Source organism: Embiotoca jacksoni, unplaced genomic scaffold (genome assembly GCF_022577435.1).
Source record: "Embiotoca jacksoni isolate LCO1_2020_lvr unplaced genomic scaffold, fEmbJac1.0.p SCAF_12, whole genome shotgun sequence".
NCBI classification, from domain to species: Eukaryota; Metazoa; Chordata; class Actinopteri; family Embiotocidae; genus Embiotoca; species Embiotoca jacksoni.
Genome location: NW_027185252.1, coordinates 16,785,787 through 16,928,186, shown reverse-complemented (window position 1 = coordinate 16,928,186; position 142,400 = coordinate 16,785,787). Strand labels below are relative to the sequence as shown.

Here is a 142,400-nt window from a genome sequence, read left to right as displayed (position 1 = left end):
AGCTAAAAAAGAAAAATCACATTTTATGGGAGATTTCTTTGCTTTTATGTGAGGATATCATTAAAAAAGAAAATTGAAATGGTAAAACATTCTCTGAACCAGTGGCCCCTCCAACTTTGCAACTCTACTGAAACCCTCGACAATAAACCCTGAGCCTGCAGTATGTTCCATCTTTGTGTTGCCACTATTATAAAATGAAAAAACTCATGTGGTGCTGTAAGCAACATGCATCATAAAACAAAGAAGTTTAACTTTGATGCTTAAAGTGCAGCAATTCCCCCAGTGGAGAAGTTACACCGCAGCTGTATGTCTTTTTAACCACAATTATATGTGTGTGTAGGCTACATTTTATGCTAAATTAGTTTCAAACCACTTGATCCTTGATGCCTGCCAAGGCGGTTAGTTACAAAACTTCAGGCACTGCATTTAGGGACATGTACACTTCAAAGGTATGAAACTCTTACCTGGAGAATGATTTAACAGTTGGCTTGAAAGCAATGTACCCTTCATTAAAAAGCAGAGCCAAAAGTCCTTTAGACACTGCAGCACTTCAAAACTAAGGGGAGGGCTTTCCATTAACTCAATGGAAAAGGGCTGCAGGACTGAATGGCGGATGTCTGCGTGTGTTTTTGTTCCTCTATGTCTTTGCAGCAGAACTGGCCACGGATCCATTAGCCTGATTTGTCACAGCGGGAGCACCCCAAAGATCTCTTATCAGCACAACGTACCTCTCGAGTGGCGAGTCTGTCGCTCATCTCCTCCGCCTTTGCAATGTCCCCTTCAGCTATGGCCTTCTCTATGCTCTTTTCTAGGCCGGACTGCAGAAGAGGGAAGAAAAAAAAATTCTGATTTTTTTTTTTTTTTTTTTTTTTTGGGAAATAGGGGTAGAGAGAAAAAAAAAAAAAAAATCAAAGAGTAACTTCAAAAGTCCCCAGGGCCTTATTTTTAATATGATTGCCATTACTACAAATATGTAGATTTTGCTTCACAAATGAAAACCTTTTTGATTGGATATTAGTGGGGAAATCTTAGAAATGCTACAGGAGATTACCAAACATAAATGTGACTCTTTAATTACACATTTCCATTACAGGCCTCAGCAGAGGGGGGGGGGTGCACAGAAGCCCCCGGTTACTGATGGCAAGGCAGTTCTGCTGTGATGAGACTATCTGAGGAAGCCGAGCTCCAGATTCCTTCAGCCCCAAATATTTCATCATGGTAAGAAAAATAGACTGGAAAGAGGCTTTAATTATGAATGTGTCCCCTCTGATGTATTGACTCACTGTAAAACTACAAAGACAACAGCATCAGGTTTAAAAAGGCAGAATTAGTAAAACAATTTGCTATATAACTCTGGTTGGTAGGTCTTGATTGAACTATGCTTTAGTATGCTTAGTATTGTTTATTGATCTGTACATATATTGAAGCTAATATAACTTATCATCTCAATTACCATATACTGTGTCTCACAAACAAAACTCAAACTGACAGACCACCATCCTTTATGCCATGAACTGCGATGAAGGTCACTGAAGATCCTCGTTTTTTTCCTCAAATGACAGCGTGAAAGACGTTTCAGAATTAAATGAAATATATATTAATTACAAGGATCTGCATTTGAGGGATGAAGGAGCTCCTCATTATGTTGACGTGACAAGTTCTGTTTCATTCAGCTCGTTAATCATTTCTTTTATCCCTTCATAGTTGCCCTATTCAAAACGAAGCAAAAAAAAAAAAAAAATCAGCAAAAACTCAATTTTATGCTGCTCTCAGATAAATTAAGCACAAAATACTCCAAAATAATCATTAAAGGGATTTCAAATTGAAATGAGAACATCTCCCATTCACTGGGTCACTTACAATGTTCATCAAGCTTGCAAATATTTTGCTTCATTAGCAATTTGCAAGCCTTTGCATAAATTGTTCATTCATCTTTAAGTGCAGACATTTATTCGAATGGAAGAAAGTTTTAATATTTTAAACTATGAATTCCACAGAAGTAGCAGCACATGGCCCGCTATTATCTCACCATTACTTTTAATGTTCCAGCTGCAATCACAGAGTCTCAACCACGTACTATAACCCTCTCTTCTTTTGTCGAGCAACATTTAGATTTTCATTAGGTTTTTTTTTTGTAGAGAAAAAAAGCCTACATCTCACTTTAATCTCAACTACACCAGAAAGGAGAGTCGTCCTAATCTTATCACTAAACGTAGCTGAACATAATCCCTAACATTCTTCTCAGTGTCAGGTCGAGCCACCGTGAGGATTCTTCTAATCCATATGTCATATCACATAAAACAATGAGCCGATACAGTGGCGCTGGAACACAAAGGATGTGAAGGTGTTACTAACAGCTACGACAGACACAGTGTAAAACCTCAGGAGATAAGTTGGAAGGCAGTCTTTTGTTACCTGCGGAGGGGGCTTGGAACATGCGGGGGGATGAAATCGATCATTTACACCAAAATACTGCGTAAGCTCATCCCAGTGCTTCTCCCGCTCCTCCTGACGCTCACTGCTGACAGAGGAAATGTCTGTTAATGTTCATTGAATGACGACCAGCATTACAATCAGGCCAACTATATTCACTAGTTCCACACAAGTGCCCGTCTTTAAATCTATTTCTGTCATTATGCTGAAACTAGATCTTCATGTTTTTCATTCTTCATGGTAGCAGCATTTATCTTACTGCTGTCACATTTCATCCTCAACACAACACAGCTATGATGTCACACTGGTTGATTACTAGAACTTGATGACATATATTCACCATAAAGATCACTTTTTTTGTTGTTGTAATGTTTACTACAAAACCATATATTGTGCTTTACAAAACAACCATTTACCAAAACGTACAAGAAACTCCACTTGCTATTATTTTGTGAAAAAAGTGTCCTGTTTCTTAACATTCATGTGTCATGTTGGCGTAAAGATCCACCAGATGAGATTTCAGAGGAAGCTGCCTTTGCAGTCAATACCATAAGCTGCACATTTACTACTGGTACCTGCACACAACTTGCATGTCTAGTTTGACATATAACACGTCACGTGCTTTTTTACAGCCAGCTATTTTTTGAATGGACATTGCAGCATGATGATACCTTGTTTCTGCAGGTTTCCCACTTTTTGATCCTGTTAAATGACAGAAAAAGAAACAGTTAAAGTTTTGTAGAATATCTGCATTCAAATTAGCACCATGCAGGAGTTTTTAAGTACAACAGGTGCACCAACAGGGTGCTCGGTTGTCACTGCAAGACGGTTGCCTAAGTTTCTACCATAGGCAAGCGTGAATAGTATTTCTCTTCCTCCCTTTGGTCTCAAATATACGAGTGAAACATTTTTGTTCATGATAGGTAAAACAAGTAACAACTAGGCCTGGGTGATGTGGACAAAATCAAATATCTAATACCGCTATATCTATATTGCAACGATATTGTAGGGAAGACATATCAGCCGGCCCTCGTACAAGCAAAACACTCTCAAATTCTACAGCAGTATCACTGCTACCTTTCTTGCGATGTCTCCTTTTTCTTCTTTCGGGGATCTTCATCATTTTTATCTCATCTTTCTTCTTCCTGAGATCCTGAAATTTCTGAAATACACACACACACACACACACACACACACACACACACACACTGAATTAACAGAGCTACAACTCTTCATCCATTTCTGCTGCACACATACACGCAGTCCAGCAGGGCTTCAAAACCTTCAAATAACCACGTCACGTTGAGTAAACGCAGACAGGAGATAAGACTGAAATCTGAATACTGACAGATACACAACTACAGCAGCTAGCCTGTAGCTCACTGTGTACAGAAACTACATACTTGCCACGTCTCCTGGGATATACCAGGCATACCGCATGTCAGGGAATCACTGTCCGCATTGCTGGCAGTGTGAGTCGCCTGTGCTTCCAGCACCGAGCCTGTGTTTTCTGCACCGTCTCCCTGATCGTGCTCCTCGTCATCTGGACTGAGGTCGTCTTCGGTTACACCTTTGGGCAGGAGTCCGCTGTACATACCGAGTCAAACGTTTACGATTAAACGACGCGGTATTTTATCATTTCACGACCCCAAAAACAGACAGAAATCGGTACATTTTCAGGGTGTGTTGACAGAAGTTGTTGAAAGCTCTCATTTCCGGGTAAACAATGTGACGCTTCTTGTTAAGAAGCGCTCATTGGCTGACAGCAAGCAGTGCAGCGGACGTTGCCCAATCAGAAATGTTTTAACAGAGGTTAAACAGCCGGAGCACGAGGACAAATAAAAAGCTCTCATTGGCTGTTTGGTAAGAACTAAGTCCAACTAGTTAATAATAATAATAATCTGTGTATTTTAGTAAACTGAGCGGGGTTTTTTTTTTTGAGCAATTGTTATGGCGACATTTGAGCTCAGAACAGACGTGTGAAAGACATTGAAGGAGTTGCTGCAGTCTGAGATAGCCTCAGCAGGAAAGGAAAGTCAAGAGCAGGCTGTTGTGGACCATTTCTAATTGAGGTGAGCCAGGCTCCTGACAGGTCCGTGAATTACCAGGAATCATTCAAATGTTAACCTATATTTGTGTCATGTTCTCGGGGAGATAAGCTTCCTTCTATGACCAATGGCTCGCAATTTGCTCAAAGTGCTTTGGGCCTTACATTATTATTAGAATGATTAGCATGCAAATCTTGCATAGCCCCTGGCACTGGCAGAGGCATCTACCCTTAAATTGCTCTTTCACACTCATTCACATTAAGCTTTCTTTTGGTTGCATCTTATTGCAAGGGCCGTAATATACATAAATTATAGCCCTTATTTTGTGTGCCATATGAATGCAGTATAAAGAGGGAGACCTATAACACTAATGTATATATTAAAAGGCCAATAGCCACTCTCAGGTCGGCTGGACACTGTAAAGTCAGTAAAAAGGAAAGAAAAACAATGTCAATATTGGTTGCTTCCCTTAAATACTTTTTTCACCAATTTTGTTTTTTCTGTAACTTACCACTCTTTTTAACTTCCCAAATGCTGATAAATCTAACATACACGTTTTAACATGAAAAAAAAGTGTAGTATTTAAAGCAGATAGGGATGAAATTAGTAGCCAATTAACTGAGTAATTCATGCAGAGAAAAACAGTTTTGATCATCATTCAATCGAGTAATTTATCCACTATGTTTTGGTCCCAGCTTCTGAAATTGTTGCTGTTTTTCTCGGTTTACTGTAGTAAAGCTAAATCTCTTGGTTTAGTGAGACCAAACAAAGTATTTGAAGACAACTTAAACCTTTCATAATTTATAATTGGCATATTTTACAAACTAGACACTCTAATATACAGGATATTTGAAAGTATTCTTACTGTGCAGTCTTTAAATTCAAAAATGTCTGATAAAAGTCTCTGAATCAGACCAAACATTCAACGTCAACTTTTGATACTCAGTGACACGTTTTGGTCTCTAATAAATAAGTATTAAGGTTTACCCTGCCCTGTCTTTTGACCTGAAAGTAAAACCAATAACAGCTGCAGAGACCTTGCTGTCTCCTTGACCTTCCTAAACTAGAGATTTACCCAGGCTGTGTTTTGCAAATGCATATTAAAATTGACTGATAAGGCTTATGCTATATTGAATGTCATCCCGAACATGTAAAATCTCTATCTCATCCTCTGAAATATGCAACCATTAACTGGTATCGCTCACTCGGCATTATCGTGACTTTAATTACATGTGTGACAAGTTGATGAGCGCATCAGCGTCTGAAGGTAAATGAGAGTCACAAAGTCCTGTTAATACTAAACAATTTTGGCATTACAGGTCTGAATCATTTCCTTATTGATTACTCGACTTTGTGTTCTATTTCACACTTGAATTAATGTCTCTCAGCTTTCCCACCATCCATCTCGCTGTCTCCCTCTCTCTCCCTCTCCGTGTGTGTCTCTCTCTCCCTGGCATGTGCTCCAGTTCATTATTTCTGTCATTTCTTGGTAATTTGGAGTTGGCTGTTTAAAACTTAGAGCCTCTTATTAAGTTTTGGCCATGGTGGATAAGAGGCAGGACTGTAAGAGCACAGAGATAAACTAATCATCTTAAAACCCTAATTATTAGTATCTTACTGTGACAGACTGTTTTTGCGAGCCAGCCAAATTGAGCCTCAAATGAGGAAAGGCATATCTGTGGAAGTGGTAATAATTTTAAGTCATCTCGATCTGGCTTGGTGTGGCAGAATTCATTAGTGCAGATTAGCACTGTGTGTACAAAGTAAATGAGATATCTAATAGCAAACGTGGAGGTCTGGGGACTCTTAATTTCCTCCCCAGTATGAGGGACGATGTTAAGAGGTGATTATATATATACTTTAACATTGTGACTTCTGCTCTGTAGATTGGTCTGCTCCTTTACCAAGCGGTTACACTAAACAGTGTCACTAAACTGTTGACCTCTCACCCTCTTCTGAATTTCAGCTGCAGAAAGGTGACAAAAAATGAACCCCAAATCAGATTAGACTGTGTTACTCTGATTCAGAGGCAAGCTGTTTTTTTTGGTTGGTTTTTTTTTTTTGTGAGGATATGAGGGAAGTTAATTATGTGTGTAAGGAGAAGGTTGGGGAAAAAATAATAAGATTACAAAGAATAATTTGCTGATATAATTACACCAAAATTGGGTACACACAATTGTAAAATACATGTATTGCTTGACCTGGGTTAGCCAGTGAAATAAATCCTCCTTCTATAGTCTTTGTTAATTTGTTTTTATCATCTCCAAGTGGTGTTTGTGCAGGCAGTTCAATTTGCATGTGTAATTCCACTGTGCAAATTGACAACAAGTAGATAATTCGAGGAAATAGGCTGGTTGCAGGCCCCTGCTATCTTCCCAAGCCTATTCATTTTGAGGAACCGCTGAGGCATGAAACTCATACATCAACTATTTCCTGACAACGCTTAGGCTTATTGTCCCCTAAAATGTCATTACAGCCATTATTTATGAAGCTAATTCATTTATTAAACCATATTTACTCTGACAGAATTTGTCACATTCTATCCATATCCTGAGCATTGCTTTTTGAACATTGTCTTACAATGAGTATGTGCGAACACGTACAGCCTCACAAAGTTTTGAATCAACCCTATTATGAGGGACAAATAGTTGGAATAATGCGAAAAAGCGACAGTAGCTCTTGGTCTGTACTGACTTTTTAATGGAAAGTTTCCATGACAAAAGTCTGCACATTGTGTCACAGAAAACCTCAGAAACTCGTTTGGTAATAACCTGCATCCCTTTTTGTGTTTTTGCCATAATAGAGCAGCGTTAACGTGAACATAATCAGATGGATTGCAGCTATTTTAGCAGCACCGATAAATCCCCTGTCTGACAGCCTCCTTCCCAAATGAGTGTGTATTAGTCACTTTTAACGCATTGCAGTCATACGTGAGGCTAAAGAGTTCTTGCGTCAAGCCTCCTGGCCTGTTGCTGCTGACTTATGGATCTGTCAGTTTAGCGCTGCGCACTTCATGACAGTGTGGATAATTTGCAATTGTGAGTGATGAAGTAACACATAGGGGGGTCATACATTTTAATGTTACATGTTCTCTCTGGATAATTCCGTCACACCATTCTCTTGCATCTCTTTCGTTGGACTTACCTGTCACCCAAAAGCACTTATCACAGCAGTGGCAATGAGTTGTGTTTGAACTGTTTTACAATATTGATTTGGAGGCGTGACATTTTAATTAATACTGGGTGTTAGCTGTCATATAGGCAGCCATCCTCGTTGGTTAGAATATGAGACAGGCGAGGTGGGGGCAGTGAAGATAAGACTAAAGCACTTACTGTGAAAAGGCTGTAAAAGGGATCAATGTGGAGGGAGAGAGACAGTCATGGGCTGAATTTAAGGTGGAGAAAAACAGTAATATCTGTGCTGACTGTATTTCTGTCAAGGTCTATTCTCTGCCCGATAACACAAATCAGTGAGACACAGCGTGCCTTCTGTCTTCCACAGGTTGCAGAGTACATCATGTTATTGGGAGTCTTGTGTTGCCAGCAGACCCAGAGAGAGGCCGCGTGCTGAGAGACGACCAGGGGGAAATTAGGTAACTTTGTAGCACTCCATTGAACAGCAATAAGCTTTTAGGGCTTAGCAAGCATAAACACATTAAACTGATGAGATTCATCAGCACTCTTGTGTCAAATCTATTGCGCCCACAGGCAGAGCTCAACTGCAGAAAACTGCAGAGCAAAGGAAGGGTTGGAGACGAGCTAGAGCTGTGTCCTCTGGATGTTTCCTGGTTCAGCCAAACCGAGTCACGTGATCTTTTAGCTGAAATATGAACCTCAGCGTTTGATATTGATATGCCTTTTTTCCTTCGGAAGAGCAGAAATGAATTGCCACTTGAACTAGATGGAAATAATTTGACATTTAAAGTAGCGTAGGGGTCAAAACATTGGCTCGAATAAACAAGTTTACTTAAATTATTGATTCATCTCTTTACTTTTTGATTGCTAATTGGTTAATTTATTACCAAGATTGACTTAAATGGGAAAAATCGTGGCAAAGGGTGTTCAAAAGTTAGCAGTTTCAAAAGCGGTGTCTTGAGAAATAAGCATTAGAGTTGTGAGAAACCTTATTGGCTGAGAATGTTTGACGATGGACAGAGCAAAGATCAAATTTACAAGAAAACACAATCAGAGCTATAAAAAAGCAACACGTTTTAACAAATATAAACAAATACATATCTACATCATTACAGGTAAGAGCTCGAAAAGAAACTATATGTACTGAACAGTACGGTTGTATACAGAATATTGGACCAAGTATTGTGTGAATGATGAGTTGCTCTGTGTAAAGTACAGAATATAAAGTGGTTTTACATACATATACTGAGAGTATATGTACAATACAGTCTGTTTACACTTCTCTACAACAATGACAGAATATTACTGCTGAACAATATGTGTATATATACTATAACAAGGCAACTAGCACCTTTTATTTGTCAACATAAAACTATAACCAGCAAATATTTCTTACACATACATGTATTATGTATTTTATTATATTAAGGGCTAGGCGATATGGATAAAATTAAATGTCACGATATGTTTTAGATACCTCACTATCGATATTGCAAGGACATTGTAGGGATTATTATTGGTGATTTCACAAAATATTTACACTGAGATTTTTTTGATCAATGATCATCAATAATGACTAAGTGGATAAAGGCAAATAATAGAGCATTTACAACCTTCTGGTAAATTCTGAAAATGACATCATTTTACTGTGATGGAGCCTTTAAAACCAGGAAAAGACAACAGTTATGTCACATGATGATATAATTATATCCAAAATCTAAAACAGTGACTCGTCTCCTTTTAGCCCTAATTTAATTGTATAAAATGTATTTTTCTAGACAAAATGCGGCAAACCGAGAATTACTTTGCGATCTGCAGCTCATCAATGGTGTTATTTCATGGCAACAGATGTGTTTATGGACAGTGTAAAACTGTCATAAATATGTGGCAGATACGACTGGTTGTAACTGAGTGTGTCTGAACAGCATAAAGCCAAACAGGAGCACAGAAGGCGTTTGTTCATGTGCAGTTAGTTCACCATATTTGGTATCTAATTGGTGTAATCTCAGAGCTGTAAAGCTGGAGGACCTTGTCCTGATAAAACGATACATTTAAATTGAAATATTTCTCCTCAAAGGTAAGAAGGCCCTTCAACTTCATTTCACCATTTATCTGTTGTCTGTTCCTTTCCAAATCATTACAGCCTCTTGCCTTTTGGATAGTTTCACTGGAGGCAGCCAGATCGGCATGAAATTAGCTCAGTTTGAATCTTTATACGGTCCAATCAGATGAGCTGAGATTTAATCTTGGCCGGCCTGCCCTACCAGAGTCCGACCCCTCAGATGAAATGGACTACATATTCATAGGTTCACTTGCATGGTTGATTATAGCAGCACAGATGGAAGGTACAACCTTTCTTCTGTTTTCCTTTATTCCAATTTTCCTGTGTGAGAATGAAGATTGAATATTTAATATGAATTCCCGCTCGCTGATTGTCCAAGTAAATCTATGAACAAATCACATTTGCTTTTACACAACCACTCAGTCACTATTTAACCCTTTTCTTAACGGATTGTGTCATTTTTAAATACTCCTTTTCTATAATATCCAGCATATCTGTATAACATTCACTGAAGACACTGTTGTATTTTGGAGCTAAATAGTGTTGGTGCCCTCGAAGCTCTTCATTACTTACCCTGACATAAAATAATGTCTTGGAATAATGGGAAATATTACCTGATGAATTAATTATGATGATAGCATCTAGGGTATAGAAGACTTAAATGCCATCTTAAATTACATGCACACATTAGAAAACTTTCAACTTGTCTCATTTGCATAAAAAAGGAACCGAACTATGTATTAATACAAAGGCTCTCTTGTATAATCACTGGGAAACCTGATCAGTTCAATTTAATGTAGAAATGATTAATGATATAATGATGAGGAGAAAATAAGGAAAATGCTTCACATATAATCGTGACCATATATCTACTCTACATGTACTTTATATATGCTGTATGTCTGTCTGTAGGCATGCATACATATATACATGTCTCAAAGTTTATCCCCTATCAATTTAAAAACTAAATTTGTTTTCAAGTTGACACGGTGACATTTTTTTTCCATTACTATATTTCAAATGTCAGGAGTGATTGTCTCCTGAAATAGTTCAGCATTTTTAATTGACTTATTGCACGGATTGCCAATTTAGAAGCAGGGAATTAAAGTGGTCAGTTCCCAGATAACAAACGCTCGGATGTACTGAATCAAAACGCAGATGTAATTCATTGTGTTGTTTCATTATGTGCACTGAGCACCAACGACTAATAACACACAGCATCTAAAATAGGTTTGGTGGAGGGGATTGGATAAGAGCATGTCTGTTTCACTAAAGCTTGATGAAAGCCTGTACGGTGATGTTATGAAGATATCTGCAGTATTACTGTTATTGAATAAATCATAATAAAAAAGATTAGAAAAAAAAAATTCTTATGTGAAGGGATTAACAAAAAGAAACATTCAGTGGAGATTTGACTTTTCTTGAAAAGCAAAATTACAGGTTAATGGTATTCTCTAAATATGCCTGAATATGTCCATTTATTCTATTAAAATAATGTCTTTGTTTGTGCTTTTTCAGCCCCAGTTGAAGCCTTTCACCTCTAGTTTCTCAAATTGCTCTTCATTTGCTTCATTTGTCCCGAATTTTCAAATATCTTTTCAAATATTTTTTTGTCTAACATGTACAGTGTAAAAAATAAAAAAAAAAATCTATTTCTTCCTTCTTTCCTTCACAAAAGAGCCCAGCACTAATTAAGCTCATACATACCTACAGTAAGTTCACAGGTAAGCTCTCCATCACGGCATCATGGCACAGGAGGGGAAAAAAAGCCCCCATATTGTGGAAATCTCCTTCTCCTTAGAGGAAGCGAGGGGGAGAGAAAGTGGGAGAAGGAATGCCTTGCCTTCCTCATTACACTGCTGTCATTTACTCTTCATCCCCCGTACTCTTTAGTGGCATTAAGACGGGATGTAAATTTGACAGTTAACGCTGTTAGAAAATGGCTAGTTCAAGAAGGGCAGGAATTAGAGATGGGCATTAGGCGCTGATAAGCTCCTTTCCTCTGCCGCGGCGGCTGCTTAACATTCATGGGAAAGTCATCATCAAACAACGTTATCACAGCTCTGTTGACGGCTGAGGAACATCATCACTATGATAATTTTTTTTTATAGCTGTGAGCCAAAAAAGCACTCTTTTATTTCAGCGGTTTGTTAATGAGATAGGAGCTTGTTGGTATGGGCAAATGCAAACTTGCCACTCTCCAGCATTTGTTTGAGTCCCCCAGCCTCACCCGCTCCCCCATCGTATCTCCCCTACCGCACCCCCCTCCACACTGTTTAATGTTGCAGGGAGGAGGGGGGGGGAGGTAGAGGGGTGGAGGCATTTTTTATGTACTCCTTTCGAAGTGCTCTGTGTACATTGCTGAAGGAGGGCCTTTATGTGTACCTTTGCAGATCAGTCGCTCAAAGAGAGGAAAACACGGTTATATCAACAAACGCTCTCTCCTAACAGCCCTGTAGCTGGCACCTGTCACTCACCTGGGATTTAGCCATAGATCTGAATAGAGGCCCAATTTTGATTGTGATTGAAGCTGAGTAAACTCCCACCAGCAATAGCATATGATCAACTCTGCTATTAATGATGAAAAGGCTACTTAAACTGTGGCAATAACTATGGCTGTAAATCATTTTCATTGATTGTTCCTGTTTATTTATTGTGGAATTATTATTTTTTTATTATTATTATTATTATTATTATTATTATTATTTTTGCACTCTGTTACGACTGGAGCAATTCACATGCGCGCTAGCTAGCTGCCAAGGCTAAGCAGCTTTCTCATGGATAGGGATGCAAACTGGGGGCTGGAGATACCAGAATCAGATTTTGGCTTTATCACTGTTTGTGTTTGTGGAGTGGGTTAAGAGAGATTTAATCTTTAGAAATCCTTACCAAGGGAGATGATAAATCATCTCTAACTTGTTCTAATTACTTCTAAAACTTTTTGTTTGCACTGCGGTTAGTGAGCAAAGGTGAGGTGATGTGTAATGTGCTCCTAAAGCTCAGTTTAATATGAAAGTGCAGAGACATTTCTTATTATAAGACTACGCTATTACTGTTGCAGGTTTCATGTAATTTCAATGTGTGTGTATGTAAATAAATCATTGTAGACGACCTCTGACTAAACAATTTGACCCAGTAAGAGCCTGACTAAAGCAGAAAAAATATCATATGATGTTGGTAGTTGAGCAATAAGTAATATACCTATTTGGCTGCTTTCTAGTGTTTTCACTTCATTCAGAAATGTCTACAATATGTGAACGTACACTGTATAAACCACATAGTGTCGGTGACTTCAGAGCTGCTACCTGTGATGTGTCTCGCTGTCAGCGGGTTTAGTTCTATCCAAGTGATGAGACCCTACATGGCAAAGAGCAGTAGTTTGCGCTGCGTCTAGTTAAGACGCACCGAGTCTGCCGAAAAGATTTTTTTCCTAAATTCTCGCCCCAACATCTCAAAACCAGGTAGAAGAAAGCAGAAGCAAACCTGCCAAATCTCCACGACGCTGTGAAGCTCTTGGTAATCATTGTGGCAGATAGAAAAGTCAACACTTCCTGGCATAGAATAAAGCTAGACATAGATTCATGCATACAATTTCTCCATGTTATTAAAATCCTGTGATCTCGGCTATTCTGGTGTTAAGAAGAGTTTTTCACAGCTTTATGACTCAGAATTCGTCATGATAATTGCACGGCACCTCAGTCAGCTAATGACTGGACATATAAAGGAAAACAGGAAGACAGAACAACAACTGTTTTAGGATTTACACTTGAAAACGCTTGATGCTACTATTAGTGCAAGAACATGAAAAATGTCCTTTTAAGATACATCACTTTACAAAAATAATAATAAATAAGGTTTAATTATGCGGTGCATATTTTTTACTCATACAGTAAGTGTTTTGACGTTATCAATGACTTCTTCCACCACGAAGTCCATTAAACAGATTACTATTAAGACAAATGCAAAGAAAAATGACTTGAAACAATCAAATTCACTTAAAGTTTAAAACCCCAATGAAAACCCTCCATATAAATGAATTGTGTTTTTCAGTTACAAACTGGTTTTGACACTCAACATATAATAATGATAAGCAAACTACACTCATGTTATGATTCCAATCTAAGAAGAAAAACTTGACTGCTGCTGTTCATTGAAACATTGTTTATTCATTGCTGGCTTTGTTTATGAATTGATTGGATTGAAGACTTTATTTTTCCATTGTAATGATTTTTATTGAGCGTTTGAGAACTGACAAAGCCGCTGTGTAACGTTGTGTAAGTCAGCTTGTTTTACAATTTGGAGCCGTTTCTTTCCTTGGAAAAATGAGTACAAGGCAAATAAATCACAGATGTTGTGCAGTGCTTTCAGATCCACAGTAATTCTGTCCTTTGAGTCGATTCCACAGCATTATCTCCACTTTGTAGTGGTGTCTGGGCCCTTTGTCAAGTTAGTTCAACAGTCCTCTGTACTGTAAACCACCACTGCTCTGTGTGTGGCTCTGTTATTTAGTGCCACTTTGAGAATGTGGATGGAGCTTGATCTTCTGTTTCTGGGCACAGAGTTCCTTTTCAGGGTTGGGATTTGTTGCTTTGCACTTTTTAATCTTTATATGACTGTACAGTTAGTTAATCAAAGGCATTTCATACGGTTAAATGTCTATTATTCTTAAACCAGTCAGTGCCACCTACTTTATTCTGATGATTGACCAAAATCTTCAAACGCAACCAGCCGAAAGGTCTAAAAGAAATGTGCACTGGAGGATCTGGGGTTGATTCTTTGGCTCACCAGCCTGTAAACTCCTCATAACTAAGCTACAGTTTGGTTTCCCTTATTTATGATAATGAAATGTAATTCCACCCTTTACTGACATGCAGCGCTCTTATACTCAGTAAATTATTCCCTTTCTACCCTTACTTCTATATTTTGAAACCATTACTTAATCACATTGTCAAAATCCCCATTCCCTCTCATCAATCCCACACTGAGCTTTATTTGTGATCCTCTCTTTCTTTTGCCCTCACTCATTTTATTCACTCCATGTCTGTCATTCAGTTTTGCTGCACATTGGTGTTTTCTTTCTTTTTTGGGGGGTGGATGACTGGATTACCCCTACTGAAATAGCTGTTACTCAGATTTTAGGTCATCTACCAAATCCATTAGGGAAAAATATACAAATAACCCCACTTTTCTCTGCCATCCACAGTCTGCGGTAGTTTAACAGTGATGTCAATAGTAAATAATCTGCTTTGTCTCCTGGTATATTTTTGGTTATTGTGTTGTTGTAAACAAACATTTCATGAGGATAAAGGCTATCTGCCTACCGGTGTCACCACTCGTTCAGTATGGATACTGAACTGTGTCACATTATTATCTCTAACGAAAGGCTACGTGAGTGCAAGCGGTAGCAGTTCTCATAATTCCTAATATATTAATTTATAATTAGCGGGTTTAATGAAACTGATACCGCAATATTAGTTAGTAGGTGTACAGTTTCAACAGAAACAAATCTGCTCATTCACTCCAATAAAAGTGGCCACATGAAAGAAATAAAGTGAAGAAGCAAAGAGCATTGAAGCTAACGAAGTGTATTACACACTTATTAAAGTAATTTTCGCTTTGCCTCCCAGACCTGGCCAAAAACACTTTCAAATTCTCATTGTACTGCGAGGTAGGCTATGTGGAGCTTTTTTTTTTTCCTTGTTAACTTTGAAGTAAGCTCAAAAACGTATAGGTAGACTGGGGTGGCATCACATAATCAGCAACTTCAAAAAGCATGCTGCCACTTAGCACTCCTAAAGCTAATGTCCCCGAGACATTCAGAATGGAAATTATTCAAACTCATTTAGTGGCAGTAAATTGGTCTAAGTTCAATCAGAAAACAGACTGACACTGAACAAGAAGTGCAGCCTAATTATACTTGTTTGTCAAATGAAAATTTCATTTGGGCAGAAATGAAACCTTCGAGCAACTTCTTTTAAGGTGAGCTCCTAGTTGTATTATCAGCTAAATGCAGTAAAATCCATAATCATGTGATGATAATGAAAATGGAGCCAATGTTAACATTCAGGCTTCCAATGCCCGGGGCACATGGCGATAAAAATTAAGTACCATAGTCCTCTGCCAGGCACGCTGACACCCGGGCTGGTCTTTAGCCTCTTAGATGCGTTTTTGCATTTTAAAAACTTTATCAAAGCACTGTTGCAATGTGGAAAATGTCAACGTGAAATGCACTGAAGGCAAATTGGAATTTCATTAATAGTAAAATTATTGCTTTTGACTGATGTATTACTATGCTTGTTAAGAGCTGGAGAGTGGAACGCTCATCTGTCTGGTCGGCAGTCTTGCCTCTTCTTGTCCCGCACCATTTGCTAAAAGTTAGAGATCTACTTTCCAACTGGAAATGGAAATATGAAGCGGCTAAAGTTGCAGGAAGTGAAGAGCATCTGGTCGGAGACATTCGTTTGTCGTAAAGTATGAGTACTAAGACTTCTGACGAGGATGCATGTGAAGACAGACAGAGAGAGAGTTGGACATTAACGGAGGCTCTTTTTTTGTTAGATATCTGTGTACTTGGTGTCCGTCCCTGCTTTAACATGGAGCCGATGCTCAGCTCATGATTGACCAACACAACGTGGATTTGTGCTGCAGAGCAGTGAGGTGTCTTCTTCTTGTTGAACCAGGTGACATCCAGTCTTAAATGCAGAGAACAGACCCCAGAGATCCCGCTGTGGATTGGTATTGCAGGTAAATAGGCCTAACCTGGTGTGAAGGTATCACTTCACCGAGACCTGGGCTCATTCATGAAGCCGTGGTGTTTATTGATTTACCCCGTAATCCTCTCAGTGTCAATGTCGTCAATGGCGGAGGAGAAAATGAGGAACGGCGTGTCAGATGGAGGACGTTTTCTGACAGCCGAACGAGACAACAGATTAGTTTTAATGGAATACATGGTGCTAATGCTCTCCTGTGGGTATTCATGGTCTCCTACCTGCCACGAGGTGGTCCAAAATTATTTGTTTTGAAATGATGATAGACCAGGTATTACAAAAAAAAAGCTAGACGATGTGCAGTTTTAATATTTTATGGCAATTATTTTGCCATTTGGTGTTTGTTGTGACTCCCATCAAGTGTTTGTGATGTAAAGACTCAGGATATTAGAATGTATATAAGAATTTAGCAAACAGAGTTGGCATTTACTCGTGACTTGTTTTAAAAATAAAATTGACCGTATTTATTGAGTTTACCTGTTTCTATTTGGGCGAATGAAGAGAATTAGCTTACAAGCTAATGTCCTTAGGTTTTACCAGGTTTCTATCACACATGGAGGTTTTGCTTAAATGTTAGAAAAGTACAATGCCTATCGACCTTATTTAAGCTTGTGTTTTATTTTTGTCGAGTTATCATGATACAGGAACTGCAATTCATTATTTGACTTGACACTGTCTGACAAGCTCTCACATCTGCATTGTCTCTCTGTGGAACTATTCATTTGACAAACATAGAAGTCTTTGTTACATCTTATATTTTATATCCATTTTATTAACTTTGGCACTTTGTCATTTACAGTTACAGAAATGATGACAAATATAAAGCTGCAACATTGTAAAGATGACATATTATGTCCTCTTTAGAGATTCCATAGCTACTTACAATACTGTCACACACAAATGTCTTTTAATTGCCTGTACAGATATGACAAATGAAGAATCTATTTAGTAAAAAGAAATAAACACTATTCTACATATAACAAAATTAATGTTTTTAACCAAATGTTTCAAACAAAATGGTCTGAACATTTTTTAACCTTGTACAAATCTTTCATTTAAAGCCAGTCTCCATATTAACTTTACTGAGAGCTCTCACAAACAGCACTGGGTTTATCAGCTGGTAAATTCCAGTAAGCCGGTTCCTCTCACGGCACGACTGTGCTGTCTTTGTGTGCTAGTAGAGGGCTGTCAAATAGACCTGGTCACAAATACAGAACATGAGATACACTGTGTACAAAGGCTTGAAGTAAAAACGGCTTTTACAAGATCAATTTGCAGTGAGCTGTACCAGATTAATTTTAAATGTACTCTTCATGTCAGATTTTAAATGAATGATATACAATTACTGTTGGCAACAAGCAGAATTCAGCCTCTTCAGCTAAACATATCAGAAAGTCTACCTTTTTAATCAGGCTGATAATAACTGTCAGTGCAGCTCGTGGAGTAAACAGTGAAGCCCGTAGTGGCCCCTTCCTCGATAACATCGACATTTCACCATCACTGACAAATTACATTACTACCTGGTACAGAACGAGCTTTCAGGAATTTAAAAGAATTTCAAGCGGCACAATGTTGTCACTCCTTTCATCTAGTTTAATGACAGTATTAATTGGATTTGTAATGATGTTTTAGGCAAACTTATTTCAACAGACATCTTTCAGGCAGTGGCCCTCATGATAATGATGAATAGTGCATGCCTGGCATACACTCACTGTGGATCAGACACCGAGGTGTGTCATAATATTTGTAGGGGAACTCTGACCTCTTGTGCCGTATTGTGGAAGTGCAAAGTCCTTCTGCGATGCTGGCAGTGCTGGTAATAACAAGCTCTGTAATGCAATATCTTTGTAAGTATGCACTTTAATTTTAGAAATTAAACCTTCTCAGAGCGCCCTCTCACAGCTCCTCCATGTGTGGGACTTTATGAAGCCCTCAGGTGACTTCCAGAAAACTGTCATAATAGTCCCAGGAGGAACAGGTTTGGTGATATTTTGAAAAGCCCAAGGAAATGGTCCACAAGGATCCATTTATGGGTTGTTCAACACTGGAACTGTGAAGGAACCTTTATCAGTCTCTGAAGGGATATATGCCAGTGCTGCTTAGCCCGGGCTACTGTACCAACTCGTAACGGAACAAATTTGGATTCAATGTCATCATCAAATCTGCATTTATTACCGTGTGTCGTGCGGTGCCCTGCGGGCCTGTTCTTTCACACGGTTCATGACCTTTGCTGTCTGACATCCCCGACCGTCTCGGCGCTCCCGTCACCCTCCGCTGCACACAGTCATAGCAGAAATACCATTAAATATTTCCTAATATTCCCTAATCCTTCAACAATACTGCCTTATATGCAGTAAGGCATCGGGATGAGAAAGCTTTTGCTAAGTTCTGCCTCTGTGTTACTTTTACTAACTTGGACAAACAGTCCGACCCTGCATTGTGCCAACTAGCAAAACAAAGGGAGTCACTGATCGTCTCTCGGAGGCCACAGATAGCTTTTGGACACAGCCCAGTTTGATGGAATCAAACATTTACCAAGCAAGGACCAAACATGTGGGGGATGGGGGATGGGTGGGGGAATGGGTGGGGGGGGGGGGGTCCAATATTTCTGAAGTCATGTTTTTACTCAAGCAAAAAAAGAGAGATCAGTTTAATGAAAGATTAATGTGAGATAATGTTCAATCATATTGACCAATCAACAACTGACCACACTTAGCGTTGTTATACTGCCTAGCTTTTACTACACAACAACTAAAGCAATTTCTCTTTTTAACTTCCATTTATTAAACCAATTTAATTCTCTCAAACTTAAAAACCAAAGCACAATCCCATTCTGTTGTCAACCAGCATTTTAGATGATTTTAAAACCTTCTCTTTAAAGGTGCTGCGGGTCCCAGTATTTGAATTGTTTGGCCTCTCGTGAATTCTGAATGCGATCAAAATACCTCTATGTTCTAAATTAAACATGCCGCTCACAATACTTTCAACTTGTGGTTTTTTTTCACAAATTTGAAGAGAAATTTGCTTAGAAAATCTAATAAATGGAAAATGTGCTCTTTTTGTGGCACTTATTTAAAATGTTGGGGTAACTTTTCTCAACCCATTTCTCTCAGGAGTGCGACTATTCCTCTTTATTCCTTAGCTGTCACCCGTGATCTGTAAATCTCAAGTTGTAAAGCACATATTTAAGTCGCTACAAGGGAAGCAAAGACATTCATGGAAGCCTGCATATTGCTTTTGCTATTGTTGATTCATCTTATGAATCCATCTCTGTCAGCCCGATGAATCGTAATGAAGCAGAAATCTGTCACATTTACTCCACAATGAGGGTAGCTGGCAAACTTTCTGCGGAAAATGAAACTATTATCTTCAACTAGACACGCACGGGGCTCAATATAAATAAATAAAGTCACACTTATCTAGTGGCCAGTGTGATTACTGTAGCCAAAGCTGACATCCAAATTGACTGTCTTATCATGTCGAAGTGATTTCAGCCGAGTGGAGACTGTAGATGAAAGCAAAATGATCTTTAAATAGTAGTTAAAGATGGTTGCTCGATAAGTTGTTCCACAACAGTTTTGATCAATGAAGCATGCATTCAATATATTGCCTATTTAGATATGTGAGATAAACTTAACTAGTCTTCTAAATGATTCACAAATTATATTTCCGTCAGTACAAAGTAATGACTTCATGGCCTTGTTGAATTCTTAATGTTGGGACATATTGTAAATGTATGATGCATATAAATGCTTCAGGAAAATGATGGCAAGCTGCAAAGATGCAATTTGAACATTGTTGTGTATTTGATTGAGTTTATAAAGCAAGATAAAATTAATTTCTTATTTTATCTATACTATATATAGTATAGATAAATATTAATATATATATGTATATATATTTATATATATACATATAAAAAACATATGTATGTATGTGTATATATATATTTTAATATATATGATATATATATATATTAATATATATATTATATATATTTATATATATATATATATATATGTATATGTGTCAGACTGGAAAAAATACATAATTTAAAAACATTAACAATTACTCCACTTAAAGTATCTATACTTGAAGCGCACTCGTGCATGTCAACCACTGGTCAAATAATTGAAAACGGACCTTTAAAGTCATATTTCAGGAGGAAGCTTTTACCACCTCATGTCTAAAAAGCCCATGAATTGAATTCGCTGTGCTCTCCCACGACAAAGCCTGTCAGGTGGGAGCTCCGGCTGTGGAAAATGTCAGAGCTATTTTCCTCTTTACCAGTCAATGCAATGCTTGTTTAATAGTAATTGGAATCTTATCCTGCTGTTTGCTCATCATTTCCCATGCCTCGTTATTCCACACCTAAACTCCATTTAAGTTTTTAATAACATTTTAGAATAGTTCCCATTCAGGTAAACAGAATCTGATTACCTTGATGGATTGAAAATGTATGTCTGACGGTAGTTTGTTTGATTTATTTATTCAAGGGACCTCATATGGAGTGACGTTAATGGGGGCAAACAAACCGGTTTCCATACCTTTTCCAAGAACACAGAGGTTTACAGAAACTGAGATTTTTATTTTGGTAGCCTCTGCACTTCTCTATTCCACTGAGGAGAAACACTAAGAATTAAAATAATGTCGGCCAGACTTGATTTGTTTGTCCAAGAAGATTTTTTTTTTGTCAGCGTATTATTGTTGCAGCATATAATAAGGGGTTATGTCGTTCTAGACTCTGGCTGTTTACAAAAGCACAAGACAAGAGTTTATTCACTTGTCTAACCACAAAAGTCTCCACAATCCACCTGTTTAGGAGAAAAATACGAGCCAGTAGGAGAAGTTTGTGTGACTTTAGATATTTCTAAAAACTGAATACATGCACACTCAGAGCCAGAAGCCAATGAACAGAAACTATTCTGTGATAGTTTTGGATTTCTCTCTCTCCATAAGCCTCTCATTGTGTTCGAGGACCTGCTTTGCACAAGTGCTTGCCAGCTGCTTACCAAATGAGGTTATAGTGTTTCCCTATCAACTGTAAATTTCAATAATTTGTTGGAGGGGCCTCTCACTGTCAGTTTTTATCATATTATCAATGACGACTCAATTTTCCTCTGCCACTCCATCTCAAGCACTGACCCCCGGCCCTATTACAGTCCTGTAATGAAGTGCAATGGAGTGGTAATTGGTCCACATTATACCAGATCAGGTAACATTAGACTTATTTTCTTATCACAATGAGCCCTCCTGGTGACTCTCAATGAGAAACCAAACACAGTTCCTTTCTTATGCAGGCTATCATCCAAATAACATTTCAGCTCCAGACCCTTTCCCCATTTCAGTTTTCCATTTCAAGATTGCGCTCCATGTCCTCGGACTGTGCTTTGTTTCTAGTTTCCTCCACTTTAAAAGCAGCAGCCTCAGAGGCAGGGCAGATACGAGGTAGAGCTTTCCTGGGATGGGGAAGTACAGTAAACGAGACGGTAACATGACCATTATGTCGGTGATATTAGATGTACAGTGCTCACACCTCCCCCTGTTACAGCTTCCTGCCTTGGACTATTTTTGCTTCTTGGTAACATCAGTTTTGATATTTTTCATGTTTTCTGTCATTACTTCTCTCTGAATCCAACAAGTAAAAATATGTTGCCATTCATGTTCAAATAAGGCTGCATGTTTTCCTCTACTTCTTAAAAATTACCATGGAAATACAAAGTTTGCAATTTGGAAAATTGGTACAAATCAATTTTCTTGTACCCACTGCAGTAATTATGTGTCTGTCAAAAGAGATTTCATGACTCTAGTAACAATGAGTCAACTAAGGAAAGTTGCAGAGTTATTTCCGCCCAGGATTAAGGAAATATGGAGCAGAATTAAATGTGCACTTTCCAATAAAATAAAAACCACCCTAGTCGAGCAGCTTTATATTGAGCTTCATATTAATCAGTCTGACTAACATCTTCTGGAGGCACGGGTCACTCAGACTGAAACTAAAACTAAAACGGTTGGCTTGGTCAGTAGTAACCTGTTCTGTATGCAACAATGAGATAATCCAGTAAAATATAGCTGAGCTGTTAGTGAACTTTTGTGCTCCGAGAGGCAGGATGTCAGGTCTCTGTTGTGAACTGACGCACACTCTCTACCAGAGTCTCTCTGTGTGCCGAAAACACACCGAGCACTAAAAAGACAGGATATTGGATAACAAGGTTAAAATATAGGAGCAAAAATATTCTCTTATTAAACTCAGGCTGAAGGGATTTGATTTGAGCCACCTAATAGATAGTGGTTTCAAGGGAGCCCAAACAAAAGGTAACGGGCCGGTCATGCTTATGGTAGCTAATGGCAGATTTAGAAGAAATTAGGAACTTCTTTTTCTACAGGAAATTGTACTTAAAGACGGGTCATGGATCACCCTGCTCTTCACAGGCAGCCTCAGAAGTCAGAGTGAACTTTTGCAGCGACCATTACTAAGTCTGCGTCGTGGAAAGAGGTTAAAGCAGAAACAAAACTAATTGTGTTATTCGAGAAAAGTGAAGCTGTGTAAATTGATTTCGTGGATCAAATTCACGCTTAGACCTGTGAATAAACTTTGTCACTGCAATTAAGGAAAATGAAAACTGGGGGCAGCCTGCACTGACAGTATACTGTATGCCAAACAAACCAAACACCAACCAAAAGTTTTAATCTCCACTAAGAGCAGCTTCTTGGCTTTGATCTGACAAGTGTCTGGAAGTTTAGTGAAGTCACTCTACAGGAGATGTGATGGTGGTTCTGTTGACGGCAGTGAAAAATGCAGCTACAGAAACTCTTTGAGGACACTTTGTTGGGCTGTGATCAGTTCATCAATTCTCATTCGATGATCATGATCACTCATGATTGCTGTGTGTTTATTGGCCTTTTTCTCAACTTCTAATTGGTTTAATGGATCCAAGCCATGCCAGGAAAATGTACCTCACGTGTAGCTTTCTACAATTGTTTCTCACATGATAATCAGCTTAAAAAGGGATTTAAGTTTCACAGTCTCTCTCATTTGATTTAGACGTGTTCATCTCTTTTTGCTGATGTGCATTAATTTAATTTTTTTTAAAGTAGCAAGTTAATTGAGACAGTGAACACCTAATCATCATCTCATCATAATCATCATCACTTTGCATCATGAAGGACAGTTGTAGAGTAGCAATCATTTTTGCTTCTGTAATATATGATGCATTGCATTGTGGGATTGTCAGCCACGCTTTTTTGCTCCACTGAAGAGTTTGTGTGATTTTTTTTCATCACATAATATGGTGAACAGTAAATGTACAGTCTGCATTCCAGGAAAACAAAAATCGTAAGAATTTATTTAAACATACTGTATATATTAGGACTCTACATATGAATAAAGAGTAAAGTCTTTACCTTTAACAATATTAGTTAGTGTTTTAAAAAAGCAAGACGCATTACCATGGTAGCTATTCGTCCATATTCATCTGGAGGAGAGCAGTCATGCTCTCGGCCTGCAGAAATCCAAAACCGTTTACTTCTGTTAATGTAAAGCATTGTCTTTAGTTCATCTCAAACACAAATTTGATCTGAAACAGAGGAGAAAGAATTGGTCTCTGAAATTTAGTGTTTTATCCAGAATCGTGGAAAATTGAAGCACTCCCATACGGTGAGGGTTTTGGGAGTCCTGTTCTGAGCAAATATAACATTTTTCAAATTTTGCACATTTTTTGAAACAAATATGATTAATATATCCGTTTTAAAGCTTCCAAAAATGTGGACAAAAACAACACCCAAAAAGATGAAACTTGCTGTAGAAGTCCACAGGGGAATAAATACAACCATTAGACCTGAGAAAAGTCCTTTAGTTGGTATTGAGGCTGTCCTCCACAATGATTCAGGTTTGGTGGTGCCCAGAATAACACGGGTGCTGCCCCTAAGCCTCATAATGGTAGAGGAAACCCTGAAATGTTTTTTGTCAGTAGAGTAAAGACATGTACTAACTTCTTATTAAACTATTAAAGAATCTGACATTTGTTGAGGAGTCTATCTTGCCAGCATTGTGTGATATAATGGGTTAATAATGCTGAAGTATATTAATAAATAATTGAGTATTAATGCTTAAGTACCTAATCACACCTGTGTAGGAGCACCTTCTGTGTTCCTTGTGTAGTGTATTGTTGTCTGTGTAGCGTTCAGTGATGTGGACTGTCTGCTACTAAGTGAGTGTCTCCTGCCCTCTAGTGGTTGCAGTAGTGTGGTGCCATACCTTATTGCAATATGATGTGTATTCAAGGAGAAATTAATGGGGAGTCTGGAAGTTCACATACTGAAAACTAGTTGCATCATGCAGATGATTCATTCAGCTCATTGACTCATTTCTCATTTGCCTTTTTGACTGAAGAAACAGTGTGTGTGCTTTTTTTTGTTGTGATGGTTCTCAGTCATTCAGGTTTGAGCACAAAAGTAACTCTGCGCTAGAGACAGAATCATAATGATAAAATTCATATTATTCTAAGTTTCATTGAAAACATTTGTAAATTCTAAAGCTGAAAAATAGACTCAGAAAGTCCCTTTCACTTTTGATGAGCTCCCCACTGACATCAGGACAGCGGAAACTCTGTACATCTTCCACCGCAAACTAAAAACACACCTCTTCCGACTTTACCTTGAATAGGAGAACTTTAGTAGCACTTAAGATGGCACTTACTGATAGCACTTTGTAGTTTGGCTTTCTTGAAGAAATTGTATTTGCTTGATTCTTGTTGTTCTGGGTTTTGTACCCTCATGGTTGAAATGCACTTATTGTAAGTTGCTTTGGATAAAAGCGTCAGCTAAATTAAATGTAATGTAATGTTGAATGTAGCTGATTTAATGCTACATATCACATTTTGTTTCACATCTGCTAATCTGGCCACAGCAGTCTTTTACATATTAAATGTCACAGTGACACAGAAACAATGTATTGCCTATAAAAGTATAAACATGTCAGTTTAGCAATAACTGAACTCAATAACAACACTGTAAAATCCTGTAAAGTATGACAGTGTTAGTGTGTAGAGATGAGCCTGTTCATTTATCTGAATTATTGTCTTACAGAATCACTCAGACCATTGAACTCTTCAGACACACTGCACCTTGTTAAGGAAGTGAAAAAACGGAAGAAGCCTGTGACTCACACATCAGGTGAATTTAGACACTGTGTGTGTGTGTGTGTGTGTGTGTGTGTGTGTGTGTGTGTGTGTGTGTGTGTGAACAAAGAACCAAAGTATTGTCTAAATAAAAGACTAGAGGCTTTGTGTTACTCTTGTCTCTGTGGACTGAGCCTACATGTCTCAAAATTCAACCCCCCCCCCATCTTTTTAGTTCTTTCATATTCATTTTGCACCTGAATAAGTAACTGTTTACAAATGACTAATGAAGAACAGGCAGAGGCAAATGTAATCGCACACGCTTTGCACACTCTGACACGACTATGGTGCATTTTTTTCACTTCTTCAACAGTTTCAGGAAGTGAGCAGAGTCACCAAAATCAGGAAACTAAAGGTTGCTATTAATACAACTGAGCAAAGGGCTGGTCTGAGCAAAGGGCTGGTGAAAGCAAATGCAGTTTCAGTTCACGAGTAAAGGAGCTTTACTAAAATTGAGAAAACAAAAGGAAATAGTTGGGCGAATGATGCTGCTCATGGTGTGATTTCTGTGGATTTTTGAGGCTTCACAACAATGGAGGAACCCGTGTCAAGAGCTGAATCAGGTGAATATGAAACATCACATTGTCGAGTTATTGTCAAACGGTACAGATCTAGCAAAAAAAACTTGTTTGTCTCTTTACAATTGGCCATTATTAAATAATATGGATTACACTTGAACTGTTTTATCTTCTTTTTTTAAGTATGATACATTTATTGAATTTCATTTCATTTAACTGAACTTTCATTGAGAATTTTTTTTGAGACTTAAAAAAGAGGAAGTATCTTGTCGTCCATTGTGGTTAAATCTTTGTTGGTTAACTTTAAAGTTCCCACATGCCTAAATTTGAATCAGTCTATATGTTTTCGCTCTTTTCTCACAGCGCCATCATTAATGGGAACTGTGATGAAGGTGAACACTCACGTTGGGTTTCTTTCCCAGTTAGCATGTACAGAGGTGAACTTGACCTGATTAAACACTGTAATGAGTCAAACAAAATTACTCTGACCAGTGTTGACACAGTGCAATGTTTGCACAACTCCTTGTTGGCTCTGTACCGAAATATCAAACAGATCGGACATTCATTCTCCAACCACAGTCACCTTGACGTTCCACAGCCGGACAGCTGGCACGCTGTGGAGCATTTCCATGACAAACATGCAAACCAACACATAATACCACCAGTGTCATGTCATTAGTGTAATTTTTTGAGCTGGATTCTGATTCATTTCACATGGTGATGCTGGATCAGCCGTGTCTAAGACAAACTAATGATTCATATTTTCTAGTTTTACGCTTTGGTAAGGCATTTTGGAGACTTTGAGTGCTCTACATACCAATCACTGTGATATATTCTGTTTTTCAGTACATTCTGACTCCCTTGCCACACATGAGCTGTTAATTCTGCACACTGCTGAGGCAGAGGAATGGGCCACCTATTTGCAGCAGATCTTAAAATCTTCCCGAAAGTTCCATAAGAGGTCCATTTTGCTGTATGTGGTGGGTCCAGCCGATCAGCTCCACGGACACAACTTGGACTATTTCCAAAGCTGCAAGTGCATTGTGTTGCTCCTCACAGGAGTGTTCCTCGACATCCTCTGTAACCATGAACTACAGGCAGCCCTTGAGAGAGTCCTGTACCCTCCACACAGAGTGGTGGCGCTGTTGTGTGGCGTGTCTGAGGATCACGTGTTGGCAGAGATTTTCGAAGACTGGCCGAGCTGGAGAAAACTCTATGCTGAGGATGAGCCTGCTGTTTACCTTTCTACCATTCTGGAGTCAATCACTGATAGTATGCAAACTTGAATCACATATTTCTTATTTGTGCCTTACTATATACCTATAATGTTTTATTATAAGTAAATGTCCAAGGTGTTTTCCTAAAAGAGTACAACTGCTTACAGGCCCCGAGATCAAACATAATCAATTAAAGATTGAGTTCACCCAAATTCCAAAGAGACAGATCATGTCATTCAGCTGTAACTGTGTCTTGATAAGTTGATAGTTTGGAATTACTGAAGGTTTGGAGACATCAAACTCTGAGGCACTGAAATGGAAGTGAATGGAATTTCGTACTGAATAGTGGTCAAGATTTAAAAAGAAGTCTTTGATAACAAAAAAAAAAGATCAAAAGCATCTTGACAATATCCTGTTTCATCATGAAGACCCGTAGAACCAGTGGTTTTCACTTTGACTGAAGAAATAATCCACGTAAGGAGTTTATTATATTAAGATACATCTGTGAATGATGAAATGTTTTGGAAAACACACATAAAACTCCATTACCTTCTATATGTGTTAGGGTGGCGGCAAAAGTTTTAGAGTTTAACACCTGAAAAATAACCTTATGGAACTGAAACTATCTTCAGAAGTATGAGAGAAAGTGGATTGTTATGTGTGTGTAAAAGGAGTCTTTAGGCCTTTGTGAATTATGAAGGGCTGAATGCAATACCTTTCATCTATGTAGAATGAATTAAAGATGTTTTAATTTGTAGAATATTTAGGTGTCAATCAAATAAAATATTTTTGATGTGATTTTTTTTACTCAAAGGCAGGCGAGCTGAGGCTGAGCGTGAGAGCGAAGCTGCAGCAGCTGCAACGGTGTTGCACATCACACCGGCCTCATCAACAGAAAATCCCACCTCTGGTGAAACAGAGGAAGTGGTTTCAGAAGAGCAGAACGAAACTGACCCGAGGGAAGACGGGTCTGTGAGGACGGGGACTTCGACGGACAAGGAAATGAACTCGTCCACACACCTCACCTGTGTCACCGTGCAGCCAAGCAGAGTTCTGTGTGGGGTAAGACTGAAGTACATAACAATAACTTCAAAGGCTGTATTCGTATGGAGTGCAATGAGTGTTTTATTAAGATTAATTTATACATATTCTGCCTAAAATTGTGTGAAAGCTATATTTAGTATTTACATTGTGTTGCTCCTTAACTGGAGCAAAAGAGTTTGTATTGCTGATGGTATTTCACCCCAATAATTTGTTTTCTAGAAATGAACTAGTAATTAAAAATAACTGCTAACCTCCCATTTTATTCTACTTTCCTATTTTTTTTAAGGATCCGGAGAAACTTTTTATAATTTTCACTCACAAAATAGATGATGAGTCGGCACCAGAGGTTGAGTTTTCATCTGCAGATGCTGTTGCAAAAAGGGTCACAGGCACTGTGGAGAATGAATACACGATAAGTGTTACTGCACCTGGCAAGTATCCGCAGGAAGTCATGTGACCTTAACCTGTTTTAACTGTTTTCACTGTTGCATGCAAGATTGCCAAACTTAAATGTTAACATATATATACGTTTCCATCTAGATATGCCTGCTGGAGATGTATCTCTCACTATGTACACTGACCAATCAAGTGTCGGCCTAAAGCCTGTTACTTATTATACCAATATGGGAGAAGTCAATCGGTATCTTGAAAACGCTTCTGATCCCATTAACTTCATCTGCCAGGTGAGACACTGTTATACAGGAAGTAGTAGTAGTAGTTATACAGGCTGTTACTAGTCTAATACTTCCTCAGGTTATATAACTCGTGTTTTACTTGCAGGCCTTCAACCTGACGTCCAATGCAAGAGAATCACTGGACAACATGTTAACTGACTCATTAAAATCTAAGATGCCTGCTACTGGTCTGCAACTGTTTGGAACCAGACAGATTGAAGAGCACAATATGTCGTCATGTGAGTACATGACTTTGACTTCTTGTTCTATTAGTTGCCCACTCTGATTATTTCCCCAAATATTTAACAGCATGTTTTGCTGTGTATCAGGAGAACAGCAGTAAACTATTTCTTCCATTCCTGCAATGCCTGTTGGATCTTTTGCGATTAAAAAAACAGAAAGTAAAAGCAGCTTTTTGGGAGTCACCATACATTGTCGCATGTGTTTGCTTTTTGTGCTTCAGATCAGAGGACCCAGGAACTTCCCACTTTGCTCCACTTTGCTGCTAAGTACGGTCTGAAGAAGCTGGTGACCATCCTCCTCCACTGTCCGGGCGCTCTGCAGGCTTACAGTGTCATGAACAAACACGGAGACTACCCAAACACGCTCGCAGAGAAGAGTGGCTTCAACAATCTCAGACAGTTCATGGACAAATTTGTTGTAAGTCCAGTGACGAAGCTTTTTTAGTTGAAATATTTACTACTGGCTGTCAGGTTTTGGTACATGTTTGTCCGTCTCTCGTGTCTACACTAATGCAGGAGACAGCGGACCTGCTCAAGTGTCACTTTGAGGACAACATTGACGCAGACGATGGTGCAGAGGTTTATGAGATGATGTCAAAGAGCTCGCAGGATATCATGATGAAGTACTCGGAGGACATATATGAGTCAATGCTGGAGATCGACCCTGAATGTGCAGAGGACCTATGTGGGATTTTATTTACTGGTCTTAATAATTATAGACAATAGAAAAGTGGTAGTTGCAGATGCTGATGGTGCTCCTTTTTTTTATCAGATGAGGTGATGAATGCAGTAAACGACGAGAACCCTGAGGAAACTATGCTCAGGAAGTTCTTCCAAGGTATTCATTTGAATAACTTTCAAAGTAAATAACTTAAATAAAAACAAACTTGTATGATGTCGAGATGTGTTTACGTTGTGTCCTTCAGCAAAACCGCATGCCGTTGAAGTCGAAGACAACAACAAGCACCTTAAATGTGAGGAAGAGGAAAAACACCATCACAATAAATTTGATCAGATTGAGGAAGAGGAGAATCCGTACGATGTCCACCTCGAGGATATCTATGATACTGTGGATGCAAATAGCACCTATAACCCAGCAATCCTGAACCGTCCACCAGCCCCCATCCCCAGACCTCAATCTGAGTGTGAGGCTGAAAAGCCTATGCCCTACATCTCTAGAGGTAATGTGCAACCTGGTTTTATTTACTCATGTTTTATGTGTTTATTTCATAAAACTGTTCTTCTTTTTTTTTTTTGCAGTATTTCCAGATAAAGATACATCCCAGAGTAAAACAACAGAGACGGGATATTCTACAGGTAAAACACAGTTTAAAAACAATGACAATCTGTTTGTCTTTCTGTTTTATCTCATCTCGGACAGATTTTAAGGCTGTTTTAAAAGTGTGAAGAATTTAATTGGTTGTCTCCCGCCCCAGTATCGACCAACTCAAATATCATTTTTTGGATTTAGTAAACTAAGCAGGTTACTACGAGAAAAACGGTTTACTGACAAGTTGAAGTATATTCTAACTTGTATTTAACATTATCTGTTGCTACCAACATGCACTGTGTTTGAGTTATATTTAAATGTTACCCCTGAGTGTATATAAGGAAACCACAATAGAGAGGTGCTGATTCTATGCAATCATTAACCACTGTGGTATCGATGTTCTGAGACTCGAGGCTTCAGGTGAAACCAAAGTGGTGAAATACAACAAGTGACCTTTGTAGTTGTCTTTGTGGTTACTGCAAATTCTATGTTTGGACATCTCAGAGCAAGTAGCTGACGAAGAAAAAATATTCACAGGACCTTGTGCAAATAAGGCCTTGTCACAGCAGATGTTTTCACCTGACACAGCAGGAGAAGTGCAGGTGTACAAAAGAACACTTTCATGCAAGACCTCGTGTTGACTGCCCAACACATTAACAACTTGGTGTATTTTTTTTTTAATTTTAACAAGTTCTTGGCTGTTTAAATGTGTCATTTTCTTAAATGTTCCTCAAATAAATTAAAGACTTTTTAAATGCTGTTGGATATTTTATAATAATTTTTATAATATTTCAAACATTAGCATTTCTTTAAATCTGCCTATTGAGGTTTCATGTGACCAATGAGCTGAGCTCTGCCTTCACATCACATGCTTTGCATTGTTTTTGCTGTTTAACAATTAAAAAAAAGAATTTAAGACTGTTTCATAACTTTTCTTTTTGTTGAATGGCCACCTTTTCCACCCGTTCAGCTCAGCTGGTGATAGAAACCCCCACACCTGCTTATGACCCCTACGCTGGGATGAAGACCCCTGGGCAGAGGCAGCTCGTGTCCCTGCAGGAGAAGGTCAAAGTGGGGGAAATTACTGTGGATGAGGCTGTACAGGAGTTCAAAGCCTGGCAGTTTGACCATGAGCAGAGGGCAAACTCCATACGCTATCAGCAGGTAGATCAGTTATACAAGATTTGTGGTCTGTGGGGTGTTGGTTGATTTTCAAACAATAAATCTAACATGTGTCTCTTTTTTTCTGAAGGGATACCTGAAGCGATTACGAGACAGCATCACTAGGCGTCACAAAGAGAGAGAGAAGACTGGAAAGGAACTTGGTAGAATCATTTGACTATAGAAATGTTTAATGTATTATCCAGAATCAAATATCTTTAATGCAGCTCTCATATATGTTTCCATGATGGTCTGACTACAGTCTGAACGTATAAAATGATTAATTTACAGGCAGCACACACTGGTAAATTGATAAGTAGCAACCTGATGTGGTCTCTCATCTCTTAGATTACGAGATAAGTGCTCCGCTGCAGAGGAACTTGTACTGGGGCTCCACGTTGACATTAGAGTGTGCTGTGTATGAGCAGGCACCCAGAATTGTGGCTCCGCCCCCTCCAGGGGCTCAGATCATCCAGAGAGGCACCTGGAAGACAGGCAGCACATCCAGCATATCCAGTGAGTCCCAATGCTGAAATTTTCTTTCATATTTTTTTTTTCTCTAAACACTGTGGCTCAATGGTCCGAGCTGTTCTTTCAGAAAGGGACTAAACAAGAGGAGCACAGTGAAAGTTCTCAGCTCTTGGTCTGTCTTGTGCTTGTGTGTCTTTCTTCCAGTTCTAATGACATATTCATCAGGAGTTATGTAGACTGTATATGTATCTAAGTGACCGTTACTTTGTGATACTACTATTCATGGTGTTTGTACCTGCCTCCACATTACTCAGGCAAACGGGTGGAGGAAATGTTTGAATACCACAGAACTCCATGAGTTCCAGTTCTGATCGTCACTCTGTCTCTTCTGTACATCACTTTCCCTTGTGGTGAAGGATGAAGGAGAAGACATTACTAGAATACTCACTGTATAGAGACCACAGTGGTACTAATGATGGAAAAGTTAAATCCAATTAAATAATCAAAAACTAAATTAGGTAGTGGACAGACTGGTTCAGACATTTTGAAAGAAAACCAGGGATTTCCTGGAAGTAACATCTTGAAATTCATGCTGATCAGAAACTACTTCTACACCAATAACTTAGATTAATAGGCTTCACCCACTGGGTTTGACAGCTGTCTTGACTTCATCAAAAAGTCCTGTTGGATGGCACCCAATTTATGATGTATTTTGGTCAGTCAGTGAATCCTCTGTGACTACAAATTAGAGAATATTTAATTCTTATGTCAGGAGGAGATATATCTCTTGGTTTTTAAAAGAAAACAATTACCAAAAGAAATCTAAAAATCTTGAACAAAATCTCATTATAAAAGATTTCGGTGTCTCCGAATTCTTTAAAGATAAAAAAATCATGCTTGTGTCCTTATCAACACGTCCATCTGGTACTTTTTATATGTTGGAAGACATATCATGAACAAAATTATCAGTAAACGACATGGCTGTGCATTTCATTTTGGAACTGCAGTCTGATAGTCTCAAAAAACGGATTCAGACAGTCAGTTTCATAGATCACAGACATAAGGAACCAATCATGTCAACTTGCTGCAGTGGGGCTTTCCATATCATTGTGCTGCCAGCTTGAGATGCAGGCAAGCAGCAGAGGGGTGGATGGAGGTAGAATGGAAACAGGGGCTATTTACAGAGTCATATATCCACACACACTGAATGAAGGCAAAGGTGTTATCTACTGCAAAGCCACTTCCAGGCATTAGGGAATGTTTTCTTACTTACAAAAAACTCACAGATTATGGTTTGATTAGTTAAAGTTGTTAGTCATAAACTAACTTTCCCACATTGAAGACATCTGGCAGCCTTTTAGCTGACAGAGACTGAGACACTCAATTATTCCTTACCACTTACTGTATGTTTAAATTACTTATATATTTTATATCATCTGTTTTCTTTGTTTATGCATGAAGAATCGTACTTTATTGTAAACAGTAGAATTTGTTTCCATCATAACTACAAATATAATAGTGTCTTGGTGTTTTATGAAGGTTTATTTAGTTGGTGTGCAAATTCAACAGTAAAAGGGAAAAAAGGGCAATTGCCCATCTTTTCTTGGCAATTTTGTGCAACTTTAAATGAATTAACTTTCCCCGTTCATTTAGAGCTGACAGCCACTTAGATAATAATAGCAGAAATTCACTGTAGTTATTTGTTTGTTCTTTTAGGGATGTTTCAGTACTCAATCTATTTTTGTGTTACCAACCGAGTTGACAGACTTAAAAGGAAGTTGAGCTTTTTTGAGTGAAAGGTTTTTCTGTAAAAATGTCACTTCCATTTCCAGTACTTTGCATTTGATTTTTGTTTTTCCAATGAATGCTCGAGCCTTTACGAAAATGATCAGAAATGTGCACACAAACATCTGAATCGTCAAACACTGGTTTCAAAAACACTGATATGTTGTCAGAAGTTCAAGAATGATTTGCTGACAGCCTCATGATTCTCACATTAGTCTGTCTGTTCTCAGAAAGCTTGTCTGATGAATCACGCTCTGATCGCTCTACCTCTCCCTGCAGACACAGCGTAGAACTGTAACCTCTTTGTTGTGAGACTTTAAAAGATATTTTTATCCCGTTTGGGGAAGTGGTCTGACGACCCTCAGAGAAACCTGAAATCACGTGTTTTCTTTCCAGATTGACCTGTTTTTTCTTTACATCAGGTACTGAGAGCAACAGACTGAGCACTCACAGCACCGTCAGCTGCAGCAGCGGGACGGAACCTGACTTTGAGGTGAGCACGGATTAATGATAATGATCTTCAGGGCATGTCGGAAAAGCAATCTTCACACAGACTTACCTCCTTTTACATCAGAAAGTCGGACTCTGTCATGCTTCATGGCCGCTTGTTATCACACTCACTAAAACTTCACTATCTCTTGTGATGCTGCACATGTCTGACCTTTGACTTTTGCACATGGAACATCCACAACATAACTACATGCGCAGCAGAGAGGTAGACAGCGAGTCTTGTGTTCAGTTTTTACCTCCTTCTTCAGTATTTAATTTCCTAAAATACTGACAAGTGCAGATCTATTTATATTTTACAAAAACATAGTTAAAAGACTCAAAGTTGAAGACCCACGTGTTTCTTTCTTGTCTATTCTAGGAAGCCTTGCTCAATAGTTTCATAGAAATCACTTGACAGGGGTGTAATCAAAGAGGTGATGTTTCTTTTGCAGATCTCACACTCTAACTGAAACCACCTACTTATATTGTGAGCGAGACAAGCAAGCAACTAACAACATGTATTTTTGTATTAATTGAAGATCAATCTAATCTTTAAAATGTTAGAAAACGGTAAAAAAGATAATAAACCCCAATGTGTCTACATTAAATGGATTGTTTTGTTGAGACACTGGAGTCAGAAGGTTCTTGAGAATATATTTAAACTATTAAATGACTGTCAAAAAAAGATGCAGATTAACATGCTATTGATCTTGTAATTGATTAATTGAGTACATTTTATCAGCTGTAAAGATAGATTATTATGGAATCTTTAACTTTATTTAAATGTTTTATTTTGAAGTGTTTTAGGTGTGGTCACATATTCCTTTTTTTTTTTTTTTTTTTTAAAGGACTCAATAGATAATCTCCCTCCTCCACCACCACGACCTCTGCGTTTGTCTGATGCTACACCCCTCATCGCTCCACCCAGGATTCCTCCTCGGATCCCAGAAAGGTCAGTCTGAAGATTCAATGATCAGAATGCAGAGCGATGCAGTGCTGATGTATCAAATCCACGTGTACTGCAGTGTGACAGCGTCTAATAGCATTTATAATAAGTAGATAGCATAAGAGTGTGAAAGTGTGACAGAAATTGGGAGACTAACAAGAAATCTACAGATGATAGAGAGGAAATGTTCACCCACCAATGATTTGCAGCTGTGTACAGCAGAGGAAGCACAGCTTGAGTGTAAAACACAGTGAGAAAGTGATGAAGGCACTGATGTTTACACTCTGTTAACATCTAAATATCTTCCATGCACAGAGGTGACAGCCCTCAAACTGAGAACATTTTAAAATGATAGCTGAGATCAAAGTAACACTGAATGTGGTTTGTTAGTTAACTATAACTGCACTCAATTCCTGTAAGTCTGTGAAACTCTGCAGTGTGATCATTTTAACTGATAGAGGCTGTTCTGCCTCTCTGATCTCTTCAAAAGGTAACAGTGCAGTGTGCACGACAGATAACCAGGTATAAACTCTGATACACCTTCAGTTTGTTCAGCTATTGAACGTATTATGTATATTGTATTACAATGAACTGTATATATCATCTTATTTCTTCTTTATGCTATTATTGTGTCGGAAGTTTCTTACTTTTTTGTTGAAGTCCCTCAAATGTTCCGCAAAGCAAAATTTCAGTGTTAGCAAATAGAAAGAGTTTGCAACACTGGTGAGGTCCAATAGAGTTTTTGGTATTGTGAGATTACATAGACTAACATTTATGAAATGCATTTAAAAAGGAACACCTACACCGGGGGGCTGCGTTTAATTTCATAAGTTTTTAAATATCAGGTGTGAACTTCAGCTGAAAGTAAACGCTGACGATTATATGACTGAGAAGATTCTATTTGGCCTTGTTACATGTAGTCAATGGTGATAAATGATAAACACAATTTAATACCAAACAATCAATACAATTGAAATAATTGTTCAATAGAAATGTGTGCTTTTTCACTTTTTTAGCTACAACAAAACGGCACTAAAACTTAGAGTGACTGCACTGGGACGGAGGAAGTCAGAGATGTCAGAAACAGCTGACTTGAGAAATAAAACATCTATTTAAACTAGCCACAGTTAACTTTGGCTAAAACTTCAGCTAAACGTACTGATTAGATAATAGTTTCTGTTTAAAGAACATATTGGTAAGCATTACTGCCTTTACCTTTTACACAATTTGCAATTCAGCCTGTAAACATTTTAAACCCTTTTATGTTCACTTAGGAAACTGCTCTCAGCCTTTGTGTGGAAGAACAGACAAGCAGGCGAAATACAAAAATGTTGGATTTAAATATGACTACAACAATTGTATTTATCTAACCAGTGACTTACTTACCAAGGGTTAGAGAACTTTTAATTACTGGTACAAATACATAAATAGATAGTGCTCTATACTGTACAGAATGCAGCTTTCAAAGTCTGCAGGTATATGTCATAATTTCTTCTGTTGGTGATTTTTCTCTCTATGATCATAAATTGGAAGTCACAGTTTACCCACCCTATACTGTATATGTACAGCTGCTTTAAAGCTGATAACCTTGCAGCACAGTAACAGTATGTTTTCCGCAGGGTGCCAGAGATGGTGCATGAGCGCTACATCTCCTGCCCGACACGAGCGCTTCCTCAAATCCCCGCTCACAGACAAACCAACTCGGCACCTCCGATACCTCGCCGCCTGCGGTGATGACCACATGTCTTCATTGTAACGGGGTTAACGCTCTTAAGTTATGGGTTATTTTTTTACTGCAGGAAGAATGGAGGAGAAGACTGCGTGTATCTCTGTAAACAACCATCAGGATTTCACGAGTGAACTCTTGCAGAGAGACATCTGTTTGTTTTTTCCTTTTATTAATTTTATACATCAGTAACTGAGTCTGTGTACAGTATTTGTGTGTTTGCGTGTGGATGAGTGACTCATACTCAGAACATATATATGTTGTGTGATGTTTTTGCTGCAACAATTTGTGTGACACCTGTAATAAATATGGGACATTATTATAATAATTATTAAGTATCCAAGTAAAACTAACAATATGTTTGTTACATTTTTTTTTTTTTATTTAGTTCTTTGTGTTACGGTTTTTAAGTCAAATGTGTTGACATAGCGGAATAAGGGAAAATAATTTGTTTTATTTGAAATCTAAATTATATTAATAATATAATAATGAGCCGTGTCGATACCAGAAGAATATACAGTGTAAGGTATTTCCGTTTATTTTAGTTCTTAATTGGGAATTTTTGTGACATTATATTGTACTTATTTTACCTCATTTTCTGTCTCTACTATATGTATTAAAGACTGATATTTGTATATTATCTTCCTGAAACTTGGAGAAGTACCTGGTCATGTATGGAGTGTCAAATAACCTTCAGGAAATGCCTTCAGTTTTGTCTTAATGTAATTTTTGAATTTCATAATGAATTAAAACTGCAAGCAGTGATATGCGGCTCCCCGACATGTAGCATGCGAGGGTCCGCATATTACCGCTTGCAGTTAAAAAAAAATTATCGATCTCGTTCCTTATTCTTCGCACTCTGTGAAACACGTGGATTACCTTGAGCAGGGCTCAAACCCTCTTGAGGTCGTTTCCAGCTCTGAAGCAGCCTCATAGACCGCTGGACTATCTTCAGGTGGTGCAGAGGTTAGCACTGTTGCCTCTTACCAAGAAGGAATGGGGTTCAAGTCCCCCCCTTATCAAGACTCTTTTTAAAAAAAAATCAAACTAAAGCATGTTCTCCAAATTCTGAAATTTTTTTTTACCCAAAAGTCATTTTTGGGTCACTTTTTGGCCGCCACGCCAGGGGCACACCGATCGATGAAAACAAATTATTTTGATAACTTTTAATTCCAAACATGTTGAGTGCACAGAATAAATTTCAAGTCGGTCTGACAAAATCTGTAGGCGTTTGTTAAAGTATAGCATGTGTGAATCGCCAAAAATGCAGACTAAATAAAAAATGGCGGACTTCCTGTTGAGTTGATGTAATGGTGCAATGTAACTTTTTTGTACATCTAGGTGTGATACACGTGTCCACCGAATTTCGTGCATGTAGGTAAATGGAGCCGCCGGGGCATCTCTATAGAGGGCGCTAGCGAGCCATTTGGCCACGCCCACGTACAATACGAAATTTTTCACCGGGAGAGATGGGTGTTACCAACTTTCATGAGTTTTTGCATATGATTGTTTGCAGAGAATAATAATAACGCGGAATAATAATTCCTTGAAGAACAATAGGGCTTTCGCACCATCGGTGCTCGGGCCCTAAATATGAAAATATGTTACTTTTATGAACTTGAAGGTGTCTTTATTTTAGCTGCGTTCTTAGGACCAGTATTCATTTATTAGTTGTGCTACTTGGTTTGGTCACTTGATGGTGCTCCATATTCTCTCTTTCTCTCTGTGGACTCCAGTCAACATCTTTTTGTGTGTGAGAACATTTTCTTTGGTTTTGTCTTGTGAAGCAAACAGTGGTTTCATCACAAGACTCCACTGTTTTTTATTATAAATGGACCCTGACTGTGAAACAACTGTTTCCTGTAAAGGTTTCAGAGGAGACATGAAACAAGTTTGAGAAAGTGCAGCCAGCTGGGACTTCTGGTTGAAACTTTCAAAGTAAAACATTTACTCATAAACACTGCATTACTGTGAAAACATATATATATATATATATATATATATATATATATATATATATATATATATTTACGTAGACTTCTATAATGTGGCATTATAAATTAATTTTTATGTTACGTATTGTATAATTTCCTGTAGCCCACAAATGTATGGTTACAATCCCATGTAGATCCTTCTTCGACAGAAGTGATAGGTGCCACTGTTGGTGGGGATGTGCTGAAGTTGTTTTTTGTACAACTGAATGTAAGTTGAAAACTTGCCTCTACATTTAATGGTATTATTTTAAGACGATGACTAAGTGTGTTTTAGACAGAGGCTCGTGGTTATAACTCTTAAAAAAAAAAAAGTCGTCTGAGACTTATTTAATGTTTACAATGGCAACTAATTGAGAAAATACATTTGGTTGCACAATGATGTATGGATCAAAATCAAACATGACTGAGACATTCAACCCCATTTAAAACAGATATATTAATCACAATCATTCCTGTTATTGTAAATATCGGATGTCTAGAATGATTTGTCATGGCCATTATTTATCATGTTGCTTATCAATTTTTTGTAAATAATTGGTCGAAGACTGTTGGGCATTGCTCTCTATGGAGCATGTTAATGTGTTTCAGCTCATTGTTTTGGTGTAATGATGAGACTGAATTGAGCTATATTGTTTCCCAGCATCAAATCGTGTGTAGGCTGATAATACAGCTGTGCTACCTGCCAAACACCAAACAACAGACCAAGTCAGCAACTAGCTGTTAAACATAGTGTGTATTTAACGTCCAAGGATCTTCATGTTTTTCTCAAAGGTTGGTGGCAACGAAAAAGGGCTAAAGGTAAGTAAATTATTGGACTTATCTTATTCATGTAGACAAACAGGACGTCTCTAGCTCAATCTTTTAACATGCCTTTGTTGTGTTTACAGCTTGTCCGACTGCAACCGTGGCTACAAACTACTATAAGGCAGATTGTTGAATATTTGAATGAACCTTAAACTCAGACCTTTACTTCAGTTCGGATTGCGGTGACGGAGCCCAGGCTTTTATTGTGAAGGGACCGGCTCCAGGCGCTCGGTCGCGGTGTTTGTGCCGCGGTGTTGACGCAGCTGAAGCCGGTGAGTGTGAAGCGCTGACAGGACGCTGGTGGAGAGCAGCTGCCGTCGCACAGAGCTCAGTGAAGTGTGTCTGCAGCAGAGAGCACAACGCTGGATCACCACCACACAGAGGTGAGTGTCCCCGCTGCGGTTCCTCAACATCTTTATTTACATTTCCTTCCTTTTTTTATTTATAGCGACTTTTTTTTTTTTCTTCTTCTTTTTTTTTTTTTTTCTTTTTTTAACCTACAAGGCACGTTGAGAGCTGACTTTTTATTTATTTATTTTTTTTTATCATTTGATGCAAAACCAGCGTCACGTAAATTCTTATTAATCTCAGCCCTGTACTGTGAGTTAAGCAGGCCTTATTAAATATGAGTGCGTCTGTGAGTCAGTGGATGTTGATTTTGCATCTCAGAGAGCAGATGGGCGCTCTGGCTTTGGGACAGCTGCTGCAGTAGAGAAGGATCCATACAGTGGAAATGCGACCCGCCATGGGTGCCGCACTCTGAAGCTGAATGCCCAGGAGGAATCCTCAATGAATTAATCTGGGAATTAAAAGCTTCCGGACACCACATCCTGCTGAATACCACTAATAGTATCATTTAAAAAGTCTGCTTCGTCCTCTCCAGTGCGGTTTGTTTCTTCAAATCGGCAGCCAGCGGTGCAGCTTTACTATTAGCGGTTGTCATTGTGAGTCATAGGGAGCAGACTACAAGCTACTCCACATGCATACTGTGCCATCAGGACCGTGCACTTGATGGACTGCATATTATGCGGCATGAAGGTGTTTATTGACCAGTGGTTCACTGTCATATTCACAACAGTGTCGTCAGGCTAGACTGTTGCCTTTGTCATGTTTGATTAGGTGATTATGAAGGTAAGCAGGCATGGAGGGAATGGAGTAAATGTCCATGAGGTGCATCAGCAGCTGTTTCACACAATTAAAGCATATTCTTAAGTAGTCATACAAGAGGTGGTATTATATTTTGGAGGAATGTCTTAACTACGTTTCTTATGTTCCACTTTTATTCTACTGACATCTGTGACAAACTGAGCAGATGTGTTGTGTAACTAGACAGTAGTTGAAGTTGACACAGTGGCCTGAATGTTAAACTATATGTTCTAGTCTGACCAACAGGTCAGCCTGAAGACTCACAATGAACATGTGACACTGACAACTGCTTCACAGCACGAGAGTGGACTTGCATAGACAATAAAAACTACCTCCTGTCCACATATGACGCATACATAGAGTCAGCTGTGATGCTAAAATGCAACCAAGTGAGAGTTTATTTTAGTCCAGCAAACATGCAGCCTGAACCCTTAAGTGTTCAGTGTACTTCAGTTTATGGATGAAATTCAATCTCAGTAGAAAGAGAAAATAATTCGTCATCCATCCTCTTTGAAAATTAGCTGCTGTTACGTCAGCGGGTTGTGTGAAACTCCACAGATGTGTGTCTCTCCCTGTGTTTTCATTCATAATTTTTCTCCAAGGGATTTGCGTAACATGATGCTCACCTAGCGTGATAAAATATTAACCCTATTGCACAAATAATTCATCAAACTGCTTCAAGGATGGAGGGAAGCACTCCGGCGGACTTTCTCAGAACCATCAAGTTCAGTGTTTTGCTGGACAACTGGAACATTTCAGAATATCACAGTCTGTTCTGCTTGTCTTATCACGTGGTCGTACTGGATTGGGTGAACAGAGATATGCTGTATTTAGACAATGGACACGGAACAGGACATCCATCAGCGTCCCACATGCCAAAGAGTACAGACTAGTTCAGCAGTGAATGAAACACTTGTGGTGAACTAGTCAGTAGAGGAGCTGTGGATGTTTACACAGAGATTTTGATGGGTTTACGTGTACATGTAACAGAAACATGAGTCATGTGTTTGGTGGCCAGCAGCTCAGCCGTGAGCCGTTTGTTCAGTCTGTCAGAGAGCAGCTGAACGTCTGAACTTTTGCACGCATTGTTGTGCAATTATGTCAAACATAAGCTTGTGAAGTAACATTTTTGTTGATTTTGAAAGGATTCAACACGTCTGCATCCACATGTACAATTGTACTATTTATCTTCGACAGTAGTTCATTTATTTAGCATGAACTAACCTCAGTGCAGACTGTAGGGGACTGATTTTCAATTTCCTCTCAAATTTTCAGAGGCAGTGATATCTTCAGGTGTTTTAATATGTGTCAATGGGGTTTCAGGGTGCAGAGTGCAGAGTAAGGATGGGACCTGTTGGTGCAAACCCAGCACTGTGGTTAATATTTTATGAAGCTTGTTTGGAGTCACATTACACAGCTCTCCTAGATTTGAGAGGAAACATGAATCTCAAAACTGAATTTCAAAGATTTGCCAAAAGCAGCTGGATCGCACAGCCATGTTTTTACAACATGATCTCCAAGTGGTTTGGCAATCTGACAGACAATATTAGAACATATGAGTTGGTCACAAGCGGTTTTAAAGGGTTATTTTTCTCACTGGATAGAATTGGCTTGCTTTGCCAAACACGTGTGTCATTCACCTGTTGCTTTGACACATATTTAACCTTTGTGGTGTAGGCTTAATATGACCAACACTTCAGAATGCATGTTGTCCTTAATTTACTAATGTAGTACAACATTTTACAGGACAACAGCAAAATAATTGAATGATATTCTTCTCTTCGTTAAGGCCTATTTCCTAAAATCGCCATTATTTATGAGCCTGAGTTTCTGGCCGCCGACTGCTCAGTGTCGCTGGATATTGGCACAAAGCTTTGTGTTGACAGTATTTGAAGAGAGCTGCTTTGTCTTTACTGTGGATAACAAACGGCTTTGGATCAGGCTGGATGCTTCAGCCAGACACCAGGTTTCTGTTTTCACTCCTTGTTAATGTTACAACAGGTTGCTTGGCAACCTCCTCCCCCCCTCCCTTGTCTGCTCTCACCGCCTCCTGCCATTGGCTGAAGTGGACGGTGAAGTGACATGTTATGCTTTGGCTTTTCAAGGTCCGCGAGACAAAGAAGGCCCCCCCCCCCCCCCCCCCCCGATCATGGACGCATGTAAACAAGGCAGTGAAAAGACAATTTACGCTTTGGTGATGGATTTGAGCAGCACCCGCCTCCACCACCACCACCACCACCAGCGCCACACCTCCATCTCTCTCCTCCTGTTTATGTCAACTGATGGAAAACAAGAGCATCACGGCTGTCTCTGCTAGATATTTTCAGAAGAATCTGCATATGTCCTGACTCATCAGCACACAGACCAAACCAGACTTATCAACTGACACTGATGCATTGCAGCTGGATAAATCACTCACCCCAAAATGTAATAAACAGTAATGAAAATCTGATATGTGCGCTGCCACCTGTGAAGCCGGGCTGTTATTGATGGAGCTGCCTGTTGTGTTTGTTTCTGGGTGTGACGCGGCGAGTCAGCCTGCGCCCGCATTCCTGAAATAGATGGATGATGGGGACCCGCTGGAATCCTGCTGCCCGCTCATTTCACACGAGGATACCTTTATAGCACTTAAAATTGCTGGATTATCACATCGCTGTTTATATTCACGTTTAGCCGCCATATCCTATGACTCAATTATCAAGTAGTCCTGTCACATAGGTGCTCAGAGAGTTATATTGGGGAGCACACTCAGAGCTTCCAGTCCCGTCGGAGTCAAAACATCCAGCGGAGATGAGGAAACGCTTTCAGCACTCTCTCAGACAATGATTTGAATTGTCATCGCAGCTCACCTAATGTGCAGCTGTAGTTATGTAGTTATGACATTTAATAAACATCATATGTGTCTTTTATTCTTTTCCCCTAATTAAATACCACAATATGATCTCAAGGATTTTGCCCCTATTTTTTCCCAATTATATCACTTTTCCGGTTTTAAACTTTTCACTCAGCGCCTACAAAAGTAAACTCTCCAAAAGTCCCCTAAAGAGACACCGCAGAGCTAGTTAAATATTCAGTCCAGTGTTTATCTTCCCTGCGAGGCCTGCGATCCAAAGCTTTCTCACTCTTGGAGTGCAGCCTGCAGCCCTTGCTGTGAAGATGTATCACCCGGGGTAAACTGTCAGCTCGCTGACATTCTTATTACGCCGGCTCTAAAAGCCTAGCAGGCATGTCAGAAGCAGCCTGGCTCTCTAACACAGCACCTGTAACTGCAGTCCTCCTCGGGACCTTCGCACATCCAAGTCAAGTGCTCCCTGTCTCGAGGATCTGGCCACGGTTACGTCCAATAGCTGTCTGTGCTTCTCGTGGACACGCTGGCAGGCTGAGCACTCAGGGACGCATCTTTCGTTGACAAGTGTCAGTCGTATTTTTGTTTTTCCGTCAGAAAAGGACCTTTTATCTAAAAGTCAGGAAACTCAAACCTCAAAATATGCCATTGAGTGATAGCACAGGATAAACTCATTTAGTCTCTGTGTTGCTGTGATATTTCATTAGTTGAGGTTCAAAGAATCCAAAGGCATAGAAGCAGCGTTCATATAGACTCATTTTAAGCTCCATCCATTATCAACATGAATGTGTAATCCCGCTCTGAGGCCTGTGATGACTGTAGTGTGTAAGTTACATGCATTTCCTTTTATGCTGCAGTTGTTTGAAATGAACTTCAAATAGCTTGGCTGGAGGAATGTGTAGAATCCCAGGCTGCTGTCCAGTGTGGAAGCTGTTTATGGAAGAGAGTCGGGAGGGAGGACGGGTTGGTGGAGGGACTCTCCTCAATTAGGGGGATAAGCTGCTGCTCCGGAGCGGCCCTTTCGAGCCATGTTTGGAGCTGTTTGGTGGGATCCATGTGCAGCGCTGGGTAGCTTCTCCCATCTCTGCCGTTTGTTGACAAAGCAGAAGTCAAGCGGTGTTACGTAACAGGCCTTTCTCTCTGTCCATAGCACAGCTGAGCGTGTGACGAGAGCTCTTTTGTATTAACATAGCTCACATTTAAGGCGGCCTCTGACTGTTTAACAGAGGCCCCCTGCGTGAAACCCATCATAGTTCAACTCGGTACCACTCACCGTTTGTTTAGTTTTCAGAAGGGACAGAAAGAGGAAATCAGGAGGCTGATTCAGATACAGTGAATGTTGCTGTCAATAGAAACAAAATACTGTAAGTTTGTGTAATTTCTTGAAATAAAAACAGATAAAACACGTTATATTTTTGTGTTGAAACTAATGTTTCACAAAAACAGGATTTCTTAAAGTCAGTAGTGTAATGACATTTGTTGAAGTAACGGAGTGCACCCGTGATACGTGCACAGCAGGGCACACATGGGCGCATACAGGGGTTTTAAATGTTGTGTCTGAGGGGACGTTACCGGCCGTGCTTCATGGGCAGAGCCTCCACACCAGCCGAGCTAACTTAAGATCTCCCACTATGCTCTTCTAGACCTCCCAAATTTTATCGGACCAAATGGATCAAATTCTGATTGTGAAACGAATCATTTTGCGGGGGTTGTAATGCCTTTCATTTAATTTATCCCCCTTTTATCCTCTGTTTATCCACCGTTTTACAGCTGCAACAGCAGCAACGGGGTAGGCTACGATGGAACCTGTGACATAAGCATGTACCGACCACGTTTGTCAGGGTAATTACTAACAGGAGGGAGAGGCAAAAGTTTTTCACTGCGAGTTTCACATTAAGGAATAGTTTGACTTTTTGGGAAACATTTATTCAAGATGAGGACATAAATACACAGTAACAGCTGCGATGAGGCCAGAGTCTGGTTAGCTTAGTTTAACATAAACTGGAAACAGGAGGCACTTGGCCCTGAACATCTATCAACATCGTTAAAGCTTGTTTGATAAAGTTTGTAAAAATGTGTTTTATTCATACACAAACCAAAGCTAGGGTAGCTGTTTCTCCCTGCTTCCAATTGCTATGCTAAGCTACACTAATCGACACCTGACTTCAACGAGTTGACACACAGACATGATCGTCTTCAGGGTTTCTATAATTGAGCCGATCTCAGGAATACTAGTTTGACCCATTTTATCAGGCAAGCATGGTAAAACATTTTAAATCAAGATTTTCAGTTTTTCTGTCATTTATGACTTTGTAAATTAAATATTGTTTAAATTGATGGTTGTACAAAATTGAAAATTAACTTTTTTTTACAGTGAACATAGAATTCAGGTTTAGAAATTGTTGATCATGAAAGTAAGTATTAGTTGCTTCCTTAATTATATCTGCGTGTTTCTGCTACTTTACATGTCTTTAGATTTTGGTATCATAAATCTAATCCCACATTAACATACTGCAGTTAAGATGACTGAGGTATTAAGGACCTTTTGGATAGTTGAGTCATCCAGTAGCGAATTGCAGGCGTCCTGCAGAGGTCTGTCTGTCTCTCATCTGCTGGCCCTGCGTGAGCACGTCGAGGGGGAGGCGGATTTTTATATGCTGGTCTGCACAGTTGTTGAGTGGGTGCCACATTCCCAGGTGGCATGTGGTGACAAGTTCATCTGGACACACCTGTTGTCAGAAACAAACAGACCCCCTACATAGCACGGGGTCAAGGTCAATGTTGGGATCGTCCCACCCAGCTGAGACCCTCAAAACCCAGTCAGAAGGCTCAGGGGGCTTCAGAGGGACCTGATGTGCGGGGAGTACGGACTGTCTGTGCACATCAACAAGTAGGTAATACATCTCTCCTGAACTGCAGTGATCCTCTCAGATGGTCGCTGCCTTTTGGGAGTTGTTTGTTTTGGAAAGGTATTTTAGTTTCACCGCAGAGGATTCAGTTAGAGATTTATGTAACTGTGTGTATGTTCATGTGAGTGCGTCACGTAGTGGAGAGATGCAAATGGGATGAATCATCTGGCCTTTGTTGGCTTTCCACTGAAGTCTGACCTGAGACTGTTTCACTGACTGTGATTTCCCTAATTTAATTTCAGTGTATGAATAACACCCACTCTCTTCTCAGCTCTGTGAATTTATTTGTATTTTATGTCTCATTTCACCTTTTTATCAGAAAACTACAGCAATAACACTTTAAATCAAGTCTCCAAGAAAAACAGGTGAAAAATAAGCTTTTTTTAGAGCTTAAAAAATTTAACATGGTATCTTTTGAACCTTTGAACCTCTTCATTTATCTGCTGTTCTTTGAACAAATCCAACAGATAGTGAGTTAAATTTGTCTCTGCTGGCTTTTGCCTCACAGAGAGGCCAAACTGACCCCAAATAAAGGCATGTCTCTTTACGGCTTCCTAGATTATAAGAAGTGATGCTGCGTTTAGGTAAATTTACGAGTGTTTTCCTGATACAGTGTCCTCTTTTTTTCCTTTTTGCCTTGGCCCAACCAACGCTGGGCATCTTACAGTGGCAGCCCTGCTCTCCTTCATTCTCACACAGGCTGGATGGTTGGTGTTCTTTTCATTGCTCTGTTGTCACTTCCTAAAAAGGCCAGGATCTAAAAGATCTCAGCTCTCGTGTGTTTATACAGCAAGCTGAACGCTGCAAGCTGTCATCTTCCTCTGTATCTATCATGTGCGAGAGGTTCGCATACTCTCACGATGCTCTTCCTGCTGTATATTCACCATCTCGGGGTTCATCTGAGGATACAGCGGAAGCAGCGTTGAGGGCTTTGAGCACTCCTCAAAGGAATGTCTGCTAATGGTTTTGGAAATGAGATCATGGATGCATTGCCTCTCTGGGATGCAGGGGGTCAGGAAGCAAGTTGATTTTATTAAGGAGAGTGGAAATAAATACAGAGTCTGTGATGCTCGGGGACAGTGCAGCTCCAAGACGGGAAGATGTTTTAAAAGGTTTTTGCTTGGTGTCCCTTTGGGACTTGTTTGGAATCACTCCCATTTTCCCTCATCCATTTAGGCCTATTTGTGGAGGTTTCCAGCTGGAACATCAGTCCCCAGCCTGTTCTGCAGGTTGGCTTATTTACTGTTGTGTGTAAACACACGCAGTCCTACACAAGCTCAGACTGGAAAGATGCAACTTAAAAGGCAGCTTTAAACGAATATCATAGAATAAATTCTACACAGATTTTTCAGTTTTTTAGTCAAATCCACAAATGAAAACAACGTGTTTGTTTGTATGCACGAGGGACAGCTTGAGCGCCTTTGTGAGTGTGTTTGCGTCTTGACTTAATTAGCCTTTTTCTTGGCGTTTTAAATGGGGACGTCTCCTAAATCAGTCGTGCTGGCTGAGCACAATGGGAAGCCCAGCAGAGCGATGGGAAGGCTTTCACAGCTACTTTTCTGGTGGCCCTGGTGTTGCTTCTGCATGCTCCACTGATGCAGCTCAGATTAACATATGTTTGTTCTCGCACGCACCCTCCCTCCCATCCTGTCCTTAAAGGGGAACACAGATCAAATGTTGAATTCATATCGTCGGTCAGAGGTAGGCCAAACTTCCTCGATGAATTCAATGTAGTAAAGCCTTGAAAAACAAGGCTTGTCAGAAGGAAAGGGTCAAATTTAGGGCACCTTTAAAACTTTGAGTTTTAGCTGATAATGAAGTGACTGTTATATTGAAATACAATATTATCCACAAAAAAATCTCTTTCCTAATTAATTTCACATGTAGCAGTTGTTGTCATCTTAGATTAGATTGTTGGCTTTCTATTCATAGATATCACGGATGAATACAACTTTAGTAATTGTGATTCTGGACTGTAAGGATGCAATTAACAGATTATTCAGGCATCTGATTGATGCCACTGTGGGCTCCTTTTAGTATCAGTGAGTTTTTGTATCTTACTTATCAGGACTGGATGGAAGAAATCATCGTTATAGATATCAGATTTTGTTATATCTATCAATAAAGGTTTACTTTTTAATATATAACAGTGCCATTGATTTCCAACATTGAGTAAATGTGGGATCTTGTGTGTTCCAGACTGGATTTAAAGAGATGACTTGAACTTCACCACCTTCCAGTCTGGCTGTGTTGTATCTCATTTCAGTGTGTAACCCAACCACAGAAGTACTACCACAATTTCATTAGCTGTATGTGGTCCCCAATTACAGCTATACATTGCAGTGACTCCATTATTACTACAGTAGAAGCTGCAGCCAAGCCAGCTCTTCTGAGGAATCTGGTAACATTGCTTCAGTGCTTACAGTCCTCCATTATGAAATAGACTTTATGCTGCAAAGCACCAGCCTGCTCACCGAACCCTGATCCAATATTAGAGTCCATTTGAAGGGAAGTTTCTTGAGGCTGTTAGGGAGCAGAAGCTATAGAGATATTATATACCAGTAGATGTACTGTATCTGGAGGTGGTGCCACTACTCTGCTGCTACGTTTGTCACACTAAATACATGACAATTCAAAGTCAACAGGAAGGTGACAAGACTGAGTGCAGTTTGCATATTCTACCTCTGCCTGTGTGGATGTTCTCCATGTGATCCGGTTTCCTCCTGCAGATCCAAAAACATGCAGGTTAATTTAATTGACAACTCTAAATTGCTTGTGGATGTGAGCAGTTGTTTGTTCAATGGAAGCCCGATGGTGACCTCTGGAGGGTTCGAAGGTTTAAAATCTCTGTTAAAGTTCTCCAGAAAGAATACAGTAAACTCTGTCTATTTTTTGCTGCCTTTATTTCTGCAGTACAAAGAAGAGACATCAATAGCGATCTATTTGTGGCATGTTGTTATTTTTTTCTACATTGTCATAGTCTTTGTGTAGCTGCCTTCTAGGACTTTATGATATATCACACCAATCCACACTCTGCTCCTGCTGACTTCACTGTGTTTCTCCTCCAGGGCTCTCCAGCAGAGGGCAGCAGAAGACCAACTCCCAGTAAGTCAGCTCTACATCATCAAACAATGTCTTACATACCAAACTAAAACTAAATCTTTGTTGTGTATTAATGCAGTGTAAACAGTACAATCTATTTGCTGTAAGAAATAGGTGATGATGAAGCACAACAAGACATGCATAAAATGGGATGGACTATGCCTTAACTAATAGACACAAATGTCTTGTTATCTGTGTGTTGTTTGTGTTGAAGTCCCATCCGGTCCTCGAGCAGTCTGCGCCGTCAGGATCACACCTTTGAAAACCATGAAAGGCTCTCCTGACCTAATTCCTGCAGCAGGTGATGTTTCCCTCCGCCTCATCAATATTTCAGTCCTTACAACTCACAGAGAAAACGTAGAAGGAGGCTTTTAAAGGCATTACTATAACCACCTGCGTTGGGAAATTAATAAAACAAGACAAGCCTCTGCTGCTCTACTTTCACCTCTGACGGTGTGACGATGGTAATTAGTTTTAGTAGGATATTAATTTGAAGGCCTGGTTTTGACTTTACGGTTCTATTTCGGTCATTTGGGGCATGAGGTGGCAATAACTTCCCTGCAGCTCTGAGGCAGAAGTACACTCTGAGGATGTAGCACTCAGAAATAAGACTGAAATGCCTTGAAGAGAGAAGTGAAAGTGAGAGTTTCCTCTTGTGTGGTTTCAGATTTGGACCCGAGCAGAGTGTGCAAAGGGAAAGGAGTTGTGACTCTGAGGGCGACCCTCGTCCACATCGATGATGAGGGCTGCATCAGCGAAGAGCCAAACGTCATTACAGCGCCAAGTAAGTCGGAGCGAATGCCTCAGCTGCTTTGTAACAACCCCCAACATGATGAAAAAACATTTGCAGGACGGTAATAATTGCATGGCAGTGTGAAAAAAAGGAGCCGTCTGTGTAGAATGTGGACAGAGGATGTAAACGTTGCTTTAATTTAAAAGTCATTTCATCATGTTCTTTAGTTGTAAAAAAATTCCCCACATCAGAAGTCTGTTTTGATGTCAGGATTATGTAACTCCTCACGTTTTGAAGTGGATGCTCCGAGCACACTCACTGCCGGGATAAAGGGCGATCGCTCATATTTTTCATGCGAGTCAAAGAGCTCTGTTGTCGCAGCCTCCCCACGCTGCACTGTGGAGCACCGACTGTGGGCTTGTTTGTTACGTAGAGCCCAATGGAGCCGGACTGGAGGCCGGCCAGGGCTATTGGGGGACATGCTTTAATTGTTGTCAAGCCTGAATATAAAGGCCATCGGAACAAACAGTCTTTGCAGCTCACTGAATAGACGCTTTGTTCTCATGACAAAGTTCAGAGATTGTGGGAGAATCTTTTTTTTCTCCTTTCTTGGCGATATGAACTGCTCTGTGTATGAAAACCACCAAGAAAAGCATCCACACCCTGCGGAGGGAAATGAAGATTTATTTGATCTGCAATTATCTGTTATGGTTTGCTGTTTTAAGCTCTTCTCAGTATCATCCTCAGTGCTTTTGTACTTGCCGCATCGGCTGCCAAACTGAGAGAGTTCTGGACTGTTTTTAGGTGGCTGGACAGGCCAGATTAATGGAGACAGCTCGAAAGCAGGACTGGCTGAGGGAGGCAGCAGCATCACAGCTGATTTACCTCCTGTAAACAACACTCGGTGCCAGGTACGTTTCCACCACACTGAACACAACAGCTTTGTTGGGCTCTGCAGTAATGAGAGCTGTGTGATCTCTGTATTTTGTTTGTTTCTCGACTCTTTGACCTTTACAGCGTAATTTCTGTCACTTTTAGACCAATTTACCCGAAAGCTTGAAAGAAAACCAAGTTCCATCCTCCACTGAGATCCAGCACTGTATCTCTCCGACCTCCAGCTTCGTGTACCCCTGCACGAGCACAGTGAACCCCACCATCGTCCTGCTGCAGCACAACAGAGGTGAGCGCACCTACCGGGTCCGTAACCCAGGGGATGACAGGTGTCGAGAAAACCTTTCAATCTCCTGTGGGACATTTTATTAACCAAACTTCAAGTCTTGACAGTGTCTGTGATCCATTAGCCTTGTCTGTCTCTGTGCCACATATTAAAAGTGCTTTCACACTTTCGCATCACTGCTTAGTCACATTTCACTGTCATGTCCCTGTCTGTCTTTCTCTCACAACAGAGCAGAAAAAGCATCTGTCTCATTTGGAAGGTATGCATCGTCTTGGTGACGTCTGACAGAAATTTTTAATTTATTTTTCAGTTCTTAGACTGCTAGCAGAAATCACAGTTTTATTACAGGCAATATTTTTTTTGTTTTTCATCTGAGCCATCTGTCTCCTTCTTGCTGCCATGACCGACTAAATGTGTTTTAATACAAGCGTCACGAAGTGAATGAGTCAAGTTTTATGCGTCACTGTGTCAACAGTACTGGGAACAGTATTTTTTTTAGAACAACAATGTACCAGGCTATATAGCTGCATCTCAGATATTTAATTTTATTCCTGTTTATTTTCACATTTCATGCCATTTTATCAAACCTGGGACAAACAATATTTAATTTTAGGTTTTTGTTCCCTGGTAGAAAATGGTAAACAGACAGCAGTATTAATGTGCTTTTCTGCGATGACATGTAGAATAATTGCTTTGAAAAAAGTCTGTTCTGTTTATTTCCCACATGTATTTATTGCATAAAGCCCACATTATCTGTGTAGCTTGATTAAATACATATCTGTTGCCCGACCTTGAACTTTCTCTAAAAGTGATCTGTCATGTCACTAGAAATGTGCTGTTAACTTTGAAGTTTGTTCGGCTTACAGTTGATGTTGTTGTTTTATTTTGGTTTTTTTTTAATTCTTTTTTTGTTGCTCTTTACAGACCCAACCCCAGAAAGGGACAAAAGCCCTGATCCAGGGAGAGACTCAGTCAGTCCGGTCCCTGATATGGACGGGAAGAGGCTGCGGCTATCACTGCACTCCCCTGTCCTCGGCCCTCTCAACAAGCCCATTGTGCCTGTACGGGTGAGCAACAAAACCGACCCGTCGAATGAAGACTAATCTGCTCACTGCAAATGTTTCATGTTTCTGTGCCTCCGCAGCGAAGACAGACGTAGACGGAGGCATTATGTCTGTCTGTCCGCCCCATTGTTGTGAATGCGATATTCCTGGGACATCTTGAAATAATTTTTCCAATATGACACAAACGTTCGCTTGGATGAACTGATTCGATTTTGGGGGTCAGAGGTCACCGTGACCTCATGTCTAATTCTCGTGAACGTGATATCTCAAGATTGTCTTGAGGGAACGTCTTCAATCTTGACGTTCACATTCATTTGGACTCAAGGATGTACTGATTAGATGGTCAAAGATCAAACGTCAAGGTCATTGTGACCTCTCACAAAACACATTTGTGGCCATGACGGCGTTTACAGAATGACAAAACGATGGCATTTTATGTGCAAAATGTCAAAGGTCATCTTCACTCTTCTACCTTCAGTAGCTTTTTGGTAACAACATCCATATTTGTGGTGTGGTCTGCTGTCATGGCAACAACTTTGTGTTCTATCATAACTATATTGGCCAAATTCCTTCAAAGTCTTCTCTATGTATATAATATAAATCTGGACAGACTGGATGTAAATTGCAACGTGACTGGTTGGCAAAGGCATCCGACCACCAGGCTGCGACTGCCAATGTGAAATGCTGAAAAATTGTATTCATCTCAACATTTGCCCCTTAATATTCTGCAATGACAAATGGAACTTGTTAATTAATCCAAATTAATTAATATTAATGTTATTCCGTACACTTGTGTCTTATGGGTCTAATTGTCCTACCAAACCCACCCAGTCGAACATCAGCAGGACTGCTGCACTCCTGCTTAAAAAGTAGGAACATTCTCACTTAACCCGTCATTAATTGATCATTTTCACATTTTAATTTCAGAACACTGAAAAGTCCAAAGACTGGTATAAGACAATGTTCAAACAGATACACAGAATACCTGGTAAGTGATGCATTTGGTTGTTTCTGTGTTTGATCAGTTTTTGCCCGTTGTGTTTCTCTGTTTCTGTCCAACACCTGTATGTGTGTGTTTTTCTATGTGTCTCTGTGTCCTGTCCTCTGTCTCTCCATCACTGTGCTCAGAGCCTATTGAGGAAAACCCTTACCGCCCCACCTACATTTTCCCTGAGAACTATGACATTCACATGAAATCAAAAGGTATCTGATGGTAGTAACTCCACTCTTTACTAATCTGCAGCCATCTTGAGTCCTCTCAAATACTTTTGCTGCGTTTAATCTGAGGTAACGTGCCACATGGCAAGTACAAAACCACACACCTTGAAGACGCACAAAGTATTTGAGAGGCTTTAACCTAATATTTTCCAACATTTGCTCCATACCATAAATAGAGCCTCTATCGCCATAAGTTTTGAATACACTGCAAGTTTCGTGCAGATTTCCTGATCAAACTCAAGACAAGTTATAGACAAGTTTCTGTTTGGATTCAACAAGGCTTTTACACTGAAGACATGTTGGCTCGTCACAGTAGGAAAAGAGCAGGTGTAAATAATACAATGCCTCATGGCTGGAATCCTTTTAGCTGCGTTGAAATGGGGTCGTATTTACCGTGTGCACGACAAGAGTCCATATGAACGGCCCCGTTGTGGGATTCACGACGTCGGAAGTCAAAATTTTCTATAAGCCTTGAGTTTGCAGACATTTATGGAAAATGGAGCAATGGCAATGGAGGTTCATTTTTCTTTGGATGTTCGCTAGTATATTGTAATTTCAGTCTTGTAGAATCTGTTTTCATAACTTAGATGATAGCCTACAACAGAGGAAAATATTGATCTTCCCAATGGCCTCATCTTTTCCCTCTGTGCCTTATCATTTCCTGCATTATGTTATTCCCCTGTTAGCTTGCTGAATTGTTTGCCTATGTGGCTTCTAGACGGCGTCCACGTTGCTGTTACCTAGCAACAGTGTTTTTACAACTTAATCATTTGAAGGCAGCATTAGTTAAGAATCCAGTAACTGCGTCATTGACATGATTCACACTTTTCCCGCTGTGACAAGTTAAAATGTCTGTTGAGAAAAAGACCACTGCTCTGAGTGTTACAAATACACAATCTGGGATCAGAAGAAGAGGCTGTCCCCACTTCTGAAACTCAACATATTGAGTAAGTTTGTCCCTTGACGAGCCAAAACATGATGACCCACTCCTGCCTAATAGACTCTTGGTCCCCCACGTGCCACCGAAACAGCTCCAACCCTCCGAGGAATGGACTCTGCTCTGTGGTTTCTGGCACCAAGACATGAGCAGCAGATCCTTTAAGTCCTGTAAGTTGAGAGTTGGAGCTGCTACAGATCACTTGTTCTAGCACATCCCTCGACACCCTGTTGCTGGGTCACAGTTTGTTCTTCTTCGGCCTACTGATACTCACCACTGCTGATTAGGAGCATCTCGCAAGCTGTGGCTTTTTCAGAGAAATGCTGTGACGCTGGTCGTCTGGCCACAAAGTTTTATCCCTGGATGAAGCTGCTCAGGTCTTTACACCTCCACATCTTTACTTCATCCATCAGGTTGACTATAAGAACTGACTGTTCCCTCACAGTCTAATTTATATATAGATCTTGAAACCTGCGAGATAATCAACTTAAGTTACTTCGTCTGAGAGGTCGTCATGTTTTGGCTCAGTGGGTTTATCGGATGTTTTTCTTATAATACATTTGACACTTAAAAAAAATTTAAGATATTAAAGGGATAGTCCTCTGATTTTACACATACATGTAAAAGTCAGTTAACTCATTAGACAGGAGTGACCCTGATGATGTCACTGGGCTTATCTCGGATAAGGCTGAGACTGCTCCTTTAATAACAATTCTACATTACAAACTAATGATGTGGCATCTTGGGAAGTATAGTATCAAGTGTATTTGAAGCAAACCAATACTAGGGGGCAAAACTGCATCAGCTGAACAGTCTCTTGCGTGTCTCCCCCAACCTCATGGTAAATGTATTATGTGTACTAAATTGCTGGAGTACCCTTGTAATGTTAAACATAAGTAACACATGCAAAGTTTGTGAATATACTCTAGTTAATTCAAATAAATTTTGTCACAAAAACTATGGATTAGGCCTTTGAAATATCCCTTTAAAGATGGCTGCCTCTAAACAGGTTGACCTGTGCAGACATAGACAGATTTCTTTTAAGTACTTTGATGATGACATGTTGACAAGGATGATGCACGAAATCTTCAAGTGTCTTTTTCATTTTACTTCACAGAAAGTAACAATTCATTCATAACAATTAACTCATGGCCTTTCATTTTTCCATTATCCATCTACTATTAACAGCTTCAGACAGCTGTCTTTTCAGTATCTGACTCATTTATAGATGCTTATTCCTCTAACAGTTCTGCAGTACAGCATGAACAGTTACTGGGAGGTAGTGTACTATTGTGGCCACTAGGTGCTGCTGCAGTCCTGCATTGAGGTCGTTTCCTGTCCTGTCCAGAGCTGAGGCTGTACACAACCTTTACTCAGTTTGCTGCACATAATAATCAGTGTTTAATAATCACGTATCACTGTTTAGGTTTAAGTTTAAGATGCTTATGGTAGAGTTTGGTTTATAGAAGGAGGCAAGATTTAAATGCAGAATGAGAAAAACTGCCCAGTGTGATCTGTCTCTCATTCTTCGTCTGGGTTTTCAGTCTCAACAGTGAACATGAAGTAAATGACTTCTGTGTGTAGTTGTGACTGATATGATTCTGTCTGTGTTACCGCTCAGAAAATATCACCCTGACTGTGTCAGTTATGGCCCTCTATGCTTTCCAGTGCATTACTGATCCAGAGCCTTGATGCTTATCGATGCTTGGATCCCGTTTTAGCTCAGTAATGCTTCCTGTAAACGGCTCTGATTTGACACACTGTGCTTGTGTTTAGTGAGCCTGTAATGCTCGGCCTAATGGAGGGTGTAAGGCAAGCGAAAAACACGGGAAAACAGTGTTTATAGTGCCTTCTGAATTATTTAGTGTTGTGCTATATTCATTACATTTGGAGTAACAGAGACAGGCAGAGAAATACCTTATAATGAATGACTGTTGACTGTTTTATTTCTGCTCTTTTAGACGACGGTCCGACCCCCTTTGGTTACTTGGAAGATGGTGAGTTTTGGAGCTGGACTTTCATTTAAAAAAAATAATCTGTGCATCATCCATCATGTTTTATGTTTAAACATTTCGATAGATCCGACAATGCAGCTCATTATGATGCTGATGATGTCTGTCGATGTTTTCAGTGAGAGCAGTCCCACGGTCAAAAAGTGACGATGAGGTGGATTCAAGAAGCCGGTCGATGCCGGTGCCAACGCGGTCCTCTTCCCTGAAACCCGCTGCCAAAAGGTCAGTGTCCTCCACCTGCTCCCAACTACTGTAGGCCATCTACTTTGATACTTAACACACAGCAGAGTACAGCAAAGAAAGGAGCTCTGTTTACCACTCAGAAAAGATAGAAAAATGTGAAAATTACAGGACGACTATGCAAATCCTACTTCTGTTCATTTCCTTTTATACATAACCATGGCTGTAATAATCAGTAGATCAGTATCCATAATGTGCATGTTCTCGCAGTACCTCTAGAAAAAAACAATCTTGTAATGAACAGTTTGTATAGTTCGGTTTTGAACTGTGGAGCGCTCGTCCCCTCGATCTACGTCTGGCAGTGTCAGTTGACGCCTTCAAAAGACGTGTTGAGACGTATCTTTTCAGATTGGCCTTTTATTGGCTTTTATTTCCGTGGTCTGTTGTTGTGTACTGTGATTGTAGGTTGCTTTTAATATTGTTGTATTCTGCTGTTATTTCTGTTGTGAAGCACTTTGTGACTTTGTCTGTGAAAGGTACTATATTAAATACACCTACTAACTAGTAAACAAAAGCTATTCCTTCTCCCTGACTTTGCAAATCTGAGGTTATTTGTTTTCCACCACTGTGTCCTCCAGTTTTTACTCTGCGTGTGATTAGTCTCTCACACACACACATGTCAACACCAACACGGGATGATCTGCTCCCACAGAAATGAGTGATAGAGTGATGAAGGAGGACAGGTGATGGAGGATAAACTGCTGCCCACAAAAGCTGCAGATGACACGTTGAGGACTGACCTTCGTCGCTCCTCCGTGGTTATGGATGAAGCGCTGCATTCCTAAACACGTCGTTATCAGCGGTGCTGAAAAATGCCGCCTGATTCTCGGCGCTAGGAAAGAATTTGATTTGAAAGAACGTGTTGGTTTGTGTGGTGAGAATGATCATGCGTACGATAGGGGATTTTTCTTTTTTCAGCCTTGGCTGTCTGTTTAGAAATCCTCTCAGGAAATGCTGCGTTCTGTTTTTTGTCACGGGGCCCAATCTTGTTTACCTGATCAAATTACTGATGTGGCTCAGCCGTGAATTGGATTTTCTATCATATCATCATTAGAGGAGGAGAGAGATGGGAAGAGACAGAGAGAGAGAGAGCAGGCGTAATGAGGGCGGACGTCACATTCAAAAAAAAAAATAAAAAAAATAAAGCCTATGCTGGTTGCCATGGAGACTACTTGATAAGGATTGGCTCTCTTCGATCCCCTCACCCCACCCCCCTTTTCCACAGGAACGAGTGGGAGCCCCCGGATAAAAAGGTAGACACCAGGAAGTACCGCGCCGAGCCCAGGAGCATCTTCGAGTACGAGCCAGGGAAATCGTCGGTGCTGAAGCTGGAGAGAACGGTACGCTAGCCGCCTGCCTCCTTCCCTCTCTCTCTCCGGTCCCGCTCTCTGTCTTTCTGTGTTCATGTCGTGTGAGCTGTCCCCCCACTCCACCCATCATCCCCTCCTCCACCACCACCACCACCACCACCTCTGTATCTAAGCTCCCGGGTGGCAGCTTTACTAACAGCTCGGAAGGCGACGTATGTGAAGCCCCCACATTCCTGAAGGGTGTCCTGTTGCGGTGACAGACGATCCTGCTTGGAAGCATGCGGGGGGAGTATCACTTACAAGGATAGCCATTGTCTTCCTCTCTTCAATTTAAGGTTATTGGGCTGAATCATCTCGCTGTGAGAGAATCCACACAGACACAAAACATAGATGCTGTGTGTTTTCTTCGGAGGAGGTGTAACGCTCTCTAACCCACTTCCACTTCCATTTCCAGTTTGTGGTGAATGAAATGATGCGGCATCATTCAGTGTCCTTGAGGGCTTTTTTTTTTTTTTTGCATTTACATTTCACTGGTTTCAAGTTTTTTACATTTCCCTCTTACATAATATCGGGGATCATTGTGATGAAGGAGTTAGTTAGTTGTGTAATTACCGCTCGTCTGATGCCCATTTACGTCAAGCTAGTGGATGTCGCTAGCCGAGACGTGGCCTGATCCCAGTGCCAACCACTGCACTCATCACAGTTTGCTCCAGTTCGTCCTGTGAAATATTGAACTCTGTTGTTCTTCAATTACATGCTCACTGATTTTAGATGAGTGTCCTCGTTGCTGTAGGTGGTCATTTTCTCTGTTTGGTCCATTTATTGTACTCTGTGGTTGTTTTGTGTTGCTGCTCACTTTATTACTATATCACATGTAAAAAAGTAGTATGCATGTGTTGTCAGTCATCATCTGTATGTGTTTTGTTTATTTGATAGAATAAAATGAATATATAGTACACTTTAAATAACAGTACTTTGTAGGGAAAAGACTAATTTAAAGGATACGTTCATAGTTTTTGCAAGTGTATTTTAATGTAATACACGTATCCCCGTATGTACACTGAAGCCATTTTTATGGCTGAAAATGAGTGTTGTGTCCAAACTGAACTCCAGAGAGTTTCCCTCTTAAAGCAACTGCATCGGAAGAGATGCGAGGTTCGTTGATAAGTTCAGCAGAGGCTAAAATCCGGCTCCAGCAGTCAAATAAGTGAGTTTCTTCTTACGTTAAAGAAGTGCAACATTTCCTCACAGTAATTATTTACTAAGCTACAGTGAACAGTAAAATATGGATTGGAGAAACATTTACAGAGAAACACTTTGTTGATGTACATATGTGTATGTGGGTATTTTATTACAGGAATAATACGACATTTCGGGCACTATGCTTATTTGTTTTCTTGTCAAGGGTTAGATGAGAAGTTAGTTGCAATGAGAAGTCCACCTGTCCAAATATCGGGCTAAAGCTGCTTAGCTGTGCACAAAGCCTGCAAACAGGGGTGTGCCAAATATCTTATCAATCACAATAATATCGGTACGATTCTTAATATGATTTTAAAAATCCATTTTATAATAATGGCAATATTCCGACTTGTTGTTGTTGTAGTGTCGTCATACTTTACCATATGACATACTTTATGTATGTAACTTACACACAGCAACAACAAGCATGGCTAAAAGTGGAAACATTAGTTCCACAAAGAGGAGCAACTTCAGTGGAGTGGAAGTGGTTTAGTCACAAAAGATCAGATGCACAGCAAACCACAGATATATGAATATTTAAAGGCAAACACTAACATCTATGCTCACTTACAAAATATACAAAAATATAATACTTATTTAATTGCAATTCGATGTTCTTGAAATTTAAAACTAAAATCATTTTCAGTACTTTGTCATATTTTCAAGAATTTTATTATTGATGATATCCTTGACGATTTGACAAGATTGACAAATCTTATACCATATTGTCCATTTTATCCTGATAACAACATCTGCCCGGCAGCACCTCTAAAGCTCAATGACTGTGATTTTTATTCTTGTTTGTTAAATTTATAAAAATGATAAATTGTAACCTCCACAATTACAATCTCATGCTGGACTATCATGTGGCTGAAAGCAGTGAGGTCTCAACTGTTTGCCTCACAAGAAACTTCTAGTTTTTTTTTACAGATGAAGCAAAAGAGATATTAAGTATTAATATGTGAGCTCGAGAGGTGCTGGTAAGCAGATTTTGTTCCTGTTGAACATCGCCCGGCTCGCTATTTCCACCTGTTTTCCAACTGTTTTCAGTCTTTATGCTTTATTAAGTCAACCTGCTGCAGGTTGTTGCTTTATATTTATCATATAGACAGCATTTTTCCAACATATCAAACTATTCTGAACATAGACTTGGAACAACATGAACTTATCCTTTAAATCAGTGGGTGTCTTCTTCAGTGAGAACACCTCCAGTGTTGCTGATCATTCACGGTTTTGGGTTGAAACACTGGCTCAATCAACAGTATCTAAAAGGCTCATTACCCTGGTATGTATATTCTGTGCTGTCTGAACTGTCTTCTCTTTGTCTTTCTCCTCCTCTTCTTGTTGCCATGCTCCTAGACTCAGGATGTAAGTCCAGAAGATGTAGATATAGAGAATGAGCCTTGGTATAAATTCTTTTCAGAGATGGAGTTTGACAAAGCGGTAAGTGGTCGCTGTCCTCAGACGGATAGCATATTGTATTTTATTGCATGTGATAACATCCATGTTCAAATAATGTTTAAAACAAACTGTGTCCGTCTGTCAGGACTACTTCAGTTTCTTCTCCCACTTTCCCTGACAGTGTTATAATGAATCATTTTTTAATCGACCCCGCACATAAAAAGTTCTGTGATAGCATGCGTGTGGGGAAAATGTATTTCCTCTCAACAATCATACCTGAGACAAACTTTTCAAAGCACCTTTTGTAGCGACTGTGAGTCCTCATCATCACCTCATGTAATTTGAAAGGATTTTTTTTGTCCCAAATAGTAAAAGGAGCTCTATTTTTGCCCTCACAGTGTTTCTCAGCATTTTATTTGCTTGTGAGGCTGAGTGAGCACAATCAGCTCAGGCAACACAAAACTGTCTGACCACTTGCATTAGCTGTGGCTTTTATCCCTGTGCTGTTTAGATAATTAATGTTTAATAAGGTTTATTATTGATTAGGATTTATTATACTCCAGTAGTAGCACAGGTGCTCATGATAAAGGACCAATTAAATTCTAGCAGGACGGTATATCTTCGTTGTATCTTCTTTACAATGGGATCTGTTGATCTCTTGCCAACTATGGCAGCTTCCCTGTTCTCCCGCGTCGTTAACTCAACACCTACAGAGGAAACCGTTTTGTTCATTTCGATGTGCATCCTGCCAACTAGAGTACATATCATAAGCTGGAGACCTGGACTGGATTCATCCAGAAGTCACTCCTCACTTGGAGAGACTACAGTCCACGCGAGCATTAGGCTCCAGGATAATCCCCAGCACTTGAAATAATAATTGCTGTCTGTCTGCCTGCCTGCTATCTGGTATATTTACCAAAATATCCAAAGGGGTGCGGGCATGCTGCAGCAGTATACAGTGTCATGACAAATCCACGCCTCGGGCCTCAGCTGGCACCAGACGAAGTGTGGCACTGGCCGCCCACAAACAGATGTTGATTCTCCTCGCTCTGTTGTCAGTCCACCGCCACACCCTGGATCATATGAGGTGGCACCACTGGCTGCGACATGAGGTCATGTCCTAGCATCAGCGAGTCACAGGGGCAGAGCCCCCTGTTCCAGGTTAGTGTATATGTGGAGGAGGTTTAGCGGCCGACTCTCATGTCTCATGGCAGCCTGGATGTTTGCCAGATGAGCTCGGCTCGGTGACTGGCTCCTGTTTAATGTCAAAGTCACTTCTAAAGCTGCACCTGGTATGTGCAGCATTTGACCTTAAGGCTCAGCCAGACACACTGGCTCATTGGAGTTTGATTGACATATCAGCGCTCACGTGGTTTAAACGGCGGAGAGATGTGGCTGGAAGTCTGCAGAAACCACGGTGCCGAGGGGTTAAATGAAGAGCCGGGCCTTCTTGGCTCTGGTTTAGTTAAGTCTAGTCTTTTTTTAAAGTTCTTGAGGAGATCCACTTCTACTAATGAAGTAGTATTATATTATGGGTAAACCTCTCGGACAGTATTAAAAGGACAATTAATTCCTTTGATCCGCATCTTTAACAGTTTTTGTGTGGTTTCACACTAATGGTAATTAGCCAGTTGTCAACCAACATCTTTAAAGAGCCGGCTTACAGTAAAGTACAATCTAATCCTACAAGACTGGACTCTTTATTCTTCCTCTTAATCCTGGTCTGTCAAATTATCCTTACTTATTCATGTATCAACTTCTCGTCGCCTAATAGCTACTGAGTAAGAGTGACACCTGTGTGTATAATCACAATAATGGTCCTCTTGATTAATATTAACGACTTCTAGGTTGTAGATGAGCGCGAAAACTCCTCCAGTGACAGTTACGGTCACACAGTGGCTCATCGATACGTGCAGCGAACTGGAGCTGGAATTCCACACATGTTTATGGTCGGGAAGAGCGTTTTGGCCCCTACAACCGACAGAGTGACTCCATCTGTCGAGCATATGCTGACGTGGGGGCTGCTGCCACACTGTCTCAGCGCCGAGTTAGAGCCCCCACCATCACCACCTGACATATTCTAAAGGAAGCGACTCTGTAAGCCCGCCAGCTCATTGTGCTTTCATATTTAACCTCTCTTATACACTTAACCTTTACCTTTAAGCATTTAGTGGCGGGGAGACGGGGCTATAACAGGCCCTTCACACTGGGGGAGCTGTTTGTTTTCATGAGAACATATCAACACAAATAAGGCCCTGGAAAGAATGGGATTCATGTTACCATGACACACTCATGATCGCTATTTTGAATATGAAAGCGGCATACAGGAGTCTGAGCTCTGAGTAGCAGGGGACACCTGTTAGGAAACATGCACATGAAATTCTGCAGAAACACTGTCATCGGTGTTCCACTGACTCACAGAATCCTTCCTTCGCGTCCATATACAGCTCCAGACCTTTCCCACTCGTACGGCTTTAAAGGGTCAGTGTGTAGGATTCAGGGGGCTCCATTGGCATTGACATGTAATATTTATCATAATTTTTTCATTTGTATATGATCACCTGAAAATTTGAATTGTTGTGGTTTTATTACCATAAAATGAGCCCTACATAATTACATAGGGAGTGGGTCCTCTTCCATGGAGCAGTGCCATGTTTCAACAGCAGCCCATAATGGACAAACTAAACTCTGGCTCTTTCGCGTTTTCGTCAAGTTTGACAGCCACCGTAGATTCTCTCCAAGCGTCAACCCACCGTGATGTCACCCATTGGTTTGTGAATTGCTGTTTTGAAGCCTTGAGTCTGGCATTTTGTCAGTCGCCATTTTGGGGTTTTTTTTAGAGCCAGAAGTGACCATATTTGGGCTAGTTGGGGAGGAGCGAAAGATAGATATGACCAAGAACCATAGAGTTTATATAAAAATGGACATTTAGCTTTCAGCTCTAGAAAGTGAGGTCAGTGTGAAACTGCCTTATATTACAGTACCACTGTGGGTTGGCTCCAGAAAGGCCTTGGCGCCGTAGACTCCCATTGAACTTCTCTCATGAAATACAAAGTCAGTCAATTTTTTTCCATGAGTCATTATGGTGTCATTTGCTAAAGCCACTCCTTCTTATTAGTTTTCTGGTGGTCCATCCGAAAATACTTCCATTGATAATTAGATATTAGGCCTCAAAAAGAGGTATATTTGATTGACAGGCTTGTAGTGCAATCACAGTTCTGCAAGAGGGGGGCGGAGCGTAGTGTCCATGGAGATCGAGTCAGATCCATCGCTTCCTCCTCCCCAGCTTGTCCAAATATGGTCACTTCTGGCTCCAAAATAGCAAGATGTAGACGGCGGAAATACCAAATTCGAGGCTTCAGAACGACAGTTCACAATCTGATGGGTGATGTCACAGTTGATTGCTCCTTGCTGATCGCCAATTTTTAACTTTGAATTTCATGAGAGAAGTTGACATTTTTTGAATGGGATTTTAATGGAGTCAAATGTTTTTTGGAGTCGGCCCTCAGTGGTATTGCACTTTAAGACACTTCTCACATTGGCTTCACTTTTCAGACCCGAAGACTACGTCCATTTTTACACACAGTCTATGACTCCCTTTACACGCTTGGACGGGGAGGTTGAGAGAAAGGTTATTCAGTTAGTTGCAGTCTGAAATCTCACTGCTAGATGTCACTAAATCCTACACACTGTTCCGTTAAGCAGGTTGTTTCATCCTTTATGTGTGACAGTACCACATACATCAAACCAGTCATAGGGTCTCTCCTTTACGCTTTCATTCCTATTTTCTATTTGCTGCCTTTTTTTAATAAACCGGATAAAAAAAAGTTGACGTGACTATCACAGAATAATTTTTAAGATTAGTTACAAATTGAACAGTTTCACCCGTTAATGTAAAAAAGTTCACATAAACTGACTCTAATCAGGCATCTTGTAAATAACCAGATTAAGATTCCATTCCTTTGCTCTAGATAAGCCTCCCATGCTTGTTTCCTGTTTACTTTCCACTGATGCTGCATGCTTGTAAGCCCAATTATCCAGGGGTGTCAGAGGACACTATCTTCCCCGGCTGCTATCAGATTTGAGGGGCGCACAAGACGTGGCGGACCAAGGAAGAGCCGCAGATTATTCAATGACACTGATGTGTTCTCCGAGTTGACATGGAACATTTGGCTTTATAAATAGATCAAACTATAGACCTGCCAGCCTGATGTTCTGCTCTTATAAAGATAGGCACCTATTCTGAGAGGTTATTAATGATCACTCTGCCCTGGCAACTAAGTGGAAAGGCATGTTGTGGCAAATGAGCTGTTCAGAAATGCTCCTTGTCTGGTCATCGGTGTGGGAAGCGGAGGCCTGGCCGTGCCGTGGGGAAGTGGATGTGGTATTAACAGCAGGGCCCGGCTGGCTGGGATGGGGATTGTGCAATCGTATTTGCAAACAACACTTGTGCTCTTATTCATAGTGCCCGTGTCACGTCTGTTATTTTTACTTGCCGTGACGTCCGAAAAGCGGAAAGCAACAGAAACAGTGGGCTAAAATTAGTTGGCTCTAAACCATTCAAAATGCTGGTGCTGCCACAGTGAATGAATGATGCCCCCTGTGTTATGCTACTAAATAACAACTACACTTGTAGTCCTTTAAACACTTATCCTTTCACTTTGGGCTCGCAGTCTATCTTTTTATTGTCTTCATATTTTCCCTCTTTGTCTTTAATACATTGTTATAATTATCTGTTTCTACATGTTTTTCTGTATTTACTTTGTCAGTCAGCATTTGTATCGATTTTGACAGGTGTGTGTGTGTGTGTGTGTGTGTGTGTGTGTGTGTGTGTGTGTGTGTGTGTGTGTGTGTGTGCGCGCGTCTGTGTATGTGTGTAATTCGGCCTCCTCGCACCACCAGCTGGTTAATTGTCCCCCGGTCTGGTCCGGTGGTAATGAGAGTGACTCAATACCAGACAAAAGAGATGGCTTCACAGGGAGACAGCAGCCCATTGGCTGAGCCTGTGACAGCCCCCTCCCCGCATGGGCGCCCCCTGACCGATGCACGCCCACCCACCCCATCCCTCCCACCCTTCCACTCTCTTTACTGCCGCTTGTTTTCTCCAACTTGCATGCGGGCCAAAACACACGCTTTACTCCTCCATGCCAAGCCGAGTCCAGAGAAGCTCAGAAACCCGGGTGCTCCAGACAGAAACCCAGAGCAGCGCCTGAACGGCAGAGAGGAAGAGAAGAGAGAGTCTGGCTCTGGCTAATGCCCCTGCCTCTGTTCTAGCTGGAGGAGACCTTCCTGTGGAGCTATCAATGACTTCTTTGTTTGGTTTGTTGCAGAGTGCCCCCTCTTTCAGCCCCCTGGAAACAGCGTCCGACCTGCAGCAATAGTAAGTCCATGCCTCCCCTTCTTATTTCAATACTTGTGCTTTAAATCTTTGCGTCCTCCTTCCAGGATGTAGATGATTTTTTAAGGCTTGTTCTGGGGATAAATGTCAGTGAGCGCTTTTCTCCACCCTGTAGAGCTCGCCCGCCTACAGCAGGGGGACTCCTGCTTCCTGAGGAGATCCTGTTAATAAGGCAAAAAGCTTCCAGAACAGTGTGTCCTCTGTCTGTATTTAATTTTTTCAGAGGGTGGGTGGTTGTAGCTTGGAGACATGGCTGCTATGTGTTGATTTATTTAAAGACAGCAACCTGGATGTCACTGGGATAGAGGGAACTCGCCCAGCTGCTGCATAACTTAAAAACCGTTATCTCCCCCTGAATGTGTGTACAGATCTATGACCGGCAAGCGGATTATGAAAGATGAAGCGTGCTTGTATTAAAACAAAGCTCAGCAAGCCCCTTGGTCTTTTAGGTTTTTGTCTTATGAGATTGTCATCTTGTGTATTTATTTGTGACTGAGCCGAAGTAACAGTCCAGAGAAAATAAACGTCTCCCTCCATTTCTGCTGAGAGCTTCCCATCTGCTACAATCATTATGTCATCATGGCCAAGCATTTAAAAAGACATTTCTAATCCATCATTTTAATGTGTTGATTCGCTGTTAATTTGAAAGGAAGACATTGCTGATGAAAGGGTGGTGGAGGTTCACATACCCAAAGGTTTTCAAAGGAAACCTCAACTCATAAACTGACTTCCCTCAAAGGCACATATGTTTATGGCAGGATGTTTTTTTTGTTGGTTGAAATTGGAGACCTTTGAAGAACTTCCTTGTAAAGATCATGTTTGATTGAAAAATCCAAAAACCTTCTGTGCATGTCTACTGTCTTTAGATGAATGAAGTGCTCAGTAAATGTGTATTTTCAGCTGCACACTCACTGGGTGTGCATGATTGTCTCTCTCTTACAAATAGACAGCTAAAGTAGCAAGCAGGTATCACCGCAGTGTGGAAGGTTGATGTAAATGATCACAAGTTGTTTGTATGACCTCAAAACAAGAGCTGTCTGTTTGATGCCGTAGTAAATGCTCAGTAATTGCCATTTAAATGACCTTAATTCAGTCTAGATACTCAGATAATCATTACTCTTAAACTGCAGTGAGCACTGCTCTCTCAGCCATTATACTGGCATTTGATTTCACTAGAACCTTCCCAGGAGAGGATCTGAAATCCTGCGTGGCTCCTGTACTGTACTGTACTGTACATTTCCCGTAAAGCATTTATGTGAATTTTTGTGAGTAACCTTGAGCCAAAATCATTTTAATGGATCTCAGCAGTCAGCAGTGCACATGTGTTTTTCTAGCAGCTATGAAAGAGCTTCTTGTTCAGGTAATGAACACAGACAGTAATGTATCCATACATGTGTGCAAGTGTGTAAAACTCTGTCTTGGCAACACCGCAGATGTTGAACACATTTTGGAAAATATACGCTATCCCTCTCTCTTCCCACACTAGTGAAAAGGGTTTGGGTGTATTTTTATTCCAGCCTAGACGCTGTCTGTTTAATGACCCTGTTTGTTACTAATAGAGGAGCAGCGTGAGTAACACATGACAGCATGTGAAAGAGAGTAAACCTGAGAGTTGTGCAGGTGCGTGGCAGCGGCTGATGCACCATGTGGGAATGTTCGGGGAATATTTATAGAGATCTGTCCTGCTGGCCTCTGGAATGCCGAGATATCTGTTGTAGTCGGTGCCTGCTCTCAACATCGGCCTCCAAACTTTGCACTTTCCTACCCGAGTTTGGCTTTTTTTTTTTTCTGTCTCTGATTATTTTGTCTCCCCCAAGTCTGCAAAGACAAGAATTACCCCAAGATATGCTAAATAAGAACCAGATGACAGCTCATTACCCAATTTGTGTGCCTCTGTTTATTGCAAAAACATGTAGCACAACTCCACTGAATGAATTTTACTGTTTAATTAGCTGTCTGCCTTCCTCTTATTTTCTGTCTAGCTCCTCGAGCAAGTCTGGACACAGCGAGGTGGAGCAGGACAGAGGATCATCCCCCAGCGAGCCTACGGCTCCAGAATGCGACCGCCATGTTTACAAGACCGTCCTGGAGGGCGGCGACATTCCCTTACAAGGTCTACGGGCTCTAAACAAGCGCCAAGGCAGCTCCTCCTCCTCTAAAGGTAGGATACCAGCCACTTTACATATGTGGCCAGTAAAATGGCCAAAAGGTGTGTGTGGATGTGGTAGACAGGACAGCAGCACGTTAAACACTCTTCCTGCTGAGACAGAACCTATGAGTTACAGACACTGATGTTGGACCGGTCAAATTGTCAGACAGGGTTACATATGTGTTTCCGTTTACCTTTCTGTTGGAAGTCACACATTTTCTTTGCTCCCAGACCTCACAGCATCGGCCAATCACCTCACAGCATTCATTCCCCTCCAACAGTTTTTGATTTATTATTGATGCCATGGATGTTTTCATCAAACGCGTGCTGGCCATCTGCTTTGGAAAACTCATGGCGGGAGCGAGGTGGTCTTGTTAAGTCGATGGAAGCTAACCTTGGGGATTTTTCTACCCCCCCCCCCCCCTCTTCGCTCCAGTTGTGAGTCGCCAGTCGCTAGGCAGGCTTAGGGCAAGACTCCAGAGCTTTCCAGTGCCAGGGAGCGGAGAGCCAGAGAGTGGATGGATGGGAAGGTACAGGCGAGATAAACAGAGCTCTGCTCTTTACAACCCCGGCCAGACAGGGTAGAGATAAACAAGAGGGACACAGAGGGAGGGCAGGCATGAGGAAGTCAGCTGTCAGTGTGAGGTCAGAGGCTGGAATGCCTGCGCACATGGCCGGGGAGAGAAACACTGGGGGAGGAGATGTAAGGAAGAGGAAGGAAGGGACAGTGTGACCCGTAACTTTTCATTACATGTGGGAAGATGCACAACAGATGTCAGATAAGAAACTGCCCACCCAGAGTTGAAGTTTCTAATATTTTCCATGATAATGGCTATCATTTTAGACATGAAAAATGTAAAAGAAGAATCATCCATGTCAGTACTTTTACAGCAAAGACATATATAGATAGCTGTTTACATTTTTGACCATTTGAAATGTGGAGCCGTGCAGTCATCTGACACGAATGCTCCTTCATTAACCCCCTGCCAGAGGCACCACCTTCATCATTAGAGTTGCTTACTCATCATGACACAGAAGGTAAAGAGTAGACAAGCCCAAAGAAAAAAAAGACACTTCGTCATGTGTTTCTGTCTTGTGCTCATGAAATCAAAAAAATATCTGTATTAATCTCTGAGCCTCCTCCGGGGCTTTATTTAGTGGCCAGAACAGTAACTCTTCACTTGCCATACGCCGTGGATATAATATCAAGTCGATTTCTTCAGTGTGTGTGTGTGTTTTCTTTCTGGCAGATAATGAACGTGACAGATTGGTCACTCATGCTACAGAAGTGCCTCACAGCATGTGAAAGTGTTGTGTCATTTCCCAGTACCATCTGTAGTGCAATCACAAGCACGAGCTGCAGCCAAGAACGGACATGAGTGTATCTCAGAGGGTCTGACAGGCGTGTTTTACCGGGCAGGTTGACTAAGGATACATTTTTTATTTACAGCCGTGGAGCACAGCAGTTTATTAACAGCAGTGCCAGCAGCCATTAATCACTGCAGCCGTCTGTTTAATTGCTTAAAGTGGAGGAAATGTATGTCTGAGGTTAAAGCAGCGGGAGAAGATGTTACTCCTAACATGAATAAAAATAGACAACAGAAAATTTGAATAGTTTAAGGTTGTAAATAATGTCCAACATCACATAACATTTCATGGTGTTTTACTGTTTTATTACTTTTTGTTTTACTTGTTATATTGCTGTTTACAGTGGTTTTAATAATGCAAGATTATGTTAGACACTACATTTCCTCTGGTTCCATTTTTACAAAGCATAACTCCTCACTGCAGATACATGCTGTTATCGGAACAGTCATCTATAACTTGATGCACTATGCATCAAGTCTGCTTCCTCTTCTCATCTACTTTTGATTGAACTTGGTCTTTATTTTAGAAATGTGCCCGACTGTTTTAGTGTGTATGTGTGTAAACCTGTGACCATTGTAATCTAATATGTTGTTTATTCTGTTGTCCTGCATGCTTGCCAGTGGATTATAAAGGTGGGAATGGCTATATAATTTCACCCTGCTCCTCTGTAAATAGTCGATCGGTTCTTGCCAGTAATGCAATAGGTAACCAGTGTAAGAGTAAGAAGCCCCTCTCTGCTGCCAAAGCTTGCATACCCCAAATCCTGCCCTCTAAATTCAAGCCCAAACTGCTGCCACCCGGTGGCGACATACAGGAGAGCAGGACTAGAACTGTCAGGCACCCGAGGGCGCACAGCTGTGAGGATCTCTACACCGGGCCGTGTGACACAGACTGTGCCGGAGCAGTGGAAAGAGAGAGTGGGCATCATTCAGACTCTAATTCCAGCTGTGGCGCTGAGTACGCTGACGGTCTCGGGAATGATTCCCCTGCAATTAGGAGGAGCGCATCAGAGTTTTCCAGCCTGTACAAGACCATGCATCACATCCAGCGGCCCAGCTCGGCCGGCTGCAGCCCCCACGGCAGCGTCCGCAGCCTGGCTTCTCTTTTTGACAAGGCAAAGGCCGACGAGGGCGAGAGGTCAGAGGCGGACGAAGGGGGGAACATTCCACGGGATGCCGTGTCATCACGGGTCAATGAGTTTGAAATGATCATCCAGCGGTCCAGCTCAGCTCCCAGCCGCTCCTCCTCCCTCCCCACCCTGAACTCCAACCACAGCCACAGCCCCAACCACAGTCCTGCCCTCCTCTACATGGCGTCTGCAGTGTCAGCGGAGTCCCTTCTGGTAGCCAACACCACACATACAGATGTCTGCTCCCTAGTGGAGGCAGAGGGCAAAAGCTCTGGGGAGGAGGCCTTGTCACCGGACAGTGTGACAGTGGAGGAGGCTGCTTCCTGCTCGTCGGACGGACAGGACGTCCGGACCGAGTCCCCCTGTAACACCGAGGCCGAAGTCGAGCAGATCTTCAGTAAAAGTTCCCCTGAACTGATCCACCAACATGTCAGTGGATCAAGGAGTCCCTCAGCGCTGCTTACAGCATCCCCTCCACAACACAACCACCTCCACCACCAGCACCACCACCTGCACCACCTGAACCATCAGCTCCTCCTCAAACCCAGCAAATGTAAAGGCTCCTGCCCGGCCTCCTACACCCGCTTCACCACCATCCTCCGGCATGAGAGGCAGCAGGCCACCACCCAACAGGAAAGGCCTCCACCTTCTGAGAAGAAGATGCTGCCGGGGAGCCTCTTCCTCATGGGCCCCACCCCCTTCAGGTTACGGAAGAACCTGCAGTCCCACCAGACTCGGAGGACGCTGTTAGCCACCAAGGTGACGACGGGCACCCACAGGCCCTGCAGCCTGTCCCCTGAGCTCAGACCTCTAATCCCCCAGCGCCTCTCCTCCCTGGAGGTTCTGGAGCGGCTGAGTAACGGGGAGGGGAGCGACACTGACCACCTGAGTAACGGGCAGGGCTTGGACGCCAACGGGAACCTACTGCAGCCGCTGGCAGCTCACCGCAGAGGTGGCTATCTCCATCCCTTCACCACCGTCACCCTCCTCCCTCTGTGGTCACTCATTTACCTCGACTCTTCTCTCCACCTTGTGTCTCTTCTCTCCACAAAGCAAATGCAACCACCTCTTCCATCTCTAGTCTGTGTGGTGTGTTTACAAAGTGACAGGGAATCCTCTCATCTCATTCTGAGTGTGCTGTTTGCTCCTCCTCCATTTCACTGTCAATGTGTATGGTCCCACAAACGCATCAAAACCCCTCAGTGACTGTAGGAGGTTCAGGAGGCTTTTGGTAACGTATATATATATATATATTCCCTGGACATCAGATTTGAGTTGTATGCATGAGTGCTAGAGGCTGCGTAAGCATTACATCGATACAAGCAACAGTTTGTATTTTATTACATTATTACGATGTAATAATATCCAGGCAGTAACTTTGAATGCCTTCCAATTAAACGGCTATAAAAAGCTACGTTCCCAGAATTCACCTGTAATGTTTAAGCAGGACGTTGTGTTATAACATTGCATACGCTTCCTCAAACTGATGTCTTACCGTGTCTGTTTTTTTTTTTGTGTGTATTCTTTCCGTTTTTTGGGACTGTTCACATCTGCCATCTTTCATCTCCTGTAGTCAGACGGGATGTTTCCTGCTTTGACTTATTTTATGCAACAGACGGTACTCGGAGCATCAGACACAAACCTGAAACTTTAATAGCTGTTTCTTGTGGCCCCTCGCTGCGGGGACACAGAATGAAACATCTATGGGTAGCAAATTAAGTAATGATCAAGTAAAAAAAAAAAAAAAAGATGCTGGTTGGTTGATCAACATAAACCATGATGTAATGTGTGTGGTTTTTTTTGGCCAAGGTAAAGTAGGTTTCCCATTTGTTTTTTCATGAACACATACTGGGTCATTCTGTGTTGGTTCCTCTGTGCATGCAAGATTACATTTGGCTTTTTTTGGATGTGTGTGCAGTTTGTTTTGGTAGTGCAAAACTGATGGTGTTCGTTTAAAGCATGCATGATTATATTTATTGTATATTTTTTTTATGTTTCCGTTTACTGGAATTTAAGGAGTTGACTGCAATATCATCACCTTCTGTTTGATAAGTTTTGTTCTCTTTATCTCTTTTTTTTTTTGTTAGTTTGCCTTCAGGTTGTAGGGGAAAATGCTTCACAGCATAACCTCCTCTCTGTTTCTGTTTCAGACTCGTCTCCAGCTCACGGAGAAAGCCAGGATGACGTACTGAGGAGGCGTCATGGAGACAAAGAGGTACATTTTCTTAAAATGTATGCCAAAAATGTATGTATAATCTCTCACAATAGGTAATATTTTTGGAGAGAGAGCTGTTATGGATGAGTAAAATATATTATAAATTATAAAGAGTGTGTGCCATGAATGTAAGAGTAGAGGAGACCCATATTTGGAGGGGACAAACAGCTCAGTCTGGTTTCCTGGCAGAAAATCTTGGAGGAGCAGCGACGGCTGAAACGGGAACAGGAAGAGGCCGACACGGCGTCGAGGCGACACACAAGCATTGTCCCGACACACCACCAGTTCATCACCAACGAGCGCTTCGGAGACCTGCTCAACATCACAGATAACGCAGAGAAGAGGAAATCAGGCATTGAGGTACAACACGGGGCCGCGTGCACGTCTTATCCTTGTGTAAGCAGGAAGAGAGACGGCAGATGCTTTGTCAGTTTGTGTGAGTCGGCCTGTGGGGGTGACAAGCCTGGTGGCTCTCTCCTCCGGGTCAAAAATTAAGAGCGAGTGCTGTGATAGAAAAACAGGAGGCAAGTTTGTACCATTTACATTTTAACTTCAGGTCCAGATCACACCAGCCTCTTTTTATATCTGGATGTAGTGTCACTTGTTGTGTTTACTAAGGTGTGCCGGCTTTCTGAGCCGCACAGTCTTAGTAAACAGCACACAGTAACGACCAACTGAGTATGCTCCAGAGGTCAAGTTCCCCAGCCAGTCACAAGCAGGTTATTCCTGTCATTGCAAGAATATTTATGTACAGAGAGGGCACTGAAAGGACAGACGACACAGATTTACAGCTCACCACAAATTCCAGAAAAATACACATGAATGGAAAAATAACAGAGAGAATAGTGGGCAAAAAGGAACAAAGCAGAGCATTTAGTCTTAAAGAAAACCTTTACTGACTTAGTACAATGCCAAGAATAATACCTACTGAATGGAGTGGTAGCCAGAATTTTTTTTAATTTTTGATATCTCCACAGAAAACTCCAGCGATGGCTCGCTTTGACTTCAGAGCAGAAACTCTAAAGTAAGTGGAATATATCAGAATTTGTATGCAAACACAGAACCCCAATGTATGTAAACTGTAAACCACCAAAGTAAAAAGGCGTTGTACAGATGCATGCCATTTATCATTTCAAGATTATCAGAGTAAACCTTGCTAAAATATTTACAGCCATTTGTTTTGACTGTGGTGGTGTTGCCAACTTCTGATGAAGTGGTGCCAAAAAAAATCTCTGACAATCGCAGGAAATTACTGTTGAGAGCTGCAGAATAGCTGCAATGATACATAACTGCTACTAGAAAAGATGACGTGTGTCCCACCCATCTGAGCCTCCAAGCTAATTATCTATTACACTATTCACCGTAAAACATACTTTTCGTAGGGAACTACCATTTCAGAAGGGAGACATTGTGTACATCATCCGACAAGTGGATCAGAACTGGTTTGAAGGCGAACATCATGGCAGAGTGGGGATTTTCCCTCGCAGCTACGTGGAGGTATGTTGGTTCTGTTTGCCTGCTTTTACTCCAAATAAGAATTCAAGGCCATTAACTATTATGCTCAAGTGTAATTCCCGTTTTTTTGACAGTGACTCAAAGTCGCAATGTAGTGCATCTGTAACTACCTTTTGAAGCGTTTTAAAGATGCTAAAGATGCTATCTTGGTCAGTTAGTTTTGATTTTTGTCTTCTTGCACAGCTCCTCCCCCCGACGGAGAAAGCACAGCCAAAGAAAAGTGCTCCGGTTCAGGTACTGGAATACGGAGAGGCCGTCGCCCGCTTCAACTTCGCTGGGGACACAGTGGTGGAAATGTCCTTCAGAAAGGTGTGCAGTGGGAATCAACCAAAATACAAATACTTTAATGCTGAAAGTTGTTCACCATGTTTATTACTAATGTTCTGAACCTGCCCGTGCGCAGGGAGAGAGGATCACGCTGATTCGCAGAGTCGATGAGAACTGGTATGAAGGCAAAGTCTCAGGCACCAACCGCCAAGGCATCTTCCCCGTCACCTACGTAGAAGTGAACAGACGACCCCGCGTCAAGAACGGGGTGGAGTACCCCGACCCTCCCGTCAGCCAGTCGCCACAGCGCAGCACCAACGCTTCTCCTCAGGTGAGGTCACATAGATTGAGTGGAGGGTAAAGCCACTATCAGGTTGATCCACAGTCATATTATCTCAGACTGCAGTGGTGTCTCAGAAGTCCTCCTAAGTTCAGCCCATTCTGTTCACATTCACTTCCACCTTTTAATTTGTTCTGTAGTGAAATTGTCTCATCCTTCATTTCCTCTTCCTCTCCCTTATCCCCTCTTTCTCTGTCTGCCTCCATCGTCTTCTCTCCTCCCACGCTCCTGTTGCGCTAAAAAGCTGTATCGTAATCGTCTGACCACCTCCCCCATGCCCCTCCCTCGCTCCCCTCGCCGCTCCGTGTCCCCTGAGGTCCACGCCATCTCCTCCGAGTGGATCTCCCTGACCGTGGGAGGCGGGAGTCCTCCTGCCGCCCCCACCCCTCCCCTGCCACCTCTACCCACCGTGTCTTACCGCTGCGGCGAGTACCTGCCCCCGCCCTACTCCGCCAGCCCTGTTCCTCCCATCACCGGCAGCCCGTACTGCGTCTCCCCTATGGCCTCCCCGTCGGCCTCGCCTCTGCCTCCCCCTTACCCGCCCAGGCCCAGCTCGGCCACCCCCTTCCTCACGTTCACCCCACCTCAAGGGAAGGACTTCCTGCTCTCCCCTCCCTCCCCACATCTGTCTCGCAGCGTGAGCCCTTGCGGCGGGCCGGTGCTGGAGGGCTGGCTGAGGGGGGAGAAGGAGTTGACAGAGGGGGAAGGCGCAGAGGGGGACAGAGGGGGCCGCGCAGCCCCGGGCAGCAGGCGAAATAGCCCTGCAGAGGTATCTTCTGCATGGTGTGTAGTGTTGCATCAGGCTCACTCTGGAACATGGGCTGTCGGCCACAGTTTGATTCCCTGAAATAGATGTTGTGAAGCACTGAAGCAGACATTTCTGTGTGGAACTAACTTATAGATTCAGCCTGATGTTGATTTTAGCTCCGAATGGGTCTGCTGGCTCAGTAAAGTCAAGAGTAATTAAACTGGTCACATTGCTTGTAGCTGCAAGTCTGCATGTTGGTGTGTGCTCTACTAACATGCGAATGTTTTACAGTGTATATTTAGTTTCAGATTTCCAGGGATTGTAAAAGGAGGTATTGTGCCTGAGATTTCAAGTTACTCTGTTTTCATCAAATTCAGCATGCTGTTGTTGTTCCGTGTAGAGGCGTGACATCTTAGCTCCTGCTGGAGGTTGGAAGTTTATTTAGGACAGTGACATATTTATTGGTCAGTATTTATAGGTTTCACATGTTGGCCTCTGTTTCAAAAGCGGCTACGAGGTTAAAACTTCCACCTACAGGGAAACTCAACCTGTCGGCCCCTGAAGTATGATAATACTTTCAGCCGGACAGGATGTGGTGCAGTCTCCAAGACAGGCTTTCATTTTAAAGTGTGCCAGCTGACATGTTGTTTCCGTGTTACAGTTTGTGAAGAACGAGGCTGACCTTCACGGACGGAGCTCCAGAAGCCCAGTGATGCTGTTTGATATCCACGATAACAACAACGTTAACTCATTTGCGGTAAGATGGTGGAAAATCTCCTACTAAAGATTTACAAAAATAATAACTTCATCATCTGTTCAACATTTTAAACACATCACCTTCAAAGATCCATTTAACTCACATCAACTTTAACTCTCATGTCTTCTATGGTTGTGCTACATGAACAGTTCTTTAGGAGTTTGACATTTTGGGGAACATACAATTTGCTTTCTTGCTGACTGTTAAATAAGAAAGTCAATATCACTCTCATGTCTTTCTGATCAGTATGAAGCTGGAGCAGTTGACTTAGCTTAGCATAAAAACTGTAAAATTGGAAACAATTATCCTTGTTTTGTACGAAGCTAATAGAAGTCAACTAGCACCTCTTAAACTCACTAATTAACATGAAGTAACGTATCCTATAAAAGCATCATAAGGATTGTGTGCTGCTCACTTTTTCAGCAGGGCACTGACATCCTGGAGTCTCGTCAGCACAATGTTTGGTGCAAAGAAGCTAAAGCATGCTAAATGTCACTAGATTGGGTCATTTTAACTTGAAGAGACTTCTCCACCTGAATACGAGATTAAACGATTTATTGACAAGGTTTTGATAAATGAATAGAGATTTTGGCACAGATTCAAACTATGTGGACAGGGCACATCCTAGCAGAGCACTCTGCAGGAGGGCGTGTGAGGCCGGCCTAGCAAAGAGTCCTCAGCATAGATATATAGACATTTGTCTATATATCTATGTATGTTTATGGTCCTGAGTCCCCTGGTGGTAGGTGGAGCTGGGGTGGTGGTGTGTGCCTGCAAGACAAGGAAGAGGGACAATGAGGAAAACATCGTATTTAAATGGTATGAGACGTGATGGAAGGCCTGATGCTTGCTGTGATTGGATAAATGGGATGAGTGGGAGGCAGGAGGAGAGGAGAGCTGTGGAGGAGAAACGTGTGACTGAACTGGGGTCAGTCTCATGGTTGAACTGCAGTAAACCTACAATACATTTTATATATGTTGCTTAGTCATCACTATGCATCTGAATCCACCTCTAATTTCATTGTTCTGTAGTTGTTGTCGCGACAGATTTGACCTGTTTTCAGGCTTTATATTGAACATAGAGATGTGAATGTAATATCAGTCTTCTCATTTAACTCTCAGCAAGAAAGTAAATTACCCAAAATGTCACACTCTTCCTTTAACCTACCATCTTCCTCTTACTGCTGCATGTTCATACTGACTGGTTTCCTGTACAAGTGCACTAATCTCTCATGTTTCCTGTCTACATGCTCCCTCTCTGGTGTCCTGCCTTTTCATGCTTCTTTTCCCGGGCTCCACCAACACTCCTTCTACTTTTACCTCCTGGCTTTTTTAACGGATCACTTCCTTTTTCTGACCTTGCCTCTCACTTGGACCTACCTTCCCCGCCCCTCCGCCCACATCCCCCCTCCTCCCTCTCTAACTCCTCACCTCCGGGACTTTTGGTGGGCCCCCGTTGTCTGTCTTTCTCTGACGACCACCCACTACTACCACTACTACTAGGAGGCAGTGTGTAATGAGATCTTGAATATAGCTGAGACCTCGGTGAGGTACTGCAGCACCCTGTCCCACCACCATAATGACTCTCTGCATAGACTGCACCCCCACCCCAGTAAACAATGTCTCATCATTTCCCAGCAACCCCAGTCCCACAGCAGCAGCCCGGAGCCGGGCCGTCTCAGCTGTGGAATGTGAGTAAGATCCCTTCCAGTTTCACGCTGGGTTTTTTTATATATATATTTCAGGCCACCCGACCCCCATTTCATTTTTTACTGATCTCACATTCTCTGCTCTGTAAGTTCACCGCCCTTCTCCTCCTCCAGTTTCCAGGCTTTGTACAGTTATGTGCCGCAGAACGACGACGAGCTGGAGCTGCAGGAGGGAGACCTCGTCAGCGTCATGGAGAAGTGCGATGACGGCTGGTTCGTCGGTATGTGCCGCCGGGCCCCGGGGACGGGATTCCTCCGAGATGCAGTCACACTCGCTGTGTCACATTAATCCATATAGGGTTTCTGCAGAATGACAGCAAGGGACTGCACGCATGCAGTGTGCATGTCCAGGAGAAGTACAGTCATCCTCAATGTGTCGCATCGCTTATAGAGGGTTTCTAAAGGAAGACAGTATAGGATTTAGAGCAATGTACATTCACAGGCACAGTACAGAATTTTAAATACAGCTCAAAGGGGTTATTTTTGTGAACAAACTGAGGTCACATTAACCTTTAATCCTGATCAATGTTTCTTTCTTTTCCTCAACAGGTACATCAAAGAGGACAAAACAGTTTGGGACTTTCCCTGGGAATTACGTGAAGGAGGTGAAACTGTAAAGCTATCTAATCTGGCTGTAACACACGGTTGCCTGTCAAGCTTGGGAAGTCATTACTACCGCGCATGGCTGTTGGTTAGAATAGTCGTTTAGCCAGGCGAACACATTTTGTCTGGGAAAGTGATCAGCTCGGCCTGAGGTATGTCAAACTGCACGAGGCGAAGACAAAGGAGGGAGACAGCTCACTGCCCGAAAAAAAACTCAACACACCTCATCCACATTTCACACACCTCTCGACAGAAACGTCCGCTCTCCACACGTGGAGTTTTCTCTGTGAAAAAAACTCCCACAAATTTGTTGTACAAATAATAGCTTCCATTTTTGTCCGTGTGATAATTTTATAGTACACAAGTGTTTACGTAGCACCTCAGACTCGAGGCCGGCAGCAGAGCAGTGTATGGATCAAAGAGTGGATCTTATTACCTGAACTGGACTTTGTAGGGGTCAGAATGTATTTTTGTGTGATGTGAGGTTGGAGCTGTTTGTCATGAGCTACCTTTCAGGACCGGAGGGGTTTAATATGATCAGCAAAAGATGATGCAAAGCAAGCATCTCAGAGATAAAACAAAAACTTCCTTTTGATTCTTCTTCTAAAATATAAAATTTAGTTTTTGGATCAATTTACCAAACAGATATGAAATGTAATCTGATGGCTCATTATTTTTGTTTAGTTTAGATTTAAGAAAACTGCTTAAAGTCAGTGCCCTCTGGAGTTTAAATACTTAAAGACTTTTGAAATAAGATTTTGTAGAAACATACCTGTTTTTCTTTCTTTCCCATTTCCTGAATCATCATAAAGTCAGTATTTTCTACTTTTGAAGTAGATCACAGCTTTCACAACCCAACTGCTTTAGATACCGGTTCAGTATCGCCTTCGTTTTCTACCCGAAGGTTGTCATACAGAAGTTATTAACACAATCACGTGCATGACTAGAAACACTAAAACATTGGTGTGTGCTGTCAGGACACACAGACTGTGCTGCATGTCACATGAAAGTGAAACAAAACTGTATATTCACATCCAATATTTTCAGAAACTGTGTCTTGGACCTTTTGTACTTCTCTAGTTGAAACAGAAGTGATCACTGATGGCTGATGCCTTTAAGGTAGCTGGTGGTAGACGCCTGACTTCAACCACAGGACAGGCGTGGTAGCACTTAACTTCCTGTTTGGTCATTTAGGAGGATCGAACCTAACAAGATAACAGCAGATTAATCAGCGGTGACTAAAAGCTTATTTACATGTTTTAAGTGAAAGCTGAACAGGTGAGAATTAGAATATAATCATAAAGATTTTTTTTTTTAAATCATATAGAGATTATAATCACAACTTTATTGACATGATTGTATAGGTACATGTAGATGCCTACAGAAAACTTTTGGAGGCCTTTATCATATGACTACATATTATTATATGTAGTCAGTACACTGAGGTCAGCATTAGAACTGCATGCACTGTCAAATCAATAAGACAAATCAAATTGGAGCATGAAACGTCAGCATTTTCACCTTTACCTTGAAGAAAACAAAGTGATGAAAGGGTCAACGCTGAGCTTTCGTCGCTCTCTGATGGCCGATTACTTTGAATTCAGCTATCAGCGCATCAGAGCCATCTTCCTGCAAGTACAGAGCTCCCTCATCTCAGCACCATCAGATCCTGTAACAGAATACATCCTCCACACACACACACACACACACACACACACATAGAAAGATGGTGGCTGTTGTTTTTCTTTGCTTGTTATTTTTTTCTCTTCATTTAAATTCCTCGTTGTCATCGGCCTCATCAATTCCGAGCAGAACTGTCAAGTAGGACTTGCAAATAATTCGTAGTGCTTGTTGTGACCTGCTCCCAGCAGCAGATGGGTCTAGTTTTGTAGGGCAGTTGCTAAAGACGAATTTGAAAGTATGTTTAGTTGATTTCGTGAAGCCATTGAAGGCTTCAAAAAGCTCAGTACAAACATCATCACTTCCCTGTCGATAACAATTCTAATCATATGGTGCCAGACTATCAGTGCGCCTATCTTTTAGTATAGCTCTGTATGAATGCCTGAATACACAAAATCTGAAGCATAATGTGAAGAATAGACATTTAAAACAGTAAGACTCACTAGACCTAGAAGTGTTTGTTGACTTGTCTTTGTTTTTATTGCACCTGAATGTGTTAGATACAGTCGTGCAGTGACGATAAACACTGACCTGATCCAGACATGGTTTGAAGCTACAACATATATGGAGTTATATCCAACACCAAACTCAGTACAATCAGTGTTTCATCCTCTCTGATGTTTGTTGTTGGATCAGGTTCCTCTTCCTGTGCAGATCTCCACTGACTATTTTGCCAACATCAGCATGGGGAATATTTTCTCAGCGAGTAATCTAATACACTGCATTGTGGGTTTGCCTGTATAGCACTGATATAATGTTCATGTATTTTGTTTCACCACAAAAGCATGTTTTTTTTCCCCTCCACTGCTGGCTAAACATTTTTGCTCCTCATGAATGTGCTGATCGGTTGGGAGGGTGTCGACCTGTAGCCTTGTTAAAATAGTTTAGAAAGTTTTGCTCCACCTCAAGCATGGTGGGCAAACAGTCAGTCATTTAGTCACCAAACGACACACTATAGATTGTTTCTGTGCTCCATAAAACATCACAGGATGTATGAATGTATGAATATATGAATGTGGTGCAGGCAGTGTACACAGAATATGTAAAAAATAAAATGTCTCACCTTGAATGGACCTGCAGACTATCGAGCAGTACGGCACAAGAAGGATTGTAAATATGTAAATTAAGAAAAGAAAATTAGACTGCGAGCGTTGGGAGCGTCACATGGAGCTCTCCGTCACTTGCGGCGGTTTATTTGCCTGAAGGAGTTTTCGTCGAAGCACAGCGTGGAGCATTACTGAGCACAGAGAGTTTGAACATTTCGCTGCCATTTGTGAGCATCATAATGCCTTATGTTAGATGCTAAATTGTGCCTCATTTTCATTTAATATCGTTTTTTTTTTTTTTTTCTTTTTTGGAGTATCACTGAAATGTATTCATGACATATTTAATGTAACCATGGTTTTTCCCCATTAGTCCCAGTCTCCATGATGGGAGACCATTTACTAAGAACTTGTCTGTACTTTAAAAAGTGTGACACAAAGCTTCAACATGACGATTAATAATCAGAAGAATGGACTAATTTGATAAGACGCACAACCTGCAACAGGTTTGGTTTGTTTGCTTCAATTTGCAGTGCTGTTACATTGATAATATTAAAATAAAGATGCTATACACTGCTGTGACTTCGGTATTATGCAATATTTAATAAACCATTTAAACCATTTTGGGTGTCACCTGTTATGATTTATGGCAAAGATATGAATGATAGTGCAGATAAGAGTCATTTCAAGGTATTGGTCACATTATTTATTTTTAATTTAGAATGGGTACCAACATTTTCTCAGCAAGTAGACAATCAAACTTTGCATGTGAGTGTTTTTTAAGGAGTGGAGTTGTGGAGTTGTTAGTTCCTGGGTTGGGGAACTGCAGTTTGTTATCTGTTTTATTTTGATGTAACACATTATTTAAACTACATCCAACCAGTGGAAAATGATGTATGACATAAGATATTAATCCATTTTACTTCCTGCAATGTCAGTCATCTTACATAAATAGTTCTGGCTGCTCACTCACAGTCCTGTGAAGCACCACCATGTTCACCTCGAGTGTTAAATCCCATTAAAGTGATGACGCTGACAGATGTGTGTTTGAAGCTTCACTTTAAAACAAACACTTTCACAGACTTCTCTGGGAGAACTTTAAGGGCTCTTAAAGATGCACAAGAAGGGACGTGTTTCATTCAGTCGGTGTTGCCGGGCCTCTTTTCTCTCCACTCTGGGCAGAGATCCTCTCTGGCAGGAATTCAGGTTTTGGGAGCGGCACATTCCACATCCTGGGATTTAGCTCTACCATAAATGGTAAACTCGCACATAACACGGTGACGTCAGGGCAGGCCGACATCCCTAAAACAAACAGTGGAGCTCATTAGAGAGAGGGGGAAAAAGTCAAGAAGGATCACTCTGCTCTGCTTTCAAAGAATCTCCGTCACACTAAAAGTGATGTGGTCATCGCGTACCACTCATTCAATTGAGTCGCATTTTCCTTTTATTTTAACATGTTTTTAAGTGTCATTTATATTAAAACTTTTAGATAAATTAACATTAAAGTAAAGGCAAAGATTACATTTGTATATTTGCAAAAACTGCAGGTATTTTTACATATGTTTGTGCTCCTTGGGGAGTTTTATTGTCAGTTTCAAGTATAGACATTGTCCAATATTTTTGTTATTGTCAACAAATCCCATGCGTCATTGTGTCTCTCAATACTTTCCAACTTTCTGTCGTCCCGTGTGTGGCATCCAGTCCCAGGCCTCTGTTTCCCACCAAAGACATAAAGCCTTTCAAATTGGGCACAATTTTATAGTTTCACTTTTTCCAAAGGGTTAAACTATTTCCTAAAACAGCTGGTCATTTATTTTAACAGGTATAACTCAAACGGGAGTAAACTGTGCAGGCTGGGGACTATTTTCAGATGGGATCCTGCAGATAATCCGCATTTGGTGTCCAATAGTGAGTATTCGCAGCAGCTGCATGGTGTACATGGGAGGAATTATGTGTTAGGCCCTGGATGCACAGACAAAAAACAACAACAACAAAACACTTTCATGTTGGTGTTTTTATCTTGTCGAAAGTCCTCCTGGCTTTTAGTGGCAATTTATGTCACGTGACCTGTAGTGTTTTCATTGGGAACTTCCTTAACTTCCTCTCTCACACACACACACACACACACTACGGAGTGATCCTTCCTCTCAATACACGATCTTTGGTCTCACTTATCAGAGAGGAAACTTTAAATCGTCCGTCCAGCTGCAGACTGAGGGTCCTCCCCCTGCCCTCATGCAGACTGGAGGGATCTCGGCACATGTCATCGTGCAGTAGGAAGTGAGCCGCAGGTCCGAGGCACATCTCTGAACACAGCTTGGCACCAGTCGGCTCGGTTAGAAGACGTCGGTGCTGTGATGCCTCTGCGGGTGGTGATGCAGGGTCCCGGTCCGTGGGGCTTCAGGCTCGTCGGGGGGAAAGACTTCGAGCAGCCGCTGGCCGTGTCCCGGGTAAGTTGATCTCACACTTAGCCGCTCCTTTGCGGGTCGCTGTAACCGCACCTGGACTCGTCCCGACGGAACTCACCTCTCTCTAGTTTCTTCTTTTCTTCACCAATAAATAATAATAAAATAAATACAAACCGGTAGTTAACCGGAGCTCAGCTGATCTCGTGGTAGCTCAGCTAGCGTTAGCTCCTCTGAGCTTTAACGTGTGTTTACTGGACGGAGGTGAACTTCCGGTGCTCCGTGGACTAATGTTTCACGAGACGAGACGAGATCAGGACTTCTTACGGGATGTGAAATGTCTTTGTGTTCATGAATGTGTTCACACCTTTTACCGTACAGGTGAGACTAAAACTCATTAAATACCAGTATGATCCAGATGTTCGGTCACGTGTCCTCTCTCGGGTTAATTTATTCTAATTAAAAGCATCATTTGTTGTCGTAAACTCTTAACTGTCTTATGTTGACCTCGCTGTGTCCATGAAGCCCTCGGAGCCTCTTTTTGTCCCGACCTGACTTTCCACCACTGAGGTGTATAAATGTTTTTTATGATCATCCTGCTGAGAGCAGCATGAACCTCCTCTGTGGACTTTGCCTGAGTGGTGGCTGCTGATCCTGTTGTAAATGTTGTTCCCGTGTCGGGTCCACCCACGGAAACGTGATTAGGAACTCCTCGACTGTTCCCTCGTCCTGTTATCTCGGACAGTCTCTCGGCCTGAAACCACCTCTCCTGAAACCACCTCTCCTGAAACCACCTCTGTTTACCTTTCAAACAAAGATATGTGTGGAGGTTCCTGAAGGTCAGCCTTCCCTCAGCTGCTCAGTACAAACTCTGATCAGCGAAGGAGCTTTCAGGCTGTAATTAAAACTTGTGTGGCGAAAGTAGTGTTTCTTTTTCTTTTTAGAAATGTGTTTTTCAAACATGTGGAAGTCGAGGCGTTCCCTCTGCGGGTGTCGAGATACCCGAGGAGCTCGTGCACGGTCCCAAACACGGTGTCTCCTGTGCTGTAGGTCAACCCGGGCGGTAAAGCAGCCCAAGCCAACCTGTGCATCGGAGACATCATCCTGTCCATCGACGGAGAGCCGACGGAGAACATGACTCACTTGGAGGCGCAGAACAAGATCAAGGGCTGCATCGAGGAAATGGTGCTCTCCGTAGACAGGTAGGCTGCAGCGGCGTGATGTGCGTAGCCCCGAGCCTGAAAAACACCCGAGTAAGGTGAGACGGCTCAGCCGCGATCCAGGTGTTCAGGGAGTGATGTGATCTTTAGTCATTCGTTTTAAAGGCCTTTTGTTTTACTGACGCTCTAAATCTCACAAGTGCATGTCTGCTGAGCTGTGTTTCAATTCTGTGTCACGTCGCTGCATTACATCAGAAGTCACCGGCAGCGGAGGATTTCAAGCAGGATGGATGTTGAAACGGATTCATCAGGCTTGAGGCCGATATGTTTGTTAACATTGAGAGAATCGGTGTTGATTGCATGAAGGGTTTGGTGGGGGGGGGGACATAACTGCAAGACGTGATCACGTGCAGCTACGCGGCAAGACGAAGCCAGAAGGAGAGAAAAATATTCAGGCATGTGGAGTTATTAAATGTCCAGATCATTTTCCAAACATCTTCCTCTGCTCCTCAGGTCAGAATCGAAATTGTGGTCGCCGCTTTCATCCGAGGAAGGGAAGACTCATCCGTACAAGATGAATCTTGCATCAGAGCCACGGGTGAGTGTCGACATCAAAGCTCTGAGAATGAACTCGTCATTCAGAGCGAAGTCCCGTTTACGATGTAGACTTTCCGAAAAGCCTGACTGTTCGTTTCTCACTGTGCCTGCAAAGGCTTGTGGAACTATTTTTTTTCCTTCTTTTTTTTTTTTTTCTTTTTTTTTTTTGCTGCTGCCAACGATGAAGTCATTGTTTACTTCTCAACAGGAGGTTTCCTAGGAGACAGTAGGTTATCAGCCAAGCGCTGATGCAAGCCTCAGTTCCTGCCTGCTGACTGGGAAGTTGAGGCCAAAGTGTGAAATCATGTAGGAAGCGGTGTCCGAGCCCTGTGTGTCACAAAGGCTGTGCATTTTTCTCGCACACATAACAACACATGCTTCAAGCACTTTTTGACTTTCATGCGTCTTCACTGTTTTTTTTTATCTGTTCAAACTTTTCCATGAAGCTTTTTAGGCTGCTGTAACCCTGATCCATGCAGTCAGTTTAATTGCTTGAAGAGACTTTGGGATTTTTGGCAATTTGGATGTGATGTGCTTGAAGCATGGGCTATTTTTGGAGGCGTTTCCGTGTTCCCACCGTTAAGCATGAGCTAGATTCGGTGGTATTTATGTGCCCACTGTGATGGCATGCCAGTGTCATGACGTGCTTGTCTAAAACGTCTGAGCTGGTTAGGTATAATTAAAGCAGAATCCGTAGTCGTACATTATCCTGCTAAACTGTGTGTGACTTTGACAAACTAAAAGCAGCACTTACAAGAACAAAGTAGGACCGTTTTGGCGTTTTCAGTTGAACGAGGTTTCCAAGTGTCAGTTTTCAACAGGATTGATTTTATCGCTGAAAACTGTTGAGGTGGCGTGTTTTTAAATTGTCGAGTCATGTTCCTAACCCACCTAATATCTACAACATGTTTGTACATGTGCAAGTTCATGAAACATTTCAAAATGAGAGCCCATCTGAAAGCGTCAAAAGTTGTGACCACTGCATAAATTGCATGTTTCCGACGGTGTGTGAGTTTCAGGCACCTGCACCATCTTAAAGTTTGGATTGTGCACAACAAGCTTGAATGGAAATTGACCGTAATTTTATTTTTTATTTTTTTTTTTACAGGAGGTGAAACTCATAGGCTCCACCCACAACAGGAGCGCGCTGCCTTTCAGCGCTTTTGGCCCCAAAGTTGTGACCAACCAGTACAACAACCCGTCCGGTTTGTACTCTTCAGAGAACATAAAGAACTTCAACTCCGCTGTGGACGAAGTTCAGACTCTGGTCGCAGCTAATGACTCCAACAACAAGTAAGATCTGCTGAAACGATACCACTTACTGCGAGTCCAGTCAGGACTTATCAGATCAAGTCAAAACAGACCGTTATTCATTCGCTCACAGCTTTGATGAGGAGGGTTTTTTCAAGATGTCTCGGTGCTGGAAAACGGGAGCTTTGCATTCAATAACTAATATTTTACTCGCATCGTCCGTATTAAGTACTGATCAGTATCAATAACATGAGGATGCTCTAGATTGGTTGCTTTTTTTTTTTTTTTTAAACCATATTAAAACAATGAGTAAAATGTTTCTGCCCAAAATGTATTCCTTATTGACTGCAGCCCGACAGGTCTCGGCAGGTATTTGTTTGGGTCTAATGCTTCTTCCCCGAATCTTTTTTAGTAATTTAGAGTTTTTCAGTTCTGCTACTTGGGAATTATTGTATTTCTTGGACACGCAGGATTGTGTTGCGTGAAACGGTTGTCCTTGTCTTTGTGTCCTCCTTCTTATTCTGCTGTAATGCTCTTTGTTCCTGCCTGAGCCAAGACGCCCGTAAGCAGTTAGTGAGTCTGTAACTTTCAGTCACAGCAGTTTTCTAAATGTTTTTGTGCTTTGTGAGTCGTATGCTGCTTTGATTTGTGATGCTTCTAACCATTTGTTTTTTTTATTGTGCTGATGTAACGTGTGTGTTGTACTCATCTTTGGTCTTTTAATCTTTTATCTTTTTGTAAAACACATAACCAAGTTTTAGAAAGGTGTTTTCTACTTTTTACATACTCAGTTTAGACTAAAAGGTCTTTACGGGCAGTTGAGTTAAGCCATGTCATGACAGCTGAATTCATCTTAATGCATCTTCTGTTTTGATTTACATGATTTTCTTTCTTTTTAAATGGTTCATTTCCCCTTATAGATTTATCTTCTACTGTTAGTACTGAGTTAAAAACATCTGATTCATCAATATTTCAAAACTTTGATCAAATATTGATCTGACGTACTGAAATACATGATTTCTTTGCAGATCTCCATCAGATCCGTCGAAATCAGGCAAGCGGCCGCCCGTAGCAGCGGATTCTGAGGTCTACAAGATGCTGCAGGAGAACCAAGAGTCTGATGAGCCTCCTCGACAGTCCGCTTCATTCAAAGTGCTTCAGGAGATACTGGAGACGGGTACGGATGGTATTTACAGCTTCTTCAATGTGGGACTTTTCCTTTTAACAGTGTGTGGTTTCGGGCCACACAGCTTCATTTCACTTTAGATTAGATAACAGATGTTTTACAGTGACAAAGTCCAACTGAATAGAAATATTACAGATGCGTATGACCAGTGAAACTTCAAAGAGCGTTTTCAGTGTGTGTGTTGGGTGTTTGCAGGCGACTCAGAAAAACCATCAGGCTTCAGGAGTGTGAAAGCTCCCACCACAAAGATCGGATCATCACTGGGGAACACGGAGAAGTTACCCGTCTGTGACAAATGTGGATCTGGGATTGTGTAAGTATTTTAGGATTCTTCAGCGTTTTAAGTTTTACATGTTATTTTTTTTTTCCACTAAAGGGTCAGATCAGAGTCATTTATGGATTCATCTGAATCCACACCATCATCATGATACCTGTTGTCCAGCTTTTAGTGGTTTCAGACTTGAAAAACATCCACATTGGGACTAAATGTTGTGATTCAACACCGAAGTGTTGTCTCTGTTTGCAGTTTGTCTCCTCCTTGTGGCCGAAATGAGCAAAAACAGAATTGTTTTCCTGAAACTTTGCAGCTGTCCAGTCTTTTTCATTTATCTTTTAAGTTTACTTAATCTGCTAGAATTTTCATGATTACTTTCTTTTCCTTCTGTTCTTAATTTAAGAACCGTTTTAGAATCAGTTTCCTCAACAATCTACGCTGTTATTTGAAACAGAAACTTTTCAACGGACTGTATAATTAAGATCCACTTACATACCAGGAAGTTATGCACCCAAAACCTCCCAAGAACCCAGTGACCAACCAAAGTTTTGGTGTTAGGGATTTAATATGTAGAAAATATGAACACTGACACTTTTCTCATGCAGTAACAGTTCAGTATTGTAAAGTATTATCGCTTCATTCTTGACTGTTTTAAAAAGTACCGTTTTGAAAAGAATGAAACTGGACCACATAAAATGTCAATAGTAGTAAGAAAAACGGTACATGTCAGGCCCAGTTTAGGTTCTGACTCATTTCCTTCACTACATCCTCAGATCAAGTCCAGCTGAGACATTTGTTAAATATCTCTTTTCCTTATTTCCTGACATTTCTTTGTGTCACTAAAACACTTTTTAAGTTACAGGAGTAAATGTATGTTAAAACACTGTTCACATATGTGGATTTTTGGTCTAGTGTGGTTTTTATTGGCTGACTTTAGTTTAAATTATGTGAAAAGTTTATGCTTTATTATCCACTGTTTTAGACAAGTGTTCTTCAACTTGATAGTCACACTTTGAAAAAAAGACCCTCTCCAACATGGAAGCGTTTCTACACACAAAGCCAGGTCCATTAAAGGACCAGTGTGTAGGATTTAGTATCTATTGGCAGGAATTGAATATAATATTCATAATTATGTTTTCATTATCATCACCCGAAACTAAAACTCATTGTGTTTTAGTTAGCTTAGAATGAGCCCTTCACACCTACATACTGTAGGTAACCAGTCCTCCTCCACTGAGCTCGTCATGTTGCACCTCCATGTTTCTACAGAGCAGACCAACCTAACACCGGCACCAGAGACAGCCTTTCATGTTTTTATGTTACCTGAAGGCCACGTCGATTCTTACCCTCTTTAAAGGTTATTGAGTTATTGCTCGTAATGTGAAGGACTTTAAACTAGCATGCACAGAGCGCTGACCTCAGCTCCATCCAACACCTTTAGGATCAGCTGAAACATGGACTTTTAGTCAGGACTTTTCACCCATAAAAATAACTTTTATTGCCGAGTTGGAGGAAAACCCTGCAACTTTTTCTTGCTTAAGTTTAATGGGATGTTTGTATTTACACTTCAGGGGGATGGTGGTGAAGCTGAGGGACAAGTTCCGTCACCCCGAGTGCTACACCTGCACAGACTGCGACGTCAGCCTGAAACAGAAGGGACATTTCTTTGTGGAGAACCAGATTTATTGTGAGAAGCACGCACGCGAGCGAGTCACTCCACCCGAGGGCTACGACGTGGTCACCGTCTTCCCCAAGTAGCGCGCTCGCCGAGCTCAGCCTTGGACTGCACGCCACCATAGGACAACACGACATAACCCACGACATGACAACATTTAGCTCTTTCTTCTCCTCAGACTATGAAATGGTCTTCTGTCACATTATGCTTCAGGGCTGTCACTGCCAGGCAGGACAGTAAAGAACTATTTGAAAATGATTTGCACATTAACTTTGGGCTGTAAGAAAGGAAAATGTATGAAAAATGTTCTCTCACCAAACAGATCATCTCTATTTGAATGACAGCCACTATGTGTTGGTAATGTTTGTCTTTGTACACGTCCAGTATGTTCTTTCAAATCATGGAAACGAGGGAAAGCCTGAGTGCTCCTAACCCCCCCAAAAAGTCATTGTTGTTTTTTTTACCATTTTTATTAACTAAATAGACCGTTTTATACAGTAGAATAGTACAAAAACTCATCAGAAAATCATTGCCAAATAAATATTTTATCTTAAACCAATTTTTTCCTGGATTATTGACTGTACTTCCTCATCATTTACATACTTTTCAGTGCAAAGAAATTTCCTTGAATTATAGTTGCAGCTTCAGAAAGTTCTCCTAAAAAGTAAATTAATAACGGATTCTGTTTTGAACCCAGTTTAAGTGAAGATAGAAAAGACCACTGCAACAAGCTTGTTACATTTCAGTACGTTTGGGATTTTCAATTGGTGACGTCACTGCAGGTGTTTTACGTTGATTGATGGGGGGGGGGGGGGAAACACCTGCTGTGACATCACGAGACCTAAATGCCTGAAACATTTCCACCCTTTACAAAAAAATCTACATGATCATTTTATCATAAAAAGTCAGAAGTGCCACGTGTGTCTGAGATCATTTGCACCACACAGTGATTTGAAATAAAAGGTGACCGGGACGGCGCTGGACTCGTCTCTTGTAAAGATTGCACATCTCCTCTCATTGACAGCTGTTGAAGAGTTTCTGGGGCCAGAATCAGCAGAGGTCCAGTAACCAGACTCCGCAGGTGACACGGAGTCCCACTCAGCAGATGAAACACTTGCAGGGCTGCTCAGCTCTGACGCCACCGGCAGGTAGTCTGGCGCGTGGCCGTGTTGGTCGGCCATACGCAGGGTCTCGGTCAGAGCCCAGATGTAGTTGCGGGCGAAGCGCAGAGTTTCTATCTTGGTGAGCTTGGCGTCTTCGGGCAGCGCCGGCAGGATGCTCCTCAGCGCGTCCAGAGCCGAGTTCAGGTTGTGCATCCGGTGGCGCTCTCTGTCGTTTGCCTTCATCCTGCGCCTGCCCCGATGTCCAGACTGCTCGCATCTATATTTGGGATGTTTCACTGAGGGGGCTTCAATAACAGTTAGCGGTTTTCCAGGCAAATCTTCGCCGGAGTCTCCTGAAGTGTCGCCTGCTTCTCTCACGGGGTTGCGGAGTGTTGGAGAAATCCTGCAGAGCGTCACGGCATCCCTGGACGCACGGAGATAATCGGGGGTACACCTCACTTTAGGGGACATCCTGTGCAAATAGACAGATTTCTACGAATCAAGTTATATATAACCAAAGCTGACGCGTAACAACATAAAGAGCTCTTATAAGTATTTTACAAAAATCTGCAATAATCGAGTCTAAAAATAAACTTTCATAAATTTTCCATAAAACTCAAAAATGGTTCGAAATGTTAAGAATTTCACGTATTTGAGGAGCAGGATTTCACCTCTTTAAATATTCAAGTGATTCAGAATCTGTAACTGCACTACTATCTCGAAAGTATGTCTGGGAAACATCAAACGGCAGATAAAACCTTCAGCTGGATGGATATATTTGCACTTACGTCTGCACTGGTAACGGGTGAAACTTGGGTAAAGAGACAGGCGGTCGTCCTCTCTTCTGGCTGGAAGCAGCAGACAGTGAACATGTGCAGCTGACAGTGAGGGATGGATGCGCATCTCTGTCAATTTATATGGTCTTTATCTTATCTATTTGCACCATGGACGCCTGAATCAACAGCGCCCGTCAAGTGGCCAATCAGCTTCCAGGCAGCGTGTCCTTCACCCTCTCCCTCTCTCCCTCATTCTTCACAGTGCTCTACGTCTTTGTGTATTCTTTGTAACATTCAATCAAATAGGTAAGATGTCCCAGATGGATGCCAGGTTGGCAATAATTGGGTTTTATAGTGAAATGTATTTTTAATTTGTTTTAAATTTGAGATTAAAATCGGGCATCAATTTCCAAAAGTCTGTCTGGAGGAATATTTTAAAATCAGGGAGCATTCAGGCCGACTGCTGGGTCTGAGGATCGTATTGTAACTGTTTACTATTCTTTATTAACACCTTGTCGGCCATGCTGTCACTATACTTGATCTCAGATTAAACGCTGGGAGCCCCGATAGAAATAAGTATTGTAAACTTTTCTATATCTTGGGGTTTCAGTGGTGCGACACGCTTGTTTCTGATGCCAAAGTGAGATGTCAGTGTTCCAAGCATTAAAAGCAGAAGGCTCACATAAACCAAATATACATTCATATACAATAGAAACATCTTTTTACGCATTTCCGAATGATCTGGTATACGAGTTTAGATGGTTAGTTTTCAGCTCCTCTGGAAGCTTTTAAGGCCAGTGATAATTATTATTATTATTATTATTATTATTAATTATTACTATTGTCACTTGTTATAATGTCTTTATGTTAATGTGCCTTTCAATTAGACGGGTTGCCTTATTGTATGCGCAAAGGCTATTTAATTATGGTACATACTGTATTGACTGTTACTTATCACTGCACTTCTTTCCTGAAATATGTTTTAGCAAAATGTTTGAGTTTTCTTTTGCAAATGTTATCAGATCACTAACCTTAAATGGTGCTTGTAATGCCACATTTTACGCACTCCAAATATTGGCACGTCTTACCATGGTCATGGTAACTTCGCACACTAACTTCAAATATAAAACTCATGTGCAACACAGCACTAGGAACCTAGATTAAAAGAAACAACATGTCTGCGATTATTTTTGAATAACTTGTTTATTATTAAGCATACAGTTTGTGATTGTGGTGATTGAGCGCTTATCGCATGACTTAGTATGACTGACGAGTTGTTGTTCCGAGTTGATCCTCACTTGAATACTGCCGTATTGGGTTATCTTAAAGAATAGGTTAAATCTTCGTTAACTCACACAATGTCATTTATATAAAAGAACATTTATTTTTTAATGGCATACGTATTTGGATAAACATTTTCTTGCTGCGTTAAAGCGCAAAGCTCCGGTATTCGCACAAAGACAATTACGCATTGGACCAACTAACAAAAAGGATTTGAAAAGGTGGAACCTGCTGTGTGAATTGATAGTATAAAGGGTCTTTTTGTGTGTGGCAACAATAAAAGCTCAATTTCTTCTGTAATGTGACCCTATATGTATGCGCTAAGACATCTCCAAAACATTGTCCAATTATGCCAAAACTTAGTGGCGCGTTACCTTCTTGTTATACAACATTGATTTCAGACATGAAAAGATTAATAAAATGTGTCTGTGATATGCATACACGTTTTAGCTTTGGTGGGGGGGGGAGGGGGGAGTGCGGCAGAGCTCAAACATGATTTACAATTGCCAACAAAGGATCACAAAAAGCTCTCCTTAACTTTCTGTCTAAATATGTATTTTGGGAACAATCTGATAACCATATGCTTTCAATAAACTGGACAAATACACCAGTGAGATAGGAGACGGTGCTTTGCTGCTATAAAAGGTACGAAAAGTCTAAAGTAAACTGAATAGTACCACTTTACAAATAGTTATTGATGCCAAATCCATATTCGGATATCGTGGACAGGTGCAGATTTGAAGTTGTCAGTCTCTCCTTGATTTTTTTATCAGTGTGCTGTAGTGTCCTGCTTGTTATGCAAAGTATAGGCAAACATAAGCCCCCAGTTGCTGTGGAAATGGCAGATATCGGAGCAGACTTGGTACGAAAAGTGATTTAACAATATTTAACAATAAACTGAGCAAGCTCCGGAGCAGGTGATACCTGCCCGATGCTCCTGATTAATACTTCCTCTACTACTTCACTTTACAGTTTCTTTTGCTTATTTATTAAACGAAATCTATTTATTATTATTTTAGCAAACAGAGGTACCAGGTGGGGCTTTATTTTCGTCTTCAGCTTTTTGTTTGAAGGACGTTTTGAAGGGGACAATCAAAGTCCAACAACTCGCTGACCAGATTGTTGTCATCCCAAACTCGCAGCGAAGCCATTCAATGTGCCCCCCTCCTCTTGTTCTTTCTGGCAAAGAGCTGCTGGGAGAGAAAAAAAGGAAAAGGAAACTTCTTCAAGAAAGGAAAAACATCTTAAAAACATTTAATTGCAACCCGGATGCCATATGTACACCTCTTGTGAGACCCTCCAACAATGTGACTGCCTTTCAGAAAGTATGGAGTGCGCCTTTGGAGACGTGTGCGCTTTTGGAGAGGTGCGCGCGTCGTGACCAGCATGACCCCGACCACACTTTGCACAAGAAGTAATTCACTTTTAATGTGCTTTGGAGTTTCCTTTCACAGGCAATGCATTGTACCTCTCACCCCAGCTTTTGAAGACAGTGTACACCAATTACAGTGGAATAGCTGTCCTTTGGGGACAGTTTGTCTTTTTGTAAAGATTGGAGATTTTAAGCACAAATAGGGCTGTGGCTGCTTGTCGCCCCTTTTCAAACCCTAAACTACTGCAGAATGGGGTTTTTTTCTTTGTTTCTGATAGCTTCTTTACGATGCTGCTTGTGTTAATTAGTGGCTCTTGGTAGATATAAAAGAGAAAATGTGAATTATTTCCAAATTGATGAAATACTTAGTATAACATTTAGGTAATATTTACTCATAAATGTATTATTTAATCAGGGAAATTAGCATACTTTTTTATTTTTATAAATTTCTATAAATAATTGTATTATTTATAGTGTAGCTTTTAATTTGAAAAGTTTTATTTGATTCAAGTGAAATACAGCTGCTTTTAACTGAAGTATTTGACATAATTTAATATATTATTTAATTTTTGCATTACAACTCAGTTTGTTCATTTTAAACACGTATGAATTTAGTCGAACTAACTGGTGAAGACATGCTGTCAGGTCCCTTTAACTTTAAACAGCAAATCATTTCCATTTTTTTCACAATAGTAATTCACAACGAGGGACATTAGCTAAAGTGGGTTATTTGTTTGAGAGAAGCAATCCAATCAAAATAGTTATATCCTCCATATTAAAATACCAAACAATTGTAATTAGTTTAAAAGTGCAGTTTTGGAGAAAGAACGGTATTCAAGATATCAATTTAATTTTGATAATTTTGCAAACGAGTAGGCTATGATATGTGTTTATGATGAAAATATGATCCTCAAATCATTCTGGGTGATTTATTACTATGTAGTAAACTTAAACCTGTATGTATAAGGAGATCATGTCACACCCAGCTACCCTGTGTTTACCGGCTGCGTTATTGTCTCAAAAATGTATGTTTCTTCATCGTCTTGTTGTTGGATATGTAGTTACAGTACTCGGCAGCTCTGTGGCGCTGTTTTCACTCCCAGAAAGAAAACTACATTCACCTCATTACAAAAGTAAACCGAATGATGCCTTCATGAATATCGAAGATATCGAAATTATAAGTAGAATAAAGGTGAACCTCTCAACACAGGTGTAAATATGAATATGCCACAGGATTACCACCATTTTAAACGATCCAGAACTTCCCAGATACATCGCTGTCACTTCAGACATCGCTTTTCTTTCACAACAATAACACCCTCCGCTGTATTTAATTTTTTTTCTTAGAAAGTTTTAGCTTTGGTAATCTGGTCCCCAAATTTTAAAATGTATCTTACTTTCAAGCATTTCATGAAATGGGTGGCTTAAATATTTATTGTGTTACATTACAAATTAAAATTTTATTAAAACTATTTGAACAAACTTAATTGTCATTAAGATGGATAAATACAATGAAAATAGTTTAGAGAATAAAATCTAAAGAATACAACTTTTCTGGGGGCGGGTGGGACTGAATGTAGCTCCAGTATTTCCAAAACTCCTGGTCGTTCGCCCTGCTTATCAAATGCGCTCACACGACCGGTAGTGGCTTTCACGAGGAGCCTTTGAACGCAGCACTAACTCGTCCAGTTGTGCGCGTGAAAACGTGCGACGCCGCCGGTTCGATAGAAGATCTGCAAAGCGCGCGCGCCGCCACACAAAGAGCAACACTTCAAAGCGAACTGTTGCCAGATCCAAACAAGCGCAGTGCGCGCGCAGCCAGTTGCTTCCTGAATCAGAGTTAGCTTGCTGCTGTGTTTGATAGTAGCATGTAGATGAGAGCCGAGGACTCGAAGCAGACCGTCGGAGGTGACTTTGCCCGAGAACCAGACACAAAAAAGAGGACTTTCGGTGACGGTTTGCCTCGTCGACATGGATTACTGGGTAGGTGCCGCTTCACTTTATTCCGTTTTGTCACGTTACATCCGGTGTGGCTCGCGGGACGATGACAGTGCTGCTGCAAGACGCTCGAGGGGGCGAAGACTTGTTTATCAAAAGTGAAGTTAGGTAATGACCCGACTTGTTTTTCTCCGAGTGATGCCCCGATTCAACAAACAATGCGTCCAACAGCGAGGCTTGTTACCACAGCTTTACGCTACTCAGTTGAGGCTTTTTGTGAAGAAACATTTCGCCCCCCCTGAGATGGGACATTCATGTTTTCAGACACCCACACATGTCTGAAGTGAAATATACATGTATACCCACACACGTGATGTTTCATGTGGGGCTGCCGTGAAGTCAAAATGTGACTCCTTGTTTTGATGAGGTACTTCCTCTGCATATGCTTTAAAGCTCCCTCCTATTGTTTATTGTAGCACCCACTGTTTAAAATTAGAGATCCTGCACAACATAAACCTGCAGGAAGTTTCAACAAAGCGTTACCCTCAGGGGGAGGGGAGGGGGATGGGGGGGGCTGTTAACATTTGTTGGGTTTTCCTTAAAGGTGCACAATCAACTTTTTGTTGCTGCAGACAAAAAGACTCATCACTGGAGGACAGCTCGTCTGACACAGATCTGCTGCCAGGGCAAAGACTCAAAGTTTGAGTCAACTTTCCAGCTGTAATTATTTCCTGATCTCTTCATGTCTCTTTGACTCACAGCCGAGGTGATGTTGTGCGACTCTGCAGTCAGTTTTCCTTTGATGTATCCAAGAGCAACCACCTCATACCCAGTACATTTCCATGAGAACATGTCCTCCCCTCGGAGACAACAAAAGGTCTCCTTACAGAATAGTCAGTCAAATGTTGTAATGGGGGGAGAAAAGGAACGGGCGTCCACTGGTTAACAAGAGTCAGACAATACTGGCACGAAAGTCCTTTGTGTGGTGTAGGTGTAAGTTTTCCTGACGGACAGATAGCACTGAATGGTTTGGAGAAGTGTGGGCGGACCTGAAGGTGAAATGTAGACTGAAAATGTGTTGGATAACAGAAAGAGGTCCTTATCTGAAAGAGCACACTTGTCTTCTGCAGCGATGGTAGATAACATCGCTTAATCTTTTTCTTTATGACTGATACATGGCAGAGATCACGCAGGCACTTGGTACTTTTCTACATGACATACTTTACCTGTTATGAAAACTCAAGTCAAGGCGCCCGTCCAACATTTGTTCACGGCTTCTTTTCCGTTGCGTCCCAGTCGGCTCTCTGCAGCTGATCCTGCCAAACCTGAACGAGAACACGTTATTCGAACAGGCAGGTATGGCAGCTGTTGTCCAGGCGTGGTGGGGTGGGGTGGGGTGGGGTGGCGTGGACGGCGGGGGACTCCTGTGGCTTACTGGCAGCTCAGACCTCCACTTAAGATTTACTGGGAAAAAAAACCTTTCATCTGAGCTTCAACTGCTTTGTGTGATTCAACTGTAATAATAATAATAATAATAATAATAGTAACACCTCACATCCTCACAGGTTGGAGCAAACGTTGAGACACCTGTGACATAATAAGCAGCGTTTCCATTGCACAAGGGGCCACTTGCAGAATTGTGCCATTATATGATGTTTATTTCAGGCGGCACTGATTGTGATTACTTAAGATGTTGTCTTTTGAACTTTAAGCTTTCTTCATCTGATTGTGGCTGAGTTGGAGAGTCCTGCTGTCAAACTGCCAGCTATTGAGCCATAAAATCCCCGAAGTGGGAGAGACAAAGATGATTTGACAATTTAGTTGCACTTATGTAATGAAATTGCATACATCCAGGACATGGTCCAACCTTACACCCCAGCCAACTCCCTCCACTCTGCTTCTACCAATCAGCTTGTTGCTCCTCACTGAGCTAAACACTCTACTAAATCACGACTGTTTGCTGTCCTGGCTCCTAAATGGTGGAATGAGCTCCCCACTGACATCAGGACAGCAGAAACTCTGTACATCTTCCGCCGCAAACTAAAAACACTCCTCTTCCGACTTTACCTTGAACAGTAAAACTTTAGTAGCACTTAAAATGACACTTACTGATAACACTTGGTAGTTTGGCTTTCTTGAAGAAATTGTATTTTCTTGATTCCTGTTGTTCTGGGTTTTGTACCCTCATGGTTGAAATGCACTTATTGTAAGTCGCTTTGGATAAAAGCGTCAGCTAAATGAAATATAACGTGATGTAAAAATTGATGGGTGTTTTACTGTGATATTGCTGCAGCTTAAGACTCACTTGGATCCTCTCAGGCTGTGAAAACTCAGATTTTTGACATTATTTGAATTTTTTTTATGATATAAGGCGTAGATGTAGAACAACACTCAGAGATCTGCGTACTAACAGGCAAACTTCCTGTCTTGTCCGATCATGACTGATTGCAAAACATCCCCTCGGCTGGATGTGTTGTGTTGCCAGCTCCGTGGTGGGAGGAGTCTCGGTGGTGGGAGGAGTCTCGGTGGTGGGAGGAGTCTCGGTGATCGTCGCAGGTTGGCTGAGAGCTCCTCTTACTCTCACCTGGGGAACACAGAGCCCAGTGACAGTCAGAGGAAGCGCTGACAGGGTTTTAGTGAGAGAGGGAATAAACACTCTGTAGGTGTGACAATGTCTTCTGATGTGAGTACTTCAACTTTAACTGACTTCTAACCAGATTTAAACGTACCCGAGCACCTCGAGCTGTTATTGAAGCTACTTCAGTGATTACTTCCGCATGTTCTCGTGCTGGGGAAAGTTACCTGCCTTTAAAAAGCTTTATGAAACACATGTTTCCTGTTTCTCATGTGTTGTCAGTCACGCTCGAGAACATTTCTACTTCACTGTTGGTCAGAATTCTTGAACTGTACTTTTAGATGCCTGACTGAATTAATCGTGTTGCATATGAAGATTTAGGGCCTGAGTTGCAGTATTTTATGAGCTAATATGCTGAGTTATTACTGTAATTTGATGTATGTGTATCTGCATGTATTGCAGATGTATAAATCTTTGAGAATGTCTCATAAAAATGAACTGAAGTAGAATTATTGCCTCGCTTTGAAATAAAATAGTAATGATGGAGTTTCATCAGCAGCTTACGTATAAACATAATCATGAGAAAAGATTTCTAACATGCAGAGAGGCTGACCGATACTTTTACAGACCCCAATGCAGAAAAAGATGCTTTGGGTAATTTAGAAATTGTTCAATTAGTTTTGTTTAATAGTTATTTATGATAATTACACTCTCAGTGAAGTTCCCCATTTCAATTCCCTGCTGGTTTTTTTTTAGAGAATAAAGTTTATTGTTAAAGTGTAAGATATCCTTCCTCCATTACATATCTTTCTCTCAAGTGTTTGAGGAACACATTTTGCTTGATATTTCAAAACTGGAATTTATTTTTACTTCCTAATATTGATATCAACCTTGGCCCTAAAAGTCCAGTGTCGGTCGGACACTAATTTACAGTGACGTAAGAGTCTTATGACTTCCTTCAAATTTAAATGCTGACACTTCAACATGTTGTAATGTGTGTGTGTGTGTGTGTGTGTGTGTGTGTGTGTGTGTGTGTGTGTGTGTGTGTGTCTCTCTCTCTCCAGAGTGCCTTGGAGGTGTATAAGGAGATGGTGCTGCTGTACCTGGAGGAGGGCCGACGGCAGGTCAACTCCCGTTGCGGGGACCTGGAGCCGTGGCAGATCATCGGCGTGTCGGTCATCACCACACTGGGAGCGGTGTGGGTCAAAGGCTTCCTCTTCCAACAAGAAAGTAATCTTTCACACATGACGCTCGAGTACAAAGAAGGAGTCTCAATCAGGGACGATAACACATGAAGTCGGCTAACAGTCACAGAGCTTTTGGAGTCCGTGCTCACATTTGGCCACTTTCACAGTGTAGTTTAGCAGAGTTTGGCTCCCACACTGTACTTTGTAATCACATTCTTTTTTTTATAATAACAATAAACTTTATTTCTATAGCACTTTTCTAAACTTCAGTTACAAAGTGCTTTACATAAAATAAGCCATTAAAACAAAACAACAAGTGAATTCTGAGAAGTCTTAACAACACAGTGAACTTATAAAATAAATAAGAATTGATCACTAAAATCAGCAAAGGCTCTCCGATAAAAGTATGTTTTAAGAAGAGACTTAACAGATGTCACTGACTCTGCAGACCTTATTTCCTCAGGCAGCTCGTTCCATAACTTGGAACGACTTTAATATGTGTTTTAACATCTTCTAATCGACTGTATGTTATCTCAAAATTTGGTCTCAGCCGTTGAGTGAGTATCATTTTTATAGAAACCTGTCTTTCCCTGCTACTCTGCATTTAGCATATGAAAGTGCAGTACTTGTGTGTTTGTCTGAGAAAAACCTTCAATCAACAAGACTTTCTAGATCTTCTATCAACCAATCAGTGGTTCAATTCAACAGCACTCATCTTACTTCACTTCAGAGAGCGTGAAAGGTGACAACGAGGCTTCAGTCCTTCCATGGTCAGAATAAAATACCTCATGAATACGCCTCCGGTTTCTCAGAGCACGTCTCGTCTTGACGTGTGACTGCAGACCCCAGTCAGCTGTTTAATAGTTTGTGGTTGAATGTGCGCCTGCGTTTCACCACAGCTGCTGCCTCGTCTCTTTGCCTAATAGGTCTCACATCCCGAATCAAGAAGCAGTGCTTTCGAATCATCAGAAAAATCCCCTTTGTTGGCGTGACAGTAAGTATCAGCGGTAAATCTCTTCCTTCTTTGTCCCAACAAGCACTGACTCTGTTGTCTGAGGCTCTCATGAGTCACTCTTGGATGACTGCATATCCAAGAGGCGGTGGCGGCGGTGGTGGTGGTGGTGTTCAGACCTTTGCCATACTTAACATCACCCGGTGGTGATAATGTGTGGTTACTTCTGGTCAGTCGGCCACACTGTTACTTCACTGATGATTTTCCTCTCTGTTGTTTTTACTGACAGCTGATGCCCATGAAGTAACTCATTCTTCTCTTTATATCAGATTCAGAAGCAGCTGAACAAGGCTCTGGATGACATGTCTGTCAGTCTGTGTACTCTGAAGGAGGGGATGAGCTACACTACAAAGCTGCCCTCTAAAGGTCTGGCTCAGAGCCAAGTCATGGACAAGATCAGAGAGTATGAAACCTTGAGTAAGTATGAGCCTCCTCTGTGTTATCTTCCTGAATGTTATTTTCTAATCTTTATTCCTGATAGGAAAAACATGTCGTCTTTTTTTTTTTTCTCTTGAAAAGAAATGTCTTTATGAAAGGCAGAGATTTCTGAAGGCATGATGTGTCGTTGCAGATGAGGTGCAGTGGGAGAAAGGCTGTGTTTCTGGAGCAGTGTACTGGGGGGATGAATCACTGACTAAACTCCTGGTGAAGGTATGCGTCTGTATACATGTCTGGACTTTGCTATTCCGAACACGAACAACTCGAGGTCGAGCTTGAATACATTTTACTGTTGGTTACAATCAGCAGCACAGAGTCGGACTTTTGTTACTTTTCATTATTTTAAATCTCGGGTTTTTGTTTTTCTTCATGACTCACTGTAAATAACTAGAGTAAATGAAAATTTGTAGTTCTTTTGTAGCGCATTCATTTTTGCGTTTGTTCTTCAGGTATATGGAGATTTTGCGTGGAGCAACCCTCTTCATCCCGACATCTTTCCTGGCGTGAGGAAGATGGAGGCAGAGGTTGTGAGAATGTCTTGCACACTTTTCCGCGGTGGACCGAACTCCTGTGGGACAGTAAGTCCCCACACACAACCGCTTGAGAAGCCTTGAGAATAGAGTACTAGATAGATACTAGAAAGTAGATAGATAGTAGATGAAGAGAAATATTTGACTTCTTACCTATCTATGAATGGCAAAAGTATGTGAACCTTTGCTTTTATTGTCTGGTGTGACACCTACAGTCAACTTATCAATCAGTCCTGCACATCAGCGAAGAGGAATTTCTTCTTCTACTCTGGAAAGTTGATTGTTTACCTCAGATGAACCGCTCGCTTCAGGTCCCTCCACAACATTTCTAATAGATTAAGATCAGGACTTTGAAACATGAACTGTATTCCTATTTTGCAGAATAACTTGTTTGAGTTATTTTCTGGCTTTATAACTCATTTCTTTAGAGATTCAGTTTACAGTAGATGTCCTGACATTTTTCTTTTGGTATTCGCTGGTGTAATTCAGAATTCGTTCTTCTTTCAACGATGAAAAGCCGTCCCAGCCCAGATGCAGCAAACAGGCCCAAACCATGATACTACCACCACCCTGTTTCACAGATGGGATGAAGTTCTTATGCTGGACTGCCGTGTTTTCCTTTCGCCAAACATAACACTTCTTATTTAAACCAAACAGCCGTAGTTTGGTCCCATCTGTCCATAATGGAGCTTTCTGTATCCAACCTGCCATGCAAACATGTTGTTCACTGTTCTCCTGGCGGTGGACTTATGAACATTAACAATGTGAGAGATGCCTTTAGTTGCTGAGAAGTTACCCTGGGTTCCTTTGTTGACCTCATGCACTATTAACCGCTGTGTACTCAGAGTTATCTTTTGTTGGTCTCCCGTTCCTGGGGAGGCTGACAATGGACTTGAATTTCCTTCATTTGTACACTATGTACACTCTGACTGTGAACTGCTGAAGCCCAAATTCTTTAGAAACGGTTTTATACCCTTTTCCACCCTGAAGAGCATCAACAACCCTTTTTTGGAGGAAATCTTCTCTGTTCGTGCCGTGATACACTTCAACAAACATGTTGTGGACCTCAGACTTTGATAGATTTCTGTTCCTTAAATGAAACGGGGAACTCATTCACACTCGATTGTCATCCCATTGATTAAACTCTTAATTTCAACTTCAAATGAACGCCTCATCTTCGAAGTTCACATACTTTTACCACTCACAGATGTGTAATATTGAATATTTTGTCTTGATAAACAAATGAGCAAGTACAATATTTCTGCCTCATTTGGTTAATTATGTTCTCTTTTTTTTTCTTTTAGGACTGATAATGTTTTAGGTCATATCTATGCAGAATTATAGAACAATCTAACCAAACAATACATGCACAGGAAACATACAAGCCAGTACACGGTTGGTGGACTTAGTTTGATGCATCTTTTCTTCCACTTTGTGCAGGTTACTTCAGGAGGAACTGAGAGCATCCTGATGGCCTGCAAGGCCTACAGAGACATGGCGTACGAACGAGGCGTCAAACACCCTGAAATGTAAGATGAGCTTTATAAGACACGAGGCCGTGTCCAGGTTTTGTTTTTACGGAGACGGTCGTAAAATAATTTTTTGCGTTTTCCCTCCAACTTCTGCAGTCTTGCACCGATGAGCGTCCACGCAGCTTTTGACAAAGCAGCACATTACTTCGGGATGAAGCTCATTCACATTCCCCTCGACAAGAAAACTATGAAAGTAGATGTGAAGGTGAGAATCCGACATGCGCGGGCAGCATGTGCTAATTGACTGCTATTTATAAGACGTGCATTATTCCCACATTGTTTGCTCTCTTTTCAGGCGATGAAGAAATACATCAACAAAAACACGGCCATGCTCGTCTGCTCCACGCCGCAGTTTCCTCATGGAATCATGGATCCCGTTGAGGAAGTAGCCAAGGTCAGAAGTAGAAGATTTTTCCTTTTTAAATAGTTTCTGAAATGAAAACGGGGAAGTTAAATCCCTGAAACTTTCCCTCCGTGTGTTTCCAGCTGGCCGTTCGCTACAACCTCCCGCTGCATGTGGATGCCTGTCTGGGCGGTTTTCTCATCGTCTTCATGGCCAAGGCCGGTTACAAACTCCCCCCGTTTGACTTCACGGTAAAAGGCGTTTCCAGCATCTCCGCAGACACACACAAGGTAAGGAGTGGCGGTTTATTCCCTTCAGATCAACAATTCTGCTATTTAGTTTCTCTTGTTTTATTCTTTCTCTTACTAAAAAACTAAACATTCAAGTTCATGCAGCCTTAAACATTGTACCATGAGGGTGACAATATTTAGTTTTTTAAGCTTGTATACACTGCTAGTTTTTCAGCTCTGTAATGTAGTCTCATTTATGCAATAAGTGTTGGAAAGTATCGTAACGTAATGTATCATTTAATCTGAACTGGACATCCTTGTTTGAATCTGTCTGTTTGTCACATTTCTCTCCAGTATGGCTACGCCCCCAAAGGTTCCTCCGTGATCCTCTACAGTGATAAGAAGTACCGTCAGTACCAGTACTTCGTAGCTCCGGACTGGCAGGGGGGAATCTACGCCTCGCCCTCTGTGGCCGGCTCCAGGCCGGGAGGGATCATCGCTGCCTGCTGGGCGACCATGATGCACATGGGAGAGAACGGATACGTGGATGCCACCAAGAAGATCATCAGCACCGCACGCAAGATCACAACACAGTAGGACGCACAAAAGTCATATGTTAATAACAATATGAGAACTCTTAAACCATAATTTAAGCCTCTGAGATTTATTTATCTTTTTTCTTCTTGATAGAATCCGCAAGATAAAAGGAGTGTTTGTGTTCGGGGAGCCAGAGGTGTCAGTGGTCGCGATCGGCTCGGATGTTTTTGATATTTTCCGTCTGTCTAATGCGTTGACATCAAAGGGCTGGAATCTGAACACCCTGCAGTACCCGTCCAGGTCGATGCAACACAAATAACATTCATTTGATGGATTTAAATTTTGTTCAAATACTCACAACTGCGTGATGTCCTCTTTCACAGCATCCACATTTGTTGCACAGTTTTGCACACCCAGCCGGGGGTAGCCGACGAATTCATTCGTGAGGTCAAAGAGCAGGTCGCCATCATCATGAAGAACCCCAAAGAGAAAACCACAGGAATGGTGAGTGAGACCGGACTGTGTACACACAGGACAAAGTTAGAAAATTAGTCCAGTCAGTTCTCTGAATCAATAACTCACCGCTTTGCTCTGATGTTCAACGGTCCGACAGTCTGTAACGGAGCTGCCGCATGAAGTAAAATTCACATCGACAGTCAATTTACCGCACAGTTTCCAATCAGCTGATGTATGTGTCTGTGGACTGTTGGAGGAACCCAAAGGAGAAAATATTCCCTCATTTAAGTGCTGATTCAGCATTTAAATCAGAAACAACCAACTTCATTTTCATCTTTGTCTGTACTCTTTACCATGCCGTCGGCCTGTATGGCTTTTTTTTTCTTTTTCTTGTTGTATTAAATGTGAATTCAAGTGGACACCAGCAGCATCAGCCTGCACTGTGCCTGGCAGGTTTGTTAGCTGCATTGGTCACACCGAGGACAAAGAAATTGAACAAGGTCACAATCACAGCCGAGAATTACCAGACCCAGATTCACTGCGTGAACACACTTGATGAAGGATTGTTTCCAATCGTTGCACCCTAATGGGTGTCGACCTCAGGTTCATTTTAAAACGATTAGAGCAACCTTTAACCAATGAGCATTGACCATCATGGACTGAATATTGACCGCCATCTTCGGAAAATTGACGTACTTAGCCATCCCAACCGATCACTGATTGGTCCGCCTCGCGGAGGAAACCTTATAGCAAACAGGGTTTCCAGACTATAATCTCTGCAAAGACTGAAGCTGTGAGCAACAGTCTGGTCTATGCTGCTAACTTCTTGCCCATTTGCTAAAGAGCTTCTTGATAAAAGGTTGAACCGTTGCGAACAAAAATTCATGACGTCAACGCAAGTTATCAAAGTTGACAGGGAGTGAGGTCATTGGACAAACAAATTTAGAATTTCCCAGCATGCCTTCATCTTTTCATAGGCAATGACCCAAAACCTTTATTGTTATACACAATAAGCACCCGTTTCTAGTTAAGTTGTTGAACGGTTGTCTCGAAGTTGAAAGGGTCAATGCGTGAGAGCGTCTGTCCCAACGTCATTATGTTGTCCATGGACCCCTGACAGCCTGTGAGCAACGCACTATTTGCACAGCTGAAAGTTACAACGTTAATGCTTGACATTCATTTTACAAAAAAAAGAACAAAAAGACTCTTTGATTTTGACACACTTCCAGTAGACATTAAAAAGTGTCACATCTGTGCCACACTTTAACTAAAAGAAGGTATTGATGCAGTTTATTTCTGCATCTGACATTGTGGGAAATGTCGGAAAATACCTGAAAGTAGTCAAGATGGGCTTCTAAAAAGTGGTTACACCTAGAAATGTATAATGCAGCACTGAACCTCTAAATCTCTAAATATTTGCTGCTGTCTGAGGCAGAAGATCTGTTTAGTTGTTTCCTTTATTTCTGTGCACTTATTAAAACTCCTTCATGTCTTCCTGTTGTTTCAGGGAGCGATCTACGGCATGGCCCAGTCCATCCCAGACAGGTCCATGGTGACGGAGATCTCCCGAGGTTTCCTGGACTGTCTCTACAGCACCGAGGTGGCCAAATCAAACACCAGTCACATGAACGGCAACGGCAAAGCCCACTGAACTGGGACCGGGCCGCCGCACGCAGGGAAACGCGCTCGCCTCCTCCCCAGAGCTCCGAGTTAATCGCACAACGGTTGCCTTATCTTGCATTACTACACCGTACGGAAAACATCTGCAAAGATCTTTGAAGCACAAGCCATCGTCATTTTAAACAGCCTAGATGGAAATCGGTTGTAAGAGACAGAATGACTGGGTCCAAACGAGTTTTAGTCTTTTAATTTGATTTTAATTATGTAGTGGAAATGTGTGTGTGTGTGTGTGTGTGTGTGTTGTTTTGTTTTTAAAGTTCATTTCAATTTAAGGTTTATGTTCTAATACATGTCTGTCATGATCTCTACTGATTGCATAGCAAGACCATTCAGTTATTTTATTTGTATTTTTTTAATGCCAGAACATTTCAGCTCGTCACTGCTTCACCATCTGTGATGACTCGGCAAAAAAACACAAAGCCACTGAGAACCTGTTCGCATCGCTGTGCTGCCCTCTAGCATGAAACCCGATGTACTGATCACGTAGCAGAGAACATAATCAGGTTAATCTGTAAATCACTTGAAACTGCAGCTCTGACGTTCCGCTCGAACTTCGTCTCTAAGCGTGAACGCGTGTTTTGTCAGCACTTGACGTTGCTTTTGTTTTACGTCTGCGTTCGTGCTCTATCGACGGTTGGATTTGTAGACAGCGGCAGAATGATTTAGATAGTGGGAGCTTTTAAATGTCATTAATATTCAACAAAAGACAGGAGAACAAGGGCATTCATGTTTTCTGAAAGCGGCAATCCAAAGTTTATCAGCCACTTTGATTGTTTTATGACCATCTCCACTCCGTAGTCGCTTGTCTCGGATCTTAACAGGCCGGACCGGAGGCTTCGTTTCAGCTCCGGTCTGCTGTAACATTAACGCATTATTTCCTCGGCCGTCTGCGTTGTAGTCGTCTCTGCGTCACCTTGTTGTATTAAATTGTCTCCTAATTCAATCTACCTCAGTTTCCACTCAATGCAAACGTCATGCATTCATTCATCCACTGAAACACGGTCTAACAGGGCGACGTGTTTTCATTTCTAACATGATGGACGTCACATTGTCGGGGCATTTGATTAACTAATAAAGTGTTCTTAAATACACAGACAGAGAGGAAACAGACCCACTGTGACGGAGATTTCTGATCCACAGACCGACAAATTCAATAGTTTCCTATCTTTGGAGAAACTACTTTAGTAAATATCCACTCAGCCGGAACGTTTACTGACAGGTCGACAACTTAACAATGCATACTGTAACACCAAAAGGATCTTGTTCTCTTTATTTTACATGCTTTCCTGATGTTGTTGAAATGATTTCCATGTTTGTGCAATATGTATCTTTTCCTTTCATGAAGTGAAACAATGGGGAACGCTCTGATATTGATGTTCAAGTCATTAGAAGAATACTAGTAAATGAAAGTCTATCAGCTTTGTTAGTGCAATTTAAGCATTTGTGTGACCACTGGGTGTTCAGTAATCACTTCATTTGTGTGTTTTTTTTTGTGTGTGTTTTCACTAACTGTGTTTTTATGTCCTGATGAGTTTTAAAGAGATTAGACATGAATGTATTTAGCGTCTTACATGTGCAAGAATTTTCTCAGCTTTTAGTCGGTGCTTATTTTAAAACACGGCCGCTAACGGTGAAAGCTCGTACCATCATCATCATCCCACCCATCCTGAAACTCTCCGCCCGCTGACAAGGTGTGGAAACACATGCCTGTGCAAAAATAAAAACGAAATGTGGAGAAATATTATCCTCCAAAATTATGATTGTTTGGCTAAGAAATCTATTTTGAATACCAACTTTGAATATAAATTCCTCTTTAGGCAGAAATCTTCAACAGATTATTAACAAGTCTACGCAGAAAATATACAATCTGCCTGGCTTGTATTCTTCTTCTGTGGCGACACATTGTAGCAATAATAAGTGTTTTAACTCACGTCATCATAACAGTTATTCTCTAATATCATGGGTTTGGCTTCATAACGACTCAAATGCACCCTTATTAAAATGTGTTAATTTGAAGAGAAGACCATCAGAGTACTGGATCGAATCACATTTCCATCGTAGATCCGTCTTGACTTTCACTGTGTCATCACGTGTGAGGCACTGAATGTATCTCTGCTCGTGTAAGAGTGCATCCTCATTCACCAGATGGAAGTTCAGAAACGTGATGTTTTCTCCTGGAAGAAGGTCCTCATCAAACCCTGTTAACCCACTCTGTTAACACGCTGCGTTGACCACAGCAGGCCTTGTTGTGTTTTCAATAAAATGCATTCAGTCTGACAAGGAGATCATCTGGTCGTTTTTTGTTTTTAGTCACAATACGAACACACTGACGAGAAAAACAACATTTTATTAACACAGTATAAAAACATTTGACCCATAAGACACTAGTTGGGACAGAAGGACACATGTACCACTGAATGTGTTGTATTAACTGGAATGGTTGCTCAGACATCACTTCATTTTTTTTTTTTTTTTTTTATATCTTAATTTTTAAACGTGATTTTACCATTTCCTTCATCTTCTAATCTCTTTTTTTCTTGATGTATAAAACCAACAGTAGCAGCTACAGTGGGTCCTCTGCAGTCTGACACTCACAGCTGGATGTCTCACAATGAACCGACAGTAAATAGCTCTTATTCTTTGGGTTTTGCAGGTCACATATTCAGAAGAGCCGTGACTTCCAGCATTTCAGTTTTCACATCAGAGACGCCTGGTCGATGAAGGAGGCCAAAGTGATGTCATGCTGGGACAGCCCACCGCAGTCATGGGTGCTGAGAGTGATCTGGACCTGAGAACAGAGGACAATGGAGCAGGGAGGGGAAATCTGTGAGTATGACGCTCACATGACCAGAACAGGCCGATTATTTTTCTGAAGTGAATTTCACTATGTTTGACACTCGAAACTTTCCACTGACGTACTCTGAACCCAAAGATTAATGACCTGAGGTTGTCATTTGTCACAAAATGATATAAGCAGCGATGAGTCAGCTGAAGCGAAGGCCATGAAAAAGTGTCTTTGATGTTTTTGTGACAAAACCACTTGAAATGTACTAAAAGTAGTTGACGTGCAGGAAAGGTAAGCAGCACGGTAACGGTGAAATCAACCGAATTGAAAGCTGCAGAGTAGACCAAACACAGCACTGTCAACCCAGTATGCCAATATTCAAATCTGACAACAACAAAAAAAGGAAAAAAACACGGAAACTTTCAGCGTCAACAACGACCCGCTAGCTGAGTGGTTCAGCAGGCAGCACGTGCACACAGGCCTTGAGCAGGAAGTCCCCGGTTTGATTTGATCTTTGCTGCATGTTAGTCTCCTCTTACCCTCATTACCTGTCAATCCCTGACTGCTGCAATCAAATAGAGTCATTAAAATGCCCCAAAAAAGATGTTGTAGTTCCCAATTCTTTAACACAACCCACCTGAAGTCTTCTGATTGAAGTGACTGAACCCAGTGACTGAACCCAGTACTCGCACCCCCCCCCCATCTCACTTTGCTCTTAAAAATAAATCTGTAGCATCTATAGCAAGGACAGCCAATCTGAACTCAAACCCAGCTGTAATGTTTTCTATGGTTTTCACTGATTATCAAAAAATGTGCACATCTAAAGTCTTTATTGGTCCTTCATACCTTATTATAAACATTGAACCACTCAGGATGATGGTCCATCTTCTCTGCTTGTATAGCCACTCTAGACATGAAACCAAAAGCCTAAAAAAACCAAAAAAAAAACAAGCACTCACTCAGTCATGTACTGTGCATATAAATAATGTACAGGAGGGTTTTGCGAGTCAAAAACAATAAAATATTAGAACCTGATTGAAGTCTTTGAAGATAAACTCTTTATAAATGGCGTCCCGTCCAACAACCTCCACCCACTGAGCGCTGCGCAACAGGGGGAGGAGGTGATTCCTCTCCTCCTCAGTCAGACCCTGGATCTTCCCAGCCTGTGAGGACAGAGCAGGAGGTAACAGGGGCAGATCACAAACACAAACTGTGATTGGTTGCACAGGATCCCATCTGGAAACAATGAGAGAGGCCACTTTCTGGGTTTAAAAAAACAAAAACAAAAAAAAACTAGCTGGTTCAAAGGTATGTGATGATGATGATGGTGGAGGGAGGGAGGGGACAGGGGGTGTCAGTCAGTCAGTCAGTCACTGGCTTCCTAATCTTGACACATGATGCAGAATCACATGATTTAAAGTTGGGTTCATTCAGCCGTCCGGACCCTGTCAACATTTCACAACATCCCCTCACAGACACACAGGATGTCAGTGAATCTGGAGGTTTCATCGGAGGGCTTTGTCCCCAGATGAGCTTAAAAAAAAAAACAACAACAAGGCAAACAGACGTCTCACCCACAGCCTGGAGCAGAGCAGTGACATCAACAGGTATCATAGCAACGCTCTAATCTGCTCTATCAGCAGAGTGGCTGGGCAGCACACAAACAGCTCCCACTGGTTCAAACCTCATCCATTCTTCAAATAAAACAATTTTATACACACACACACACACACACACACACACATCCATCCGTGCAAAAACATATCAACAAACATGACACTGCATTGTATTGATCTATCTAAAAACCTTCCTCTGTCATCAAGCTTCAACAAATGGCGTTTCATTGAGTGAGTGTCAGCCGATGTCTGAGGCGGTGAGCGGCCGGAGAGCTTGTGTGTACTCACCATGTTTGCAGAGTGTTTTCATGCACAAGTGGAGGTTCAGCTCCAGCTCCCTGTTGCACGCAGGCAGATATGCTTTGGCAGCCAGTCAGAGCAGCTGGAATAAATCCATCCGACACACGAGCCGTGGGTCCTGCTTAGCTGCTCCTGCACAAGCCTGAGTTTAAATCCTCACTGCTGATTGGCTGATGTCAGGCGCCTGTCAGCATGGGTTTAATCATGAACTGTCCTCTGTTGCACAAGAAGGCATGTGAGGCCAGATAGATTCAACACTGGAGGCCTGTGTTTGCTGTGTGATCAAAGAGCGAGAACTGCAACTTTTATTTTGTATTTTTTTTTTATTATTTATTTATTTTTGGTTCTTGCCATTATCTTCTTTTAAATCTTTTTATTGATCTTGCAAATACTTTAGCCAGAAAAGGAGAACAGGATGTACAGGATACTACATTCAGTTGCGTGTCGCTTGGAGGTAGTGTACCTGTGACAGTCTGCCACTGAATACAGAAATAACAAATACAACAAACAAACAAACACATCACTCTGAGGAGGTATGGTATAAAGATGGATTCAAACAGAGACAGAGGGAGGACTGCAACTTTTATACACTCTGTGATCTATTTTATACTGCGTATGCACACATATTAAACAGGAACTTAAACTTCAGAATAATAGTCCACTGATAATTTTGTTTTGGTTAAACAGGACAGCAGATTTAAAACGACAGTCTTCAGTTGACTGGAGTTCATGTCAGAGGTTAACGAGCTGCTCCTTTGAGGTCGCCCCAATGAACTCATCTGTCACAGCGAGCGCTCAGAGAAATGAAGTGGTTAATGAAATGAAAACAGGGAGGGAATGTGACAAGTGATCCGCATTTAACAGTCGACAGGAGATGGAAATGAGAAGGGTGCTTCAGTGTTTTAGTTAGAAAGGAAAGCAAAACCATTAAGATTGGAGTCAAATTGGAAAAGTAAAGTATCTCCATCTGACTTCTTCACTGCTGCTCACACATACAGTGATCAGCTGCAGCATTTAAACCACTGACAGGTGAAGCACGAAATATAAAACAACAGTCCAGCAATAAACCTTTCCTTTATAAGGATTATAATGTTCAGTTGTTGTTTAATCTGATTGAGACAGGTGTTGATTTATTGAAATAGTCACTTTGGAGACTGTAATTTGTGGTGCTGTTGAACTGCACTGTGTGCTGTGTATTAGGTGTTCCTAATATTTTGTCAACCTTATTTATTCAAATAGGAGGACCACTATATTAGGAACACCTCTCTGTAGAGCTCAGTGCAATCCATATGAAGGGAGCATTTATTGATATCATACTTTATACTTCACCTGTCAGTGGTTTTAATGTTGCTGCTGATCGGCGTACGCAATAACCTTTTTAAACTTGTAAACTGACATCAATCTTGTTTTTTCCATCTCCCCCACAAATGATAAGAGTCCTTAAAGACCCTGTAAAGCAAATTCCAAGATTTGCTTCTCAGTATATTATATACGTGTGAAATGAGTTGCTGAAAGCATGTGCAAAGTTTGAAAACGTTGTCGCACTGAAATGTGGAGTTAGACCGTTAAACAGTTTTTCATCTGCCTTCAGCTCAGGTTTTTTTAGGCGGGGCTAAAATCTAGCTTCAGTACGTCACCGAGCTACCGCACAGACAGTTTATATAACCTTCTGCATGGCTCCTCCTCTCACACGGTGAAACGCTATAAAAGCCTGGAGCTCATTTGCATAAGAAGTCATCCCACTCAACTTCAGTTCTACTCCTGCTGTAGTCAGATTGTTATTTTACATCAGCTAGCTGCTGCAGGACGTCTCCCTCCACCCGCAAGTTCATCTTTCCTGGAAGCAAGAACCTCCAAAGCAGCGCTGCATTGTTATTTAAATTTCCTACTGATGAAGAAAGGAAAAAGAGGTGGGTTGATTTCATGATGAGCCTCGCTAAAGGAGACGGTAGGATTAACACCAACAGCCGGGTCTGCAGGGACCATTTCACAAAGGATAGTTTCACCAATTTCCACCGGAGACGGACTGATTTCACGGACGTACCGCTTCTCCTGCATGCTCCGATAACCACGGGATTGTTTTATGTGTCTCAATATAGCTCCGATAAGGAACTATAATATATAACTCTATTTTACATGTCGGGGTGATGGTAAACATGGACCAGAGGAGATCTAGTCCTCCCGATTAATGAGGGTTGTTGTTTTTGTACTCCAGTGTAACGTTACAATCACCGACCCTCTCGGTTACATGTACCGGTACCGGTCCGGATAAACGAGCCCAACTACATGTGCAGGAGGCTGCAGAGAGCAGGTGGAGGAGGAGGAGGAGGAGGTGGAGGGACATCAGTGGAAGAGAAAGACTTTCGGCTCGACCTGAGCAGGTTCAAAGTTTGAATTGACGTGATAAAATGAATTGACATGTGACAATGAATTGACATGTGACATAATGAATTGACATGTGACAATGAATTGACATGTGATGTAATGAATTGACATGTGATGTAATAAACTGACATGTGATATAATGAGTTGACGTGATATACTGCAGCGTTGTGCATGTTGCAGTCGTTACAGAACTAAATCAACTCCTCCGCTCTTATTATCGCCACTATTGTAATGCAGGTGGTTAGAAGTAGTTGGAGACTCACTGTCTTCTGTCTCTGGTGTCCAGTTTGACTCCTGTGTTACAGATCAGGGGGACAAGTTGGATTTATATGCATCTGTATGTTTCACTCATTGGACAGATACACTCTCTTTTTCTATTCTGTTTTCATAAAGCAGTCTGCTCCAACCAGCAGAGACAGAACCACTGACATCATACACGAGGTCACCTGACAGGTTGGATGTTGGATGTCAGGTGCACCGTGTGGAGAAAAAGACTGCAGCCACATGACTCACTGAGCAGCAGGAAGAATGCAGGTATGAGATATGTAACTTTCTTAGTTTGTCTTCATAAATATCTCTGATGATAGATGAAACATTGTAGGTACAATAAAGTTGTTGAAAGAAAACACTGCTGAAGGTTGTTAAAAAAAAAAATTAAGGTCATCTGGCCCAATGTCAGATTATTTTATTATATTGATTACAAAAAATGATCAAAACAACAATTCTTGTTGTGATTGGCAAAGTGGCGAGTGACGAAGAAAAATAATTGTGCTTCGCACACTTATGGAACAATGAAATCTTACAATGTTAATGGTCAAAGTACAGCAATAATGTGAACATGTGTGTTGTGTTTACATACAGTCGTCCCGTATAAAGGCTGCACATAAAGAACTCTTGTTACTATGCTTAAATATTTTCCAGGTTCTCAAACTACAGTAGCCACAAGGAGTGTTGCCGTGGGCAACACCACATCCCAGCTTCTTCCACTCCCACTGCGTCCAGGTGGGAACAACTCCAACACCTGGTGAAGCAGCACACATCTAACCCCACAATCCCACTTCCAATCAGCTGCTCGCTGACAGAAAGTAAGTCACCATCTCATCCTACAACTGTAATACTTCCTCACACTTGTATTTATAAAATATATATACATTATGACATGACGGCCTAACCTCTCTGTTCCTTGTTCCTATCTTGTTTTCTTTTTCCGTCCCACCTGGTTACACCACCAGTTTCACTGCAGCTAACCTGCCTCTTTGTTCCTGAGATGGACCTCCTGAGACGGCCCTTCTGAGACGGACCTGCACTGGAGACCACCAGAATCAATTCATAACAACATCATATTATGTGGCTCAAGAAAAAAAAAAAGTAATTACTCCAAGGGATGAATAGCTGAGTAAATAACACATTTCCAGAACATTGCGATATTCAATTTAATTTGAATTCCATTTAATTTATATTCTGCCAAATCACAACACGGTTTTTCAAGGCATTTAACATAGTAAAGTCTGTACAGCTGGAGAGACAGTGTTTTGGAGGTTGACAACAGATACATGTATTATGAATTTACATGCGTGGTTTAAATCCAGTATCCTCCATCTTCATCAGGGGACTCTTGGTGAATGCAGAGCACAACACAAGAGGGAAAGACAACCTGATGGTGCTTTCCCAGTTATCCCAGCACCACGACATAAACCTCAGTAGGTCGGTAGGGAGCACGCCTGTAATGACAAAATAACAGAAACATGTCATCATTTCAGATTTATCCAGGTTTGCTTTGGGAAGGGGAGGAGTCTTACATCAGTAGATATCATTATCAGATATTTTTGTTGAATACATTGATATAAAAAAAAAAAAAAAAAAAAAAAAAAAAAAGTATTATTTAGACTTTATTTAACATGCTGTTTTTCAGATCCGCTACTTCATCAGTTAACTGTGGCTTCTCTCTCTCCCTCTGCTTCTCAGTGTGTCACATGTTCAGTTGCTCCTCTGCATCAGCTAGATTATTGTAATTCCTTGTTGTCAGGAGGTCCCAGTGACTCTTTGCAGTTCTCCTCACTGGCGTAGTTGTGCTCTTGTTTCTGCAGGTATCCTGAACCTGGAGCTGCTTGTCTCTGCTCTGAGATTACTGGACACACCAACAGTTCCTTGTCTTGGATCGCCATGCTGTTCTTTTCTCACCCTAAAGGTCCAGGCAGATGAATGCCCACCTTATGGCTCAGGAAGATGAGGGATAAAACTGGAAGTACTTATTTTTGTGGAGTATCTGTAAAAGCACTGTTCAAACAGTAGAGAAAGAGTCCATCGCTCTTTTAATAAAAGCAAGAGTGACAGGAAGACATGTTTAAACTCTCAAACTTCATCTGTGTTTGTTCCACCTGTTGACTAAAAACCTACGTGCACTCCGGTGTTATTAGTTAAATATCATTACTCTTATTTGCCTATATATCAAAAGCAAATGATATTTGTTTTGGGTACATTAATCCATAATGTAATGAGTCCTCTAATACTTTATTTTTTAAACAGATTAATTTATGCGTGGTGATGTAATCAATGGTTTTTAACAATGTTATTTCTACACGTTCAAAATCAGTAAAAAAAAAAAAATGTCTTTATCAACAAACTTATGCAACCTTTTCCTTCCTCTGGAGCTGCCTGTGTTGTGCCTGGTGTTCAGAGCATCCTGCAGGGAGCCGGGTTCAGGCAGACTGGTTCTGGTCCTGGATGGAGAGTGATGCATCGTGGGACTTCTGGAAGCTGTGCACATCTATTCACAACCTGTTATGTCATAAATTGTTTCAGTGGAGGGATCTCGTACTCTACTGGCTGTAAATGATCATTGTGGAAGATATATTTGTGGTTTTTTTTTACATACAACATGAATCTCTTTGCAGCAGATATTCTCTTCCTCTGTGGCCGTCTTCCTGCATTCCCCACCGGTCCACGTGTACAGTTCAATTAACGGTGTGAATAAAGATACTGTTAACTATTTAATGTATCTATTATTTATCATGAACAACTAGTTAGTAAAGGTATATAGTTGGTTTACAGCATTCTGGTACTCAGCTGGTACGATGCAAAGAGAAATTTAGCAATTAACACATAAAACACTCAGAAGGCTGCAGGTAGGTGGAGTTGAATGAAACTAACAGTACAACGTGTTCAATTTGATCGTAGTCTAAATAATAATTATAATAACAGGTTCTTTCACCTATAAACATGGTAATAAAAACAAGTAAAAAGAGTACAGGGTTCACTTATTTATAAATCTACAAAACCGGGTTGGATAACAATGATATATATTGAAGAGTGGAAGATGACTGCAAACTGGATCTCTGACAGTGCAGACAATTAAAACTATATATACAGTATGTTCATTGATATCCCAGCTTGATTTATCTACTTTATGCTAGTCAGTACTGTTATTACTAACTTAAATAAATTAGAGAAAATAATTACCATTCTGTTGCAGACTAATAAGAATGACGTTGGTTTTCTGGTTCAGTCTCAGCAGAGGAGACTGCTGATTTTCTCACGATTTCAAACCCTAATTTAACATACTTGTCGGTGTTTTTTTTTTTTTTCATTCAAATTTGTAGTTAACAACCCATTCTTTTGTGGTGTGATGAACTTAAAACTCATTTTCATTTCTACTTTACGGGATCTTTAATGAATATATTTGCCCCCACATGAGATCCCAAACATGCGGTATACATCGTTAACCGGTCAAAAGAAACCACGCACCACGTGTACGTGCTGCCCTTTGACCGGGTTTTATACTGGTGGGACAGTGATAAAGATGAGCAATAAGAAGAGTTTGTATTCAATCATCAACATGGAGTCCAGGAGACTGAAGCACGCAAGTCTGACTTTGTTGATCCTTGTTAGCAGCAGCTATGGAGGACACATCGGAACAGGTAAGCTTTATAATTCAACTGTGATGGACGATGATCAGTCTGGTGTCCAGTTTTAAATAAATATAGAGACAAAAATGTCCCTGAAATGTCCCTGAGGTGACGCGAATCTCTAATTCCTGTCACAAAAAAAAGGAAAAAGTTCTCTATTTAGCTTCTTGTGATAATCAGTGTTTTGTCTCAATAAAGATTCAGTTACATCGAACAGACATGTCAGTATGAGTATTTACTGAGTCAATAATGTTTAGTCAGTGAAATGATTGTGATGATGGTAGTGATCTGATATGCCCTCCAGTTATCAGATGTTTATGATGTACAAGAAGATTTGTGTCTCAGCTGTAAATCACTATTTTAATCGGTACAGCGTCCACTCTGAAAATGGATCAAGCTTTGCTGGAATTTCACAACCAGCTGAGAGAAGAAGTGCAGGTTTACTACACGTCAGACTACTGCTATGAGGTAAATAATATCCATTGTGTGTCCAGGTTTATTAAGATGATGGCATCAGCAGCAAAATTAATTAAGTTCCACAAAAACACACATGTATGTGAATTGGTCAGTCTGGGCAAGTCCATAGTGATGCAACCAGACCACAGCAAATACAGCCTCAAATACGGCGCAGATACACACTGTCATTCACTGTTAGGTTTCTAGTTCATGGATCTGTCTCTGGAAAGATTATTACAATATTGCAGAGTAAGAAAGTTGAAAGTTATTTCTCATTTCCATCCTTTGGCCTGAGATTTTTTTTTAAACTTTTCTACTTATCCTACTGATGAGTGATCATCACAAGTCATGAGCTTTGAAGAATTTTTATAGACTTGAAAATTTGAATATCTATTACACAAGAAAAAAATAGGAACATCGTAAAATAAATCAAATATTCCAAAATAAATGTATATTTTTTCACTTTCCTATCTAATTGTCTTCAAGAAATGTTTTGTTCTTCCCTGTGCAACTGCAACTGTATTATTTTGCATATATTATTTTCTATGTTCATTTAAAAAAAAAAAAAAAAATGTAAATCCTTATTTTCCACACAAGACTTTTAGCATAACTACAGGAGCAAGTCAGTCCTTGAACCGTTATACTTTCAGTCATAGTGGCGTCATCAGATTGGTCTATAAGATTCAGATTTTCCTGCCAGTTTTTTTTATCCTCACATAAAGAGGGATGTTTATAACTAAGTCCATGTTTCATCTGTTTTTACTTCACAGTGTGTCTACCAGCATTTGGCCACCGTGAAGCCCAGAAACCAAAATGCATCTGCAATCATCAGTACTAAGTTCACTCTGACCGTACAAGTGGAATCACAAACCAGAAATGAAAGTCTTTGCAGGTAACAAGTTTAATATCAAACATAACATCAAATATGTTCAAATCACCTTCAAAAGGTAAAATGCTAATTTGTTTCCTGTTTACTTCGAGTGCGTCGCTCTTGTCTCAGGACATATAGTGTGGTGTCATCTGATGATTGCATCAGCAATCTGTGAGATTATTTACAGGGCAGGAGAAGTAATCCTGACCTGCTTTCTGGACCTGAGTGATGCCCTGCCTTAAAGCACCTCGCCAGGTATCGATCAGGAGCCTTTTTGGGGTTAATAAGACCTGACATTCCAATATTGATGAAAAGGGCTCATTAAACCTTGAGAGCCACGTGTCCTGCGGAAACATCGGCGAGCACGTTAACAAGAGGAGACAGTTATCATATTTGTCAGATCTACCAAGACACTGGAGCAGAGCTTTCCATTTGGTTGTCACCTGTAAACATGGCAGCAGGGTTTTGTTGCAACATGACAAGCCTTTGTTGCTTTTTAAAATGTTTGCTTTCTCAGAGGTCTGGTCTTCTTAGATCAATGCTGAGGTCTCTAACCAGCCTGTGCTGCTATTGATTTTCTTTTCTCCTTTGAAAAAACACTCCAAGTGATAGCTAGTATGTCATCCCAACAGTGGATCAATATGAGCGTGTAATGCATGTTTTTGGTTCCTGAAACTGGAGCTGGTGAGGACAGAGGCGTGCACTGTAAGTCTGCGGCCACTAGGTGGTGCTCCTGAGCTGTAGGAGAAGATACAGACTCCTTTATTTTTACTGTCAGGTCATGAAGAAAACAGCAACATGTTAATAAGGAAGTATAATGATTAGTAGAAACAGTTGAATGTGTTATTTGTCATTGCCAAAAGTACAGAACAATACTAATGAAGAAACTAAATCTAAAGAATTTGTTTAGCATTGCGAATAGGCAATATCTAGCTGTGTTTGAGTTTTAAAAAAATACTGGGTAAATGAACAGAATTAAATTTTTCCAGCATATTGGTGGCGGTAATGCACCTTAAACCCAAGATGCCACCAGCCATTAAACAAAAGAAGAAGAAGGAAACTTCATTTAAAAGATAAAATCACCTGTAGTTTAATGTGTTTTTAATTGTCTGCATGTGTCACTGTTTTGGATGCAGGTGGAGTCAGACTTATGAGGAAGGAGGTCATTACTCTATTTGGATCCAGATGTTAGAGGCCACATCTGATCCCAGCTGCACGCACACAGTGGATAAAAGTCCAAACAACATCTACCTGCGTACGTACACAGCATCGATGAAGAATGTATGATGATGATGATGATGACGATGACGACATAGATCTGAACAACTGACTGAGACTGGACTTGAGACACAGTGGCAGTAGAGGAACCTTTGATCTCTACTTAATTGAGTCAGCAAAGAGGAGAATCACTCCTCATGTCCACACGCGCAGAACAGTAATTCTCATCTGTCTCCGGGGACATGATGTGTATTGATCAGATAAGACACGCTGTCTTGAAAAGGGATAAAAAGAAAAGCTTTTCTGCTTGTTTTGAAGGCCCGGCCGTGCGCGTGGAGGATTGTGGGTAATACATTAGGGAGTGTGGAAGGATTAGGGCGTAATGGGATTTTGAAAGCTTCTCTCTCCATAATGTACACTCTACTTAACAATATTGCAGATTATGTTGTAGATCAGACTTTTAAGGCCAAGTAGCCATTATCCATGATGGTCAGTGTGACTGCACCTCTCACAGTATGATGAGCTTCCATTAGCTCCACAGACCGGTGATTATACAAACCCCCCATAGGACTCGATCAACTTAAGTAATGGTCTGGTCAGCAGCTCACGCGCAGGTAAGAGTTGCCCTGCAAGGAATTTCAAAGTTTACTTCAGTGTCTTGGATTGATCGGCCGCAGGGCTTCATGAGGTCATGTTGTGCACTCCTCAAGCACATGTTCCTGTTTCTGCTATCAGATGCGCCCTTTAATCATGTTAGTACTGTATTCTGCATTGCACCACCGACCACAAGTCACCTGCAGAGCCCTTTAATTCTCATAAAGACATCCACAGTATCGACTGCGATCAAGTGTTTGGTCAATATTACCAAATATATCAGTGAACTGAACTTAATTTAGTTTCATCCTGACAGACTGAGCGAGCGGCGCTGTTGTTTCTCTTCATGTGCTGCTGAGAGCTTTATGGGGTTTTTACGAGTGGACGCCAGAGATGAAATGACTTTTTTCCGAGGTGATTAAGTGACCAGTCTTTGTTCTGAGTGGATGTCCCATTGTGGATTAAAATGGCTTCTTTTAGTTTGTTTTTCCATTAAAGACAAACACAGCATGTACTGTCCCCTTTTATTTCCTATGCCTTGACGCAACAGGACTCCTGAGTAAGTTGTACCAGTATTTCTCCTAACATTTCTGTCTATACTATACTGTGATAAGTTTCACCTTGATCCTTGCTTTTAGCAAATAAAATCCATCCAGGCCACAGTGTTCGTGGCCTCCTGTGCTGTAAACCTCATCTTGACCCGTCTCATATCTTTTGTGCCCTCCGGCAGTGAGGCTCATTCCCTCTCCGTCTTTGTTTTTCTCGTTCCAGCGTGGCCGTACATTTTCCTTTTCTGATGCCTGTAGGGTTAGATTACCCGCAGTGATTGCTCCTTGATGGATCCAACAAGAGTTTTCCATTAGGTTCCAGTTTGTCACTTGAATCTTTTTGACTGACAGAGAGCCTCAGGGGAGCCCAGAGATGAGGAGCGCAGACTATTTGGACTGGCAATCAGCCCTTCTTATCCCCAGCTATATCTGATAGAGATGTACAGTACAAAGCTCCTCCAGATTCAGAGAGAAGAGGGGCACAGATTGATTTCACAATTTACATTTGCAAACATGTCCTTGTCTTATTTTTCTAGCTCTTTTGGCTGCAGCTCTCCAACTGGCCATGATCGCCCTCTTATTCGTGGTGGTGCCCTACATCTACAGGTATGTTTTTCACATTCTCCACCAGAAAAAACCCTTCAGCACTGATGACTCTTCCATCAGAACCATTGACTGTATATAAAATCAGAACCAGGCAGCTCAAACTTTGTTCTTTTTACAGGAGGCGTCACACATCAAAATATATTAAGATCATTTGCTGCCCACAGTACTCGGTGGATAATGTAAGTAAAATGCTGCTTTTAATGAAATGCATTAGATGATTATCTGCACAAATGCATTTAGATGGCACAGATGTATAATTTGATTGATTAAAATTGAAGATCAATCATAAACCAATCAAAGGATTTCCATGAAATGATCAATAAATTTAGCATTAAACTCAAAATGTAGAGAATAAGAAGAATAATCTGCAGATTTGTCAGATTTTGTTTTTGTATGTATATATTTTTGTTTAGACTTTTTAATCCTGAAAATTCTTGTTACTTTTTGTTTTTGTTTTTATAACTAAAGTATTCAGAAGAGCAAATATGCTAAATAGTTGCCCCCTATTGCTTTTTTTCCTGCCTAAAAAGATAGACTTTAGGCTGTTTTTTTTAACCAAACATTGTTTGATCCAGCAGTTATATTGAATTATTTTCATTGGCCAACTACGCAGCCTGAGATGCACACCAAAATTGCTCTGAGACTCCAGTCATCAAGCCGATTGGGAGACACTAATGGAATGATTGATGCAAATGTTAGCAGAGCCAGTTGCACTGCAGACCTACGCGGAAGCGATAGAGCGCCGTCTCCGTCCAATCATCTTGCTTCATGGCAAAGAGCTGCGGTGTATTTTTGGTGAGCATGAATAGCTCCTCTCATTCTTCTAAGCGAGATGTCTCTGGCTTCCATATGCTGTCTGGATGGCACGCAGATCCATCATAACGTATTAGTGCTGGTGTCTTCCTGCTCTGGCTCTTTAAACTGCTGCACAGAGGCCAGCGAGTGAAGCTAATCCAACAGAGAGGGCAACAGGCCACAGTCATCAGAATGCTGCCTTCACAGAGGGATGGAAAAAAAGCAGGAAAGAAAGAGTTGCAGCGTGAATTTTAGTTTGGACCCAAGCGGCAGTTTGGAGTTGTTATCGTAGTTATGTAAAATCTTCAAATAAGATTGACACAAGTTTGTTTTTGTCACTTCAAGAGAAAATATTTAATTATAATGTAATCATAAATAATCACTGCAGGAGAGGGTCATTTTAAATTGAATGCCAATTAGCAGAGCTATTAAAAGAGGTCTTGTAATCAACACTTTGATTGTGGAAGTTAAATTATGAGGCAACAATGCTCCTGTAAGTGACAAAAACAATTTAAAGCAGCACTTCTCAAGATATTAATACTAAAACTGGATCAAATAATCACATTTGATATGAAATGGCTCACTTACAATGACGAATTTTCAGTCCACAGTCTCCCAATCGGCTTTACAGAGCAGTTTAGTGTCTTTCAGCTGCTTTACTGTTTTGGTTCAGTATTTCTGCTCTGACCAATGTCGAGTCCAGTCAAATAGCAGGTAGTGGTTTTGAGTAAAAGTCAACCCGCTTCAAATGAACTGCCCGACAACAAAAAAACAGACGGACAAAAGCAGATGGTGAACAGAGTGAAGCATTTAGCCACTGAAGTAGAGGGAATATTGGAATTATTGACATTTCTAGGGTGCAGTCAGGTTTCTGATATAGGTGGGTGGGCGTAGGGTCCTCTTCTCACTCCTCCTTAGCTCCACCCTCTTGTCCAAATATGGTCACTTCTGGCTCCAAAAAAACAAAATGGCGAAGGCCAATATGCCACACTCTCAACTTCAAAATGACAGTTAACAAAACAGTGGGTTACATCATAATGGGTTGTTGCTTAGTTTCTCCATGACTGTTAGAGGTGCTAATACATTTGCCTTATCCACTTTCATGAGGTGTTAGACTTTAAATGTTGTGTTTGTTTTGTTTCTTCTCCGCCAAATATGTAAAGTAACAACAACCTCTGACTCTAACTGTGTAACAATGAGGAGAAACAGCAGAGGCAAGTTGAAAAAAACATAGATTCAGCAGCATTATGCACACAGTGAGTTAACAAATATTGCTTCTTGTCAAAATGCAACCTTATATGACCCACACTGGTGTCTAGTTGAAGCGCGGACATTATTATGTCTCCCTGCTGTTTTTCCTGCAGAACGGAGCTCATGCTGGTGAAACTGCACAGAATACCAGTAAAGCTAAACCAGTGCGTCTGCTCTCCCTGGACACTTTCAGAGGGTACGTACTCCATCAACAACCCTCCTGTTTATCGGCCTATCACCACACGCTGCTCGTTCACATGCTAATTGTTTTTGGAGCAGTCTGAGGCATGATGAAGATCTACAGACCCGGCGTAATGAAGAATTACAGGGGTCACAGTCTGGCCACATGCTCCCCCAAGCTTTTGTGATGTGGCGGTCTAGCTTTGGGCATGATTTCTGATATGAGAGCGTCTCGGGTCTGGAACAGTGTGTTTCTGTTGGACAGGAGTGATGCATGTGATTGAATCTGGGCTCCCTGCTCGCCTTAATTGCGGCCTGGGGGTAGACACAAAGCACGCCTCTCTGGAAACAGGATGCTGGTGTGGCTTTGACCTCCCCCTTGCCAAATAATTGATGTAATAATACCGTCAACATATCAGCACACATCCACACGGCCATAGATCTCCTGCCAAGCCGGAGAGAGTGAGAGGAAATCCAGCAGCACACAGCTAACATCCAGCAGACGATTGGCATCTTATCCATCTGTGGTTTCAAACAACTGAGCATATGTGCTGAATTCAAAATACTAAATGCTTTTATTTCATTTGGGAGCAGCAGCGGTTGAGTACACTTTCACCTGAATCCGCAGAGGTTCAAGGAAAGGATACATTTCAATTTAATTTCCCTTCATTTACACTTCCTGCCGCAGTCTTGCTCAATCTTGTTAGCTGAAATGTCACTCCAGGGCGACAGATACTCGTCACATATTGATGTCCTGATCTGTAATACTGGAAATTCTCATACCTGGCAACACACTTCATCAAACTGTGACTCAGCACTCGAGTAACGCTGCGTGTGCCTCCTCGGCCCTGTGACTTATGATCCATACACCCTCGATAAGTAACAACTTTCTGCAGAGAACAGACACATCAGTCATCTGCCATAAATACTGAGACATTTCTGAAGGCAAAAGGCTTTTCTTCAGAGCTGAAAGGTTTTCCTGATCATTGCTCAGCCACCACTGACATGATATACAGAGAACTGTGCAGTACGACTGCACGTTAATTTTTATAAAAGGATTTGGTTTTAATCTTGTGTCGCAGTGCTAAAAGCCTTTCGCCAGTTTCCTCACAGTTGAAAATCGCACCGTCAGTAGTTAGCAGTGCCATACAACAGACGGAACAACTATTACAGCAAAACCAAGCAGTGAGAGCTGCGTTTATCGGCAGGTGGTTGCCTCAGTCTCAACCTTATTTTGACTAAGATCCAAGTTTTTCATCCGGTTCGGTTTCAGACCCGCTCTGATGTTTGGCCACAAAACCTTGGCGTTTCAACTCCAGCTGTAATTTATTATGGCTAGATTGGATGTCCATGTACTTGATATGGCCAGCAGGGTGGGTAACTCAATACTGTGCAGTGATAGAGTGTAACTATCCATTTGCAAAAGGGGGGTAAAAGTACTAAGCTGGTACTCTAATTGGTAATGCATGTACAATGATTCAAATCAAAGACGTCCGTAAGTGTCTATCAGTGAGTCATAACCAGCTGCCAGAGAGACGCATCTCTCAGTCATCTGTTAGCTATAAATCTGATTCCCAGACATGAATTAAATCCATTACTGAAGTGACAAATGTTAAGCGGAGACATTCATAGAGATATTAACAATTTAAACTTGATTAGGAACCAAGCAAAGAGTGTGCAGCGCTTCAGTTTGATACAACACAAAAGTTCTCAGTGTACATCATGTGAATTAAGGCACTTACAGTTTCCCTTGGTCATAATTAGCAGCCTTTAATGTCACGTGTGTGTGTGTGTGTGTGTGTGTGTGTGTGTGTGTGTGTGTGGCATTTGTAAAGTAATGGTTCCCACACACAGCGGGGTGCTTTAATTAAAAAGATGGCCAATAAGCCGTGATATTGCAGTGATTTTCACAGGGGCTCATCTGGCTAGAGATTTAACCTTTGTCTTTGTTACTATGGGAACTAATGGATATGTTCGTCAAAATTCAAATGATAGGCCTGCGTGTGTGTGTGCGTGTGTGTGCGTGCGTGCATGTGTGTGTGTGTGTGTGTGTGTGTGTGTGTGTGTGTGTGAAAGAGTATATGAACACATGCAGCAGGGTTTACTCCACTTTAATAGCCCTTTTGAGATGATAGTGACCGATTAAAATCTTGTATCAGCAGGTTGGGGCTGAAAGAGCAGTAATGGCTCTGCTGTGCCTCTTAATTGAATCTGGGCAGAAAAACAAGAGGAGGCAGAGGTAGATACAGTGCACCTTATCAGACAGTCTCCTTTTAGACATTCTTCTAATGTTGTTATGGCTCTTAAAAAAAAAACTTTATGATTTTTTTTTTAACCTTTTTTTTTAATGAAATAAAACATTAAAAATATAAATTCATGTATCCTGGATGGTGAAAGGATCGAAACTGAAAAACCTCCGCTGTATCTCCACCACTTCCCTTCCCTGCAAGTTTGTGTTGTGTAATGGCCCCCCCCGCCCATTTTTCCTGACATTCAATGCAAACACCTTTTTTCCCTCCAGCGTCTGATTCAGTGAAGTACTCCATCACGTGACGTGTTCCAGCAGCCTTGGCCGGTGCTAAAGTATAAAGTGTATCATATATTAGACATAAAGTCTTTAGTCAGCACTACTGCTTAAGGAGATCCAGAGGACACGCGTTCATTTCCTGAGTGATACATAATGCTTAGATTGCATTACCTTGCATTTGGAGTCTGACAGAACAGAAAGACCCTCCTCCGGGCTCCTCAACTTTAATTCAGAAGTTAATATTAAATCATAATCAACATATTACGGTTGAAGTGGCAGAAAAGGATCATAAATTATTGTTGTATTATGCACTTCATGTATTTATAATGTATTTCTATTGGCAGTTGTCCAGTTTTACATGTTTTCTTTATTTATGCTTCACTTGTACCCAAGGATTGAGCAGTGTAGACTCATTGTAATGTCTTTGCAGGTTTGCCCTGACAGTGATGGTGTTCGTGAACTACGGTGGCGGAGGCTACTGGTTCTTCGAACATGCACCGTGGAATGGTTAAGTATAAAATATGCATGAATTTACTAAATAGAACCAAAATAAAAGTAGCTTGTACAGTCGAACCTGCATCTTGCACACAGTCTGATATGTGATGACTGCATGAACTCACGGCTGTTATTCAACGACAACGTTGTGCTCTTCACGTCTGTAATTTTTTGACCTGTTGTCACTAATTGTGATAAATGCAGTGTCAAGATCACACTCACACACTCACACAGAGGCTGCCGTTCGTCATACGAGCCAAATGAAAGGCACGATCCATAGATGTTTATTGTTATTAACAACCAGGGAGGAGAAGAGGAGGAGGACAGATGAGTGTTTAAATGACAGCTGGGAGAAGATGGGAGGGGCCATGGAATGAGTGAGACTCCCCTGTTGGTCAGTACTGAGGCTCCTTTGAGCAAGGCACCTGTGGTTGCAGCAGACATTTGCTGGGTGCCTTTTTCCCCGGCTCACTAACATCCAAAATACAAATATGTCACTGCAATTTTTTATGAAATGCATGTCATTGCTCTCAATTTTAAACTTTGTAATAGCCTCTTTGTCACATGTACACGGGTGTATTGATTTCAGAGGTGGATTGATTAATCTTCTCTTGGCTGCCGGGCCGCTGCTGTCACAGGAGTGTAGATATTTATTAATCACACCTTTCCAGGATGGAAAGTTAATGACAGAAGCGGCACTTTAAGGACATAACATTGTTCTTAATTCACCTCGGTGTCTTTGTGGATTGCCAGGAATAGAAGAGGGCAAGAACTGTGAACTCTGTTTAATGGCAACAAATTCAAGTATCTGTGGATCGATTGATATTTATCAATGCTTCTGAATCTGTTGCAGGTCTAACTGTGGGAGATCTCGTCATGCCATGGTAGGCTGTATGAACATACACTAATATGCATGTTCTTGTACATATTTACACATATATATGTGTGTGTGTTTTAATACCATAATGCTGTTCTGTCTTCCAGGTTTGTGTTTGTAATCGGGACCTCTGTGGTTTTGGCTTTCGCGTCCATGCAGAGGAGAGGAGTGAGCCGCCTGCAGCTGCTGCGAAAAATCACCTGGAGAACGGCCGTCCTGCTGATGCTCGGCTTCTGTTTTATCAACTACTCTCCACGAGACGGAAGACGTATGTACAACACAGCATGGCTGTTCAGTGCAACAACAATGTTGTATATGTGAATGTGTTTGTTCTGTCATTTCTGTTTGCTCTTTAGTGGGGAATTCTCAAAACACAGACATTAGCATCTCCGGTATAGTGGCCTCTTTTTTTAGATCTGGTACAGCGCATTAACAGTGAAGAACAGATGGAGGACTTTCTTGCACCTGTTGATGTGCAAAATTAAGCTGCATTTGCTGTCATGTTAGGAAACATCAAACATTTTTAACACAGTTTGTTTTACTAGGTTTTTTAGTTTTCACTCCATCAACTATTTAATTAATAATTTTCAAGTGAAAATACTAAACGTGATGATTCTACCCTTACAGAAAAATACATAAATGTCACGTGATTGTGTGGGTGGTCCCATGGTATCATATATTTTGAAAATAGGAAAAGTCAACTTTAATGACATAATGTGTGAAGCCCATGTTGATTCCCATGAGAATATTTTTCCACATATTTTCCGCGTGTTATCATATGTTGCAACATGCGGTAAACATGGGAAACTCGTGTTTTTTTCTGTAAGGGAAGTTTAATGATAGATTGCTTCTTTTCCTTGTAGTAAACTAAACATGTTTGTTTTTTGCTGTGTGATAAACATGTTAAAGAGGTTGATCTCCGGATTTGCGATAAAAGCCGAAGCTCCAGGGCTTGGTCGAGTTTAAAGGAGGACAATAATGCTGAAAATCCCTATTTCACCATCCACCTGGGACGCACTGGGCGCCCTTCACACATTAGCTACCGGTGGTGCTAATGGACTTTTCCTGCGTGGATGTCTGAGTAACTAGGTTAACAGAAATATTGTTGTTGGGTGTGCAGTCTCAACATCTAGCACCAGGGGACATTTAACAGAGGCAGATTGAGCAAAAACAACGGCTGTGGTAATGGACAATTACAAACGGATAGTGTTACAGCCTTCAGCTCCATGCAGCTGCTATATGCTGCTGGAGCTGGTGATTTTTACCATAAACTGCAGCTCTGCCCTCCGTCTCCAAGGACGTCCTTGGCAGTTCAGTCCCAGGGTTTGATCTAATAAGAGAGTGGAGTCACATCAGCTCAATATGTTAAACCCTTTCAATGTCAGATGAGGCACAAGAAGGTGTTAGCCTTTGACATCAACTGTGAGTCATTTTGAATAAATCCTGCTACGATTGGATGTCCAAATAAAAGTCAAAGACTACTTTAGTGGTTATCAGCTAGATAAACACACAGTAAATGCAGGCTTTTATTTTCTTAAAAGACATTTTTGATGTACAAAATATTAAATACAAAAGGTCACAGTATGTTTTCAAAGTTTAATCTCTGACAGTGTTACTTTCCTAATGATGAGGGTCACGAGAAAAAATAAATCAGACAAAAATCAGGTCAAAAAGTCTCATTCAAACCAGAGGAGGTTTGAATAAAAGAAACCCTTATTTTGAAAAGTTTGCAGCTGATTTGTTTGCTCAACTTTCCGGCAGCTCTTTTAATCCGGCTGACATCCAACATATAATATCATTGTATTCAGCCCAGCTCTGAAAGTGCTCAGAGACTGGACGTAGACAGCAGAGCTTTCTCTAAAATGATATTGAACATCAATAAGGGTTTCGTTTTCACTCACACACATAAAAAGGGCATAAATTGATCAAACAGTGAAACAAAAAGTGTTGTAGTTTGCTGGAGTTCACTTTAAAACAGTAGTTAAGTGACAATTTTGTGTGGGGACAGAGGCAGTAAATTATCTTTGTGGGGGTGTAACCTGCGGATTTAACTAAAGCGTTATTAGTACGAGCTCCCTCTTTTCCTGAGAGGAGAGCTTTCTGCCTCTTATTTGATTTGTTCGGATCAATGATTGGGATCATATTGTTTTTACGGCACTTTGTGCGGCAAAGAGGTTTTCAATTAACTAATGAGTAGATTACCATCAATCTCTCAACCTGCAGCCAATCCTATCCTTCCCAATTTGTCGAGCCTGGGAGATAACTGGGAATCTTTGATTAGCTTCCCACATTCTTGACATGTCCCTATCCTGAAGGCTGACACCGATGCTGTGGGCCTCGTGCTGTCCATCAATGGTAGAAGTGGCAGAGGGATGATTGAGAAGATTCCTGATTGTTGAAATCAGCAGAAAAAGCTTAATGTCAGTAAATTAAAGCTGTGTCTTGTTTAAAATGTAAGTTCATGTTCTTGACATTAGTGTTAATGTGCTGACTGTGTTCTAGTGTCCTGGTCCTGGCTGAGGATCCCTGGAGTCCTGCAGCGTCTGGGTTTCACCTACTTTGTTCTGTCTCTGCTGCAGACTTTCTGGGGCCAGAAAGAAATCCCTCTGAGAGCGGTGAGTCCTGTCAGGGTCACTTTTGTCAGCCGTTACACACAAGAGCATGACAAAACATTATGAAGGGCTAATTTCACGTGTGCACCTCATGTTTAGTTTTTCTTTTTGCCGGAATAAGCGGCAGATATACCTCAAAGTAAAGTTTAATGTTAACAATGTCAAGCACATAAGCAGCTCTTTATTTTTGAAATATTTTTGGTGACACAACATGTGCATGCTGCAGGATCCCTGGTGGAAACCCGCCCAGGATGTTGTCCTGTATTGGCCACAGTGGCTAATCATCATCCTGCTGGAGACTTTGTGGCTGTGCATCACTCTCCTCATGCCTGTACCCAACTGCCCCACGTAAGTCCAAACTAGTCTCCCACCGCTGAGTGCAGCCTGCACATTAATCCAATGTACACATGTGTTTCAAAAGTATAATTCCCCTCCACCGCTCCCTGCTCAGATAATCTCCAGTTGGAGCTGCAGCAGAGGTGTTAGTGTGCACCTTGTGTTGCAGGTGTTATGAACCGCCGTGATTTATGGGCCTGTGGTGGATGCTTCAGAGGGCATAATTAGCCAATCTCAGTCTGTCATGTGCAATAAGGGGAGCGCAGGCAGAGGATCCATCTTCCTCGCTCTGAGTCTTCTGCTTTTTGTGTGTTTTTTCCCCGTCTCTGTGACCCTGCTTGGCATAAGGTTTAGAATATTGTGGCTTCAAATTGAAGCACTTTTTCCCAGAGCTCTTGTGTTTTCTACAACATCTGATTGATTTGTATTTTGTACTGGAACGTGAGGATGTGTGGTAAATTACGGCCATACAGACTTTAAATACATGAGGTGGTCATTGACTTTAAGACTGAACTTGCTTTAACTATATTATGTCTGTCTCTTTTGTAATACCTTTATAAATCTATATTTTTCAAATATTTGTATTCTTATTCTGATAATGATACTTATAATAGTGATGTTGTTTGTTATCAGAGGGTATTTAGGAGCCGGTGGAATTGGAGATAACGGTCTTTACCCAAATTGCACTGGAGGTGCAGCAGGACACATTGACAGATGGATGTTTGGTGATAACATGTACAGATACCCCACATGCAAAGTAAGTTTTTTTTTTCACACTCTCAATTTCAACAATCTGTATTATTATTTTAAATGACTGTGAAATCTGCAGGTTCCTTATATTTTTATTTTTCCAGGAGTTGTATCACACCACGCAGCCCTTTGACCCAGAGGGGCTTCTGGGCACAATTAACTCCATTGTCATGGGATTTCTCGGGATGCAGGTAAGATGGTTCATTTATTTCTTGTGCTACAAGAGTGTTTTTAAATTATGAGTCACAGACTTCGCAATTTTCAGTGGGAATAAATGTCATGTACAAGGTAGTGCAGTGAAATCAAGATCAACTTACAGTTTAGATAGAGAAAAGAATCAGACATATAAGTAATAAATTTAACCTTAATGTTTGTGATTAATCTTGAAATTTTTAAATGCCATACCAGAGCTAATTTACCTGGATGATCAGTGGTGTTCTTTATGCTAATATGTTGATAAATATCATAAATTAGACAGAGAACCTACAGCTAACTCTGTGCTTTGTAAAAGTTATGTGAAAGCCACTTTCCTGCCTCACTATAAGTACACAGTTGTGCCCCTTAAGTGACAAAATGTTGTCAGAAAGCGAGGAGAGAGCTTTTGGTCTTTAGACCTGAGCCTCTGATGGCGACAGTGTCACTTGTAACCATTTGGGCTGTGGGAAGCTGCCATAAAAAAGCAGCCGCATTTCTCTATTCCCGGTGGGCGGTTAGCTCTGAGCCCGTCAGTCAGCGAGTCTTAGACGACACGCCAGGTGTCCGCCGCCCTCCTCTGTGTTCGCCCATGCTAATGTTCTCAGCTGAAACACATTCATCATCACCAAATTAATCAGAGGGCGCGGATGACTTACACCCCACATCTGGCTCGACAGGAGAGGAGACATGTGACTGCCACTTCAGGGACGCAGCATCGACAGCCGCATCCCAGGCCTCTTTGGTTTCCCAGTGGCAAATGCATGGACACACTGGTTGTTGTTGTTGTTTATGTGGTATTTGTCATTAAGTGTATGGGTGAATGAGTTGTGCCTCTTTCTCTCACAGGCGGGGAAAATAATCCTTTTCTACAAAAAGAAGAACGTCCACATCCTCTGTCGATTCGTGGTGTGGGCCGTCGTCCTGGTACGTCACACCGACACAGCTGCTAAAACAAACAAGTATAAAAGTCAATTGATAATTTAACACCAAGACAGCAATCCACTGAAAGCATCGTCCTCCTGCTTCTATGACTCACAGACTTGAGCGCTTTTACGGTGTTTCACTTCGCTTTGCAGGTAAACTCTGCGGCGTGTTTTCCAGCCGGTCGGGGTATTAGTCATAGTTGCCTTAAGCCATTCATTAGCAGGACTTAGCAGAGGACATGTGTGTGATCTCAGTACAATTAAACAACGTCCATGTGTGGCTGCATTTCTGGGCAGACATGAGTATCCGGCGCCTCGGGGGGATACACACTGTCTCGCACTGCCTGCCTGCGCCTCACATGTGGTTTTAGATTAGAAGGGATATGCATATTACTTACAGTCCACTGCAGCATCTAAAGATCAATTCAGGCACCTGCACGCAAAAGTCTCGACAAGCAGATCTAATACACGGCAGTTCTGTTAAAGAAATGGATTAAAGTCCATTCAGATCCAGAATAAAGACATTCATTTATTTGGATAGCTTTGAGGTCATATTGTTTCTAGATTTGGGCTCATTCTGGGTGGTCTCAAAGAAACAAAAAGAGCCAAGCTGGCCTCTTTTTGGTTTAGAGGGGGAATGTGTCCCCCAGGGAGCAGCCAGGTGTTACAGGAGATGGCTTGTTTTGCATTTCTAAACCTGTGAGAGGAGGCTGCTCTAGTCTGCTCTAACAGAACTGACAGCAAGGCCAGGCTTCGCTGAGCCGTCCTCGGCCGCTGTTTTCATGTACGTTCAGAGAGATGCTGCAGAGATGTGGCTCGTTTTGTAAGAACGGGGTTAGTAGGAGGCTGCCTGCATGCTGTGGAGGCAGACTTCCTGAAGCGGCGGTGCTGTGACCTGGAGCGATGATGGAGCTGGAGGAGCTGGCTGCGTCACCCTGCCTTTGAAATCAAACTGTGCCAGGACGAAAGGAAGGGTCAACTCAGGCGGAGAAAAGGCACACAGAGTCGGGGAGAGAGTCAAGGAGTTCCTGCTGTGCCTTTTAGTGCAGCTTTGGATATCGGCCTTCACACTGTCATGTGGATTTATTTTTTTTGACCCATGTGTTGAGTCCACATTGAAGGTTCTTCGGTTAAGGAAACAATTTAACTCACTAGCGTTGTCTTATCAGCACTATAGATGTCATGTTGTCTGGTTTGTCAAGTCAAATAAAGTTTATTTTTATAGCTCAATATCAGGTACATTATCTAAATGGGATTTATAGACAACAACAGGAATGTTAATCCACCGAGCCCCTACTTTTAAAAACAAATATGAAGAAGAAAATCCATAAAAACCTCAACATGTAAGGAACTAAAGCATCTACACCATCTGTTTGAGCCTGTATTTAGACCACAGACTGTATATAAAAGTGGACGTAGCTTCCAGGTCTGAAAAATTGCTAGCAATACCACTGAGTGCCACTAGGGGTTGGCTCCAAAAAGCCTCTGGCTCCATAGTCTCCCCTTTAACTTCTCTCATGAAATACAAAGTTAATATAATTTTTCCACGAGTTATTTCTGTGTTTCTAGCTAAAGTCGCTCCTTCTGAATAGTTTTCTGGTTGTCCATCTGAGAATAATCCCTCATTAATTATTAAATAAACCTCAAAAAGTGGTATATTTTTTGGGGCTTGTCTGTTTGATTGACAGGCCTGTGGTCAGGTTACGGCTATCGGTCTGTATAGTAGTACTATAGTATTCAAATCAGATCGAGTCAGATCGCTCGCTTGCTCTCCACAGCTCGTCCAAATATGTTCATTTCTGGCTCCAAACCTGTCCGAACAATGGCGACGGACAATATCTGAATTTACAATCCGATGGGTAACATCACTGTTGGTTGCCACTTGATTTAGGCCGAGTAGTGCTTTGAGCTAAATGCTAATACCGGCATGCTCATGGTAACAATGTTGACTGATGTTTAGCAGGGACAATAATAATGTAGTCCAACAGTCCAAAGAATGGGTGGTTTGTGTTTGTGAATCAGGAATAATCCTGTTTGTACACGTGAGAATCAATGGAAATTCTGTTGTGAGAATTTAATGTCATTAACCTCAATTCTTAAATGACAAATGTCCTCCATTACGTCTCCTTGTGTTGAATCGTATTGACTATCATTGTGCAGTGAGTGGCTGGAGGGAGGTGAAATAAATTAGATCCATTTGGCTTCTCCCAGAGGCACCGAGTGATAAAGTAACACATGATGAAATAAATAAACATGAGGTTTTTTATGTGTTTCCACTGTACCTCATAGTGTGACAGTTAATGCTACTCAAGATTATGACGTTGGAGATGATATATATTCAGGATTGTACAGTGTTTAGTGATGGATCAATGCAGGGACTTAAAATCCTGGTTAACTGAAATAAAGAATCACAATAAAATAGATTTTCTCATGTTGCAGTAGTCGACAGAAAGAGCAGACATCGATTTTAGCAACAGATACAAACCCAAATAAAAAATTAACGCAGCACATAATCATACCATGAGCTCTGCACCTGGATATCTGCTTTGGTTTCTTTAATCTCAGTGGCTAAATCTATTTTTAGTTGTGTTTTGTTTTGTTTTTTTACCAACACAGAAAGCAAAATTAGTTTTAGCGATCGGCCTGCTCTTCATATTGACTTTTCTAATACGAGTTCGGCTCAAAGGGGAGGCAGGAAGCAGAGCTGAGCTGCCTCTTGTTTCAGACATGTGCTCTTGACATTAGCAGGTCTCCTCAGTGGAGGAGTGAGCTCATTACTACACGCACCCAACCACAGGATTGGTATCAGGCACAGGGCGGTTTTGCAAAGAACCAGAAAGCGTTGCTACAGTAAACGGAAAAGCCAGATTTTAGCCCGCAGTTCACTGTATTTCTGCGGCAGACTGATATCCAGGGGCAGCCATGCATCTTCCTCATAATAAACAACAGCCCCTGTTAATTAAAGTCCAACGATCAGGCTCCAGAAGTGAGAGATTGAAATTGAGCGATTGCCCCACATACCAGCCCCATCCCACATCCTGCTGCCTGGATAGCCTGGAGACTTAATCCAGTCTCAGCTAGGCTATTTCCACACCATCGATTCTGTCATCTATACACATGATGGATATCCACCTAACGAGCATGTTTGGATTCTGATCCACTGCCTCGGGTTTCTCTCCGGAGCACAAAAGGTTTCTTTATGTATCTAAAGAGCACATAAAGGTAAAAAGATGAGACCATAAAAGCTCTTACTGACATGTAGTTGATTATATGGAGTTCTTTTGTGTTGTGAGTAAATAGGACCATGGAGCCAGGTGGGCCTCAACGGGATTTGACTCTGCCCTTGTAGGAGTAAATCCACACATTTTAGTGTCTTTCAGCCATTGTTTTGGTTTTATTCATTGTTTTGTGTGTGTCTGTGTGGCTTGACAGGCCTTTCTCATCTGACTCCCAGATAATCGGTTCATCTGCTGGACTCTTCTGATTCCGATGCCTCACGTTTTAGCAGCCCGATACAGATTGCTTTATCGCCCCCCCATTGATTTGAAATCTGTTTCATTTCCACCCTCAGGGAATCTCCGCAGCCATCCTTTCTAAGTGCACGCGAGATGGAGGATTTATACCTGTCAATAAAAACCTTTGGTAAGTGCTTCCTGACCCTCTAAATCCAGCCAGTTTTCCTCACAAAAGAAAGGATGGGTTTCCAACAGGCACAAATCACGGCTGCTAAAACACGCGTTTACTTACCTCTAATGACAGCCGCGACTGTAAATAATCACCCGGGCTGTCAGAAGTGTGAGGTGGAGCGGTTATACATCCTCCCCAACATGATCACTCTTCCTTATGGCCGACAAAATAGAGAATGCTTTATCCTCTAGCCCAGAAACACTCACTACATGTTTTACCAGCTCTGTGTGATGGGAAGGGATCAAGCACTGGAAGAAGTAACCACAGCGCGGTGCCGGTAACTGCTCCCAAACTATCATGTGCCTTTTTGGAAAAACAGGGCGCAGCACCTTGATAAATGCTTGTAATGATTTTACATGAAACACAGCACGATTACTGCCTCGGACACAGATTACTTTACGACCTGTGCATTTGTTCCACCCCCACGTTCCCCCTCATAATGATGCGAATCACTTTAATGCTGCTGCAGGAAGAACAGCATTTCATCTGTGATGTGTAAGCAAATTCCTCGTGATGCTCCACAGGGGCCGCCGCTCACGCCACACGTGCTCAACCCCCGCTATTACCTGCCTGGCTTTTGTCGGCAGTTCATCATGCACAGGTTATTGAGCTCTTGAGTAGAAGTCCCTGCCTGGATGTCTAGAAGTAATTAACTCCCAGCCAAGAGTCCTTTTTGGCTCCACTTCAGCTGAGATTAAAAAAAAAAACAGAGAGCCCACTGCAGGAGGCTCTGGTAGGCAGCCATTTTACATTAGATGATATTTCATCAAACATTCTTGCACTTAGGAGGAGACAGGGACACGGCTGGTTGGCTCAGCTCCATGGGGCACGTGCCAAAGATCCACGGCTGATGCTTTCGACCGATCCAGCGAACTGTCCCACAGTTTGTTGGATTGGCTCGAGACCCCTGAGTGTTATTTATCTGCAGCGGAGGATTGATGGACTAAGTGTGTTTACACCCTTGTTCACACCATACTGCTAACATTTCAGCGATGCCCGTGTGTAATGTACAGAGTAAAATGTTGCTGTTGTTGTAAAGTGTCACTGATGGTCTCTTTCGTCCAGGTCGTTGTCTTTTGTGATGTGTATGGGCTGCTTCTCCTTCCTGCTGCTGGGAGGCATGTACTTTGTCATCGACATCAAGGGCTGGTGGGGAGGGCAGCCGTTCTTATACCCAGGTACTGTTTATTCATGCTCCTAGAGTATATTGTTATAATAGTGGATGTGCTTTGGTGAAAAGAAAACTTAAGATACATCATTGGAACAAGATTGCAAACCTTAAAGAATGTATTTCATGTCTTAAAGTGGCTCTAATTAATATTTCTGTTTTAAAAATGTATATTTAAACCTGGGTCTTATTCTCATTATTATAGGCAATTTTTTTTTTAGATTATCTTTACACTTGCCACCTGTTAAAGAAATTCAGGAAACAAGAATGCTATGACAGCAGTATTTAGCAGAACAATTTATTATTTAACAGCTATTTAACACAATCACTATATATATTGCAGGGTTTTGCTATATATAGTATATAATATAACAAAAGTGTCCTGAGTGTGTGTGATTGTTTTGTAGGGGTTTTAATTACTATTTGGTCTAACTGACCTCTTTTCTTCCAGTTATTAAGCTTTGAGAAAAAGAGTTTCATATAACATTTCTCCACTTGAGAAAAGCACATCAGTGTCACATTTCACCTCACATAGGTGAGAAAAGAACACACGTGTATGGCCGGGGTGAAAGAACAAGGTCGTGTGACGGAGGTCATGATGAAGAACAAAGACTCAAAGTGTACATTGGGAGGAGGTCGGGATGGTTGGCTGGATCAAACACAGGACGTCTGTGAAGGTTCTCAGTCATCCAGTTCTCAGTCATCCAGGTCAATCTAAGTTTTATCCAAAGGCAACGAGACTTCTTTATTTCTTCAGAACTGAGGAAGTGAAATGTCTTCAATAAACTAAAGAAATGCAGCTGCCTTTGGATAAAACTTAGATTTCGCAGGACAGGACGTATTTATGGACACAGTGCATGTTAAGTAAATTACATGACGTATGTATTATTATTTACCTAAGATTACTTGTCTTAATCCAAACCATGATCTTTTCCTCGACCTAACTTTGACGTTTTGGGTGCCTAAACTTAGATACTGTACTTTTCACACCTACGCAAGGCAAAACATGGCACTGACACGGTATCCTCTACAGGACTGATGGGTGTATTACACTCTTTTTTGTGACACTGGGTTGAACATTTTCCCTGATGTGGAAAGCTTTGACCAAGTATATTATTTTGTCATCCTTCACATTCTTCAAATATCCACATAAAAAATACGACCTGAGTTAAAAAAAAAAAAAAATACATACCAAAATGTTCCTTTAAAACTGAGAAATCCTGTTCCGTAATCACTTGTTTGTGTCTTCTGTCTCCTCAGGGATGAACTCCATTTTCGTGTATGTCGGCCACTCTCTCCTGGGTTTCTACTTCCCTTTCAGCTGGGAAATGCACTTCCTGGACAGTCACTGGGAGCAGCTCTTCCAAAGCCTGTGGGGAACCATACTGTGGGTGCTCGTTGCCTACCTGCTCTACAGGAAGAAATTCTTCCTCAAAATATAAGCAGGATGATCTGTTCCTCTTTTATTCTGCAGATATCTAATTTTTCTATTAAAAACAAACATTCTTCATGGGAACGGTATACAGATTATTATAACGTCTGGTCTCCTGTTCTTGGCTTAATGAGTTTAGGTGACTCTTCATAGATACAACCTGCCCTCATACATTTTAATAAAGTAAACTAGTATTTAAGTCATCTGGTAAATGAAGCAGCTCAAAGGAAGTTTTTTTTTTAATGAAAAACAATCTGCAGCAAATCAGTGGAAAAAGCATGAAAGTGTTCATCCATGAAATCCAGTTTGTAGAGAAGACGTCTGCTCTGCTGTCAGTGTGGGAAGCTGAGGATTTATTTGATGCCACTTGTTTTTTTGCACAGAATAGACTGATTAAATCAAATATACCGAGGTGGTACTTAACAAATTAGGCCGAGTGATTCCACTACACATCAGGCCAGCCATTATGAGTCTGTTGCCATGGCCACTCTTCTTCGCCTTGTGTGTGTGTGTGTGTGTGTGTGTGTGTGTGTGTGTGTGTGTGTGTGTGTGTGTGTGTGTGTGTGTGTGTGTGCCATCTGCTGTCCATACTTTAATAGGGGTCAAGATGCACAGCTCACAAAGGAGTATCATTAATGGACCTGACACCTCTTGGACTCATTGTATTAGAAAATCAGGGAAATTAGACAAATGCAATTCATCAGACGAGCCTCCTCAAAGAGTTCGAGCCCATTATATGTTTTACATTTTTGCATATTCAACACTCAGAGCTTCTTACTTACTAAAACAGGGTTCAGTCTCAGATTATCATCTTTCCACATGATTGACCGTCCAGTTGAGTGATTTACACATATTTATTCAGTGTATATATGACAGTATTGAACACACTCAGATCAGAGTCCCTCGGCATCAGCTCAGGTGGTGTGTACATCATGAAATGACCATCTAGTTAATGAAGTGATGCGGCTTCATGCTCCTCTTCCTGAGTGAAATCCTATTATGTACTCCGCACAAGTCGTCATACCAGTGCGTAATATGGTGTAGTGGTTTTTGGTAATTGTTTTGTGAGCACAAAGTTGCTGTTTGAATCCCAGTAGGTGCATCCTGCCTTCTTGAACAAGACTCAGATCCATAATTGCTTTTCCAAACTACTGTGCCAGCAGTGGAAAAGCATAGCTGATTCATGATTGGATGGAAATAAAATCAATACAGACTCACCACAGAGCTCCAAAGATATATTTTGTGTATGTGTTGATAAAGCTTTGCATTTAAGTATCAGCTTTTAGCTGACTCATTCAGAGTGATTTACAGTAACTGCAACATTATGAGGAGGTCAAAACCTATTAAATGTCCCGAGGAGCTGTTAATGAAGATCAAAAGGATCAAAATGAGAATGTGAACACTATAAAGGTGACAAATATTCGGATTATATTTCAGACTGAGTTTCTGATTCATCTATCTTGCAGCATTGTTGTCAGAAAAGGTCCATAAAAACATTGTAGTTGTACATACCATGTCCAGACCACCGCACTTCCTTGTCTGTATTGATTCTCATTGAGCATAATGTCTTAGGATACCTATAGTCTATCATATGGAAACTTTATCCCAGATTAAATGTGCTCGTGCCGACTGCTCAGCTTCTTGTGTCACATAATGCTGCTCACACTCTCCCCTGATACAGCAAGTAATATTACATGTGAGTGAACATTTGAGCACACTATCTGTCTATGAGATCAGCTCTTAGGAACATATTACCAAGTTTTTTGGGGTTTTTTTATGTAGCAATTTATGGTGCACACTGAAAGTTAAATCAGTGCCCGAAACTACTGAAAAAGAACAACTTTCAATTTTTTTTTTAATTTAACAACAGGCTCCCGAGCGAACAAGAATTTACAAGTGTACAAAAAGTTTTAACTGAACACGCAAAATGTTAAATCTAATCTCTTCCCTGATAGTTTTAGTCACCTTTATTTATGAGTTAAATGGCCCCCAATTTTTAAGCCATATTAATACAAAAGAAACACATGAATTTCACATGTGCAAAAACCCTTGTGATCACATGGGACCACATACAAATGTGCACATGTGAAACATGTATTTTGCTCATGGAAAACTAGTTTTGGAACATTTTC

The 142,400-nt window shown here is 41.2% G+C and overlaps 8 protein-coding genes and 1 long non-coding RNA gene across 20 annotated transcripts in view; 6 read left to right on the top strand and 3 right to left on the bottom strand.

Moving 5' to 3' along the window:
- fam204a (family with sequence similarity 204 member A) overlaps positions 1–4,151 on the bottom strand; it is a 17,725-nt gene extending 13,574 nt beyond the window's left edge. For 2 of the 3 annotated variants that reach the window (XM_069145182.1, XM_069145185.1), the window contains exons 1-5: positions 3,837–4,151; positions 3,511–3,595; positions 3,105–3,135; positions 2,416–2,521; positions 729–818 (exon numbers count right to left, since the gene is read on the bottom strand). In XM_069145182.1, coding sequence (XP_069001283.1) covers positions 729–818; positions 2,416–2,521; positions 3,105–3,135; positions 3,511–3,595; positions 3,837–4,028 — 504 coding nt within the window. In that variant the 5' untranslated portion in view covers positions 4,029–4,151. The remainder of the gene's footprint in view (positions 1–728; positions 819–2,415; positions 2,522–3,104; positions 3,136–3,510; positions 3,596–3,836) is intronic. The other variant, XM_069145183.1, reaches the window with a different exon arrangement.
- Positions 4,152–26,010: 21,859 nt separating this feature from the next.
- On the top strand, positions 26,011–37,817 carry pik3ap1 (phosphoinositide-3-kinase adaptor protein 1). Its single transcript, XM_069145181.1, has 17 exons — positions 26,011–26,186; positions 26,988–27,413; positions 28,173–28,420; positions 28,689–28,833; positions 28,943–29,085; positions 29,183–29,315; positions 29,540–29,736; positions 29,835–30,003; positions 30,091–30,156; positions 30,245–30,499; positions 30,579–30,635; positions 31,559–31,752; positions 31,841–31,913; positions 32,098–32,265; positions 34,428–34,498; positions 35,343–35,446; positions 37,060–37,817. Exons 1-17 carry the CDS (start codon positions 26,156–26,158, stop codon positions 37,172–37,174), a joined length of 2,595 nt encoding a protein of 864 aa, XP_069001282.1. The 5' UTR covers positions 26,011–26,155; the 3' UTR covers positions 37,175–37,817.
- Positions 37,818–40,252: 2,435 nt separating this feature from the next.
- LOC138195598 (sorbin and SH3 domain-containing protein 1) lies at positions 40,253–82,840 on the top strand. 8 transcript variants are annotated; one of them, XM_069145177.1, is made up of 29 exons: positions 40,253–40,347; positions 49,933–49,969; positions 50,181–50,267; positions 50,634–50,750; positions 51,504–51,610; positions 51,738–51,879; positions 52,106–52,135; positions 52,801–52,943; positions 53,868–53,928; positions 54,069–54,143; positions 57,057–57,092; positions 57,227–57,329; positions 58,573–58,687; positions 61,256–61,339; positions 66,628–66,677; positions 68,678–68,856; positions 70,833–72,293; positions 73,492–73,556; positions 73,746–73,916; positions 74,534–74,580; positions 74,939–75,053; positions 75,255–75,380; positions 75,475–75,669; positions 75,923–76,447; positions 77,088–77,183; positions 78,687–78,733; positions 78,822–78,874; positions 79,007–79,113; positions 79,442–82,840. In XM_069145177.1, exons 3-29 carry the CDS (start codon positions 50,234–50,236, stop codon positions 79,490–79,492), a joined length of 4,335 nt encoding a protein of 1,444 aa, XP_069001278.1. In that variant the 5' UTR covers positions 40,253–40,347; positions 49,933–49,969; positions 50,181–50,233; the 3' UTR covers positions 79,493–82,840. The 8 variants fall into 8 exon arrangements, with proteins under 8 accessions (XP_069001278.1, XP_069001279.1, XP_069001273.1 ...); XM_069145178.1 differs by lacking the exon at positions 78,687–78,733; XM_069145172.1 differs by having other exon boundaries at positions 78,687–78,874.
- Positions 82,841–84,399: 1,559 nt separating this feature from the next.
- pdlim1 (PDZ and LIM domain 1 (elfin)) lies at positions 84,400–91,325 on the top strand. The gene is made up of 7 exons (XM_069145171.1): positions 84,400–84,668; positions 85,674–85,825; positions 86,297–86,381; positions 87,489–87,673; positions 88,660–88,808; positions 89,013–89,130; positions 90,663–91,325. Exons 1-7 carry the CDS (start codon positions 84,576–84,578, stop codon positions 90,847–90,849), a joined length of 969 nt encoding a protein of 322 aa, XP_069001272.1. The 5' UTR covers positions 84,400–84,575; the 3' UTR covers positions 90,850–91,325.
- A 346-nt stretch (positions 91,326–91,671) lies between these two features.
- Positions 91,672–92,340, bottom strand: neurog3 (neurogenin 3). The gene has a single exon (XM_069144127.1). The coding sequence runs from the start codon at positions 92,338–92,340 to the stop codon at positions 91,672–91,674; it is 669 nt and encodes a 222-aa protein (XP_069000228.1).
- Positions 92,341–97,143: 4,803 nt separating this feature from the next.
- On the top strand, positions 97,144–110,041 carry sgpl1 (sphingosine-1-phosphate lyase 1). 2 transcript variants are annotated; one of them, XM_069145168.1, is made up of 14 exons: positions 97,144–97,281; positions 100,876–101,041; positions 101,925–101,992; positions 102,280–102,427; positions 102,582–102,661; positions 102,898–103,026; positions 104,419–104,507; positions 104,607–104,715; positions 104,806–104,904; positions 104,997–105,143; positions 105,438–105,676; positions 105,774–105,920; positions 106,004–106,124; positions 107,584–110,041. In XM_069145168.1, the coding sequence occupies exons 1-14, from the start codon at positions 97,270–97,272 to the stop codon at positions 107,725–107,727; spliced, it is 1,698 nt and encodes a 565-aa protein (XP_069001269.1). In that variant the 5' UTR covers positions 97,144–97,269; the 3' UTR covers positions 107,728–110,041. The 2 variants fall into 2 exon arrangements, with proteins under 2 accessions (XP_069001269.1, XP_069001270.1); XM_069145169.1 differs by lacking the exon at positions 97,144–97,281 and adding an exon at positions 99,857–99,919.
- Positions 110,042–110,083: 42 nt separating this feature from the next.
- On the bottom strand, positions 110,084–112,570 carry pcbd1 (pterin-4 alpha-carbinolamine dehydratase/dimerization cofactor of hepatocyte nuclear factor 1 alpha). Its single transcript, XM_069145170.1, has 4 exons — positions 112,446–112,570; positions 111,573–111,704; positions 111,388–111,468; positions 110,084–110,544 (listed from the first exon to the last, which is right to left on the bottom strand). Exons 1-4 carry the CDS (start codon positions 112,446–112,448, stop codon positions 110,452–110,454), a joined length of 309 nt encoding a protein of 102 aa, XP_069001271.1. The 5' UTR covers positions 112,449–112,570; the 3' UTR covers positions 110,084–110,451.
- Positions 112,571–114,226: 1,656 nt separating this feature from the next.
- Positions 114,227–117,813, top strand: LOC138195021 (uncharacterized). Of its 2 annotated transcripts, XR_011177982.1 has the most exons (5): positions 114,227–114,367; positions 115,236–115,376; positions 115,764–115,927; positions 116,075–116,210; positions 116,451–117,813. It is a non-coding gene; the product is annotated as an uncharacterized lncRNA (long non-coding RNA). The 2 variants fall into 2 exon arrangements; XR_011177981.1 differs by lacking the exon at positions 114,227–114,367 and having other exon boundaries at positions 114,912–115,376.
- Positions 117,814–118,677: 864 nt separating this feature from the next.
- On the top strand, positions 118,678–140,341 carry LOC138195594 (heparan-alpha-glucosaminide N-acetyltransferase). Its single transcript, XM_069145167.1, has 18 exons — positions 118,678–118,759; positions 119,121–119,215; positions 119,974–120,095; positions 121,211–121,329; positions 122,971–123,040; positions 123,159–123,223; positions 125,207–125,282; positions 128,224–128,300; positions 129,142–129,172; positions 129,273–129,433; positions 131,668–131,780; positions 132,004–132,125; positions 132,747–132,870; positions 132,968–133,054; positions 133,905–133,982; positions 137,553–137,623; positions 138,734–138,846; positions 140,097–140,341. The coding sequence occupies exons 1-18, from the start codon at positions 118,678–118,680 to the stop codon at positions 140,276–140,278; spliced, it is 1,788 nt and encodes a 595-aa protein (XP_069001268.1). The 3' UTR covers positions 140,279–140,341.
- The last annotated feature ends 2,059 nt before the right edge of the window (positions 140,342–142,400 follow it).

What these genes read in the sequence shown, in the direction of transcription:
- pcbd1 (XM_069145170.1), bottom strand. An exon ending in TCTTCAAAGACTTCAATCAG is followed by an intron (nt 111,469 to 111,572) that starts GTTCTAATATTT and finishes TGGTTTTTTTAG; the next exon opens with GCTTTTGGTTTCATGTCTAG. An exon ending in GGTTCAATGTTTATAATAAG is followed by an intron (nt 110,545 to 111,387) that starts GTATGAAGGACC and finishes CTCTGTTCTCAG; the next exon opens with GTCCAGATCACTCTCAGCAC.
- pik3ap1 (XM_069145181.1), top strand. Translation starts at nt 26,156, where the DNA reads ATGGAGGAACCCGTGTCAAGAGCTGAATCAG. An exon ending in CAAGCAGAGTTCTGTGTGGG is followed by an intron (nt 28,421 to 28,688) that starts GTAAGACTGAAG and finishes ATTTTTTTTAAG; the next exon opens with GATCCGGAGAAACTTTTTAT. An exon ending in AGAGACGGGATATTCTACAG is followed by an intron (nt 30,636 to 31,558) that starts GTAAAACACAGT and finishes CCACCCGTTCAG; the next exon opens with CTCAGCTGGTGATAGAAACC.
- sgpl1 (XM_069145168.1), top strand. An exon ending in CTATGAAAGTAGATGTGAAG is followed by an intron (nt 104,716 to 104,805) that starts GTGAGAATCCGA and finishes CTCTCTTTTCAG; the next exon opens with GCGATGAAGAAATACATCAA. An exon ending in CCGTTGAGGAAGTAGCCAAG is followed by an intron (nt 104,905 to 104,996) that starts GTCAGAAGTAGA and finishes GTGTGTTTCCAG; the next exon opens with CTGGCCGTTCGCTACAACCT.
- LOC138195594 (XM_069145167.1), top strand. Translation starts at nt 118,678, where the DNA reads ATGGAGTCCAGGAGACTGAAGCACGCAAGTCTGACTTTGTTGATCCTT. An exon ending in GTGGTGCCCTACATCTACAG is followed by an intron (nt 123,041 to 123,158) that starts GTATGTTTTTCA and finishes TTCTTTTTACAG; the next exon opens with GAGGCGTCACACATCAAAAT. An exon ending in ACAGATACCCCACATGCAAA is followed by an intron (nt 132,871 to 132,967) that starts GTAAGTTTTTTT and finishes TTATTTTTCCAG; the next exon opens with GAGTTGTATCACACCACGCA.
- LOC138195598 (XM_069145172.1), top strand. Translation starts at nt 50,234, where the DNA reads ATGAAAGGCTCTCCTGACCTAATTCCTGCAGCAG. An exon ending in AGATGGAGTTTGACAAAGCG is followed by an intron (nt 61,340 to 66,627) that starts GTAAGTGGTCGC and finishes GGTTTGTTGCAG; the next exon opens with AGTGCCCCCTCTTTCAGCCC. An exon ending in ACAACGTTAACTCATTTGCG is followed by an intron (nt 77,184 to 78,686) that starts GTAAGATGGTGG and finishes CACTACTACTAG; the next exon opens with GAGGCAGTGTGTAATGAGAT.
- neurog3 (XM_069144127.1), bottom strand. Translation starts at nt 92,340, where the DNA reads ATGTCCCCTAAAGTGAGGTGTACCCCCGATTATCTCCGTGCGTCCAGG.
- pdlim1 (XM_069145171.1), top strand. Translation starts at nt 84,576, where the DNA reads ATGCCTCTGCGGGTGGTGATGCAGGGTCCCGGTCCGTGGGGCTTCAGG. An exon ending in ATCTTGCATCAGAGCCACGG is followed by an intron (nt 86,382 to 87,488) that starts GTGAGTGTCGAC and finishes TTTTTTTTACAG; the next exon opens with GAGGTGAAACTCATAGGCTC. An exon ending in GCTAATGACTCCAACAACAA is followed by an intron (nt 87,674 to 88,659) that starts GTAAGATCTGCT and finishes ATTTCTTTGCAG; the next exon opens with ATCTCCATCAGATCCGTCGA.